The sequence below is a fragment of the Neomonachus schauinslandi genome, chromosome 1 (assembly GCF_002201575.2).
Source record: "Neomonachus schauinslandi chromosome 1, ASM220157v2, whole genome shotgun sequence".
In the NCBI taxonomy this organism is placed as follows: Eukaryota; Metazoa; Chordata; class Mammalia; order Carnivora; family Phocidae; genus Neomonachus; species Neomonachus schauinslandi.
This window is the reverse complement of record NC_058403.1, coordinates 68,951,593-69,073,488: the sequence shown is the minus strand read 5'-3', so window position 1 is coordinate 69,073,488 and position 121,896 is coordinate 68,951,593. Positions and strand designations below refer to the sequence as shown.

At 39.4% G+C, this 121,896-nt stretch overlaps 2 protein-coding genes across 4 annotated transcripts; both read left to right on the top strand.

The window, feature by feature from the left end:
• Nucleotides 1–1,577: 1,577 nt before the first annotated feature.
• Nucleotides 1,578–4,818, top strand: RPL35A (ribosomal protein L35a). 2 transcript variants are annotated; one of them, XM_021692427.1, is made up of 5 exons: nt 1,578–1,668; nt 2,408–2,453; nt 2,659–2,811; nt 3,769–3,913; nt 4,752–4,818. In XM_021692427.1, exons 2-5 carry the CDS (start codon nt 2,443–2,445, stop codon nt 4,773–4,775), a joined length of 333 nt encoding a protein of 110 aa, XP_021548102.1. In that variant the 5' UTR covers nt 1,578–1,668; nt 2,408–2,442; the 3' UTR covers nt 4,776–4,818. The 2 variants fall into 2 exon arrangements, with proteins under 2 accessions (XP_021548102.1, XP_044770274.1); XM_044914339.1 differs by having other exon boundaries at nt 1,653–1,955.
• A 3,738-nt stretch (nt 4,819–8,556) lies between these two features.
• On the top strand, nt 8,557–81,912 carry LMLN (leishmanolysin like peptidase). Of its 2 annotated transcripts, XM_021692466.1 has the most exons (17): nt 8,557–8,775; nt 18,767–18,864; nt 19,988–20,018; nt 20,894–20,976; nt 21,477–21,594; nt 24,177–24,355; nt 27,128–27,233; nt 30,801–30,895; nt 35,260–35,377; nt 36,728–36,835; nt 40,704–40,780; nt 55,533–55,643; nt 62,900–63,032; nt 64,866–65,025; nt 67,619–67,749; nt 71,935–72,145; nt 81,150–81,912. In XM_021692466.1, exons 1-17 carry the CDS (start codon nt 8,557–8,559, stop codon nt 81,248–81,250), a joined length of 2,079 nt encoding a protein of 692 aa, XP_021548141.1. In that variant the 3' UTR covers nt 81,251–81,912. The 2 variants fall into 2 exon arrangements, with proteins under 2 accessions (XP_021548141.1, XP_021548142.1); XM_021692467.1 differs by lacking the exon at nt 55,533–55,643 and having other exon boundaries at nt 81,150–81,360.
• The last annotated feature ends 39,984 nt before the right edge of the window (nt 81,913–121,896 follow it).

Here is a 121,896-nt window from a genome sequence, read left to right as displayed (position 1 = left end):
TGCACTCTTATTTTCCTGCAGAGTTCTCTTCACAATGTGTAATGTTGTAATTTCCCTCCACTAAACTTAAGTGTCATAAAAGCAGGAACATGATAGTGACGCTCACTATTATATCCTGTTTCAGGCACTGTGGTCAAGAAGTATTTGTAGAGTGAATGAAAGAACAAAGAAACAAAACTCACATTTAATGCGTTATTCCTCCCAGGACTACTTACATTTGGATTTCTAGTACATTTAATAGTGGGACTTTTAGCGTATTTCTGGGACAGAGAAAACTGGATAGAGGGAGTGGGTTATAAGGTACAAACATTCTATCCTGATGTATTTATGAAAGGACTTCAAATATGATTTATAGATACTATTTCATAAAACTCTGGAGTCACCCTTTACTCCTTTCTCCCATTCCTTATCCATCAGCAAATCCTGTCAGGGTTACATTTAAAATATATTCAGAATTCCAGTACTTACCACCCCTGTCCACATGCCATCATCTATCAGGTTCACTACAATAGCCTCCTAATTGATCTTCCTGCTGGTGTTCTTGCTTCCCTTCAGTCTCAACAGAGTGACCCTGCTAAAATGGAAGTCAGATCGAGTCACTCCTGCAGCCAGAACCCTCAAATGGTTTCTCATCTCAGAGTAAAACCCTTTTTTTACAGTGGCCTCCCTGCTTAATTTTTTTCTCGTTAGAGAAAATTTCTCGATAGAGAAAATTTTTCTCAGTTACCTTCTAATGTGCCATATATTTTACTTGCTTATTGTCTTGCTCCCCCTACTAGGATGTTAGCTCTATGAGGGCAGAGACTTCTGTGGTTTCGTTTACTGCAGTGTCCTCCGAGCCAAGAACAAAGCTTGGTACATAGTATTTAATCAATAAATTGCTGGATAAATGAATGAAGCATAGAGAAACCCAAATAAATGTGCAATAATTAGGCAATGTAAATCTCTGATATCCACTAATCTATCTCATTCTCGTCTGCAAGTATTTACTGAAGACCCATTTCGTGTAGGCACGGTGCTCTTCAAAAGGCATTAAGGCCTTTTCAGGGCAGTCCTATTCAGTCTGGAGTCAAAACGAAGGATGCAGGTAAGAACTTAGGTCATTTCTTGAAAGAGATAAAGGAGTAGGAGGAAAGGAGTAAGGGGGAAAACTTAAAAGAGAAGGGAAGAGCTCTTCTTGCCTTCGTGCTCCTGGCCTTTCTCTTCCACGCTAGGATCCGAGAGTCTCCGTTCACCCTACTCCTCTGTAGTAGGAAGGAAAGATACCCCCATGTTGGCGAATCAAATCTGGGATATCCGAGGCGGGGAGATATCCTCCAGTCTGGCTTCACTTTTTCCACTAAAGAACCAAGCTCTGGTGTTTCTCTGGCAACGCTCAGCTTCGGGGGACCTTTTCTTCTCCTCCTTTAGCTGGCTACCATCTTGCCTCCCTCTGTTATAAAATACGTGTTACAGCTCACAAAGATGAAAGGACTTAGAGAAAGAACTATAAGAGTGAACTTGAATGTGGTTTGTTTCAGTCAAAGACATCTGAGGCTTTTTATTTTTATTTTTTCTGGCGGTTGCGGAAGATGCCTAAGCTGGGGGCGGGGCAGAGAGGTGTTTATCCCACAAGGCCACGCGGCGGGGCTTCGCCTTTCTTTTTCCGCCATCTTGGAGTCTGAGGAGGTGAGGGGAGTTTTTGTTGTTGAACTTTGGGTGCAAATAAGTGCGGTGAGCTCAACCATATGCCTCGGCAGGGCACTGGTGCGGCTGGGAGGCTGTGCCAGCCAGTGATTTCTATGGATTCCAGCAACAGGGAGGACAGGATTGAGGAGATGTGGGACTGATTGTGCTGATCCCCGCACGCCCGGAGAACCGGCGCTCCCGTAATCGGTTGCTTCTTGGGCCCTAGCGGAGTAATAGATGCACTTTGCCTGTATGTAGTTCCCTATTTGAGGCAGTGCTCCTTTAGGGTGAGTTCTTTTTCCCTACGCTCCCACTCCAGACCTGGCTAGGTGTACAGTCTCCGTTTCCTCAGCATTTCCTTTCCCACACAATTCCTGTCTTTCTGTGTGCCTCTCTGATTACTCGCTCTTCATTTTTGTTCCTGCTGATCGTGGTATGGATTTTCTCAGGGCTTCCTTTCGGAGTTTTCAGGAGCTCCTTGTGTTACTGTGGAGTCTTGATACTTTCCGTTGTGGTCTTCATTTTGGAGTTTGCTCAGTTATCAGGCTTTCTCTGAGGTAGGGAAGTCTTGCCCGACTGTGCTTCATGTAGATGTCATAGTATAATTATATTTCCCCGTACCCTTAACGTGAAATGCCGAGCAAAAAGGAATGTGCCTGACAGGTTTAAGAAACGGAGAGAGGACCGGGTGCGAAACGTGCGTTCCAAGATTTTAAACTGTTTTCTTGTTTGTTTTAAGGCCTGCTGGGAACAGGACTCCTATAACGCCAAATAATGTCTGGAAGGTACGGGTTTTACATATAATTGCTTTGTATTTGTAGTTTTTTGTCTTAACAAGCATGAACATAAACATGAGATTGAAACCGGTGGGAAAAAACTAGACATTTGCTATAGGTAACATTTGAGTAGAGCTCATTACAAGTCAGATCTTACCAGTGACATGAAACGAGATCTTTTAACAACTTACGGTTACCGTGTGTTTTGTCTTAGGCTGTGGTCCAAGGCCATTTTTGCTGGCTATAAGCGGGGTCTCCGGAACCAGAGGGAGCACACAGCTCTTCTTAAAATCGAAGGTGTTTATGCTCGAGATGAAACGGAATTCTATCTAGGCAAGAGATGTGCTTATGTGTACAAAGCAAAGAAGTAAGTTTATAGTATTAATAATGCCTTTTAAGTTTTTAGTTGAGATTTGTCTGTTTTTACTGTTCAAAGAAGAATAATCAAAAGATGTTGGTAAACATGATATTAAATATTTATAAATATTTGGTGCTGTTGTGTTTTCTACTTTGGATCTTTAAGGAACTTCGTGGGAGGTTATAGAAGGATGTTACTTGTCTGGGTAGTGTTGGATTTAGGTATCTTCTGCACTTAGAAAGGTTACAGCTATTAATTGTTTGAAGGAAGGAACCAACTCCTTATATTATGCTCCTCTTAAGGTGTTACAGAGCAGTTTTTCATGTACTTTAATTCATTTTGTTGCTTTCTTGAAATTAGGTTGTATACATGCTTAAAAATTATTATTAAACTCATTAAACCAGTTAAATTTTCTGGGGACATGGCTTTCATCTTTGCCCCCCATTCCTGCAGCAACAAGAATGATCCTTTAAAATTATAACTCAAATCACCTGTCTGTTGCTCCGATACCAACTTTCCTCCGTCTTTAGTAAAAACAAATGTCATTAAGGAGGCTTTAAGACCATATTCATTCAGGGCTTCCTATTTCTACTCTTAGCCTAGCTAGGATTCACTCCATGATACCTTCTGCCTTTCCATATTTTTTTAAAATATTGCAGCTATTATCATCTGACATTTAATATATTTTACTTACTACTTGGTTATCTGAAAGGGATTTTTTTTTGGTAAACTGCAATTTTGTATTTTACAAAATTACAAAAAATACATTTATAAAAGTGTCTGGCATACAGTAGGCACTCAAATATTTGTTGAATGAATGATGCCCCAGACTTCAGTTTCTCAGGTGACTTAGTGGTTAACTACAGTTGTGAGTTGGTGATCACTGGTCTAGAGGTTACCTTGAATTTGTGTCACCCTACACTAGTTGCCTGGGTTCTCACCTCTTTTATCCCCTTTTAAAACCAGCAACACAGTGACTCCTGGTGGCAAACCAAACAAAACCAGAGTAATCTGGGGAAAAGTAACTCGTGCTCATGGAAACAGTGGCATGGTTCGTGCCAAATTCCGAAGCAACCTTCCTGCTAAAGCCATTGGCCACAGAATCCGTGTGGTAAGTACAGTTATTAGCAGTATGACACTGGGGTCAAACTAAGCTCAGGGGTTTGGGCTCTGACCTCTAAAGACTATTGTGATTTTAAAATCACCCCATGAGTTGTGCTTCAGAATTATTTACCGTGTAGATGTATTATGAAATATCAGATTTCCTGGCATTAGAAGGAAAGTGAAGGCAAAGTGTTCAGAAGGATTGTATCTAGATTTCAGATTTTGCTAAAGCTTGGGGTTGGGGGGATAGTATTTAAATGAACAATTTTCTGGCAAAGATTTATTGAACACAGAAGTGATTGTTAGAAAAGAAAAAATTTTCCTGGCATAATTCATGATATTCCCGTTTCTTCATGACAGTCTTGTTAGAATAGGTGTTGTTATTAGCCTTATTTTATATAAGAAAACTGATGCTCATGTTTCTAGGTCCCAGGATTTCAGCTCAAGCCATTGAGTCCAGATCCTGTGGTTTTCTAAAACAGCTCCTGTTTTCCTTAGTATTCATTTTTAGTAGACAAGGCTATATTCTTGGGATCACATGGTACTTTGGAACCCTTCTGAGCCATTGAGATTTTTCATCAGAAGGTTTTTACTCTGTTATTGGAAGAAGCAAAATTAAGTGGATTTTCAGGGTTCCCTGTACTGGTTCTTAAAGTGTGTTCATCTAGATACTATAAGAATTTAGTTCTCTCCCTGCTAAGATGTAAGCAGTCATTGGATCCCTTTTAGAGATGAGTAATGGGACAGTGGGAGGAGATTTATCCATATTGTTGTACTCAATTGACATTTACAAATTTGTATATAACACGCATCTAATTACACCCTGTTTTCTTTTTTCTTCCTAGATGCTGTACCCCTCAAGGATTTAAATTTAATGAAAAGTAAATAAAGGTGTAGATTTGTTCTCTTGTATTTTTGTTAAATGGCTTACCATTTTCTTTTTCCTAAATTCAAGTTGCTGTATTTAAATGGTGACGATTATCCAGCATTTTCAGAGTACAAGGAAGCCAGGGAGCTATATGTAACGGCAATTACAGAGATTTAGACAATAGGAGGGTTTTAATGAGGGTAGGGAGGTTAGAGTATCTTAATACAAGGCCTTATGTGATGGGGGAGGGAAACAAGCTTTGATTGGAGCCAGTGGGAAAAGGAGTATGTTGGAAGTTTTAAAGTGATGGAGCACATGTTGTCTGAAAAACTTTTGTACAAATGGAGACCATTATTCCAGGAAGGACAGAAGCCAGAAGTATTAGCCAGTACAGATATACACCATAACACTTGGCCAGGTTTCCACATCAAAATGGATCTATAACTCTTAAGTTTATTTCAACTTTGGTATTGTGGTATATTACATGTAACTGCCTTCCTCATTAGATTGGGAGTCAGTGAAAGAAACTTAAAATTATTTTGATGGCCTCCTTAATTACCTTAAAGTGTATGCACTTAGTATAGATCGGTTGGGAAATTTGTGACATAAAAATGATAGTTGCAAGAACTTAAAATGAGGATTATATTGAGAGTATCTGGCAGCTTGTTTAGATAGGCAAGGATGAGATATCCTTGGGATGTGTGGCTGGACAAAGCATGCCAGTATAGAACACTTGGCTGGTAATAATGTGTAAGTTAAACAAAATACGTCTCAAGAAAAAGTACTCTTAGTTGGGAGTGGGGGGAGGTTGCCCAGACAGTGTAGTTTGGTTCTATGTTTTAATGTAGTAAAGTGTAGGATTGAGATACTTTAGTGTAAGATGAAACTAAAGCAGGGCTGCAGGGTATTTCAGATCTCTGAATTGTTGAAATAAAGTTTGAGCCAAGGCATCAGTTTGCAGTATTGTGGCTGTAGATACTTGATTGTTGCAGTAGCAGCCAGCTAATTTTTTTATTAACCACCAAATCTTGACATTCCACTGAAAATACCAACAAGAAACTTGAGAATTGATCAAACTGAACCCCTTTTACAGTTTTTAATTCTACTTGGAGCAGCATACAGCAGTTATAAGAAAGGTGTGTTTAGCCCAGTGGTGGTCCTCAAGCCAAAAGTTGCTGTTGGAAGGAAAAATACCAGCTTTCACAGAAATGGCCTTGTGCTTGTACTGCAAGGCTCATTTGGGCTTATGTGGGAAGAACAGCTTCAAGGCAAAAGAGGTGGATGTGGGTCAGATGCAGCTTTGGTCCAATGTTAACCATGTTTTCTTCACAAGATCTAAGCATTGTATTTCATGGCCACAATTTGGTTATAAGAACCCTAAGAAAATTGACATTGAAAAATTGGGTCAATGGCAAGAAGCACCAATCTCAGACCTACACCAGTGAGATTTAGTTGTTGAGAAACAACATAATCTAAAAGTATTCTCTTGTGTCATTTAAGTAGATGTATCAGTATTTTTAAATTTGAGAGTGTGTGAGTTGGGGGAGGGACAGAGGTAAAGGGAAAGAATCTCAAGCAGACTCCCCCGCAGAGCTCGTAGCTGGATGTGGGGCTCCATCTCACAACCCTGAGACCTTGACCTGAACCAAAATCAAATGCACTGCTTAACGGACTGAGCCACCCAGGTGCCCCAAAGATGTGTCAATATATTGGAGTGGTTAGGAATAGAGGAAGAAATGCTTGGGGAGGTATTTCATAGAAATGGACTTTTAGGGGGCGCCTGGGTGGCTCAGTTAAGCATCTGCCTTCGGCTCAGGTCCCAGGGTGCTGGGATCGAGCCCTGCGTCAGACTCTCAGTGGGGAGTCTCCTGCTCTCTCTCCCTCTGCCTCTCCCCCTGCTTATGCTTCCTCTCTTGCTCATTCTCTCTCTCAAATGAATAAGTAAAATCTTAAAAAGACTTTTAGGATTTATGTGAAAGCAGAAGGCATCTGAGGAACTCTTCAACTGGGTTATGTAACTGAAACCTAATACTGTGGAAAATAAATAGAAAACTAAGAAATGGCTAGATTATGCCAGGTTTTATGTGCTGTGCTAAGGATTAAGAGAATTCAAAGACCAACTGAGGAGTCTTCAAAGTTAACATTCCTAGCTTTGGTTGTGGGGTGGGTAATAGTACATTTACAAAGTTGGGGGACCAGAAGATCATTTGGGGGGGGATGTTGAGTTTGAGGAAGCTATAGGATACTCAGTTATGAACATGTCCAGGAAGGCAGCTGGATGTTCATGTCTGGATTAGGCATATAGAGGAGGAAACCTCATAAAGCCTGTCACCTTTGTAGGAGTTTAAGTGAATACAGTATTCTGAGAAGGATGATGGTAGAGTAATGGAGGTGGATAAACAAGTGGGCATTTGGGCAAAGAGAAGTCAGAGTCCCTAGGATGACCTGAGAAAATGCAGTGGCAAAACAACTTTGCACGCAAATTCGTCCTCTTCAACTCATTTAATAATACAGCACTTGTAAATGAGAGGGTGCTTTATGCATTTCTGTTCCCATAATGAGATTCGGTGAGTACAAAGATAGTCCTCAAGCCAAAGGTACCACTTCAGAGAAATGAGGTTGAATGGCTAGCAGTTTGTTGGCTGGATCACTGAAACAGCCTCTCTCCAGCATGATACAACTGTTAAAATTAGGAACTTGATGTTGACTGGTGCTATTCTCTGTTCACAATTCAGTTTCTTTGTAATCTTGTAGTGGAAAAAGCACATGTCCTGAAAGTGATAAATTTGGTTTGGAGTCCCAATTTCCACTAGTTGTGGGATGATAGACTCATTATGTAACGAGCCTTTACTGGTAGAGTGACCCACCCTTGAATTTGAGTACATTATCTTTACCAATGAATGGCACAATCTTGGGGCTATTCTTTCTTTCCTATCTCCAGTTCCTAGTACAGTAATTTACAGTATTCAGTTCTGGTTAAATGACTTCCAGTTCAGTGCTTCCAATTACTTGTTTTAATTGTTTAATGGGCCTTGGGGGAAATACCCCAATTTTTAATTTTTTTTTTTTTTACAGTTCCTCATGGCCTAGATTGAAGGTAGAGTTTCCTTAATGGCAGGGATCCACCTGGTCTCTTCCTGGGTTAAATGCAGTTACAATTCTTGTGGTTTTGTTTGTTTTTTGTTGCAGTTTTTGTGTTTTTTTTTTTTTTTTTTAAGTAGGCTCCACACCCAATGTGGGGCTTGAACTCACTACCCAGAGATCAGGAGTCACATGCTGTACTGACTGAGCCAGCCAGGCGCCCCTAATTCTTGTTTTGTTTTATAGAAGTTAAGGGATGGGGTTGAATAGGAACGAATATATTGATTTTCTAAGAAATGACAAGTAAAGAAATGGTCCTAAAATTGGTGACTGAGGATAAAAAGTAAAAATGAAAATTATATTCCATTCATCTTTACACAGAGGGCTAAACCATTAAAGGTTCTGCATCAGATTGTTTAAGCCACCTGGCACCCAGTGTGGATGCCTATCTTTAAGGTGAGTAACTGAATTAAAGAGAAACGGCCTCATTCCACCATCGCCTTACAACACCCACTGGGCTTCCTACAGCACAACTCACGTGGTCCGCTAAACGGCACTTACTGGCAGGCTTTGCGCTTTGAGACGCGATGGCCGCGATGCGGTTCTCATCCGCGGTGAACTGTAAGGTGATGCTAGCCAATCAAAAATTCCGCCGGCGGCGAGGGGCGGAGCTGGTGCAGGGTGGAGACGTCACGTACTCCATGGTAACGACGCTCGGCCCGAAGATGGCGGCCGAGTGGAATGGAGTAGCAGGTTCCTCCGGTTCAGGCCCTGGCCCTAGCCAGTGGCGCTGGAGTAGGTCTTTATGGGTCCGAGGCGTTTTACTCCTGTTGGGCGGCCTCTGGGCAAGGTCCACATCAATTCCTCTCTCCTTGGACAGTTCCCCTCCCTGCCGGCACCACGTCCCCTCTGAGACTGAGGTAGGGTGACGGAGGGGCGGGAGCGGGCGCTGTGAGGGTAAAGTAACACGGGAGGCGAAGATGTAGAGGGTGGTTGTTGGAACAAGGTGTGTTGGAGAAGAAAGCGAAATTGGACTAGAAACTGAACTCTTAGGGGGCTGGACCTGCTATTGTTGCCAGGTGGACCTTGGCTCCTGAGGCCTTGACCCAGCCACGCCAAAAGATGTCGCTGGAGGCTCTTGGTCTGCCAGGAGAAAGAATTCAAGGACGGACAACACAGTAGATGAGCAGTACAAGCAGGAAAGTTTCTTCAAGTCAGAGTACACTCTAGAGATGTGAGAGCGGGTACGCTCAAGGAAGTGCTGAGCCCACTGCGTTTGGATTTCTGTTATTGACAGTTGTTAACAAAGGGGTGGAATATTCATTACTTGAAGTGAGGATTTCTTAGAAGCAGGGTGATCTCTTCCAGGAATGTAGGTTATGCCCTTTTTCTTGCCTTATTTGCCCCATAAGGAACTCTCGCGGAGATTTCAGAGGCGGAGCTCCTTCAAAACGCAATGCTAATGATACAACAACTGTATAATGAGCTTAGGTCACTCACGCTGTCAAGATGGGAGTCCCGTGTGGTTTTCTTTTGGAGTGCTGCCAGGGCAGGCCTCTTCCTTATAGTTGGCCATGACTTCCTCTTTGCTGACCTCGCGGCATCTTGTTAGAAGCTAACTAACTGCCTGCTCTAACAGTATTAACTCCCTTTCTGCACCTAGCAAAGTGGCTGAGTTAGGCACTCAGAACATGAAGGCTTTCCTGTACTGAGAGTTGTACTTAGGTAGTTGTAGAGCAGGGTGTTTTTCAACTTGAGAGTGCATCAGAATCACCTAAAGGATTTGTTAAAAACACAATTTGCTGCCCCACTCCCCCACTTTCTGACTCATTAGGTCTGGGGTGGTACCCAGAATTTGCAGTTCAAGTTCCCAGATGGTTGATGATGTTACTTGTCCAAAGACCACACTTTGTGCTCTACTGACCTAAAGGTTTTGGAAGAAGTTGATAGGAGAGCTAAAGGCATTGCAAGGATATTGGGGGGTTCTCTGAAGACAAAATTCAGGCTTATTTTCAAGTTACTTCACCACATTGCTTGCTTTACGCTATTCTCCTACCCCCCTTCACACTCTTTCTCTTCCTCTCTACATTCTTTTAATCCTTAAGTTCCCTAAGTTCAAGACCGTGAGCTGAAACCACTCCAGCAGAATGCTTTTTCCATTTCATAGTATGTCTTATCTATAACCTCTTCTGGCACTTAACCAAGTACTGCTGTGTGGGGAAGGTTTATTTCTCAGGCATTTCTTTGTAGTCTTTTGTAGTTAAATTGTAAGGTTCTTTCGGATGAGGTTTATGTCTTTGATTCCTCCACAGTATTTAGAGAGCCCACAATAATCAGTGTTCTTTGAGGAAAGGAGATAGAGTACCTGGGGCAGGGTGGCATGTTATGATTGATTTTATAATTTGTCTTACTACTTTATCAAGAAAGTCTGATCTAGAAATTTTCAGTTCAGCCCAGAAATCTAAGACCACCCATTTTTGTGGTAATTTTCAAAAAGTTCTGTGCATACTGTTCATAACCATATGTGCCAAAATACTAAGTTTGGGGCTTGTAGCTGTATTCCAGCTTTTATCATGACTCTGCATTTTGGCTGAATTTTATTTATTTTTTAGTCTCTTAGCAACTTTTAAGTTTATAATACAGTATTGTTGATTATAGTCACTATGTTATATATTAGATCTCCAGGGCTTATTTATTTACTGGTTGCAAGGTTGTACCCTTAAACAGTATATCCCCAGTTCTCCCACCCCTGATGAATTCTCTAAAAAAAAAAAAAAATCCTGTAAAAACCTGTGTTTCTTTCTTAGAATGTAGATTACAGTAAGAGAAAGCTATTCAAAGAACTGCAAAATCTCTCCACTAGAGGGAACCTAAATAGTTGTTTCTTCTAGTGATTATTGCCAGTGTTCAAAACTCCAATTTATATTTGAACATCTCTGTGGATAGGGAGATTATCTCCAAAGGCAGCCCCTTTGCTTTTTGGAGATCACCAGTATAAAGTTCTTCTTTTTATAGAGCTGTAAACTTTTCCTGAAATTTCTACCCACTATTCCTTTTTATGCCTCTTGGCTAAACAGACTCAATAGTGATAGTTCTTCAGATATTAAAAGCAAGCTATTAAGTTCTTTTTGAGACTTCTCATCTTTAATAAATTTTCCTAGTTCTTCATAGAGTATGTAATAGCAAGTCCTCCTAACCACTATCTTAACTTTAACCTAGACATAAAATATAGGCAAGAATTATTCATTGTACTCCTACTAGTGACTACAGCACTGTTAAATGGTATAGGAAATTATATTACATTTTTTGGGTTGTGGTGGGAAGTACAAAACATGTTGGGGAAAAAAAAAAAAAGCAAGTGGGGAGGTGTGGGGAGGCGCCTGGCTGGCTAAGTTGGTAGAGTGTGAGATTCTTTTTTTTTTTTTTTTTTAAGATTTTATTTATTTATTTGAGAGAGCGAGAATGAGAGAGAGTACATGAGAGGGGGGAGGGTCAGAGGGAGAAGCAGACTCCCCGCTGAGCAAGGAGCCCGATGGGGGACTTGATCCCAGGACCATGGGATGATGACCTGAGCCAAAGGGAGCCGCTTAACCGACTGAGCCACCCAGGCATACCTTTGTTCATTTTTGATACCAGAATTATACTGGCTTCACATAATGAGTTGGGAAATGTTCCATCTTCTTGTATTTTCTAAAAGAGTTTGTATAAAATTGAAATCATTTCTTCCTTAAATGTTTAGTATAATTCATAATTGAGACCACCTGGATGAGCCTGCCATTTTCTTTGTAGAGTTGTTTTTTGTTTTTTTATTTTAAGATTTTATTTATTTATTTGACAGAGAGAGACACAGCGAGAGAGGGAACACAAGCAGGGGGAGTGGGAGAGGAAGAAGCAGGCTTCCCACTGAGCAGGGAGCCCGATGTGGGGCTTGATCCCAGGACCCCAGGATCATGACCTGAGCCGAAGGCAGATGCTTAACCAACTGAGACACCCAGGCACCCCTGAATTTTATTAAATGTCTTTTCTGCATCAATTAATATAATTGTGTAGCTTTTCTTCTTTACTATGTTGATATTGACATTGATTTTTTTTTAATGATAAACTAGCATTGCATTCCTGAGATTAAAACTTCAGTTGGTTATGATGTATTACCCTTTTTACATTTTGCTGGATTTGACTTGCTAATATTGTTGATCATTTTGCATATATATTCATGAAGGATATTGGTCTGTAGTTTTTTTTTTTCGTTCAATAACTGTTGGGGTTGGTATTAGGGTAATGCTGGCCTCATAGAATGGGTTCAGAAATATTCCTTCCCCTTCCATTTTAAGGAAGAGCTTGCATACAGTCACTGTTGTTTCTTCCTTAAATGTTTAGTAGAATTCATGAATGAAGCCATCTCAACCTGGAATTTTCTTTACTGGAGAGTTTTTTTTTTTAAAGATTTTATTTATTTATTTGACAGAGAGAGAGAAAGCGAGAGAGGGAACACGAGCAGGGGGCGTGGGAAAGGGAGAAGCAGGCTTCCTGCTGAGCAGGGAGCCCGATGCGGGGCTCAATCCCAGGACCCTGAGATCATGACCTGAGCCAAAGGCAGTCACCGAACCGACTGAGCCACCCAGGCGCCCCTTTACTGGAGAGTTTTAAACTATGAACTTATTTTCTTTAATAGATAATGGACTATTCAGATTATATCTTCTTGATTGTGTTTTGATTAAGTTACGTCTTTCAGAGATTTTCATTTCATTGAAGTTGTCAAATTTATGGACATAAAGTTTTTCTTAATATTCTCTTTTGATCTTTTAAATGTCTGTGAAGGGTTCTGGTACCAATTCCAATGTGTGGGGGTTTTTCTACACACCACCAAGCAACTCTTCTACACAAACTGAAACTCAGTTCTGACATTATCTACCCAGTGATAGCATCAGATTCCACAGTTCTACAAGACTGGTCCCCACGCCACCATTTCAGACACCAGTTGTAAGTCTAGACTGTCACCTGAGCTTCTGACCAAATGACTATAGATTGGAGTTTCCAACAACCCCGTCCTTGGGTTGGATTAATTTGCTAGAGCAGCTCACAGAACTCAGAGAAAAAATTTACTACTAGATTACTGGTTTATTATAAAAAAGTATAACTCAAGAACAACTAGATGGAAGAGATGCATAGGGCAAGGTATAGAGAAAGGGCAAGGAGTTTCCCCCCATCAGAGCATTCCATTCTCCAGGAATCTCTTGGGGAAACCTCATTTAGAATGGAGCTGGGAGGCCAGCAAGAGGGAGCTCTGGTGCCCTACCCTTCATTGTCAATTGCAGACCTAACAGGAAGTGATGGACCTTGTATGTGGATACTATTTTACTATCCCAGCAGGAGGAAGAATGTTTTTGCTCCTTGCCTGGCAGTAGTCCAGCCCATGAGAGACTGTCACAACTAAGCCAATGAAAAGCCATTATACTTTGAACTACCAGTTTATTCCAGTAGACGTTTTGCTTGTAACAGCCCTCCCAGCTTCCTTTTTTTCTCTATAAAAGAGTATTATTCCTCACCTTTGTTCTTCAGACTTGCCTATGGTTTTGTTGTAGCATGCTTGTCCTGGATTGCAATTCTCTGCTATTCCCAAATCCACTTTTGCTGGAAAAATAACCAGCAGTTTTATTTTTAAGGTTAACAGTGTTCACCAACAGGAAACTCCAAACCCCATCCTTTTGGGTTTTATAGAGGCTTCATTACATAGACATGATTGATTAAATCATCAGCCATTAGAGAACTCAATCTGCAGCCCCTCTCTCCTCATCAGAGAGAGAGTGGGTGAAGGCTGAAAGTTCCAAACCTCTATTCACATGGTTGGCTCCACTGGCAAGCAGTCCCCATCCTTAGGTGCTTTCCAAAAGTCACCTCATTAACGTAACAAAAGACATCTTTTTTTCACTCTCATCACTTAGGAAATTCCAAGAGTTTAAGAACTCTGTGCCAGTAATGGGACAAAAGCCAAATACATATTTCCTATTTTAAGTCACAGTATCACAGTCTGTAAAGTCATCTCCTGTTTCATTCTTGACATTGGTAATTGGTGTTCTCTCTTTTGATTAGTCTGCTTAGAGGTTTATCAGTTATATTAGTCTTCTCAAAGAATCAGCTCTTAGTTTTATTGATTTCTCTATTATTTTTGTTTTCCATTTAATTGATTTCTGCTCTTTATTATTTTCTTCTTTTTTCTCTGAGTTTAATGTGCTTTTTTTCTAGTTTCTTTTTTTTTTTTTTAAGATTTATTTGAGAAAAAGGGAGCACAAGCAGGGGGAGTGGAGCAGGGAGCCCAACGCAGGGCTCGATCCCAGGACCCTGGAATCATAACCTGAGCAAAAGGCAGATGCTTAACCAACTGAGCCAACCAGGACCCCCGTTTTCTAGTTTCTTAAAAGAGAAGCTTAGATCATTAATTTGAGGGGTTTTTTTTCCCTAAGGTAGGTATGTAAAGCTATAAATTTTCCTCTAAACGTTGCTTTAGCTGTATGCCACAAATATTAATTTGCTGTAATTTTATTTTCATTCAACTAAAAGTATGTGGGGCTTGAACTCAACAGCTGTGTGAACCAGCCAGGCGCCCCCTTTTAATTTAAGTATAGTTGACATACAGTGTTAGATTAGTTTCAGGTATGCAACATAGTGATTCAACAAATTTATACCTTATGCTAAGCCAACCACAAGTGTAGCTACCATCTGTCACCATACAACACTCTTAGAATACCATTGACTATTATTTCCTATGCTGTACCTTTTATTTCTGTGGCTTATAGATTCCATAACTGGAAGCCTGTATATCCCACTCCCCTTCACCCCCTTTCCATCTGACAGCCATCAGTTTGTTTCCTGTATTTATGTCTGATTCTGCTTTTTATTTGTTTATTCATTTGTTTTTTGTTAGATTTCACCATTTTGCTACTGTTATATATTACCTCTACATATATTATAAGTCTCACAATTACAGTTTTCCAATTTTAGCTTTAAACAGTTAATGTCTCTAAACAAATAAAAAGAGAATAAATATATGTATAATTGTGTTGAGGGTCTTCAAGACCCATCAGGTTTAGTGACTTGCTAGAGGACTCACAGTACTTGGCATATGGTTGTACTCAAGCTAAGATTTATTACAGGGAAAGGATACAAAGCATAGTCAGCAAAGAGAAAAGGCTCATGGAGCAAAGACTGGAGGAAATCAGGCACAAGCTTACAAGACTCCTCTCCTCCGGGAGTCACATAGGATGTACTTAATTACTTCAGCTGTAACCTGTAACAAGAACAAAATGTTGTCTGACTGGGAAGCTCATCTGAGCTTATGAGTCCAGGGTTTTTGTATGAGATTGGTTATGTAGGCACAATTTCAGTCCCTAAAATTTCAGACTCTGAGGAGTAAACAAGTATTCAGCATAAACTATAGTTTCTATTAATACTTTAGGTACAATGAACTTACCTTATTTAGGGAAATTTTATATCAGTGTAGGGAACTGATTACCAGTCAGGTTCTCAGACCTACAAAAAAAACCCTGAATATTTGTGTCCCCTCCAAAATTTATATGTTGAAATCCTAACTCCCATCGTGTTGGTTACCAGGTGGGGTCTTTTGTAGGTGATTAGATCATGACAGCAGAGCCATAATGAATGGAATTAATACCCTTATGAAAGAGACCCCAGAGAGCTCCTTTGCCTCTTATGCCAAAGGACACAGTAAGAATATGGCCTTATGAAACAAGAACGGGGCCATCCCCAGACACTCAATCTTCAAACACCTTGATCTTGGACTTACTAGTCTCCAAAATTGTGAGAAATAAATTTCCATGTTTATAAGCCACCCGGTTTATGGTATTCTGTTATAGCAGCCTGAACTGTCTGATAAAAGATCCAAGATACCATCTAGTGTCATTTGCATGTCCATGAAGAACTTCCTTTAGAATGAATGAATGAAGAATTCATTCAAATAGAAAGAATGAAGAACTTCCTTTAAAAGGAAATGAATATAGTGCTGGTGATGAATTCTCTTAATTTTTGTTTGTCTGAAATATATTTATGTCCTCTTCACTTTTGAAGGGTAGTTTCATTGTATATGGACTTCCTTTAGCACTTTATTTGTTTCATTGTCTTCTGGTCTCCATTTTTTTTTTTTTTAATTAAAGACTACTTTTTAGAGCAGTTTTAGTTTTACTGAAGAACTAAGAAGGTACAGAGATTTCCCAAATGCCGTGTTTCCCCTCACATGCATAGATTCCCCCATTATCAACATCCCCAACCAGAGTAGTACTTTTGTTACAATTGATGAACCTACACTGGCACATTATAATCACCCAGAATTCATAGTTCACATTACGATTTGCTCTTGATGGGGTACATTTTATGGGTTTGGACAAATGTATAATGAAATGTATTCATTAATATAGTATCATACAGGGTATTTTTATTGCACTAAAAATCCTCTGTGTTCCATCTATTCAACTCTTTTCTCACCCCTACCCCCTGGCAAACACTGATCTTTTTACTGTGTCCATAGTTTTCCCTTCCCCAGGATGTCATATATTGGTAATCATACAGTATGTAACTCTTCAGATTGGCTTCTTTCATTTAGTATCCTGTATTTAAGCTTTCTCCCTGTCTTTTCATGGCTTGATATTTCATCTTTTGAGCTTTAAATAATATTCCATCATCTGGATGTATCATAGTTTATCTGCTAGCATACTGAGGAACATCTTGATAACTTCTAAGTTGTAGCAATTATGAATAAGGCTGCTATAAATATCTGTATAGGTTTTCTGTGTACAGGTTTTGTGTGTACAGACATCTTTGTACATAATTTTTAATTCATTTGAGCAAATAGTGAAGAGCACAGTTGCTCAGTTGTAATGGTAAGAGTGTATTTTGTTTTGTAAGAAACTGCCAAGCTGACTTCCAAAGTGGCTGTACCATTTTGCATTCCCACCCACAATGAATGAGAGTTCCTGTTGCTCCACATCCTTGGCAGCATTTGGTGTTGTCCATGTTCCAGATTGGGTCATTCTAATAGATGTGTAGTAGTATTTCCTTGTTGTTTTAATTTGTATTTCCCTGATGACATATAATATGGAGCATCTTTTCATATGCTTGTTTGCCATCTGTATAGCTTTTCTGGTGAAGTGTTTGTGCACATCTTTTGCCCAGTTTTTAATTGAACTGTCCATTTTCTTAATGTTGAGTTTTAAGACTTCTTTGTATATTTTGTGTAATAGTCCTTTATCAGATGTGTCTTTTGCAAATATTTTCTCCCAGTCTGTGGCTTGTCTTACTCTCTTCATGTTATCTTTCACAGAGCATAAGTTTTTAATTTTAATAAAGTCAGATTTATCAATTATTTCTGTCTTAGATCACTCTTTAAGTGTATCTTTTTTTTTTTTTTTTTAAGATCCATCTATTTTAGAGCGTGAGAAAGAGCACGCATATGCGCCAGTGGGGGGATTGGCAGAGGGTGGAATCTTCAAGCAGACCCCCCACTGAGGCGGAGCCTGTTGCTGGGCTTGATGCTGGGCTCAATCCCACGACCTATGAGATCATGACCTGGGCTGAAACCAAGAGCTGGACGCTTAACTGACTGAGGCACCCGGGCACCGCATTTGGTGTTGTATCTAAAAAGTCATTGCCACACCCAAGCTTGTCTAGGTTTTCTCCTATAATATCTTCTAAGAGTTTTATGTTTTGCATTTTACATTTAGGTGTGTAATCCATCTTGAGTTAGTTTTTGTGAAGGACATAAGGTGTGTCTCCAGGTTCTTTTTTTATTTTTAATGTGGCTGTCCAGTTGTTCGTAGCATTTGTTGAAAAGACTTTCTTTGCTCATTGTATTACCTTTGCTTCTTTGTTAAACATCATTTGGCTGTATTCACGTGGGCTTATTTTTGGGCTCTCTTTCCTGTTCCATTGATCTTTTAGTCTATTTTTTCCTTTTTTAAAATTTTTAATTGAAGTATAGTTGATGTATAATATTAATTTTAGGTGTACAACATAGTGAGTTGACAATTACATACATTACAAAATGCTTACCACAATAAATGTAGTTACTATCTGTCACTATAAAATGTTATTACAATATTGTTGACTATATTCCCTATGCTGTACTTTTCATCCCTGTGACTTGTTTTATTTTATAACTGTAAATCTGTATCTCTTTATCCCCTTCATCTATTTTGTCTTCTCTACCTCGCTCTCCTCTGGCAACTACCACTTTGTTCTCTGTATTTATGAGTCTGTTTTTTGGTTTTTGTTTGTTTATTTTTATTTTTTTAGATTCCACATATAAGTAAGATCATGTTGTCTTTCTCCGACTTCTTTCACTTAACATAATACCCTCTAGGTCTATCTATGTTGTCATGAATGGCAAGATTTCATTCTTTTTTATGGCTGAGTAATATTCCATTGAGTAATACCACATCTTCTTTATCCATTCATCTGTCAATGGACATTTAGGCTGCTTCTATATCTTGGCTATTTTAAATAATGCTGCAATAAATATTTGTCTCTTTTGTAAATACCACATGTTTTGATCACTGTAGCTTATAGTAAATCTTGAAGTCAGGTAGTATCAGTCTTCCAACTTTGTTCTTCTCCTTTGACATTGTATTGGCTATTCTTGGTCTTCTGGCTTTCCATATAAACTTTAGAATCAATTTGTTTGGTGTATGCAATATAACTTCCTGGGATTCTAATTGGGATTGCATTCAGTCTATAGATCAAATTGGGAAGAGCTGACATCCTGACAATATTGAGTCTTCTATCCATGAACATGAAACATCTCTTCATTTATTTAGTTCTTTTATATTTTTTCTGGTTAGAATCTCAATTGGCTAATCTATACAACACCTTTTAAATTTTTTTCAAATCTATTCTTTCTTTCAGGTGATAAATAAGGTTCATCTTAAGGCAAATCATGTTGTAAAAAGAGATGTTGATGAACATTTAAGAATCAAGACTGTCTATGATAAAAGTATTGATGAGTAAGTACACCATTATTTTGCCTTTTTAAAATTAAGAATCATGGGGTGCCTTTATTATAAAAAATAAAAAGGTGGGGGCGCCTGGGTGGCTCAGTCGTTAAGTGTCTGCCTTCGGCTTGGGTCATGATCCCAGGGTCCTGGGATCGAGCCCCACATCGGGCTCCCTGCTCCACGGGAAGCCTGCTTCTCCCTCTCCCACTCTCCTTGGTTTGTGTTCCCTCTCTCGCTGTGTCTCTCTGTCAAATAAATAAATAAAAATCTTAAAAAAAAAATTAAGAATCAAAGTATTAAAGATATTTTCATCTGTTACCTGAAGATCCATAGATGGAGCTACATGCTAATGCACCTTCAAGATGGAATGAAGCTTGGGGCGCCTGGGTGGCTCAGTTGTTAAGCGTCTGCCTTCGGCTCAGGTCATGATCCCAGGGTTCTGGGATTGAGCCCCGCATCGGGCTCCCTGCTCAGGGAAGAGCCTGTTTCTCCCTCTCCCACTCTCCCTGCTTGTGTTCCCTCTCTCGCTGTGTCTCTCTCTGTCAAATAAATAAATAGAATCTTAAAAAAAAAAAAGATGGAATGAAGCTAAAAATGCTTTTTAGTCTGGAAAGGTGAAAAGCATGGGATATGATTAAAATCTATACATCATAAACAGTTTAAACAGAACAAGTATGGATCTACTTGGTTGCGGTCATAACATACCTGGAAGGAACCTCCTCAATAAGTACTTGGAGGAAAAATAAAAGGAAGTACTAATATATACAATAAGAACATTTATAAAATTATTAGCCAGAGGGATGATAGTCTAATCTTTCATTTAGTGTAAGAGGGGTTCAGAAAATAGATAAATTATGAATCTGTAGTCATGTATGAAGAGCTATTAGGAGTGATTGATATCTTTCCCTCTCCTTAATTTCCCAGAAGAATGAGATAACATGATCATGCCTAGCTTTGTGCTTTGCTACAGAGTAAACTCAAATGTTTATTGAGGTAAATTGAGATTTTAGGGGACTGACACTAGATTTGTCCACAAAACATTCCTTGGGGGTCCTGCCAGATATATTCTGAACAAATGAGACAGTGCTGTGCCCATCGTGGCAATTCTTATGTTTTATGTCTTCATTTTCAGATTGCTCCCTGAGAAAAGATACCTTGTAAAGGTATGTAATAAATACTCATGGCTTGAATTTGATACTTAAAATGGGTACACTTTATTATATAAACTGTACTTCAATAAAGAAAATATATACATGACTGTTTAGTGAATGAATGAATAAAAGGTGTTGGTAATGAACGTATTTATCATTTTCTTCAAAGGCGTCTCTGTGATGCACTCACCAAAACTTTGTCCTTATTTGATGCTAAATTAGTCTTCTCATTTTACAATTTAATAGTAAATTAGTCTTCTTGTTTTCTTACTTGTTCTCTTATGTTTTGTGGGAGAAGAACATGCTAAAGATAGGGTGAAGAAGAGAATTTTTGAAATACATTGAGAATACTATTGTCTTGTGGAAATACTCATTCCCCTGAAGATGGATGTATCTGATTATATGATATGCCAAAGTTGCTTATAGAGGTGCTAACTTCAGCAGTTTCTTAGCTGTTAGTCACACATGCACATTAAGCCAATTCATTATGGGTCACAGAAATTGGTGAGATTAAAGTAGATCTTCTAAACATAAGATTTTCTTAACATAAATTACCTTAACGTTGGAATCATCTAATTCAGTCCCAAATTTGAAGTAATTTAGATTAGTTGAGATTTATATACTCTAATATTCTCTTTAAGTAGAGATAGGGAAGGAATTTTTCACTTAGTTCTCTTTCCCCAAACTCAACTAAGAAAATAAATTCCTTTGCTCCTAGACTCATTCTCTTGCCACACAACCTTTGACTAACTAGCGTATTGTATTCTAGAATTGTAAAGTTTCCCCTTTTTTTCCCCCTCAGTCATTAATATCCTATGCTTACTTGTTTTAAATATATTTGTCCTTTAACTGTAATTCTGACTTTTTTTTTTTCAACTTTTATTTAGAACAAACTTTTTCCACAAGCTATTTCTTATTTAGAGAAGACTTTCCAGGTTCGTAGACCTTCAGGCACTATCCTACTTAGCAGGTATGTCACATTCGATACAGGTCATTTTCTTCACTTGTTTAGTACACTGACCTCCCCATTCTGCCAGTATGACAAATTGCGAAACTCATACTAGAATATTTCATTATGTTTGTCCTTAGAGACCAAACTGCAAGGTATTTAAAAGGAATAAGGAAGCACCTGTTAGGTAATCATTCTTTCCTTGATTTTCCATTATGAGGTGACCTGCTAGATCTTTTCCTAGGGTTTAGTTGCCTGGTCCCCATATCCCCTTCCTCCCTCATGTGTCTACAGTAGAGGCTTATGAACTATTTGGGAGTCTAAAAACCTAGCTTAGGAGAATTTCCCATGAAACAAATTCTTTCTTAGTCTACTTTTCTAACAAAAATAGTAATCATTATTAATGAACTAATATAGTAGCTGCTAGGTTTTTAAAATGTTTTTAACTACTGTGAACTATTTTTCTTTCTTTTTTTTCCTATTTTTTTGTAATTAAATTTTGATGTACAAATGAACTGAAGACAACGTGCAACAAACCGATACCTACAGAAGGAAAATGATCCTCATAGATACTGTACTGGGGAATTTGCAGAGCATACAAAATGCGGCCCAGTTATAGTGCCTGAGGAGCACCTCCAGGTAATTCACCCTACTCTTAGCATAGTTTTTACTCTTTTTTTTTTTTTAAGATATTATTTATTTTTTTGAGAGAGAGAGACACACAATGAGAGAGGGAACACAAGCAGGGGGGAGTGGGAGAGGGAGAACTGGCTTCGCGGGGAGCTGGATGCAGGGCTCGATCCCAGGAGCCTGGGATCATGACCTGAGCCAAAGGCAGACGCGTAATGACTGAGCCACCCAGGGACCCTGTTTTTACTCTTTAGGATAAACTGAGAGAGGGAGATTGTGAATCTGTGAGTGTCACCAAGGAATTTTTATAGACTTAAGTTCAAAAGCTTCATTTTTCTTTCAAAAGTAATCTTAGTTAGCTCATTTTATTCTTTCATTTTTTTTTTCAAATGAATTTGATGATACCTTCTTTCCTTTTTTTTTTTCTTTTTTCAATTTATCTCTGGGGCTGCTGAACCATTTCAGCTTAGAACTTTATCTTTGTCTTCCAAAACATCTTTTAGCAGGTATATACTCAGTATTTTTGAAGGGCAATTTGATATTATCTCTTAAAATAAAAAATATGTATGGTATGCTTCAACCCAATTTGGAAGTGTATTCCATAAAAATACTTACAAATCTGCAATATATGTTCAAGGATATTCTTTGCAAAACTATAAATATGCCAATATTAGTACTAAATTGTGGTATAATCCTATAATGGAATACTATGCAGCTGTTAAAGAATGAGGTAGATCTCTACATACTGACTTGAAAAGATATTTAAGCTCTTAAATGAAAAAAAGTTGGAAATCAGTATGTGTAGTTAGCCTATTTTATTTAAGAATTATAATCAATAATTCAACTTAATAAAACTGAAATAAAAACATAAAAAAATTAAAAAGTGTAGGTAGATATACAATAAAAAATTACGAAACCACCTAGAGGTATACACATACTAAAGAATCTGGAGCCAAATTAAAATATTAGTGGTTTTCTTTAAGAATTGGAGTGTGGGGGGCTTTTCTTTGGTAAATTATGTATTTTTGTAATGTTCTGATTTTTCATATCAAGCATATACTACTTATCAGTAAAAAGATAAAAATTTTAAATGTGTATACGAGGAAACCAATTTATTATACATATACATTTGAAAATATGATTATTGCCTTAGCTGTTTTTCTCTATTGAACTGTGTTCTCTGGTTACTTCTGGAAAATGAATATATTACTGAACATTTACTTTGTAACCAAAATTAAGCATATGTTTATATGACGTTTACTTTGTATTTTTTTTAAGTTATATGAAACTCAATAAGGCTTTTAGAGGCCTGTATATTGGCACTAATACAACTAACTTACTCAGCTTTCATTTCTTTTCTCAGATTTCTTGGGAGTGTATAAAAGGTTTTAGGGACACGTTTAAAAGTTAAAACAACTTGTTATTACATATCCAGCTCTTTTCCCAAGAAATTTAGAGGCATTTTATAGACATTTTAAGACCCATTCCTTGGGGCACATGGTTGGATCAGTTGAAAGAGCATGCAAATCAATCTCTGGGTCGTGAGTTTGAGCCCCTCATTGGGTGTAGAGATTACTTAAAAATAAAATCTTTAAAAAAAAAAAAAAAAAAAAGACAGTTCTTTGCTTTTTTTCTAAGGTACTTTTTGTTTTCAATTCTATTGGCTTCTCCAAATTCTGCTTCTTACTTCTTGATGGGTTGGGGGGTTGATGTGTCCTAATTTTTTTTTTTTTTTTAATACATGAGTGATCATGGAAAAGAATGTTTAAAAATCACAACTTTTTGTAACACTATTAATAGGTTAAAGTAATTGAACTGAAAAATTATAAATATATGTATTAGAGAAACAAGAGTAAACAATGTAATGAAATGGAGATTTCTGGTTTTTTTCTATATAAAACCATCACACCTAAAAAAATCAGAATTTACTGATTTTTTAATTTGTAATTTGGAGGTTTGAGAGAGGAAGTTCTCTAAAAAGCAGCTGTTACACGGGCAAAGATTTAAATAAAAAACTAGAAATAAGAGTGATGTTGAGGTGACTTTACCCTTTAAACTCATCTTGAAAAGGTAAAGATGACTTTTTACTTTGTACATGTTTGTATTATATGAATTTTTAACAAGATACAGGAATTACTTTATAATAGAAAATACATTTCCATTAGATAAAAAGCTTTTTATTAATTTTGAAATAACTGTAGATTCACAAGAATATGCAATATATATGTGTGTATATATACACACATACAAGAAGGTCCACTGTAACTTTTCACCTAGTTTCAAAGTTTAAAAGTTTAAAACCTTTTCTATTTGTCTTTTTTTGCATCCTGGTTGACTGCCCTTAAAAATAATAAACAATTGATTGTTTTAATTAAGATTATAGATTTATAATCATTTATAAAGTAGGAATTTTGGTAAAATAAATTCACAATTAGAGGAAATGAGTAGAGGTAGGAATGGATTTTGATAAAAATTGAAGGGTAATAAAAGTTAAATCATACAAATTTAGAATCTGGATTCACTATAAAATAAAAGTCCCTATAGCTAACCTTGTCTCTGGTCTGATTTTCTGTTGCCTGCCATGGGCTCAGCGATGCAGGGTCTGCCGTGGGGGCAAGTGGTCCTGTGTAGCAGTGGGTGTACAAGACCAAGAGGGCGTCCGGGATGCAGACTTTGTTCTGTATGTTGGTGCTCTGGCCACCGAGAGGTGCAGCCATGAAAACATCATCTCTTATGCAGCCTATTGTCAACAGGAAGCAAAAATGGACAGGTAAACTTTCCCCCGAGACTTATTTTCCAAGATCTAAAATGGGAACTCTTAAAATGAATCCTAAGTGTTTAGAGTACAGGATGTTTGCCTTTTCCAGATTGCCTCCAGTAGTAAGAAACTGTACCCTGCTTGGATGGGGTAGTGGGGATGGTAGGGCATGGTGGGTGGAGGAGAGTGTCAGGTGATAGAACTGTTATTGATATGGTAATGTCAGTACCAACTCCAAAGATAAAGTCTACTGTGGAGAGAATTTTCTTTGCAAGTAAATACCTCTCTAAGGAAACAATTTGAACTTTAATTTTAGCACCTCTGTGCTAAATCTGTAAGATGTTAAAAATAACTGTCCATCTAATTGTCATATCATTTGCTATGTCCTTCACTTAGATAAATTATCACTTAAGATATTTAGAGGCTCTTTTTTAATTTACAAAAGATTAAAAAAAAAATTTCCAAGTGAGGCAGGCTTGAAATGATGTTATTTTATATGCAGAAGATTGCACCCCAGATTGTTGATAGCAGTTAATTCTGGTAGTGAAATTTAGGGGGAGGTAGGTTGTAAAACAGAATTTTCATGTTTTTTCTTTAGACATTTCTATGTTGTTTAGATATATACCCTTTCACAATGAGCTTTTATTACTTTTTTTTTTTAAATAAAAGACATATTAAAGTGAACTTTATGTATTAGGAACAGAATGGCTTCCTTGGAAAAGTCGGGAGAGGGATATAAAATCCCATGTTGAGGTGGATCTAGATTAGTTCATCTCCTGTCAGCATCTGACAATGCTGAAAATACCTAAAGTATCTAGTTGTCTTTTGGTGAGAGAATCCAGCATAGGAACCATCACACAGATAAGAATCCCATAACCCAGAGGTGTGTTTCAGTTTCTTTGCACTGCTATTAATGTTTGTTTAAAGTACTTTTAAGTTTCGGGCGCCTGGGTGGCTCAGTCGGTTAAGCGGCTGCCTTCCGCTCAGGTCATGATCCCAGAGTCCTGGGATCGAGTCCCACATCGGGCTCCCTGCTCTGCGGGGAGCCTGCTTCTCCCTCTCCCTCTGCCTACTTGTGTTCTCTCTCTATCTGTCTGTCAAATAAATAAATAAAATCTTTAAAAAAAAAAAGTACTTTTAAGTTTCGGTTCACATTTGATATAAATGAGTAACTAAAAGAGTAAATGTTGGTACCAGTGAATATGGAGCTACTCATATATGTCTTCTCATATCTGGGAAAAGAATTTGGTTTCTTCTGATGTTGATGTGGGAAGAAAAAGTATCTTCAGTTCTTTTTTAATCTTTTAGTTGAAAGAGAAACTTTCCTTCAAAACTGCCATATCCATTCATTCCATGAATATTTGAGTGCCTGTGTTCAGCCAGTAGACTAGGTGAACAAAATAGACACATGCACCTGCATCACAGAACATACAAATTACTGAGGGAGACAGATACTAAATATACTTACAAATAAATGTGATTTCAAAACGTGATAAATTGTAGGGGGAAAAGGGTGCTGTAACATAAAAGAGAAAAAAGGGGGAAACAAATTATGGCAAAGACAGACTATTTGAAAGTGAAACTTTAGGTGTAACCTGAACATTGATAAGCTTCAGCCAAATAAAGAGCTTGAGAAAGACTTAACGTTAGGAAAAATCCGTGTGTGCCTGTTGCTGTTAGGAGCCACTTCTGTGGACACTGGGTTTGAGGATGAGAACTTAAGGAGATGCATCGGAGAGACAGGGCTGTTTTATTTTAAATGCTGTAGGAAGTCCCTGATGAGTTTTAAGCCTGGCAGTGGCATCCATTTTATATTTTAGAGGTCAGTGTAGCAGTGTTCTGGTAAGTGAACTACATTCATACTTTTTTTAAGTGTAAGTCCATTCTCAAGTGTGAACAAAGTATGCCATGTGTTTCTTACTTAAATAAGGCAAATGTTATTTTGGAAAAGGTGATTTACATTTTAAGTGGTAAAATGTTAGGGTAGTGGTGGGAGAAAGGACTTTAGAGTTCCTTACTATTGTCTGTTTGCCACAGCTTTTGAAAGACAGGTGCGTGCTGGAACTGACTGAATTACGCTAGGTGATAGTCAGCTCTTGGACTCTCAGGTTCTAGGCTCAGAAAGTGATAGAATTGTGTAGATTCTAGAAAGTTTAGACTATGAAAGAAGATGATGGGAAGATAAAAAATATCTGTATGCAAATGAAGGCAATGTTAGGGCAATCTGTCTGCAAAATCAGCAAGATGGGCATAAGAAGCTTGAGCAACCTGAATGATTTGCTTATTGTCCTATTGTATCTCTAGCTTCCCTTTCCACCGACCTATAAATATAGTGAAATGCTGAAGTAAAAAATGGATTTTACAAGTAAACCAGTGTTAGAATTTAAGTTTCTGAGTCCATTCTTATCTTTTGATATATATCAACATATTTTATAAATTCACACTGAGGTGTAATTAACTTTATATTAACTTTCCTTTTGTGAGGACAGGTGCTAATGAGCCACACCATAGGAAAACAGAGGTAGATGTCTTGAAGGTGTAAGATAGTGAGTTAGATGTTATGGTACAAAATGACGTTTGATATTTAGCAAAGACTTTTCTTACCTTTGTCAATGTTTTATAGAAAAGTATAGGTTAGTACTTGAAATTAATATTGTACTGTATGTTAACCACCTGGAATTTAAATAAAAACTTGGGGGGGAAAAGATAAAAGTATAGGTTAGTAAATATCATAATACATATTTTTCTGGAATATAATAAAAAATTCAATGTCTATTTTAACAGGCCAATAGCAGGATATGCTAACCTGTGTCCAAATATGATCTCTACCCAGCCTCAGGAGTTTATTGGGATGCTGTCCACAGTAAAACATGAGATTATTCATGCCCTGGTAAATTTTGCTGTTAACTCCTCTTCTTTTCTTTGTGCTTCGATTTTCTGTTTATTATGCTCTCATGTTGATGTATATGTTAAGTTTTGGATTCTAGATATATGTCAGTAAAACCTAGATGATTAGGCCTCTGCCAATAGAGAATTTTTAATGATTAAGAAAATGGCTAGGTTGAGTTATACTACCTAAATTAATTAAACAAGTAAATTCATTGGGCAAATAGGAGTTTTGAGAAAATGATTACTATTATTTAAAAAAAAAAAACTTAGTAATTTAGAAAAATTCACTTTCCTCTAAAGTAATAATTGATAATGCTAGTTTTAGATCTTTCTTATCTTTTACAGAGATCTGATTTGAAAAGACCTCTTGAGCTGCTTAGGCTTTCTAAAATTTAAATATACTGACTGATTCAAAACCTCCCCTTCCTTTTCCCTAATTTGTCCAAAATAGTGAACTTTTATGATATGTACAGAAAATTAAATAAAGTTACCTAAGACCCTAGGAAATGTTCTCTTGATGCCATTTATGTATTTAGAAAATAGATAGTAGTAAAATGCAGTAATTGAGAGAGAATAGATTACACAGATTTAGGTGTGAATCTTCTTAACTTTACCACTGAAAATCTTTGGGATCTTGTGTAAATTATTTAGCCTTTGTAAGCCTCACTTTCATTTGTTAAAATGAAGATAATAGTAATACATACTAGGGTGGATTTTTTTTTTTTTTGGAGATTAAGTAAGATAAAATAGAAATGCCCTAGCACTATGCTATAAATAGTAAGGTATAATAAAATTAGTGGCAATTATTTATTAGTCTTACTTAGTGAGCTGTCATATATGACCTTGAAAAGCCTGTCTTTAAATCAGCATTGAATAACTCAGTGAAACTCCAGTGTAACCAGACAGCATTTATGTCCTTGAAGTAAGGGGATTCTAAAATGAATTATCTCTTTGTCTTTTATTTAAAAAATTAAGCTGAACCTGCTAATTGAGGTGAAACACAAGGATCATTCTAAGTAAGATCTGAAACCTATAGGGGCGCCTGGGTGGTTCAGTCGTTAAGCGTCTGCCTTGGGCTCAGGTCATGGTTCCAGGGTCCTGGGATCAAGCCCTGCATCGGGCTCCCTGCTCTGCAGGAAGCCTGATTCTCCATCTCCCACTCCCCCTGCTTGTGTTCCCTCTCTCGCTGTCTCTCTGTCAAAAAATAAATAAAATCTTTTTAAAAAAATAAAAAATAAAAACTATAGATACTTGATGTTGAGAGAAACAAAGAAAAACAACAGGTTTTAAGTGAACATGAACGCTGAGGTCCCAGGCATGAGGTAAATTAGGTTATGAACAGGCAATTCACAGAAGAAAAAATCCAATTGACTGAAAAATGTATAAGAAGGTATTCAGACTTACTTTAGCTGTCAAGGAATCTCAAATTAAAGCTAGATACCACTGGGGCACCTGTGTGGCTTAGTTGTTAAGCGTCTGCCTTTGGCTCAGGTCATGATTCCAGGGTCCTGGGATCGAGCCCCACTGCTCAGCAGGGAGTCTGCTTCTCCCTCTCCCACTCCCCCTGCTTGTGTTCCATATCTGATAAGGGATTAATATCCAGCATATATCCAGTATATATAGTATCTAGTATACAATAAAAAGACAAGTAATCTGATTTTAAAATGGGCAAAGGAGGAGCTCCTGGGTGGCTCAGTCGTTAAGCGTCTGCTTTCGGCTCAGGGTCATGATTCCAGAGTCCTGGGATCGAGCCCCACATCGGGCTCCCTGCTCAGCGGGAACCCTGCTTCTCCCTCTCCCACTCCCCCTGCTTGTGTTCCCTGTCTCGCTGGGTCTCTCTCTGTCAAATAAATAAATAAAATCTTAAAAAAAAAAAAAGCTAGATACCACTGACTGTAAAAGCATGTATGAAAGTTATGCACATTGACTTCAAGGTAGTGGTTACTTCTAGGAATAGAGGGAGGAAAAGGGGGTTAGGTAATGGGGCTTCAGCCATATTTACTCTCCAGTGTTTTATTTCTTAAAAGTTTGAAGAAAATATGGTAAAACTAACATCTTAAATACCCTTAAAGAAGATACATAAGTTTGGGGGTGTTTTTTTTGTTTTTTGTGTTTTGTTTTTTTGTTTGTTTTACTTTGTATATTTGAATTATTTTAAAAATTGTAAAAACCTAAGAAGTTTTAAATATTAGCTTACATCTCAAAAACCATCCTGGACAATGGTAAGAATTGTATGTTTAACAGAGATTCCCTATGAAATTATATATGCTCATAGCTATCAATTACAGTTACCTGTGGTGCTTTGAATACCTAATAAGCCTTCTGAGATGTGTGTTTAGAATAATTTTCAAGCTGATAGAGTGGAAAAAAAATGTGTATTTACAATATTATAAAGGATGAGGCGAATTATACTATTTTAAGCTTTGTATGACTTCAGTGAATTGTATATTAAGAACTATTCAGGTTTTCTTAAAGAACTATTCAGATTTTCTTAGCTGACTCAATTAAGTGTCCTTTGCATCTTCAGAGATTAAAAAAGAAGAAGAAATTCAGGAATAAAAGAATAACCTGGATTCCATTAATCATTTTGGCAAGCCTTGAATGACACAGAGGCCCCAGTTGTGTAAGCAAAGAAATTTGCCAAAGAAATTGGTTAATTAAGGGATCATTTGTGATTGTTAATTATTTAGATATGAGCATATTCTCAGTGTGCAAAACATACATAAAGAAGTAGTTACAAAAGTGCTTTGTTTTAGTTACTAGATTAGGAAAGACAGCAAGAAAGGAAATCTCACTAATGAAATCGGAGATATCAAATGGCAATCATTTTGTGTGTGTGTCCCCATTTTCTCATCTATTTTGGGAGGGGAAGGATAGAGAATGGGAAACTTTATGTGAAGTATCCATTATGTCATTAAAATTGAAGTCTTATTAAAAATAGTATTTAAATTATGACTATAAATATAACAAATTCACATTGCAAAAGAATTGGGGGATATAAGTGATTTTACACATTACCCTACCATCAAGAGAACCACAGCTAACATTTTGATATATGTTCCCATTATTTTTTCCTAAGTGTACACACACAAACACATTTCCAGTCTTGTTAAGTACAGATATATATTAAATGTGGACTTTAGGATCAAAGATTTTGAGTTTTTATGAGCGCGCTTAGGAGCACACTTGATTACCCACCCCCTACTCTAAACTATATTAATTGTTCTTAGTGGTAACATTCCCTGGATGCAATTGTACAGCTTATGTAGTAAGTTTGTGTGAAGAGGATAAACTGATAAATACATTCTTAAACACATATATTTCCTTATTTATGGCAGTGCTAGAAGCATGTTGTCATTATTACTTTGGATTTCTTCACTTACTCAAGTAATTGAAATTTAAAATTCGTAAGATGGAATACCGAATTTTTGTCCAATTCCAATATATGGCAGATCCCTGTAGAAGTATTGGCTGGGTGCTTTTGTTCTCTTTTGATAGCAGTGTGTTATGATGTGTATAATCAGACTTGATATTTTTCACATTGAGGCATTTTGAACTTTTTTTATAGGGATTCTCTGCTGGTCTATTTGCATTTTACCATGATAAAGATGGAAATCCTCTAACTTCAAGATTTGCAGATGGTCTCCCACCTTTTAATTATAGGTATTTGTTATTTTTGTTCTTGTTCTTCTCTTTTAGAAGGGTGCTAAGACTAGAATCTGAGAATCATGGCATGTTAGGTGCCATAAATAATAGTGGCTTCATGGCTAGCCTAAAAAAACTGTAGCTATTAAAACAGGATAAAAGAGGTCATGAAAGCATTACCCTTTCATTTTAAAGATGAAGCAGTTAAGATGTAGAAAACTTAAGTGACTTGCCCAAAGAGCTGGGACTCTTCTTGCCAGCAGAGCTCTTTTCCACCACATTGTAACTTGTATTACATACAGTATAGTTAGGCCATGGGAAAATGTGGGTTGGTTATATTTTGGTTTATTAATAATTCTTGCCTCTCATGGCAATATTTGCATGTGAACTGATACTGTATTTAGTATAGCATATTAGCAGCAATCTATAGGTTCAGAGCCTAAAATAAATAATATTAAACACTAAAAAAAATTTATCAAGAATTTTTTATAGCATATCAATCACAGAACTATAACTATTTGCATACATTTATATAAAAAACAAATCTCTACATTAAGAGGATATGTCCACAAAAAGACATGCACAAGAATGTTCGTGGCAGTTTTGTAATTAATTGCCAAAAAATAGAAACTACCCAAAGATCCATCAATAGAAGAATGGATAAATAAGTTATGATATATTCATATAATTAAAAACTAGGCACTAATAAAGAACATACTATTGTTACATGCAGTAGCATATATGAATGTCACAGATACAGTGTTGAGCAAAAGAAGTCAATCTGTTCGTATGGAATTTAAAAAAGAGCCATGATAAAAGGAAGATAAGTGGTTTTACTTGAAGGGCCAAGCTGTTAAATGGCATACAGGTTGAGTATAGATTGGGAAAGGGCACAAGGAAAGCTTCCAGGGGTACTGACAGTGTTCCCTACCTTTATCAGATTAGTGGTATATGGATGTGAAATAAACAGTTAAACCTTACGCTTAAAATTTGTTCACTTTGGGGCGCCTGGGTGGCTCAGTCGTTAAGCGTCTGCCTTCGGCTCAGGTCATGATCCCAGGGTCCTGGGATCGAGTCCCACATCAGGCTCCCTGCTCGGCAGGAAGTCTGCTTCTCCCTCTCCCACTCCCCCTGCTTGTGTTCCTGCTCTCGCTATCTCTCTGTCAAATAAATAAATAAAAATCTTTAAAAAAATTTAAAAAATTAAAAATTTGTTCACTTTGTGTATATTTTGCTTTAATTAGAGAAATCTCTATTAAAATAGCTAGAATTAAATACTGAAGCAGATAATATTTTATTCATCATAATATTTTTTAGAGTACATGTGAAGAAACAAATTCTAATTGGAAATAGATATTTTCCTTCTTAGATAGTTTGTGTTCATTTGGTTGTGTAGGAAGGTCTGGTCTTTCCTAAGAATTGTGGTCTTAGGGGAAACATTAAGTGGTGAGATAGACATCATTTGCATAGTGATGTAGGTAAGGAGGAGAGAGATAGCCACACAGAAGAACTATTGTTAAGCTGATAATTTGCAGTGCTTTCTTGTATTCAGGATATTCCTCAAAAGCAGGAAATCTTACAGTATAAATGGAGATAATAGAATAATAGGAAATTCAGTTGATAACATATGAAGAGTTGAATTTGTCCCTACCGTATCTGGAGAAACTATTTGTCTTGAAATGTAGGTAGTGAGGGCGCCTGGGTGGCTCAGTTGGTTAAGCGACTGCCTTCGACTCAGGTCATGATCCTGGGGTCCCAGGATCAAGTCCCACATCGGGCTCCCTGCTCAGCAGGGAGTCTGCTTCTCCCTCTGACCCTCCTCCCTCTCATGCTGTCTGTCTCTCATTCTCTCTCTTGCAAATAAATAAAATCTTAAAAAAAAAAAAAGAAATGTAGATAGTGAAGAGGATATTGGGAGTTATTAATAAGGTAAAAGCTGGGGCGCCTGGGTGGCTCAGTTGGTTAAGCGACTGCCTTCGGCTCAGGTCATGATCCTGGAGTCCCTGGATCGAGTCCCTGGATCGAGTCCCTGGATCGAGTCCCACATTGGGCTCCCTGCTCGGCAGGGAGCCTGCTTCTCCCTCTGACCCTCCCCCCTCTCATGTGCTCGCTCTCTCTCATTCTCTCTCTCTCAAATAAATAAAATCTTTAAAAAAAAAAAAAAGGTAAAAGCTGTTTATTTTCTTGCTGCCTTTGATCACTATGGGTGGTTAAACATTAATTTGCCATGGAAAAAGATAAAAGGAATTAAGAAACAGTGCAGAGGATCATAGGGGAAGGGAGGGAAGACTGAATGGGAAGTCATCAGAGAGGGAAAAAACCATGAGAGACTCTTAACTATAGGAAGCAAACTGAGGGTTGCTGGAGGGGAGGTGGGTAGGGGGATGGGGTAATTGGGTGATGGGCATTAAGGAGGGCACATGATATGAAGATCACTGGGTGTTACACACAACTGATGAATTATTGAACACTACATCTGAAACTAATGATGGCTAATGTTGGCTAATTGCATCTAAATTAAATAAATAAATAAACTAATAAAAAAATAACATCTTCAAGGCATGGGTAGATGAACAGATATATGACACAGAAAATATAACAAAATATTAATTGTAGAATCAAAGTGATAGTTATCAGTTATGCAAGTGTTCTCTTTACAATTCTGTCAACATTGTGTGTGTTTAAAATTTCCATAAAATAATAGTGGGAAAAATATAGCTTCTTTATATTCTGTTTTATTGGTGAAAATAAGAGATTCATAGGGTTAATGATAGAAGTAATCTAGGAAAAAAGCCAGAAAAAAAATAATATGGATTATAGGGAAAGACAAAATTGATGTCCATTATAATTGATGTCATTATATCCTACCAATGGTATATGAATACTTACCTTACCAGTACTGGATAGTATAGATCTTTTTTTTAGGCCAATCTGGTAAAAGATGGTATCTTGTATTTCTAGGACTACTGCTAAGGTTTCAGCCATTTGAATTTTCTCTTTGTATACAGCCTGTGTATGTTTTTTGACCAATCTTAGGTTATTTTTCCTCTTCTAATGATTTTGTTAGAGTACTTTATAATTTAGGGATATTAATCCTTTTTCGAGTTTGTTGCAAATATTTACCCCATTTACTTACTTCATTTATCATATTTTTTCATACAAAAAATTTTAAAATTTTCTCATTAAATTCATCTATTTTTTCTTCTGTTGCTTAAGAAATTTCTGCCCTCCAATGATTATAAAAATATTCTAAATGTCTTCTAGTAAATTATTATTTGAATTTTTTACTTTCATAGCTTTAATTCATTTGGAATTTATTTTTGCTTCATGTATTTTGGGGTTTTTTTTATAAGGTACATATATGTTTATAACTGTTATATCTTCTTGGTGGATTGACCCTTTCATCGTTATAAAATGTCCCTCTTTGTCTCTACTAACAATTTTTGTTTTAAAGTCTATTTTGTCTGATATTGGCACAGCCATTCCAACTTTCTTTTGAGTACTGTTTGCATGGTACATCTGTTTAATTCTTTTACATTCTTTGTGTCCTTGAGTCTGAACTGTGTTTCTTATAAACATAGTTGGATTATGGTTTTTTTTTAAAAATGCATTCTTCCAGTCAACCACATTCTGCCCCCTCTGTAGTGGTTGCCAGGTTACTGGTTTTCATGATTGTGGGCTTTTAGTTTTCAGGGCTGCCACATAACTGGAGAGAGGGCATGGGAAAATGCCACAAAACTTGCTGTTCTTACTGAATTTTTCCATTTTTTAAAAAAATAAATGCTTTCTGGATTGCTGCAAGTCTTTAGTTAATTTTCAAAGTTCTGAAAAAGTTGATTAGGCATTTTGCCACTTTGCTCATTGCAGAGAATTTTCAGAGGTCTGCCATTTTTGCTGACATCTTCCTGAAATTTATTTCTGTATATGAGATGAAATAGGGATTTAACTTTTTTCCTTAATGGATAACCAGTTTTACAGCACAGTTACTAAGTAAATTATACTTTCCCACTAAATTAAAATGCCATTTTTATTGTTATTTATTAAGTTTCCTTATTATTTGGATATGTCTCTGGACTTGCTTTCGTTTTATCCAATAAATTTGTTTAAAGGAAGTAATTCATTGTCATCTGAACCAAGTATTAGCTATGTGAACTTGAGCAAGTTACTTCATCTCTCCAAACTTCTGTCTCTTTATCTGCAAAATAGTGATGATAATCTCATAAGGTTGAAAAGATTAAATTAGAAAATTTCAAGTACTTTGCAAGGACTTGGTACTTAGTAAACTCAAATATTTTAATTTCATATTGATGTTCATAAACACTTTTACTATTTAAAGTTGTGGTGAATTTGCAAAATGACTGTCTTTTATTCTTTAATTGCAGTCTTGGACTATATCAGTGGAGTGATAAAGTAGTTCGAAAAGTGGAGAGATTATGGAATGTTCGAGATAATAAGATCGTTTCTCACACTGTGTATCTTCTAGTAACACCTCGTGTTGTCGTACGTATTAACCCAACTTCTTCTTTTCCTGACCCATCTTTTCTTTTCCTTTCTTATAGTTCTTTCTTTACTAATCATTATTGTTAAAGAATTTAAGACTAGGGGCACCTGGGTGGCTTAGTTGGTTAAGTGTCTGACTCTTGGTTTCGGCTCAGGTCATGATCTCAGGGTTGTGGGATCGAGCCCCACATAGGGCTTTGTGCTCAGTGTGGAGTCTGCTTCAGATTCTCTCTCTTTCTGCCCTTTCTCGCAATTGTTCATGCACACTGTCTCTCTCTCTAAATAAATACATCTATAAAAAAAAAAAGAACTTAAGATTAAATTTCAGAACCTATAATAAAAAAATAATATAAAGGCAGTATAGGAAAGCTACAAGCCAAGAGAAATCTGAAGAAATTGAAATTTGTCAATAACTTTCATGACTCCATTTTACTCATTGCTTTAAGCCAGTGCTCCTCTACTCTCGTACCTCTTAGGATCTCTAAGGCTGGCAGGCTGGACACTCAGGGAAGAATTACAGTTTGAGTCCAAAGGCAGTAAGCTGGCAGAATTCCTTCTTGCTTGGACAAAGTCAGTCTTTGTTCTTTTTAGGCCTTCAACTGATTGGATGAGGCCTGTCTATATTATGGAGGGTAATCTGCTTTACTTAAAGTAATTTAAATGTTAATCTCATCCAAAAACACCCTTAACTGAAACATTCAGAATAATATTTGATCAAATATCTGGGTACTGTGGCCTAGCCAAGTTGACATGTAAAATTAACCATCCCATTCTCTTATTTTTAAAATAAGCTCTACCCCCAACATGGGGCTCAAACTGATGACCCTAGGATCAAGAGTCACATGCTCTACTGACAGCCAGCCGGCACCCCTGTCTTTGGAACTTTTGCACAGCTCTTGGGATATTTCCCATCACTGGAAATTTCTAACCAAAGGACAGAAAAAACCAAATGAGCAAAATTGTATTTTAATGAGGAACTTATTTTTGTTTCAAAGACTATATCTATACTAAGAGCAGTTTATACCTTCATTAAAAACATTGTTGATATAATAGTTACAAATGGCAATCATGTTAGTCTGTAGCCTTTTTGAAACATGTGACTTAAAGCCAAAATCTTCAAATAGAGGAAAACATATTAAGAGAAATAGTAATTTACTAGCAAAGAAGAGTGTAATAGTATCAAAATATTTAATTATATTAAAAGCCATATTTTTAAAAGATGTTCTCTCACTTCTCAACAAAGTAATTCTTTAACAGCTACTTTATTATATTTATATTAAATTAGATAAAGAATCTGCCATTAGCTTATCGTACTTCTGTAGGGTTTATTTATTTTTTTCTGATTCTTAGGATGAAGCACGAAAACATTTTAACTGTCCAATTCTGGAGGGAATGGAACTCGAAAATCAAGGTGGTATGGGCACTGAGCTCAATCATTGGGAAAAGCGGTTATTAGAGGTCAGTTTATTTTTAAATTTTACTAGACATATTTTTTCTTTAACAAAAGTAATTCCCTTTTTAATAAAAGTAATTCTTATTCGGGCGCCTGGGTGGCTCAGTCGGTTAAGCGTCTGCCTTCGGCTCAGGTCATGATCCCAGGGTCCTGGTATCGAGTCCCCTATCGGGCTCCCTGCTCAGCCAGGAGCCTGCTTCTCCCTCTCCCACTCCCCCTGCTTGTGTTCCCTCTCTCGCTGTCTCTCTCTGTCAAATAAATAAATAAAATCTTTAAAAAAAAAATCTTTAAAAAAAAAAAAGTAATTCTTATTCAAGTTATTCAAACAGTATAATGGGTTATAAAGTAAAATTTTTTCTTTTTCTTGTTCTTTTTTTCCTCTTAACAAGCAGTTTCATTAATAAGTTCAGGTCAATAGTGAACTAGAATGAATCTTAACCAACCTCCTTGGTTATTGTTTGTTTGTTAGTTAACTTCTTGCCTCTTTTTAAAACTACAATGTTTGATAGGCAGCGACTGAAATAAGTCCTCCTCTTTTCCACTCACTTCCCTTTCTTTTCCATAAGGTGGACCCTATGTAAACCTAAAAACATCGTGACTTAAAGTTCCTTTTCCCCTTAGCGCTCCAGATCCACTTTTAGATGTAATCACTATTTAAGTTCTTTGTATATCCTTCCAGAAATATTATATATATGTAGAGATACACATGCCAACACAGTTTGTTTTTTTAATGGATTCATATATTTGTGCAACTGTTTTCCACTTAATAATGTATCTTAGACATCTTGCCAAGCAGTACAGGGCTCCTGCTGTAATGCAATGTATGCTTTCCTAAAAAACCTCTTTCTTCAAAATTGAACACGAAAAATAACAAGACTTGAGGGCGCCTGGGTGGCTCAGTTGGTTAAGTGTCTGCCTTCTGCTCCGGTCATGATCCCAGGGTCCTGGGATCGAGCCCCGTGTTGAGCTCTCTGCTCAGCGGAGAGCCTGCTTCTCCCTCTCCCGCTCCCCCTGCTTGTGCTCTCTCTCTCTCTCTCTCTCTGTCAAATAAAAAAATATATAAAATATTTTTTAAAATAAGTAAAAATAACAAGACTCATGGAAAAAAACAAATAATATACCACTAAGAAAAGTAGTAGCTGAGAATAAAAGTACTAGCTCAGTTTTAAACATATCCCCAATAAAGAAGCTCCTATATTTACTATAATATTTCTTTACCTTAAACAACAACAAAAAGCAATGGTAGTTGGAAGGGAGACTATAAATTGAGTAATGGGGGCAAGAGTAAAATGTACAAAATTAGAGGGAGTCATGCAATAATCACTTCTAAAACAGAGCCTCTGGCCATATTGAAGCAAGTGGAAGAACATGGAGTGAATGGGCATCATGCACAGTACAGCATTCCTCTGTTGCTGTGTTTAGCTGTCCTAATGTACTTTATATTTAGCTGCTATTGCTCCATTGCACAGAATATGAAAATCCAAGGACAAGTTATTATGAACCAACATAATTTAACAGCTACATAGTATTATATGACTCTAACAATAGTCCTGTGTTAATGAACAGCTATGTTTTAAATTTTTTATTTTATTTTCTTTATTTTTATTTTATTTCTAAGATTTTATTTTTTTTTAATTTTTTTTTTTAAAGATTTTATTTATTTATTCATGAGAGACAGAGAGAGAGACAGAGGCAGAGGAAGAAGCAGGCTCCCCATGGAGCAGGGAGCCCGATGCGGGACTCGATCCCAGGACCCTGGGATCATGACCAGAGCCGAAGGCAGACGCTTAACCGACTGAGCCACCCAGGCATCCCTCTAAGATTTTATTTTTAAGTAATCTCTACCCCCAACATGGGGCTTAAAACTCTGAGATCAAGAGGCGCACACTCTACTGACTGAGCCAGCCAGGTGCCCCTAAATTTTTTATTTTAAAAATGTGATAGGGCACCTGGGTGGCTCGGTCAGTTAAACATCTGCCTTCAGCTCAGGTCATGATCTCAGGGTCCTGGGATTGAGTCCCACGTCGGACTCTCTGCTCAGTGGGGCGTCTGCTTCTCCTTCTCCTTCTGCCCCTCCCCCCTCTCGTGCTCTCTCTCAAATAAATAAATAAAATCATTAAAAAATAATAAAAATTAAAAATATTAAAATGTTGTGATGAGGAATTTATATCTGTGATCCCTTTCAGGAGTAGCATTCCAGTGGGTATTCTTAAGTTCAACTAAACAAGCATTCAAGCTCACAAGACCTAACAGGCCACATTGAAAAAAGATTCACTTGGAAGGATACAAGAAAGAATGTACAGCATGGCAGTATGGTAGAAGTCAGGCATTTCTCTTGTGCTCCACACAGCAGATTAGGGGCATCCATGCCTCTCCCCTATCCCACTCCAGGTCAAATACAGGAGCATAAGGCCGTAACAGAGGGCATAAGAACCAGCATGGCTTAGAAGTACTATGTTCCAAATAAGAACTAATATATGTTTTTTTTTTTAACAGTTCCATAGACATAACTTCCAGATCTCTGTAAGGGAATCCTCATAAGAGTCAGTGCACATGGGGAGGTTCCAAACTATGGCTTACAAAAGAGTAAAATTAATGCTTGTGCTGACTATTCTTATCCAGGTGACCACAAAGCAATAGTGATAGAAACTTATGGAAGACACATTATATTTGTTTCTCTCATGGGACTTTCAGTTTTTTAATTTTCCTTAAGCAGTTTTCCCAAGTGATTCCCATTAGATAACTGTAGATTAGTCACACACGAAAATTTATTTACTCTGCAGTAGAGACTTGAGAGTATTAATTTCATTAAGAGCTGCCTTTCTCTGAAATCAACTTTGTGTCCTTGAACTACCTTTTTTTTTTTTTTTTTTTAAGATTTTATTAGAGAGAGAGCACGAGCTGGGGTGGGGAGAGGGAGAAGCAGGCCCCCCACTGAGCTGGGAGCCCCACATGGGGCTTGATCCAAGGACCCCAGGATCATGACCTGAACTAAAGGCAGACCGACACCCAAGAGGCACCCAAGAGGCACCCAAGTGCCCCCTTGAACTCCTTTTTTAAATGATTTTAAAGTACTCGAGGTGACCATCCAGCATTTAGCATAAGGATTTGAAGAATAATCAGAGCTGTTGTAGGATTTTTAGGATATTAATTAAAACACTGAGTAGATAGTAGACCTTGATGACATTTTAGGTCCCTCATCTAACTTCTTTGATCCTATGATTCTGTGATACTTGTTTTGCATATTAATGTATATTTCTGTGACCATAAGATTGAAGGGTTATAAAAGCATTTTTGTTGTTGTTGTTGTTAATCAGGCAAATAACCATCCCTTCCAATATTTTATGGGCATCTGTCTCAACCACTCATTTACTTTTGTCTAGATAGCGTAAAATTTTTGCAGTATTTCTGTTTCCATATATTTATCTTCATTTTCATCAGAGTTCTAAATGCTGGTTGTCTGCCATTGTAGGAAATTGTTTTGTTTAAGGCAGAAAGCAGATCTTTCTTTAAGCTTCATTGTTGTCATTTTAAAGAAGGCTTATGTATTTCACTACTTTAAGTGAGTAAGTCAGCCTCTCACACTTGAGACGTTTTTTTTTAAAGATTTTATTTATTTATTTGAGAGAGAGAGAGCACAAGAGGGGGGAGCGGGAGAGGGAGAAGCAGACTCCCTGCTGAGCAGGGAGCCCAATGCGGGACTCAATCCCGGGACTCCAGGATCATGACCTGAGCCGAAGGCAGTTACTTAACCAACTGAGCCACCCAGGTGCCCACACTTGAGACATTTTACATATACATCAAAGTAATCACAGAAATTATTGGGAGTTTCAGGAGGCCTAGTCTTCTAATTTAAAATCTGTTGATTTTCAGAATGAAGCAATGACTGGCTCTCACACCCAGAACCGAGTCTTCTCTCGAATCACTCTGGCATTAATGGAAGATACTGGGTAAGATAGCTGTGAGAATATTATATGCATTGTTTATTAAAATGAAATGAGTATTAAGTTAATATTAAGATGAAATGAATATTAGCTTAAGAAAATATATTTTAGGGGCGCCTGGGTGGCTCAGTTGGTTAAGCGACTGCCTTCGGCTCAGGTCATGATCCTGGAGTCCTGGGATCGAGTCCCGCATCGGGCTCCCTGCTCAGCGGGGGGTCTGCTTCTCCCTCTGACCCTCCTCCCTCTCATGCTCTCTCTCATTCTCTCTCTCACAAATAAAAAAAATTAAAAAAAAAAGAAAATATATTTTACACTGAAGTAAAATATTTGAATTTTGTGCAGTTAACTATCTTTACCTATACCAACTCCATCATTCATTCAATAAATCTTTGAGACCCTGAGGTATAATAATGAATAGATCAAAATTTCAGGCATTGTAAGATTTATTTTCTTTTTTCTTTTTTTTTTTTTTTTAAAGATTTTATTTATTTATCTGAGAGAGAGAATGGGAGACAGAGAGCATGAGAGGGGGGAGGGTTAGAAGCAGACTCCCCGCTGAGCAGGGAGCCCGATGTGGGACTCGATCCCTGGACTCCAGGATCATGACCTGAGCTGAAGGCAGTTGCTTAACCAACTGAGCCACCCAGGCGCCCCGTAAGATTTATTTTCTAATAAATAGAGACCATGCTAATATAAAGGAAAGACTAATCTAAACAAGTTTTTAAAGTTGTAAATGAAATTGATGATGTGTAGATTCCTGGTTTTTAAAGCAGTAGAACTTTTGGTAAAGCAGTAGAGTACTGTTTTTAAATGACTCCAATGGGAGTCTTTTTCTGTGGGCTCCTGAGTTCTTTTGATGAAACTCACTAGTTTTTGATAGCTTCCTTCCATCCTTTTTGGATGTGCCAGGCTGATGGGCATACACCCTATCCTAGATCTGCACATCAGCCAATCTTCCAAGGATCACTGGTTGCATTTAGTGGAGACTAGATCCCATGCATGGAGCCCACCTAAAAATAAAACAAAACAAAACAAAAAACCACAACCTACTGTGTTCATTGCTACTAGGTTATCATTGCTTCTCATAGCTTTTAGTGGAGCAAGTTGGGAAATTCATATTTTTGAAAAGAAAGAAGAAAACACTGGGTTTCTTGTAGTACCATTATAACTCTTTCCCATTTACTTTTGGTCAAGCAATGGCCGGCAAAAGTGGTCCTGCTGCTCTGTTTAACAACCTATTTATAGCCCTTTTATAAACAATGCTAGTTTCTTTAAGATACCAATATGTTGGGCGCCTGGGTGGCTCAGTTGTTAAGCAGCTGCCTTCGGCTCAGGTCATGAGCCCAGTGTCCTGGGATCGAGTCCCACATCAGGCTCCCTGCTAGGTGGGAGGCCTGCTTCTCCCTCTCCCACTCCCCCTGCTTGTGTTCCTGCTCTCTCTATCTCTCTCTCTGTCAAATAAATAAATAAAATCTTAAAAAAAAAAAAAAGATACCAATATGTTACAGAAACACTGTGAGTGTGTGAGTCACTAGTGAAATCATGGCACTGGTGATTTTTATAGCATTTTTCCTTTTTCTGGGGCAACACAACAGTAACATGGCCAGATGTTTCTAAATATCTGGCAATATTTTAAAGTTGTAGACATGGAAATTAATTTTCATAAATCCATAAGACTTAGGTGTAGGTTAACTAAGTTGCTTCTCTCAGTAAAAAACATTATTATTTATCCATCCAGAAACCTGGGAATCATCCTTGACAACTCCCTCTTCCCATCTCTTACATCCAATCAATCAAAAGTCTTCCATGATTTTTAGCTCTTCTATCCCTGGAGTCTGTCTATTTTTTTGGTCACCACTGCTATTATCTTTTGCCTGGATTACTATAGTAGATTTTTCTTATCTGTCTCACTGCATTTTAAATGGTCCTTTCTATTGCCCAAAGGCTTTTCACAGTGTTCTTTAGAAGTTTTTGTTCGTATACCATCTTACACATAAGAAAGATACATATCATGGCCAAACTACACACATACATATATAATGGTTAAGAGCAAAGACATTGATAGGGGTACTAAGACCATTCTATGATGAAAGAATATTTTTTTCAACAAATGGTGCTGGGACAACTGGATATCCACATGCAAAAGAATAAACCCCTACTACATATGATATACAAAGATTACCTCAAAATGGATCAAAGACCTAAATATAAGACCAAAACTATAAAACTCTTAGAATCAAAGAGTCCAAGATAGCAGAGGAGTAAGAGACCTTAGTTTTGTTCCAGGAGTTCAGCTAGATAGCTATCAAATCATTCTGAACACCTGTGAACTCAGCTGGAGATCTAAGAAAAGAATTGCTGCAATTCTACAAATAGAAAAGTGACCACTTTCTGCAAGAATGACAAGACGGAAAAACTCACCCTAAAAAAGCTAACAAGAGGCAGTACTGACTGCCAGGGACCTAATCACTATGGACATAAGTAAGATGTTGAAACTAGAGTTCAGAATAACAATTATGAAGATACTAGATGGGCTTGAAAAAAGCATAGAAGACACTAGAGAATCCCTTTCTGGAGAAATAAAAGAAGTAAAATCCAATCAAGTCGAAATAAAAAAGGCTATTAATGAGATGCAATAAAAAAATGGAGTCTCTAACTAGGATAAATGAGGCAGAAGAGAGAATTAGTGATACAGAAGACAAAATGATGGAGAATAAAGAAGCTGAGAAAAAGAGAGATAAACAACTACTGGATTACAAGGCGAGAATTTGAGAGAGAAGTGATACCATAAAGCGAAACAATATTAAAATAATTGGGATCCCAGAAGAAGAGAAAAGGGGGGGTGCAGAAGGTATATTGGAGCAAATTATAGCTGAGAACTTCCCTAATCTGGGGAAGGAAACAGGCATTCAAGTCCAGGAGGCACAGAGAACTCCACTCAAAATCAGTAAAAATAGGTTAACATCTTGACATACAATAGTGAAACTTGCAGATCTCAGAGAAAAGGGAATATTCTGAAAGCAGCTCAAATTAAGAGGTCCGTAACCTACAAGGGTGGACACATTAGACTGGCAGCAGACCTAGCCACAGAGACCTGGAAGGCCAGAAAGGACTGCATGATATATTCAGGGTGCTATATGAGAAAAATATGCAATCAAGGATACTTTATTCAGCAAAGCTGTCGTTGAAAATGGAAGGAGAGGGCACCTGGGTGGCTCAGTTGGTTAAGCGACTGCCTTCGGCTCAGGTCATGATCCTGGAGTCCCTGGATCGAGTCCCGTATTGGGCTCCCTGCTCAGCGGGGGGTCTGCTTCTCCCTCTGACCCTCCCCCCTCTCATGTGCTCTCTCTCTCTCATTCTCTCTCTCAAATAAATAAATAAAATCTTTAAAAAAAAAAAAGAAAGAAAATGGAAGGAGAGATAAAAAGCTTCCAGGGCAAACAGAAACTAAAAGAATTTGTGATCACTAAGCCAGCCCTGCAAAAAATATTAAGGGGGATCCTTTAAGTGAGGAGAGAGCCGAAAAGTAACATAGACCAGAAAGAAACAGAGAAAATATACAGAAACAGTGACTTTACAGGTAATACAGTGACATTAAATTTGTATCTTTCAGTAGTTACTCTGAATGTAAATGGGCTAAATGCCCCCAATCAAAAGACACAGGATATCAGATTGAATAAAAAAGCAAGACCCATCAGTATAATGTCTGTAGGAGGCTCTTTTTAAACCCAAAGACACGTCCAGATTGAAAGTGAGGGGGATGGAAAACCATTTATCATGCTAATGGACATCAAAAGAAAGCTGGGATAGCAATCCTTATATCAGACAAATTAGATTTTAAACCAAAGACTGTAATAAGAGAGGAAGGACACTATTATCATAATTGAAGGGTCTGTCCAACAAGAAGTTCTAACAATTATAAATATTTATGCCCCTAACATGGGAGGAGCTAATTATAGAAACCAATTAATAACAAAATTAAAGAAACACATTGAAAGTAATATAATAATAGTAGGGGACTTCAACACCCCACTCACTGCAATGGACAGATCATCTAAGCAGAAGGTCAACAAGGAAATAAGGGCTTTGAATAACATACTGGACCAGATGGACTTCACAGATATATTCAGAGCATTCCATCCTAAAGCAACAGAATATACATTCTTCTTGAGTGCACATGGAACATTCTCCAGAATAGATCACATTCTGGGTCACAAATCAAGTCTTAGCCTGTACCAAAAGATTGGGATCATTCCCTGCATATTTTCAGACCACATTGTTTTGAAACTTGAACTCAATCACAAGAGGAAATTTGGAAAGAACTCAAATACATGGGAGGCTAAAGAGCATCCTACTCAAGAATGAATGGTTCACAAAGAACAAATAATCCAATCAAGAAATGGGCAGAAGACATGAACAGACGTTTCTTGAAAGAAGACATACAAATGAAAAAATTTAAAAAAAGAAGAAGAAGACATACAAATGGCCAACAGGCACATGAAACAGTGTTCAATATCACTCAGCATAAGGAAAATACAAATCAAAACCACAATGAGATACCACCTCACACCAGTCAGAATGGCTAAAATTAACAAGTCAGGAAACGACAGATGTTGGCAAGGATGCAGAGAAAAGGGAACCCTCTAACACTGTTGGTGGGAATGCAAGCTGGTGCAGCCACTCTGGAACTCAGTATGCAGGTTCCTCAAAAAAGTTGAAAATAGAGCTACCCTATGACCCAGCAATTGCACTACTAGGTATTTACCCCAAAGATACAAATGTAGTGACCTGAAGGGGCACCTGCACCCCAATGTTTATAGCAGCAATGTCCACAATAGCCAAACTATGGGAAGAGCCCAGATGTCCATCATCGGATGAATGGGTAAAGAACATGTGGTGTATATATACAATGGAATACTACTCAGCCATCAAAAAATGAAATCTTGCCATTTGCAATGACATGGATAGAACTAGAGGGTATTATGCTAAGGAAAATAAGTCAATCTGAGAAAGACAATTATCATATGATCTCACTGATATGTGGAATTTAAGAAACAAAACAAAGGATCAAAGGGGAAGAGAGGAAGAAATAAAACAAGATGAAATCAGAGAGGGAGACAAACCATAAGAGACTCTTAATCATAGGAAACAAACTGAGGGTTGCTGGAAGGGAGGGGGGTGGGGGGATGGGGCAACTGGGTGATGGACATTAAGGAGGGTATATGATGTAATGAGCACTGGGTATTATATAAGACTAATGAATCACTGAACACTACCTCTGAAACTAATAATACACTATATGTTAATTAATTGAATTTAAATTTAAAATCTCTTAGAATCCTAGGTGTTAATCTTCATGATATTGGGGTAAGCAGTGATTTTTTTTTTAAGATTTTATTTATTTATTTGAGAGAGAGAGAGCTCAAGCAGAGGGAGCGGCAAAGGGAGGAGAAGCAGATTCCCCACTGAGTAGGGAGCCCGATGTGAGACTCGATCCCAGGACGCTGGGATCATGACCTGAGCCAAAGGCAGACACTTAACCTATTGAGCCACCCAGGTGCCCCAGCAGTGATTCTTTTTAAAAGATTTTATTTATTTATTTGAGAGAGAGAGAGCACACGCAAGGGATGGGGAGAGGCAGAGGGAGAGGGACCAGGAGACTCCCTGCTGAGCTCCCTGACACAGGGCTCAATACCAGGACTCTGAGATCATGACCTGAGCCAAAGGCACTTAACCGACTGAGTTACAAAGGTGCCCCAGCAGTGATTTCTTAAATATGATAATGAAAGCATAAGCAACCAAAGAAATATTAGATAGATTAGACTTCATCAAAATTAAAAGCTTTTGTGCTTCAAAGGTTACTATCAAGAAAGTGATGGGCTCCCTGCTTGGCAGGAAGCCTGCTTCTCCCTCTCCCACTCCCCCTGCTTATGTTCCCTCTCTCGCTGTGTCTCTGTCAAATAAATAAATAAAATCTTTAAAAAAAAAAAAGTGAAAAGACTACTCACAAAATGTGAGAAAATATTTGCAAATCATCTATCTGATAAACATCTAGTACCCAGAAAATATAAAGAATTCTTATAACTCAACAATAAAAAGGCAACCTGATTTAAAAATAGGTGAAGGATTTGAAAAGATATTTCTCCAAAGAAGATACAGAAAAATGGCTAGTAAGCACATGAAATGATTCTCAGCATCATTAGTCCTTAGGGAAATGCAAATCAAAATTACAATGAGATACTATTTTCACACCCACTAGGATGGCTGTAATAAAAAAGACAGTTGCATATACTGATGAGGATGTGGGAAAATTGGAACTCATATACCGCTAGGGGGAATGTAAAATGATCCAGCCACTTTGGAAAACAGATTGGTAGTTCCTCAAAAAGTTAAGCAGATTTACCATATGATCTAGCAAGTTTACTCCCAGTTGTCTATCTAAAAGAATTGAAGGGGCGCCTGGGTGGCTCAGTCGTTAAGCATCTGCCTTCGGCTCAGGTCATGGTCCCAGGGTCCTGGGATCGAGCCCCATGTCGGGCTCCCTGCTCCGCGGGAAGCCTGCTTCTCCCTCTCCCATTCCCCCTGCTTGTGTTCCCTCTCTCGCTGTGTCTCTCTCTGTCAAATAAATAAATAAAATCTTTTAAATAAAAAAATAATAATAAAAAAAAATAAAAGAATTGAAAACATGTCCACACAAAAACCTATACATGAATATTCACAGCAACTTTACTCACCGCCCAAATGTTCATCAGCTGATGAATGGATAAACAAAATGTGGTATATACATACAAAGGAATATTATTCAGCCACAAAAAGGAATGAAGTCAAGAGAATGAAGAGACATGCTACAGACAGGGAGAATATATTTGTAAAAGGCACATCTGATAAAGGACTATTACCCAAATATATATTAAAAAAAAATCTTAAAACTCAAGGGACACCTGGGTGGCTCTGTAGGTTGAGCGTCTGCCTTCAGCTTAGATCATGATCCCAGAGTCCTGGGATTGAGTCCCACATCCAGCTCCTTGCTCAGCGGGGAGCCTGCTTCTCCCTCTGCCTGCATTCTCCCTGCTTGTGCACCCTCTCTCTCTCTCTCTCTCTCTGACAAATAAATAAATAAAGTCTTTTTTAAAACAAAAGTCTTAAAACTCAACAATAAGAAAATGAACAACCCAATTAAACATTAGCAAAGATCTGTACAGACCCTTCACCGAAAAAGGTATATAGATAAGCATATGAAAAGATGCTCCAGGGCACCTGGGTGGCTCAGTGGGTTAAGCGACTGCCTTCGGCTCAGGTCATGATCCCAGGGTCCTGGGATCGAGTCCCACATCGGGCTCCCTGCTCAGCAGGGAGCCTGCTTCTCCCTCTCCCTCTGCCTGCCGCTCCCCCTGCTTGTGCTCTCTCTCTCTGACAAATAAATAAAATCTTCAAAAAAAAAAAAAAAGAAAGAAAAGATGCTCCATGTTTTATTTAATGACAAAAACATTTTGTCAGTAATTTTAACATCATTACAAAAAGAGTTTATAGGGCACCTGGGTGGCTCAATTGGTTAAGCGTCTGTTTTTGCCTCAGGTTATGATTCCACAGTCCTGGGATTGAGTCCTGCATTAGGCTCTTTGCTCAGTAGGGGTCGGGGCGGGGGGGGGGGGGGGGGGGGTTTCCCCCCTTCTTTCTGCTGCTCTCTCTGGTTGTACTCTCTCTCCCTCTCTCTGTCAAATAAGTAAATAAATAAAATCTTAAAAAAAAAGCTTGTGACTACTCTAAGTTTTTGATGTTTACTAGATTTTGATTTCCTTAATAAACCATTTCTTTTCATCTTCTTATTTAGAAAGAAAGAAAAAAGGAAAGGAAGGGAGGAAGGAATAAAAGGGGGAGAGGAAAGAGGAAGGAAGGAAAAAAGAAAGAAGTATCAGCAACAGAAAGACATTCTTCCCACTTCTTGGATTTCAAAACTACAATTTGGAGTGATAGCAACTGTAGGAAGGAAATAGACTATGTGTGAACTCTTAAGTTGAAAATTTAATGTGGTTTGGATGTGTGCATTAATCCATTTTTAGAAAAAAACACTACCCATTAATTATGGCCAAACCATGAGTTAGCTGTATTGTACTTAAGAACAGTACTTTGTGAACATGAGTGCTAATAAGAGTTCTATCCTAGGATGCTGTCTGGTGCAACAAAAAAGTAGATTAGATGCTATTAAGAAGGCACCTAATAATATATCATGGAAGATGGCAACCGTATTAAAGAAAAAGCAGGGGGAAAAATGTCATCAGGGAAATGCAAATTAAAGTAACAATGAGATACTACTACACACCCATTAGAATGGCCAAATTCTAGAACACAGACAACACCAAATGCTGCTAAAGATGTGGAGCAACAGGAACTCTCATTCATTGTTGGTGAGAATGCAAAATGGTACAGCCACTTTGGAAGACAGTTTAGTATCTCTCTTTTTTTTTTAATTTATTTATTTATTTTAGAGAGATAGCATGAGCAGGAGGGGCAAAGGGAAAGGGAGAGAGAATCTGAAGCAGACTCCACGTTGAGCGCAGAACCTGACATGGGGCTTGATCTCACGACCCTGCGATCACGAGTAATGATTAGTGATTACTAATGGGGACATAGTTTTTTGAGGGCTGATGAAAATGTGCTGAAATTAGATATAGGTATGCCTTAGAGAAATATCAGGTTTGGCTCCAGACCACTGGACTAAAGCAAATCAAATGAATTTTTTTTTATTTCCCAGTGCATATAAAAGTTATCATTATACTATATTGTCGTCTGTTTTTTTTTTTTTTTAAAGATTTTATTTATTTTTTAGAGAGCGAGCGAGAGAGAAACAGCATGAGAGGGGGAGAGGGTCAGAGGGAGAAGCAGGCTCCCCGCTGAGCCGGGAGCCCTATGTGGGACTCGATCCCAGGACCCTGGGATCATGACCTGAACCGAAGGCAGACGCTTAACCATCTGAGCCACCCAGGCGCCCTATATTGTAGTCTGTTAAGTGTGCAATAGCATTATGTCTAAAAAAACAATGTATATACCTTTTTTTTTTTTAAGTAATCTCTACACCCAGTGTGGGGCTTGAACTCATGACCCTGAGATAAAGAGTAGTGTGCTATACTGAGTGAACCAGCCAGGCACCCCACAATGTACATACCATAATTTAAAAACATGGGTTTTCTGGGTGGCTCGGTTGGTTAAGCATCTGACTCTTGGTTTAGGCTCAGGTCATCATCTTTGGGTGGTGGGATCGAGTTCCACTCAGGCTCCATGCTCAGCGCAGAGTCAGCTTTGGATTCTCTCTCCCTCTTCCTCTGCTTCTCCCCCCGCTCATGCTACTCTCTCTCAAAATTAAAAAAATAAATAAATAAAATAATTAAGATAAAATAAATCAAATCTTTAAAAATACTTTATTACTTGGGGCGCCTGGCTGGTTCAGTCAGTAGAGCATGAGACACTTGATCTCTGGGTTTTAAGTTCGAGCCCCACCTTGGATGTAAAGATTACTAAAAATCTTTAAAAAAAAAATACTTTATTGCTCAAAAATGCTAACTATCAACTGAACTTTCTGCAAGTCATAACCTTTTTCCTGGTGGAGGGTCTTGCCCTGATGTTGATTGCTGCTGGCTGATGAGGGTGGTGGGTGGTAAAGGTTGGGGTGGTTGTTATAATTTCTTAAAAGAAGACAATGAAGTTTGTCACACTATTTGACTCTTCCTTTAATGAATGACTTCTCTGTAGCGTGCAATGCTGTTTGGTAGCATTTTACCCACAGTAGGTTTTTTTTTTCAGAATTGGAACCAATCCTCTCAAACCCTGCCACTGCTTCATCAACTAAGTTTATGTCATACTCTAAATCCTTTATTGTCCTTTCAACAGTCTTCACAGCATCTGTACCAGGAGTAGTTTCCACCTCAATAAACTGCTTTCTGTCTTCATCCATAAGAAGCAACTCCTCATCCATTCAAGTTTTATCAGGAGATTGCAGCAATTCAGTCACATCTTCACGCTCCACTTCTAATTCTAGTTCTCTTGCTGTTTCCCCCATATCTGTACTTACTTCCTCCCCTGCAGTCTTGGACCCTCAAAGTCATCCATGAGGGTTGGAATCAATGTCTACCAGACTCCTGCTGATGTTGCTATTTTGACCTCTTCCCATGAATCACAAATGTTCTTAATGGCATCTAGAATGGTGAATCCTTTCCAGAAGGTTTTCAACTTCCTTTGCCAGGATCCATCTGAGGAATCGCTGTCTATGGCTACTATAGCCTATCCGATGTATTTCTTAAGTAATAAGACTCAAAAGTCAATTACTCCTTGATCTGTGGGCTGCAGAATGGATGCTATGTTAGGCATGAAAGCAACATTAACCTTGTTGTCCATATCCATCAGAGCTCTTGGGTGACCAGGTGCATTGACAATGAGCAGTAATATTTTGAAAGTAATCTTTTTCTTTTTTTTTTTTTTAAGGTAGGCTCCATGCCCAGCATGGGGCTTGAACTCACGACCCTGAGATTAAGAGTCATGTGCTCTACCAACTGAGCCAGCCAGGCACACCAGGAATCTTTTTTTTTTTTCTTTCTGTGCAGTCTCACCAGTGGGCTTATAATACTCAGTAAACCATATTGCAAACAGATGTGCTGTCATCCAGGCTTTGTTGTTCCATTTACAGAACAAAGGCAGAGTAGATTTGGTGTAATTCTTAAGGGCCCTAGGACTTTCAGAATGGTAAATGAGCACTGGCTTCAACTTCAAGTCACCAGCTGCATTAGCCCCTAACAAGAGAGTTGGCCTGCCTTTGGAAGCCTTTGGAAGATTTGAAGCCAGGTATTGACTTCTCTCTAGCTATGAATGTCCTCAGTGGCATCTTCCAACAGAAGCTTCATGTACATTGCAAATCTGTTGTTTAGTGTAGCCACTTCCACTGTTTACCTGAGCTAGATCTTCTGGAGAACTTGCTGCAGCTAATACAACAGCACCTGCTGCTTCCCCTTACACTTGTACGTTATGGAGACGTCTTCTTTCCCTAAACCTCATGAACCAACCTCTGCTAGCTTCTGACTTTTCTTCTGCAGCTTCCTCACTTCTCTTGGCCTTCACAGAATTGAAGAGAGTTAAGGCCTTGCTCTGGATTAGGCTTTGGCTTAAGAGAATGTTGTGGTTAATTTGATCTATCCAGACCACTCAGACTTTCTTCATTATCAGCAATAAGGCTGTTTCACTTTCTTTATTATTCATGTGTTCACTGTAATACCACTTTTCATTTCCTTCAGAAACTTTTCCTTTGCATTTACAACTTGGCTAACTGGTGCAAGAGGCCTAGCTTTTGGCCTGTCTCAGCTTTTGACATGCCTTCCTCATTAAGCTAAATCATTTCTAGTTTTTGATTTAGTGAGAGACATGTGACTCTTCCTTTCACTTGAACACTTAAAGTCCACCATAGGGTTTTTGTTTTGTTTTGTTTTTAAGATTTAGTTACTTATTTGAGAGAGAGAAGAGCATGAGTGGGGGGAGGAGCAGAGGGAGAGGAGGAAGCAGACTCTGCGCTGAGTCCAGAGTCTGACACGGGGCTTGATCCCAGGATCCTGGGATCATGACCTGAGCCAAAATCAAGTCGGACGCGTAACCAACTGAGCTACCCAGGTACCCCCACTGTAGGGTATTAATTGGCCTAATTTCAATATTGTTGTGTCTCATGTAATAGGGGAGGCCTGAGGAAAGAGAGAGACAGGGAATAGTCAGTGGAGCAGAATACACAAAACATTTATTGTTGTTGTATAGGTGTGGTTCCTGGTGCCCAAAACAATTATAATAGTAACATGAAAGATCACTGATCACAGATCACTGTTTCAAATATAATAATGATGAAAAAGTTCAAAATATTGTGAAAATTACCAACGTGTGATACAAAGACAGAAAGTTAGCAAATGCTGTTGGGAAAAATGGTGCCAGTAGACTTGCTCGACACAGGGTTGCCACGAACCTTCAATTTGTAACCCAAAAAAGGCAGTATCTGCAAAGTGTAGTAAAGTGGAATGCAAGAAAATGAGATACGCCTGTAGTAGTAATGGTTGTACAAGCCTGTGAATATACTAAAACCATTGAATTGTACACATTATAAGGGTGAATTTTATAGGATATAAACTGTATCTCCATTTTTTTATAAAGCACACTGACACTGAAGCCAGAACCCTAGATTTAAATCCCGTCTTTGCTACTTACTTGCTGTATCTTTCCCTGAGTTCTCTCATCTGTAAAGTAAGGGTAAAATGTGATACCTACCTCATAGAGTTTTGTGAGCCTTTAATGAGTTAATACGTGTAAAGTCCTTAGTAAAGTGTTTGGCACGTGTAGGTGCCAACTCAGGTATTAGCTCTTGTATACGAAACTGAACCAAAGTTCATAGAAATATATTTACCCTACTACCAACAATGCAGTCCTTTTTTTTTTTCTACTTTATTGATTTTAAAAGAAAGAGAAATAAATGTTAAAATACAGTAAATTGATTTCACAACCCTCTAATGCCACTAAGAAAACTGTTTCCAGTGCTTTCCCTGCTCCCTCAGCCAACTCCTGCTCATCCTTTGGGTTTAGCTTAAAGTTGCTTCCTCAAACAAATCTTCCCTAATTCCCCAGACTAACTTAGATTTTCCTATTACTGTGCTGCTATTAGCACCTTATACTTAACCTCTGTAGCACTCATCCCAGTTGTAATTTTTTTTTAAACATCTGTCTTCCCCACTAGATTATAATCTTCATGAGGGAAGGAACTGTGTCTGTTTATTCACTGGTGTAGCCTTATCATTAAACAAAGTGCCTACCAAATAAGAAGTGCTTAATAACTATTGACTTGTAGCATAGGAAGAGCTGCAAAGAAGGTATTGGGACGGTTTCAAGAAATGTAGCTGGAGTGCCTAGCTGGTGACTGAGTGACATAGCGCTGATACTATGCTCTGCACTCAACCTAGTCTAGATACGGTCATTCCCAAGGGAATCTTATTACTTTACATTTCATCCATAGGAAGAAGGACTGTCTAACCTAGGCACTGCTGAAATGACTGCTGATGTGCAATACTGAGGGCATCTGTTACTATCTGGGCAAGTTGACCTGCTGTGATAACTGTGTTAGCTGATTAACATAAGTCACATTATAGCTGCAGAGGTTGCTGGCATTTTGGTTATGGGAGTGCTGAGATTCATGTCTTCAGTTTCTGTCTCAGAGAGTTCTGTCCTTTAAAAAAAAAAAAAAGGAGAAGGTTTTGGGGTGCGCCTGGGTGGCTCAGTTAGTTAAACGTCCGTCTTTGGCTCAGGTCATGATCCCAGGGTCCTGGGATGGAGCCCTGCGTCGGACTCCCTGCTCAGGGAGCGTCTGCCTCTCCTTCTCCTTCTCCCCCTGCTCCTGTTCTCTCTCTCTGAAATAAATAAATAAATAAAATCTTAAAAAAAAAATAAAAATTAAAAAAGGTTTTGAAGATGCTGGATCATATTTCTATTTGTGTTTGATTTTGTGGGAGGGTGGCTGGAATGGAGGAAATAATTTTCATCATTCCCTCGGCCTTTGAGCCTATGTTTTTATTTTACTGTTTTGGTAATGCTAAAGGGATAAGATACAATACAAAAAGGTTAGAAACTGGGGCGCCTGGGTGGCTCAGTCAGTTAAGCATCGACTCTTGGTTTCAAGTAGGTCATGATTTCAGGGGCATGAGATTGAGCCCCAGGTCGGGCTCACACCAAGTCCACTTGAGATTCTGCGCCCCCCCCCACTCCAACCCCTGGCGTGCATGTGTGCAGTCACTCGCTCTCTCTCAAATACATAAATAAGTAAATAAAATATTTTTTAAAAGGTAAGAAACTATTTTTTATAATTTTATAATTTTTATAAACTAATCTTGTTATTAAGAAGAAAGAAGAAAGGGGCGCCTGCCTCAGTGGGTTAAACGTCTGCCTTCAGCTTAGGTCATGATCCCAGGGTCCTGGGATTGAGTGCTGCATCCGGCACCCTACTCAGTGGGGAGCCTTCTTCTCCCTTTCCCTCTGCCACTCCCCATGCTTGTGTTCTCTTGCTCTCAAATAAATAAATAAGTAAAATCTTAAAAAAAAAAAAAAAAGGGAAGAAGAAAAACTAATAAAAGTAGGCTCCTAGGCTTTGATTAAATTTGCCAGGAAACCAAATAAATGTTTTTGGTTTTTTTTTTCTGAAATTAGAACATCTTTAAAGTATTAGACATAGTATTCATATGTCTTATTATAATAGTGTAATTTTTAGTCACAAGCAGAACCTGTATTGATGGAATATCACAAATTCAAGGCCAGAGAAGCAAGAAACTAGGGCCAACTGAATCAGATTAGGTAACATTTATCCAACTAGTAATTCCACTATTTCTTCCTCAGTTTACTACCTTGTCTTTTTCTCTCATTCTCTTTTTGTTTCTTTGGCCCTTAATCCCTTTGTCTCACACCTTAACCACTTTCTACTCTGTGACTTCTGTCATCTTTGAAAATTACAGTGCCAACATATTTTGGTTTTGATATTTTTTTTTTTTTCAAATATGAAAGTACCCTCACCATAAGACAAGTTTCCCAGTCCTTGCTACGGTGATTATGTGCAGCAGTTCCCGTGTACGAGGGCTTTGCTTGTAAATGCTCCTCTATCTTGAGGTCCTAGTTTGCTCATTGTTGAGATTGTAATTGGTATGCTGGAATTGTTTTTAAAATGACAGTAATAAGTGCTTTATTTGAATTATTTCCACAGCTGGTATAAGGCTAATTATAGTATGGCCGAGAAGTTAGACTGGGGCCGAGGAATGGGCTGTGACTTCGTCAGGAAGAGCTGTAAATTCTGGATTGACCAGCAGAAACAAAAGTAAGAACACATTTCCTCATTATATCTTTGATAACACAGTTGATTTCTGCTATTGTTCTTTATTCCTGAACCTAAAACATCACTATTTTGAAAATATGGTCTAAACAGTTCAATTTCAAAATGTACAGTAATGTACAATAATGTATGGTAATATAATAAGTAGCTACATTATTGTTTTAAATCATATATGAAAAGAATCTACAATGTGGGAGCCAGAGCCATAAGCATTTGTTTAATTTATAATTAATAAATTATATACTGTAAAATTTTTGCATATTCTGTCATTCTTACTGTTTTCTTCAGAGAATGCACCCATAAACATAGATGCAGCTGTTGATTGAGTATCCAGAAACATGAAGATACTTTTGAATAATGGTTCTCAAATCTGGATGAATATCAAAATCACCTAGCAAACTTTTTAAAAATACATTCTTCAAGTTTGGGGGATACACATACCCACACATTCATATGTTTATGCATATTTTTTTTTCCTTTTTTTTAAGTAAGCTCTATGTCCAATGTGGAACTCGAACTCATAACCCTGCGATCAAGAGCCTCACACTTTAGGATGCCTGGGTGGCTCAGTTAGTTAAGCGGCTGTCTTTGGCTCAGGTCATGATCCTAGGGTCCTGGGATCGAGTCCTGCATTGGGCTCCTTGCTCAGCAGGGAGCCTGCTTCTCCCTCTGCCTGCCACTCCCCCCTGCTTATGTGTTCTCTCTCTCTCTCTCTGACAAATAAATAAATAAAATCTAAAAAAAAAAAAAAAAGCCTCACCCTTCATGGCCTGAGCCAGCCAGGTACCCCTATAAATATATATCTTTTAACTTTTTATTTTGAGATAATTATAGATTCACATGCAGGTTTGAAGAAATATACAGATTCCATGTATACTTTATCCAGTTTTCTTGATTGGTAACATCTTATAAAAACTATAGTACAATAACACAGCCAGGATATTGACATTGATATAATCAGATACAGAACATTCAGTTACCACAAGAATCCTTCATGTTGCCATTTTATAAACATACCCACTTCCCTCCCACTCCAACCCCTCTTAAGCCCCTGGAAAGCACTAATCTGTTTTTCATTTCTATAATTTTGCCTTTTAAATAATGTTATATAAATTGATTCATTCTGTATATAACCTTTTGGGATTGGCTTTTTTCACTCCACATAATTTTCTGGGTTGTGTATATCAGTAGTTTGCTCGAGTTAATGGCTGAATAATATTCCATGATATGGATGTAGCAGTTTGTTTAAGCATTCACATGTTTTATAGTTGTTGTTGTAAAGATTTTATTTATTTGAAAGAGTGAGAGAGAAAGATCACAAGCACGGGGGAGGGGTAGAGGGAGAAGTGGACTCCCCGCTGAGCAGGGAGCCTGATGCAGGATTCATCCCAAGACCCTGGCTGAAGCCAGCTACTTAACGGACTGAGCCGCCCAGGCACCCTAAGCATTCACATTTTGAAGGATATCTAGGTTGTTTCCAGTTTGGGGCTATTATGAATAAAGCTGCTGTAAACATTTGTGTACAGGTTTTTGTGTGAACATAAATCTTCATTTCTCCAAGATAAATGCCAAGGAGTGCAATTGCTGGGTCATATGGTAGTTGCAAGTTTAATTCTCTAAGAAACTGCTGACCTCTTCCAGAATGGCTATACCATTTTATATTCTACCAGCAATGTATGAGTGATGACAGTTTCTCCACATCCTTGTCAGCATTTGATGTTGTCACTATTTTTTATTTTAGTTATTCTGAAAGATAAGGTGATACCTCACTGTGGTTTTACTTTCCATTTCCCTAATGGCTAATGATGTTGAATACCTTTTCATGTGCTTATTTGATGTCTTTATATCCTCTTTGATGAGATATCTCTCCATGTCTTATGCCAGTTTTCTAATTGCATTGTTTGCTTTTTTTTTTTTCACTGTTGATTTTTGAAAGTTCTTTATATATTCTAAGTACTAGTCCTTTGTCGGATATGTGCTTTGCACACATTTTCTCCTAATCCATAACTTTTCTTTTTATTTTCTTAATAGGGTCTTTTATAGAGCAAAAGTTTTTAACTTTGGTGAAGTCCAAACTATCAGTATGTCCTTTTCGGAGACATACTTTCAATGTCAAGTGAATGGTGAAGTCCTAAATCTCAAAGATATTCTTTTTTTTTTTTTCTTATTTTTTTTTTTTTTTAAGATTTTATCTATTTATTTGACAGAGAGAGACAGCGAGAGAGGGAACACAAGCAGGGGGAGTGGGAGAGGGAGAAGCAGACTCCCCACTGAGCAGGGAGCCCGATGCGGGGCTCAATCCCAGGACCCTGGGATCATGACCCGAGCCGAAGGCAGATGCCCAACGACTGAGCCACCCAGGCGCCCCATTCTTTTTTTTTTTAAAGATTTTTTATTTATTTATTTGACAGAGAGAGAGAGAGAGCGAGAGAGGGAACACAAGCAGGGGGAGTGGAGGAGGGAGAAGCAGGCTTCCCGCTGAGTAGGGAGACCAATGCAGAGCTCGATCCCAGGACCCCGGGATCATGACCTGAGCCGAAGGCAGACGCTTAACAACTGAGCCACCCTGGCGCCCTCAAAGATATTCTTGTATTTTTTTTTTCAAAAATTTAATTGCTTTATGTTCTATATTGCAGTCTGGGATCCATTTTGAGTTAATTTTTGTATAAAGTGGGAGACTTAGGTCAAGGTTCACTGATTATTGAAAAGGCTGTCTTTCTTTTATTGACTTGCTTTCTTATATTTGTCAGAGAATCAGTTGGGTGTATTTATATGGGTCTATTTCTGTGTTCTTGCTTCTGTTTCATTGATCTATGTGTGTGTCACTCCATTAATAGTACACAGTCCTTGATTACTATAGCTATACTATGTGATAAAATTGGGTAAACTGATTCTTCCCACTTTATTCTTTTTCCAAATCATCTTAGCTCTTCTAGTTCCTTTGCCTTTCATATAAATTTCAGAATAACCTTGTCTACAAAAAAATTTTGCTGGGACTTTTCTATGAATTGGGTTAAACCTATATATCAATTTTAGGAGAATTGACATCTTAGCTCTGTTGAGTTTTTTAATCCATGGACACAATGGAGGGGGGAACATTCAGTTTTTCACCACTAAGTATAATGTTAGTTGTAGGTATTTTGTAGATGCTCCTTTTCAAGTTGAAGTTCCCCTCTTTTACTATCTTTCTGAGAGTTTTTATCATGAATGAATGTTGACTTTTGCCAAATGCTTTTTCAGCTTTGGTTGATATAATCATGTGATTTTTTTTTTTTTAGCCTGTTAATATGATGGATTACACTGATTGGTTTTCAAATATTAAACCAGCCCTGCATTGCTAGAATAAGCCCCACTTAGTCATGGTATATAATTATTCCTATATATTGCTGAATTCCATGTACTAATATTTTATTATGGATTTTTCTGTACATATTCATGAAGAATATGGTACTGCCTTTGTTTCTTTTTTGTACTGTCTTGGTTTTTTGTATCAGGGTAATATTAAGTTCATAAAGTGAATTGGGAAGTATTTCCACCTCTTCTATTTTCTGGAAGAATTTGTGTACAATTGGTATTGATTCTTCTTTAAGTATTTGGTAGAATTCTCCAGTGAAACCGTCTGGGACTGTAGATTTCTCTTTCAGGAATTTCTAAAGTATTAATTCAACTTCCTTAATATTTACAGGGCTATTGATATTTATCTCTTTCATATTGGATGAATTGTGGTAATTTGTGTCATTGAGGTATTCGTCCATTTTGTCTAAGTTACTAGATGTATGTGTACAGAATAGTTTGTAGTAGTTCCTTACTATTGTTTTAATGTCTGTAGGTTGTATAGTGAAAGCCCATATCATTCCTGATCTTGGTAATTTGCATCTTCTCCATTTCTTTTTCAGTTTTGCTCTCTAGCAGAGTTTGCCAACATCATTGATCTTTTTAAAGAGGTAGCTTTTTGTTTCATTGATGTCTTTTCTTGTTTATCTGTTTTCTAATTTATTAATTTCTGTTCTTTATTATAGCCTTCCTTATGCTTGTATTTGTTTTATTTTTCTCTCTCTAGGTTCTTGATTATTGATTTGAGATGTTATATCTTTCTAACATATGTATTTAACACTATAAATTTCCCTCTCAGCATTTCTTTAGCTGTGTCCCAGCTAAAGTTTGAGACAAGTGACTTGCCTAGAGTCATATAGCTGATGAGGGACTTTAGCTTCTCTCTTTTCAAGTCCAGTGCCTTGTCCACTAAATCACAGGTACTTCTTGTGAAGATGTTATTCGTATCTTTTCTCCCCTGGGTTAGGTCTCGAAGCAGTTTAAGTCAGCTTCTACTAAGGAGTCTGACATCTGAGTTATAATCCTGCCGTGAAAAGAGCTGTTAATAAGCAGTATCAGGAAGCACCTGCAGCCACTTTGGGGGCAGCTAGTTCTATCCAGCACTACAACTTGGTCTGCTAGCGTAGTACTTCCCAAATTTTGCTGTGCATTAGAATCATTTAGAGATTTTTTAAATCTCCATACCCACATTACAGCGCATCCCAGTTAAATCAGAATGTCTGGAAGTGGGAACCAGGCATTGGTATTGTTTTTAGGGATCCCTAAAATTCACTTTGCAGCAAAGTTTGGGAACTGCTGTTGCACTGTGTTAAAGGAAGTATGTAATTAACATTGCAGCTAGGAGAGCTTAGAGATTTTTTTCTTTTAACAGCTGCAACTCTGTTCTGCTTTAGGTCCTGATTATAGGATCACCTAAAACCAAAAACAGAAGGGAATTTCCTCTTCTCCATTCTTCAAAACTACAACTTTTGGTCCCCTGAATTCTCTCCTTTTAGCCATAAGTCAGAGGTTGGCAAACTTTTCTGTAAAGGGCCAATTAGCAAATATTTTGTACACAAAATAAGATTCTCTGTTTTGAGACAAGTGGTGCATTATTACCTAACTCCTCTTCCTAGTTTTTCAGTCGTAACAGTCTCTGTTAAAACTACTCAACTCTGCTTTTGTACATCATGAGCAGCCCTAGACAAGATGAATGAGCATGGCCATGTTCCAGTAATACTTTATTTATAAAAACAGTTGTAGAAGAAACATAGAAACCAAAAAAGCAGTTATGGGCAGGATTTGACCCAAAAATTGAAGTTGGTAATCCCTGTCATAAGCATTCAAATGTCCCACTTTTGAAACGTTGACATCCAGGAGTCCTTATAGCACAGAAGCCAACTTCTGGTACCATAGACCCAGTCTGGCTATATCCCTGAGTTATCTTAGATTCCAGTATGACCATTATTGAGTGCAGGGGCTGGTGCTTAACTTCAGCTGTGATACCTCTCCTTCTTCATTGTTGGGTGACTGGTATGAGGAGAGAACAGTTGAGCAAAGACAGAGCCTTACTCACTGGAATCATTTGAATCTATGTACACACAAAATAAGGTTCTTTCTATGGTACCACTAGCCACATGTGGCTATATAAATTTATATTTAAATTAATTAAAGTTAAATAAAATTTAAAATTCAGTTCCTCAGTTGCACTAGTCACATTTCAAGTGGTTAATAGCCACTATATGATTAGACATATTGGACAGCACATTGCAGAAAGTTCTATTAGGCTGAACTGCTGTAGAATTATATGCCATGAATCTTGAACAACTCTAACTTTGGAACTTTTTAAATCAGTATTTTTTAAGTTCCTTACTCCTCTTTATCCATTTAGGCAAAACTCATATTTTAATTAATTTAAGGTAAATATTATGTATTGTTTTATTTTAAAGAAAAAGGAAATGAATTTCATGGTATCGAGGAAGTGACTTAATAAGAACTACTGGTCATATTCATTGGAAACTTTATCATAGAAAGTTATAAAATTGCCTTATATAAAGATTTTATAAAAGTGGTGTGGACAGTGAAATTACATTTATTGAGTAACTTGTATGTGCTAGACACTGAGTGCTTTATAGTTGAAGCTCAGGAAAATTAAGTAAATATCAAATATCAAATAAGCTGGTATTTGAAACCAAGCCTGTGTGAAGGTTTATAGACCTTTGCTTTCCTATTACACTGTGCTGCTTCACATTTACCAAAGACTGTGGTAGGTCTTTTACACATTTTATCTCAAGAAGGTATAATTCCCCTAAAAATGTTTTATTGCTATATTTGTTAACTTAAATGAAGCAAGTATCAATTTTCCTTAAAATAAGAAATCTAACCTAGGCTTTTTCCCCCAACAAGCATGTGGGAGAAGAGGAAAAATAGCAGTAATCCTATTACAATTTGGTAACCAGTCTTAACAGGATTTATATTGTTTAAGAATACTGGAATTTCATTTATAACATTACTGTTATGACAATATAATTTGTATTGCAATTATCAATAAGGCAACTAATTTGAAGATTATTTTTACAGAACAATGCAATAGATTCCAACATCTTTAGAAAATTACAAGACATCTTTTTCCAAATTATACTTTCAAGATTAGGTTTAACAGAACAGAACAACTTGTAATAATTAGGAGTATTCACACTATCTTCATTTTGCACATGAACAGGATGTCTTGTGAATGTGTTCAGTTTAACAAACTGTCAAACAAGAGTCTTTGAATTATATTATGGCATAGAAAAAATTCACTCTTTGAAGCTTCAGGACAGAAGGGCATCGTCTCCATCTCTTTCTGAGACTCCATTATATTGATTATGAAGATTTGCATTTCCAAGAAGTATCAGGAATTTCATTATTTGTCTTTAACATGCAGATCAGGTCTGCAGAACTCCATTTTACTGGCAAAAGTGGAGAGAAAGAGATAAATAGAATTGCGTTTAATAATGGTGGAATAAAGTTATAGTGCACGTAGCATTAATCATTCATATCTACATTAAGCATTTCTTTTTACACTTTTTTTTTATTTCTAAAGATTTTATTTATTAATTTGACAGAGAGAGAAATAGCGAAAGCAGGAATACAAGCAGGGGGAGTGGGAGAGGGAGAAGCAGGCTTCCCACTGAGCAGGGAGCCCAATGCGGGGCTTGATCCCAGGACCCTGGGATCATGACCTGAGCCAAAGGCAGACGCTTAACGACTGAGCCACCCAGGCGCCCCTCTTTTTACACTTTTAAAAATAACTTCATAACCTGATTCAGCATTTAGTATTAAGCTATTAAAGTATACTGAAATGATAATAGAAAAGACAAGCTCTAAAATGGATTTGTTATATTTTCTTTAGAGTTTGATACCATGGTGTTTATCTTTGTGTGCAGGAGGCAGATGCTGAGCCCTTTCTGTGACACACTCAGAAGTAATCCATTGCAGTTAACTTGCAGACAGGACCAGAGAGCAGTTGCAGTGTGTAATTTGCAGAAGTTTTCAAAACCTTTACCTCAAGAGTACCAGGTAACACTTGTTTTGGGCAATTTTAGAAATCAACTCAACTTTTTAAAGAGAAGTCTCCATTTTTAATTAGAAGAGTGAATTCTCTTAAGTTTTTCAACTTATGAAACTTATGTTTTCTATAAGTTAGAAAAAAATGAAGAATTCTTACAATTCTTTAAAGCCAGTGTGCTCATCAACAACAATTAATATCTAGCAATGCCTTGTAGTAATGGTAAAAAGCATTTAGAATATTTATTGGATCTATTTTTAAGTGGTCTGTATTTTTTTCTAATTGTTTCCAAAGTCTTCGTGTTTAATTTCCTCTAATTTACACAGAAGAACAAGGTTCTTTAAAGGAAATAACTGAGCTACTCTAATCCAATTCATTAAATCCAATTATATTAATTATAAAGTAGAACTTGAAAGTTCTACTTTATAAAGGTTTGACACATGGGATCTAAAAGGTGAAGGAGGGGCGCCTGTGTGGCTCAGTCAATTAAGCATCAGACTCTTGATTTCAGCTCAGGTCATGATCTCAGAGTCCTGAGATCCAGCCCAGCATTGCGCTCCACACTGGGCATGGAGCCTGCTTAAGAGTCTCTCTCTCCCTCTCTATCTGCCCCTCTTCTCTCTATCTGAAAAAAAAAAAGGTGAAGGAAATGGTCCCACACATTCAGTCTGAGTCTCTGATTGGACCTTTAAGTTTGTTGTTGCAGTAACCATCTCTGAAACGCCTCAGTTCTGCCTGTCATTTACAAAGGATCCTGTAGTCAGAAGTGTTATCTCAGAAGATAATTTAAAATGATTGTTGCTGGGGCGCCTGGGTGGCTCCGTTGTTAAGCGTCTGCCTTCGGCTCAGGTCATGATCCCAGGGTCCTGGATCGAGCCCCACATCGGGCTCCCTGCTCCCCGGGAAGCCTGCTTCTCCCTCTCCCACTACCCCTGCTTGTGTTCCCTCTCTCGCTATATCTCTGTCAAACAAATAAATAAAATCTTTAAATAAATAAATAAATAAATAAAATAAAATGATTGCTGCTGAATTTTGAGCTTCCTGCATATGTTTATGATCCCACTGAATGCTTCAGATACCATAAGATGGCAACTATATTTCTAGGCATAGTAATATAATTCAAGGAGTTGGTATAAATGTGAAATCTTTAAAATTTATCTGGTGCCTTATTCCTTTGGTGTTCAAAGTATTTTTTTTTAAAGATTTTATTTATTTATTTGAGAGAGAGAGTGTACATGAGCGGGGGCAGGGGGGGAGGCAGAGAGAGTGGGGGTGGGGGGAGACAAAGAGGGGGAAGAGAGAGGGAGAAGCAGATCCCTCCTGTGCAGAACCCCAAAATCATGACCTGAGCCAAAGGTAGACACTTAGCGACTGACCCACCCAGGTGCCCCTCAGAGTATTTTATATATATGATCTCATTCATATTATCACAGTTTTATTTTTTCAAGTTTGTCAAAACAACACGTAAATTAAGTCTTCTAAAAACACTTGAAGTACATTATATTTAAAATATCTTAATTCTCTGGATTAGTTTTCTGTTTTGTCAACTCTTAAAACTCTTCCTATTCATCTTTTTAAAACACTAGTCAAATTTGTCATCTAGTAAAAAACTTGAATATACTTACCTTGCTTGTTTCTAAAACTACAACAACCTTGAAATAGCCCTCAGGTAGTATATTACTGTCTTTATATTCTATTATATATGAAGAAAAGTACACTGATATCTTCTTTATATTATGCAGCATTGGAGGGTTGCTATAAATTGCTTGTGGACTTTGTTTTTATTATACAGAATGTTTTCTTACTTTCCGTCTTCCTAATAATTTTTTTTTTTTTTTTGGTAGTACTTCGATGAACTAAGTGGAATACCTACAGAAGATTTGCCTTATTATGGTGGTTCAGTAGAAATTGCTGACTACTGCCCTTTCAGTCAGGAATTCAGTTGGCATTTAAGTGGTGAATATCAGCGCAGCTCAGATTGTAGAATATTGGAAAATCAACCAGGTTAGTAGTCTAGTGAAATGAAATGTTGTGTGTATATTAAAATTATATATCAGCAATATAAAATAGGGATTAAGGGCACAGATCCAGGATGCAGACTGTCTGAATTTGTATTATGGTTCCACTGGTATCCATTTTTTAGAAGTAACTTAACTTCTCTGTGCCTCAATTTCCTCCTCTGTGCCAAGGGGATGATAATACCTATCTTATAGAGTACTTGTGAGAACTAAATGAATTCACATAGTAAATGCTTAGAACTAGGACACATAACAAGGATTGTTAGTTGTTTAGATACATTTGCACATGTATGCACCCTACTTTTTTGTAGTACCTTACATCTGCATGACAGTTTCATTTGCATTTCATTTTTATCATTTCATTTTATTCTTTGAAAAACCTGAGGAGAGACGCAGAGAACATATTATTGAATTTCACAAGTGAACGAAGAGACACTTAGTAATACAATTAATTAGTGCCAGTGTAAGATCCTCCAATGCAGAGCTCTTTTTATTAAATCATATTAGGTATCCAATTTTTTTTGTCTTCTGAGGAGTGTGCATTTTATGTAGTTTAGAAGTAACATGTCATTCTCCAGATATCAGAATAATACTATTGTCCCATGGCTAGTAAGATATAGTGCCATATTATTTATTCCCTTTTAATACACATAAAGAGTATGATAATGGGTATTCACCTTTGTAAACAAACTTATCACATCTGATATGTTAATAAAGAGCAATAGGTAGTTTTTCACTCTGTGGTCATAAAAATTTCTAACCTGGTCCTTTTTTTAAAATTTAAATTCAGTTAATTAACATATAATGTATTATTTGTTTCATGGGTACAGGTCTGTGATTTGTCAGCCTTATATAATACCCAGTGCTCATTACAACATATACCCTGCCCAATGTCCATCACCCAGTTACCCCAAAACCTGATCCTTTTTATTCCCAATTCCGTACTTTATTACAGACTCTGTTATTTACATTTTAAATTTCCATAATGGTTTTTCCTTTTGTTTTTAAACCTGGTAGATTTAACTGGATTTGTACAGTCATTTTTTTTCATCACTCACCTATTTAATGTCTAAAAACTTATAACTATTCAGCAGTTCCATGTTAAAGCCGAGAAATGCAGGGATCTATCAATTATGGTTTGCCAACGATATAGTATCACACTTTGTTTTAGAGCTGGAGTTGACAAACGTTTATTGTAAAGAGAATGTAATTTTTTTTTTGAGAAAAATAGTAAATATTTTATTTTTTTATTTTTTAAGATTTTATTTATTTATTTGACAGAGATAGACACAGTGAGAGAGGGAACACAAGCAAGGGGAGTGGGAGAGGGAGAAGCAGGCTTCCCGCCGAGCAGGGAGCCCGATGCGGGGCTCGATCCCAGGACCCTGGGATCATGGCCTGAGCCGAAGGCAGACGCTTAACAACTGAGCCACTCAGGCGCCCAGTAGTAAATATTTTAAACTTGGTGGGTCATGTGGTCTCTGTTGCAATTACTGAACTCTGCGTTACAGTGTGGAAGCAGTTATAGACAATGTGTAAATTAATGGCAGTGTTCCAATAAAACTTTATTTGTAAAAACCTTCAGGTAGCCTTCAGGATTTGGCCTGAGGGCTGTAGTTTGCTGACCACCCCCTTTTCTTTTTTTGACACTGATCACTTGGTTTTTCAAGGACTTTGAAATATTCATAAATATAAAAAAAGTTCTCCTTTATTCTGTTTTACATTTTCTTTCTTAGCTTATATAATTAAGATTTTCCAAAACTGACATAAAATACCTATCTTTAAGAACTCTGCTTTCAAAAAAGATGAAACTTACTTGTATTAAGTGTGAAGAGAACAAATTATTGCTAGGGCTTAAGTGCCTCATTCCTTTGTCCATTAGCTATTTAGAGGTCATTTAATTCACCTTATACCTCTGCATGCTTGTGCTCAGTCTGAGACTAGATCAGCATGTTAGGTATGGACCTCCAGGAGATAGCATACGATGAAAGTACAAGAAAACTTTGCAAAAACTTTTTGCAGCACCCCAAAAAAGCCTTCATTAGATAAATCACTTGGCTTCATCTGGGAGGTGACTCCTGTTTAGACTACCAGTAAAGATGATTCTTCGTGCCATTTCCTCTATATATCTAATTTAGATACTTTAGGCCCAGTTTTTTTTTTTTTTTAAGATTTTATTTATTTATTTGACAGAGAGAGAGATAGGGAGATTAGCAGGGGGAGTGGGAGAGGGAGAAGCAGGTTTCCCACCAAGCAGGAAGCCCGATGCGGGCTCGATCTCAGGACCCTGGGATCATGACCTGAGCCGAAGGCAGACGCTTAACGACTGAGCCACCCAGGCGCCCCTAGGCCCGGTTTTATCTCCTGTTTTTGACACAATAATTTCCTCCCACTGAGTCCTTTATTGAGAACCCAGTTTGATTTTGGAGCCCGTTTCTCTTGATTTTTTTTGATGGAAAATTTCCATTAAACATTTTCTTTCTTTAAAGCAATTTTTAACCATAAGAATGGAATGCTTCAGCTTCTTGTTCTATGAGCCAAAAGTCAATTTTTAAGAGAAATTCTCTGGTTTGCTTCAGATCGTTTTAAAAACTATGGTGCTGAAAAGTATGGACCTCATTCAGTTTGTCTAATTCAGAAATCAGCATTTGTCATGGAAAAGTGTGAGAGGAAGCTGAGTTACCCAGACTGGGGGAGTGGATGTTATCAGGTAAACAAAAGATTGTTAATAATTATTATCAAATATTATATAATTTTATCTTGTTACCAGTGGTTTTTATATTTTAAAATATATTTTATATTTTTATATAATGTACTGATTAATACTTTTAACTTATTTATTTATGTAAATATTAGTTTGGATGCTTATGTTTTGTGAAAATATTGTCATTTCTTTGAGAGAAATTACCTTTTTCCATTTGTTTAAAAAAACATATAATTGTTATATATCAGCAAGTTTTATAGTAATTTTACTCTGGGCATATATCCCAAGGAAATAATGGAATATATGTAATTTTGTTTTTGAACAAATATTGCTTTGTAATGGAAAAAAATTGCAATTTTATTTCATAAGATCTGAGGAAAGCATGGATTTAAGAATTAATCAACTACAGATTAATAATAGGTTTTCTCCTTTATAATTAGAAATCCAAAGGTAGCAAACTACTTTTTTCTTAATTGTCTCATTTGCACATCTGATTTTAAATGACTGCATCACCTTATTAAAAACTAATTAAGAGGGGCACCTGGGTGACTCAGTTGGTTAAGCGTCTGCCTTCAGCTCGGGTCATGATCAAGCACCTGCATCGGGCTCCCTGCTCAGCGGAGAGCCTGCTTCTCCCTCTGTCTGCTGCTCCCCCTGCTGTGCTCCCACTCTGTCACTCTCTCTCCCCGTCAAATAAATAAATAAATAATATCTTAAAAAAAAAAAAAAACTTAAGATAGAGGCATTCTGTAACTTAGGAGCATCCAACTTAAAGAGTATTACGTACTCTACTAATGGATATCAGGGAAGAAATTGTGATCCTGAGAATTGAAAAATAAGAATTCTTTGTACCATTTCAGCTGCAAGGTCTAAATGGACTTCTGTAGCTGGGAACTTAATTATTACTTTTAAAGTTACTTATAGGGGCGCCTGGGTGGCTCAGTTGGTTAAGTGACTGCCTTCGGCTCAGGTCATGATCCTGGAGTCCCAGGATCGATTCCCGCATCAGGCTCCCTGCTCAGCAGGGAGTCTGCTTCTCCCTCTGACCCTCCTCCCTCTCATGCTCTCTGTCTCTCATTCTCTCTCTCGCAAATAAATAAAATCTTAAAAAAAAAAATAAAGTTGCTTATAAAATTAACTTTTTTTGGTAACAGCTTTATTGAGATATAATTCACATATTATCCAATTCAATTATCTTTGAAATCTTACAAAAGACAATTCAAAATAAATTGCAGCTATAATCTGACAGCTATAATCCAGCAACCAATTTCTGATAAATTTCATTGCAGACTTATGTATTTATTAAATTCATAGTTTTGACCTGGTTGTAATCATAATATAAAATTTTGTTTTACTGCCTTCACTTAGTGTGGAGCAAAACACCTTTTCCAAGTTTTTCCAATAATAAAAATTATTCTTTTGTTTTGTTTTGTTTTTTAAGTAAACTCTACCCACAATGTGGGGCTTGAACTCACAACCCTGAAATCAAGAGTTGCATGCTCTACTGACTGAGCCAGCCAGCTGCCCCAATAATTACTATTCTTTATGGCCATAAGCCATTACATCTTTTTAAAGTATCATAATTAAGGAAATCATTTCCTGTTACATATTGCTTTAATTTTCACTTTTCATGATAAAAATATGCTTTCATAAGCACATTTATGTAAGATGTAAAATGTAAATGTGTAAAAAGCACATTTACATAAGCACATTTACAAAAAAAATATTTTTTGAAATAAATTCCCTTAAGTGAAAATGTTAAAGGGGATAAAGCTAGAATAGTGGCAACTATAATACAAAGATGACCTCTTCAGGCTATTTTATTTTATTGTATTTTTTATTTATTAAGTAAGCTTTACACCCAGTGTGGGGCTTGAACTCATGATCTCTAGATCAAGAGTCGCATGCTCTACTGACTGAGCCAGTCAGTCATCCCATCTTCAGGCTATTTTAAAAGTCTATCAGCATCACAGCACCACAAAGGGATTAATGCAGTTTTGCAATGCCATCTACAAAGATTGAATAAATGTACTTGGCTTCCCTGTACTTAGAGTTGTCAGTTAATTTTGTTAATTTAATACTAACCACCATTTATGTGGGAAAATGTATATAATCTCCAAACACTTAACAGGGATTAGCTGTTTTGTTGTTTGTTGTTTGTTTTATTTATTTTGACAGAAAAGCTGCAAGAATGGTACAAAATTTTTTTTAGTCATTTAAGTGCAAATTGCTGACATGCTTCACCCTCTTCCCCAAGTACCTTGTATATTATACTCAAGGACATCCCCCTACCTATATTAACTTAATGTTAGCCAGTTTAGTCAACTACCTTTACTAGATTTGGTTCTGGGCAACTTTTAGTTATTTCTAAAAATTATATTAACTTGCTAAGTAAAAATTTGCCACCATCAGACATATTCAGAACCATGTACTTGGTTTGAAGTTAGGCCCAGGAGAGAAGTTCCAGAAATATATAAAGTGAAGTAGCATAATTGAAATTAATGTGAAGTCTTTTTAGAAAACAACATTGAGGGATGCCTGCGTGGCTCAGTCGCTTAAGCGTCTGCCCACCCCAAATAAAATCTTTTTTTAAAAAGTTAGCTTTAATGTGTTTGCTTTTTAAAATTGACTTCATTAGCTACCCCTTGCAGTTAAGATGTGAGTCCTACCTTTAAAGATGTTACCAGTCCATGTAAAATCACTAGGACCTTTTTTATACCTGAGCAGAGGATCTGTGATAGTGAAAAAGAATTAAAAACTTTTACTGTGGGGGCACCTGGGTGGCTCAGTCGTTAAGCGTCTGCCTTTGGCTCAGATCATGATCCCAGTGTCCTGGGATCAAGCCCCACATTGGGCTCCCTGCTCAGCGGGGAGCCTGCTTCTCCCTCTCCCACTCCCCCTGCTTGTGTTCCTGCTCTCGCTATCTCTCTCTGTCAAATAAATAAATAAAATCTTTAAAAATAAAAATAAAAAAATAAAATTTTTCACTATGTACATTTCTGTGCTGTAATACTTTTTTTACAATGAACATATTATTTTTATAATTTAAAATAACTAATAAAAATTTGATTTATAAAATGTGTAACTTGAGAAAATGATACGAGTAATGGCTCTTTTTTTTTTTCTTAAGATTTTATTTATTTATTTGACAAAGAGACACAGCGAGAGAGGGAACACAAGCAGGGGGGGTGAGAGAGGGAGAAGCAGACTCCCTGCTGAGCAGGGAGCCCGATGCGGGGCTCGATCCCAGGACCCTGGGATCATGACCTGAGCCGAGGGCAGACGCTTAACGACTGAGCCACCCAGGTGCCCCACAAGTAATGACTCTTTGACAAAGGTTTAAGCTGAAGTATAATGAGGATACTATAATCTACAGAAGCGTTGTTCTTTTTTTTTTTTTTAAAGATTTTATTTATTTATTTGACAGAGACACAGCAAGAGAGGGAACACAGCAGGGGGAGTGGGAGAAGGAGAAGCAGGCTTCCCGCGGAGCAGGGAGCCTGATGTGGGGCTCGATCCCAGGACCCTGGGATCATGACCTGAGCCAAAGGCAGACGCTTAATGACTGAGCCACCCAGGCGACCCATGTTGTTCTTTTTTTAATAAGATTTTATTATTATTATTTTTAAAGTTTTATTTATTTAAGTAATCTCTACACCCAACGTGGGGCTCGAACTCAGGACCCTGAGATCAAGAGTTGTGTGTTCTTCTGACTGAGCCAACCAGGTGCCCCTAAGATTTGATTTTTTTAAATAATCTCTACACACAATGTGGGGCCCAAATTCACAACTCCGGGATCAAGAGTTGCATTGCTCCACAGAGTAAACCAGCCAGGCACCCCTACAGAAATGTTATTCTTGACAAATTGGCTTTGGGGTCTATAAATCCAGATTGTATGTAAAGTTGTGTGTTGTCTTGTATATTTAAAGAAGAGTGTCTGTAGCTTTCCTCAGATTTTTTGAAAGTGATAAACTAAAAGTTGAAGAACTACTACCACAGAGTGAAAATTCTTTTAGAACCTGAATAATTTAACTTTCTTTATATGAGATTAAAGATATGCCTACGTCCCAAATTGTGTTTTATGGTCAGTATTTTTAGTAAATTCTAATGTATTTTCCTGTAATTGAAAATGGCTCATATATCATATATGAGAATCTTATTGATCTGAATTTTTTTTCTTCCTATTCGAAGGTTTCTTGTTCTCCTCAAGGTCTGACAGTTTGGGTTCAGAACACTTCATATTTGTGTAGTCGAGCTGGGCAGGTCCTCCCCGTCAGTATTCAGATGAATGGCTGGATTCATGATGGTAACCTGCTCTGCCCATCATGTTGGGACTTCTGTGAGCTCTGTCCTCCAGAAACTGATCCTCCAGCTACTAACTTGACCCGAGCTCTACCACTAGGTGAGTAGTCTCTGTGGTTGGAGTAAAGACAAGGACTTTTCTTATATAATGTTGGAAATTCCCTTCAAGGAAACTCTAAAACAGGTGGAACATCTTCTCTTCTAATTGCAATTTTATGGGAAAGCCTTCTTCCCACCATTGTTAGAAACTGAAGGTGAGTAAACATTATATTTCCATTCAGTAAGAGCAAGGTTAAGGAACCTTTCTAAAGACCCTCTGATTTGGGGGAAAAAAATGAAATTAAGTGTAAACGAACTTCTGCTCATTAAACACAAAAAGCAATTAAATGTATTTCAGTTATACAGGCACACCTCATTTTAGTCTGCTTTACTTTATTGCACTTCACAGATACTGCATATTTTACAAATGGAAGGCTTGCGCCAGCTGTGTCAGCCACTCTGCCAGCACCACTTTTCCAACAGCATTGGCTCAATTCATGTCTCTGTGTCACACTTTGGTAATTCTCACAATATTTTAAACTTTTAAATTATTATTATATTTGTTATGGTGATCTATGATCAGTGATCTTTGATTTTACTATTGTAATTTTGTTGTTTTGGGGCACCAGGAACCACACTCACTAGAAAGTGAACTTAATTGCTAACTGTGTGTGTTCTGACTGCTCCACCAACCAACGATTCCCATTTCCCTCCTCTTCCTCAGGCGTCCCTATTCCCTGAGACACAACAGTGTTGAAATTAGGCCAATTAATAACCCTACCGTGTCCTCTAAGCTTTTGAGTAAAAGAAAGAGTCACATGTCTGTCACTTTAAATCGAAAGCTAGAAACGATTCAACGTTGTGAAGAAAGCATGTCAAAAGTTAGTTGTGTCAGTTGGCCAAGTTGTGAATGCAAAGGAAAAGTTCTTGAAGGAAATGAAAAGTGATATTACAGTGAATACACAAATAACTAAAAAAAAAAAAAAAGTGAAACATCCTTACTGCTGATATGGAGAAAGTCTGGGTGGTCTGGATAGAAGTTCAAACCAGACACAACATTCTCTTAAGCAAAGCCTAATTCAGAGCAAGGCCCCAACTCTCTTCACTTATGTGAAGGCTGAGAGAGGTAAGGAAGCTGCAGAAGAAAAGTCAGAAGCTAGCAGAGGTTGGTTCATAAGGTTTAGGGAAAGAAGACGTCTCCATAACGTACAAGTGTAAAGGGAAGCAGCAGGTGCTGTTGTATTAGCTGCAGCAAGTTCTCCAGAAGATCTAGCTCAGGTAAACAGTGGAAGTGGCTACACTAAACAACAGATTTGCAATGTACATGAAGCTTCTGTTGGAAGATGCCATTGAGGACATTCATAGCTAGAGAGAAGTCAATACCTGGCTTCAAATCTTCTAAAGGCTTCCAAAGGCAGGCCAACTCTCTTGTTAGGGGCTAATGCAGCTGGTGACTTGAAGTTGAAGCCAGTGCTCATTTACCATTCTGAAAGTCCTAGGGCCCTTAAGAATTACACCAAATCTACTCTGCCTTTGTTCTGTGTAGGTGGAACAACAAAGCCTGGATGACAGCACATCTGTTTGCAATATGGTTTACTATTTTAAGCCCAGCATTGAGACTTACTTCTCAGAAAAAAAAATGATTGCTTTTAAAATTACTGCTCATTTTGAATCCATCTGGTTATCCAAGAGCTCCAATAGAAATGAACAATGAGGCTCATGTTGTTTTCATACCTGCTAATACAGCATCCATTCTGTAGCCCACAAATCAAGGAGTAATTTTGACTTTTGAGTCTTATTATTTAAGAACTATATTTTATAAGGCTGTAGCTGCCATAGATAGTGACTGCTCTGGTGGATTCAAGCAAAGTAAATTGAAAACCTTCTTGCAAGGATTCACCATTCTAGATGTCATTAAGAACATTCCTGTTCCAGGCGCCTGAGTGGCTCAGTCGGTTAAGTGTCTGCCTTTGGCTCAGGTCATGGTCCCAGGATTCTGGGATCGAGTCCCGCATCGGACTCCCTGCTCGGTGGGGAATCTGCTCCCTCTACCCCTCCCCCCTGCTTGTGCCCTCTCTCTCTCTCTCATGCGCTCTCTCTCTCTCTCTCTCAAATAAATAAATAAAATCTTAAAAGGGGGGGTGCCTGGGTGGCTCAATCAGTTAAGCATCTGCCTTCCACTCAGGTGTAATCTCAGGGTCTTGGGATTGAGCCGTGCTTCCAGCTCTCTGCTCAGTGGGGAGTCTGCTTCTCCCTTTCCCTCTGTGCTCGTGTGCTTTCTCGCTGTTTTACTCTCTCTCAAATAAATAAATAAGTAAATCTTTAAAAAAAAATTCGTGTTTCATGGGAAGAAGTCAAAATACCCACATTCACAGGAGTTTGGAAGAAGTTGGTTCCAGCCCTCATGGATGACTTTGAGGGTCCAAGACTCCAGGGGAGGAAGTAAGTACAGATGTGGGGGAAACAGCAAGAGAACTAGAATTAGAAGTGGAGCCTGAAGATGTGGCTGAATTGCTGCAATCTCCTGATAAAACTTGAATGGATGAGGAGTTGCTTCTTATGGATGAGCAAAGAAAGTGGTTTCTTGAGATAGAAACTACTCCTGGTGCAGATGCTGTGAAGACTGTTGAAAGGACAACAGCGGATTTAGAGTATGACATTAAACTTAGTTGATAAAGCAGCAGCAGGGTTTGAGAGAATTGATTCCAATTTTGAAAGAAGTTTTACTGTGGGTAAAATGCTATCAAACATCATCACATGCTACAGAGAAATCATTTGTGAGAGGAAGAGTCAATCGATGTGACAGACTTCATTGTTGTCTTATTTTAAGAAATTACCACAGCCAGCCCCAACCTTCAACAGCCACCACCCTAACCAGTCAGCAACCATCAACATCGAGGCAAGACCCTCCACCAGCAAAAAAGATTATAACTTGCAGAAAGTTCAGATGATAGTTAGCATTTTTGAACAACAAAGTACTTTTAAATTAAGGTCTGTACATTTTTTTAGACATATACTCTTGCACACTTAATAGACTGCAGTACTGTGTAAATACAACTTTTAAAATGCACCAGGAAACAAAAAAATTCATTTGACTTGTTTTATTGCAATATTTGCCTATTTGGTGATTTGGAACTGAACCTGCACTATCTCCAAGGAATGCCTGTATTATGAGTAGGTGAGGTAAAAGAAAGGGAAGGACACTGGACAATATGGTTAAAGAAGGGATTGACATAACCACAAAGAAGAGAAAGGTGCAAGGACACATAAATATGCACAAAGCAAGATAGAAAGATGGGCTAGTAGAGACAAAGTGGTTTTCACGGATGTATGTTTTTCTCATTCTGTGAGACTCCAGAGAGTAGAATTGAGAACAACAGAACAGAGTTGTAGGGAGACAGATTCCAGTTAAATCCTTTTGATCCTTAGTCCAGGAGAGGAATGGAAAGAACTACCTTGAGAAAAGGCCATTTCCCATTACTGAAGCTGTGTGAACTGAGCCTGATGACCCATTTCTGAGAGTTACAAAAGCAGATTTCATGAATTCTCAATTAAAGCTTTGACCTAAGATCTATGAGATTTTAATTAAATGACCTCTGTGATTTTATGGCAGTTTGATATTTTAGAATATGAATAATAAAGATCTTATGTACTGTTTCATTTTCTCAGTTGGGGGTATTTTTTAAATGGAACTGGGTAGCCCTTTGCCTGTTCCATGGTCTGGTTGAAAATGGAGGGCTGCATTCATTTACACCTCAGTTTCTCCACCTCTAAGATTTAATTTCCTTTATTTCCCAAATCCTGGGGACTTTCTGCAGATATGAACTGTTAGGTAGAGCATGAGTTTTAGAAGACTGGTACTTGTGGGGGTGCCTGGGACCACCTCCAGGTTTGGTGATTCTCGAGGACTCACAGGACTCAGCCTGTAGTTGTATTTATGGCTAAGATTTGTTAAACTGAAGAGATACAAAGCAGAATCAGCAAAGGTTGGCAATAGGGTGAAGTCTGGCAGAAACCTGTTCTCGGATACCCGCTAAACCATCCTTGCAAGCAGGACTTTCAAAGGATGGCAATCTCAGGCCTGCTATGTTAACTCTTTTCTGAACAGAACTTCAGGGAGTCAGCTGTTTTCTGCAGTTATAATAATAATGACACAATGAATCGTTTGAAATGATGTAAGATCTTAGGTCCTGGGGCGCCTGGATGGCTCAGTCGGTTAGGCATCTGCCTTTGGCTCAGGTCATGATCCCAGGGTCCTGGGATCAAGCCCCACGTGGGGCTCCCCACTCAGCAGGGAGTCTGCCTCTCCCTCTCCCTCTGCCCCCCAGCTTGTTTTCTCTCTCTCAAATAAATAAACTCTTAAAAAAAAAAAGATCCTAGGGACACCTGGGTGGTTCAGTTGGTTAAGCATCTGCCTTCAGCTCAGGTCATAATCCCAGGGTCCTGGGATTGAGTCCCACATCAGGCTCCCTGCTCAGCGGGGAGCCTGCTTCTCCCTCTGCCTGCCGCTCCCCCTGCTTATGCTCTCTCTCTATCTCTCTCTGACAAATAAATAAAATCTTTAAAAAAAAAAAAGATCTTAGGTCCTTTTGGTGTGGTAAATAGTATAAATAGTGTTAAATATTTTTAGTTAACTTTTACTTTTAACATGAAGCTGGTAGAATGACTTAATTTTGTTGTTCCTGTTAAATTGTTTTGGTTAGAATAAGAGGGCTGATAGTCCACAAGTTAGGTGGTTCTGATGGAGTTCCCATCCTCAGGCCTAATCTCAGGTAACTGTGACAGTCTGTCACCATCTCATTGTCCAAGACATGAGCAAGGATTGAGCCACTGGCAGAGTTGCAATAGTTAATTCCAGCTAGTTCAGGGGTAAGAATCTTGGGAGTAGAGTAGAAGAATGTCTAGGAATGAGAGAAAATCCAAACCAGGTCAAGGGGCTATGAGATGATTATTTCCTGTCCTTGGAGCATGACAAAGACAAGTGAATCTATTAAAAGGAGGTGGGGGGTAGAGATTGCAAATCACCTGCACAGTCTGCACCTTAAACTCTGCTTATCCTACTCCTTCTTTATCAGTCACCCTTCTCATACGGTGCTGCTATAATGTGATTGATTTCCCTGTTAACTTGTCCATTTCTATGAGGAAGCATGCTCAAAAGAGCGTTGCAAGCACCAAATCACTACTACAATTTTGAAAAATGTGTAAGTATTACAAGAACAGATACATTTTAGGCATTGCTTTTTAAACATACACATCACTGTTGAAATTCTAAAATATCCTGACTTACTGTATTTGTTAATGTGTTCACTGAGCATACTAGCCTTTACTGAATATTTATTGAACTATGTGCCAGAAACTATGACAAATGTTTCTTTCAGGTAAATAGTTTGTTTCTGTGTAATACTTTTTTATGACCCACTAAATATGTAAAAATATTTTGATGCTTTAAATGTACCTGTGTGAGAAATACTAATAATTAGAATTAACCTATGATGAACCTTATTAAACAAATTATCACCCCTGATCTGTCTTAGGAAAGTATTTTTTTAGGTTTTTAAGCATACCTATAAAACATTAAAAATGCTAATATTCTGGAGGAAGTGTAAAAGACATTCTCCCTAAATTCTTCTGATTTTTGTTATTGTTGTTCTTAGGTGTTAGTTTGCATAGCCTTTTCTTATATTTGTAATTTCTTTTAGAATGTAAAACTCTGGGGTGCCTGGGTGGCTCAGTTGGTTAAGCGTCTACCTTCAGCTCAGGTCATGATCTCGGGGTCCTGGGGTGGAGCCCTGCATAGGGCTCCCTGTTCAGTGGGAAGCCGGCTTCTCCCTCTGTCTGCCCCTCCCCCTGCTCGTGCTCTCCCTCCTCCTTCTCCTCTCTCTCTCCCTCTCTCTCTCTCTCTCTCTCTCTCTCGGATGGGTGGGTAAAATCTTAAAAAAAAAAAAGAATGTAAAACTGACTTTCTGGGACGCCTGGGTGGCTCAGTCGGTTAAGCAGCTACCTTTGGCTCAGGTCATGATCTCAGGGTTCTGGGATCGAGTCCCGCATTGGGCTCCCTGCTCAGTGGGGAGCCTGCTTCTCCCTCTCCCTCTGCTTGTGCTCTCTCTGTCAAATAAATAAAATCTTTAAAAACAAAAACAAAAACCTCTGACTTTCTTTTCTCTCTCCTTTTTTCTAGTTGTCACTTCTAAGTGCTAGGGTGTGATTAGATAGTTCTATATTGCCCAAAATAGTTTCCATTAGTGACTATGAAAGATTTATTTCTGAATTCTTTCAAGTCTCTTCAGATTGTAGGGGTTGTTTTTGTTTCCATTTATTGAATGCTAGACACTTTGCCAAGTGCTTTATGTCCGTATCATTGCATTTAATCATCACAAAACCTAATGAGGTAGGAATTATTGTTTTACACATGAGAAAACTAAGGTATAAAGAGATAAAGTAATGTATTATCCATGAACTAATAAATAATGAAGTTCAGATAAAAACTAATTTATCTTATCTGTCTAATTCATTTTGAAACCCTCTTTCTGAATCTTTTCGTTTTAATTAGTACTAGCACTGAAAGTGCAGTGTTTTTGAAGAACAAATGTTCCAGAACTGCCATTAATGTTTTAAAAGCTTGTTAAATATTAGTACCAACAGTAGATAAACAATGCCTACTTCTCCTGTTTCCTTTGGGCCAAATTGAAAATCAGGAGATAAAGGGATATGCTTATGTTATTAGTCACTTCAGGGTCTATTCCTTAATGCAGCCCAGACCACTCTACCACATCAGCTCTGGGTTTATGGAAATGTTTCCATAGTTTGCACTATCCAGTACAATAGTCATTAGTCACATATGACTGTTGAACATGTAAAATGTGGCTAATGTGAGAAACTATTTTTATTTTTTTAAAGATTTTATTTGTTTATTTGACAGAGCATACGCAGGGGGAGCAGGAGAGGGAGAAGCAGGCTCCCCACTGAGCAGGGAGCCCAACGAGGGCTCGATCCCAGGACCCTGGGAACATGACCTGAGCCAAAGGCAGACGCTTAACCAACTGAACCACCCAAGCACCCCGAAACTATTTTAATTAGAGTTAAATAGCACATATAGCTGCGGCTGCCGTATTAGATATTGCAGTCCTAGGTCAAAAGTTCTCAAACTTTATACATCAGAATCATGTTAAAATCCAGAGTTTTGGGTTCAGAAGATCTGGGTCGGAGCCCGAGAACTTGCATTTTTAACAAGTTCCCAGGTGATGCTGATATTGTTGACACAAGGACTACACTTTGAGAACCATTCTTAGCTAAGTGGGATTTTTTTTTTTTAAGATTTAACAAATACCAGCATGATTCCATTGAGGAAGAATAGAAGTTCCCCATGGTTTACCTGGCTTACAGCCACAAGTACTTTTTAAAAATAATTTTTTTAAAATACTTGTTCCACACTGCATAGTGCTCAGAAGTACAAGCTCCAGTGCCTTGACATTATCATTCTATTCATCCTATAGCTGAAGACCAGTCCTATTTTTCTTACCTTTTAAGCACGTCAGACTTGAAGCTTGGTTGGTTCTTTATTGATCAAAATATTAGAAAGGACAACTCATTCTAAAATAAAGTCAGGTTGACCTGGTCTCTTGACTGCAATAAAAATGTTTTCTATTCTGAGAATTGTTTTGAGAAGTCATTTTAGCCCTCAGAACAACTTGTGGCTAAATTAAAATATATTCCTAGTGCCCAAAGCCCATAGAATCTTCTGCCATTTCTTTTTTTTTTTTTTTTAAAGATTTTATTTATTTATTTGACAGAGAGAGAGAGCACAAGCAGGGGAAGGGAGAAGCAGGCTCCCCGCTGAACTAGGAGCCTGACTCAGGACTGGATCCCAGGATCCTGAGATCATGACCTGAGCTGAAGGCAGATGCTCAACCGACTGAGCCACCCAGGCGCCCCTCTTCTGCCATTTCCATATCTGCCTGGGGTAATATGGATAGATGGGCAGATACTTAGAGATCAGGTACTGGTTTACCTGGGACAGTCCATGTACTGTGGGCTTGGTATAATTATTAATAGCATTGCCTTGTGTTAATCAAAAAGAACAAATTAGTTGATCTAAGCAAATTTTATTTCACACTTCATAAAGTAGGCAGTCTCATCTCAAGAGTATAAAGAACTGCAAAATAAGGGGAAAAGACTACAGGTAGGGAACAAGGAAGAAGTACTTGGGTTAAGCTGATTAGCTGGGCTGGCAAGCTGACCTTATTTAGAAAGATCAAGGAAGGGGCGCCTGGGTGGCTCAGTCATTAAGCATCTGCCTTCGGCTCAGGTCATGATCCCAGGGTCCTGGGATCAAGCCCCGCATCGGGCTCCCTGCTCCGCCGGAAGCCTGCTTCTCCCTCTCCCACTCCCGTGCTTGTGTTCCCTCTCTCGCTGTGTCTCTGTCAAATAAATAAAATCTTTAAAAAAAAAAATCAAGGAAAAAGGAAATAAGTACAAGTACCAGAGTTGGCTTGGCAGTTGAAGATTAGTTTACTAGTTATACTGTGTTTCTGGTCAAGCGGAGGAACACAAAAGTTATCTAAGTTTCAGTTTGCTGCCATGGCACCACAGGCACGAGTGGTTCCATCTTGGGAAATTTATTGCAACACTTGTCTCAAAATGCCCTGATTTGGGATGATAAATTATAGGGTTACCCTACTTAAAAAGGACAAGGAAGAATAGAGGAAGAAAGTCCTGCATCCCATGTTAGAATAGCCAATATATTTATTTACTTTCCTGTGTAGCATCTTTAGTTTTGTTGGGATACTTCCTGAAGACACTTCTTTCTTTTTGGGGGTGCTGCTTTTAACCTCAATATGGTGGGTACATCATCTTTTCTTCCTGCATAAAATATTTCATTCTTTTTCCATAAATGTATAAAAATGACTTTGCATATCTAGGTCTCAGGAAGTTATTCTTGGTTCTGCTCTCCAAGGTGGTCCTTGTTCATCTTTTAATAGTCACCTCTACTCATCTGTCAATTTCTAGTTGCTATGATTTATTCCAAAAATGTCTCCAGAAAGTCAATTTTTTGTTTTCAATCCTAGATCTCTGTTCCCGTTCCTCTAGCCTCGTGGTCACCCTCTGGCTTCTGCTAGGCAATCTATTTCCTCTGCTGGCTGGATTTCTTCTGTGTGTATGGCACTAGAAATGGAAAAGTGAATTCTCAAGACATTCCTTTGTGTCACGTTCCTCTGAACAAAGCACAAAATCTGGGAGAGTGCCAGCCTAGGCAGATGGCAGAAGTGGCGTTCCTGACTTTGGGTTGGAAGCGTTGACCACAATCAGACCTTGAAGCAGAACTTCACAGCAGTCACTCTTCAGCAGCAGCCCAGCAGCCTCAGAGCTTGGAGGAGGAGAAGGAATTCTAAGTCACCACGTCTTTATTTGTCAGGATATATAACCTGCCTGAAGTTTGCCTTTGAAAATGGGATAATTGGTGAAATTTTCAGAGTGATTACATACCCCCAGCATTTTCATTAACCTAAAATGATGGGAAAGTTCATCAGTACTGCAGTAATTTTTTAAAATGGCTATTACAAGATTATAAATTGTGGATCCTGTCCTCAAAAGTATAAATTGTCCTTTGACTTACAGATAGTAATTGAATTGGGTTTCTACATCACTATTTTATCTTTATTGAATTTAATGGCTGTGCCTGGTACACTTAAATCATTGTTCTCATTGTTCTAAAAGGTGTTTTTTTTTTTAATTATGTTTTGCTAAATCTTATGATTTAACCGTGCTTGCCTTTTTCAAACCAGCTCTGTTGCAGTTTACTACTGAACGATTACACGTTGGTAGCCCTTCCAGTTGTATCTCCAATAGTTTAATCATGACTTGAAAAACTGTGGACACAGAGAGAGAAAAATACTCTGCCCTGTAAAAACATTGAAGACATGCAAACAGAAGAAAACATAATTGTATGTTTTTCAGATAATAATTTTGACAACTGTAACCCAACAAAAATAGAACTATTCCTTTTTGACCAATGAAGATAAAAAGAAATTATGGTACTGCGTAGAGAGATATGCAGTTATTTTCAAGTGGGCTAAGAAATTGTTACAGAACAATTTCTACTATCTGAAAATTATATATAAGAAGAAAAATATAAGTCAAAACAAGGTGGTCTGAATTGTTTACTAATAGCAAAGTGTAGGTTTGTAGTAGGGCCTATTCAGTAGGACTCCCTTTACCCACAACATAAGCCTCAGTCCACAGAAGTCAGAAAATTGCCTGTGCTTTAAAAGGAGGTGATGTTCTTGACGCAATGTGATTCCTGCCCAGTGCTCTCAATGTCAAGGTGAAGAAGTTCAATGAAGCGCAAGTAAATGGCAGGAGCAACTATGACTCTCTTAAGGTAGCCACATGCCTCATCTAATTAGTAATGCATATGAATGGATGAACGAGATTCCCACTGTCCCTACCTACTATCTAGAGAAACCACAGACCAAGGAACAGACAAAAAAACAAAACAAAACAAAACAGAAACAAACTATAAAAGGAGGTGATATGTTTTGCTTCCTGCTTTTGACACTCCTCCCGTTACCAAATAGATTCTCATCCTCAGAAGCAATTCTCCTCTGGTACTAGAGCTTACCCCCCCTCTTAGTAATTCCGATTTGAAATTTTTTAATGATGAGTAATGCCCAGTTGTTCTCTCTAAAGCTAATGAGTCCTGTGGCATTATAAACATAACTCCTGGACAAGATTTTTTCATTCATTCATTCATTCATTCATTTGCCTTTTAATTCAGCATATAGTTATTGAGCACTCCATTTAAGAGATTATGCTAAGTGAGCAAGCAGTATAATTATTAAAAAGTAATTCCAACTGACTATTTGGTATTGGAGCCAAACTGCAACTCCAGCATAGAGGAAAGTCACCTTTTTCTAATGCATAAATTTTAGATATGTATTTGCATGCAGTTTTAAATTGGAGGTATTTGTCATTGTAAAAAAAGTGGGGGTCTCTAGCATAGCCGACTTCAGCTCAAGAGAAGTTAATAGTAATGGTGTCAGGCCAGTGCTCAGTTTTCTGCCTTTGTCACACATTAAAAGTCAGAGAAAAGTATAGAGTATATTTTTAAAGAAAATTATAAAACTCTAAACTTACATATCAACTGTGATTATGAATCATCCTGCAAAGTTGTAAAAAGAATTTCACCAAAAATATGATGGATAATCTATTTGAGATTCACAGTGGTAGGTTCAATTATATTTTGACTGTTGTGCAGTAACGCCATTTAGGTAGTATTGTTTCCAAGCATGGTGCTTTTTATACTTGAAATATATTTTTGCTTTGTTTTTTATTGATATAATTATATTTGCACTAATGCCTTTCTGGAGAAAATATTATAGATGACATTTTTTCTATATATATTTATTAAGCTTGGAATCTGATACCCTAGTGTTTTCTCTGCACAAATAAGGAACTTGATAAGGTATGAGGCTAAGAAATCTTGAGTCTCTGAGGGTAACTAACAGCTCTAGTGTCTTCCTTCCTCTTCAACAAGTCTTGAGAGTGGTTGCTTATCACTTATTCTTCCTAGTGTACTCCGTGAAGACTTAGAAGGCCACTGAACCTGTAAGAAATGTTAAGAGGAACATTTGAGTCACTTAGAATATGACCATATTCTAAAAGCAGACTTAAAATCTGAAATTTCAGTGCAGAATTAGTGGGCTAGAATTCAGCTTTGAAATGAAGAATTCGAAATGGCCTCCTGTGGTAGGATGCCTTTTATGTCAACAAAACCAGTTCACTGAGAAGACTAGCAGACTGCAGCCATGGTGGAAGTGAGGTGGGACACGGAAGGAGAATAAGGAGTAGCCGATTTGGGGACAGTAGACTAGAGTCTCTTTCTTACTCGAAAAGTGTGGAGTGCATATAAAAACGGACTAGACTACCTCAGTTTTCAGTTCAGATTTAGGTTCATTTTGATAGTATTAAGGTCCCAATTGTTAAAAATAACAAGTGATTTTTGTCTCTCAGGTTTTCAAGAACAGAATTTACAGGAAGGCAGCAAAAGCCATGTCAGCAGACTTGAGCTGACAGCTTTAAAGAAACTGGCAAGCTGTTAGGGTAGTCTTAAGGTAGACCTGTCTAATATTCTCCTGAAGAACATCTTTTTCCCTTACTTATTTCTCAAGGATATTTATTTTTGTTAAGAACAAATAGACATTCTTAAAATGTTATAAATTATGCTTGAAATTAGTTTCAGCCTAGTATGTTGGCTTAGAGTTTATCAGTATTTGAAGATGAAACATAAATTAGTGAAGTTTAAATGGCTTTAGGAAGATACATGAATAAACATATCTGAGTATTCCATAAAATTTTATCAATATTCTCCTCAATATTAGAAGAGCAACTGTAAAATGACTATGACTAGCTGCTTTCTCAGATTCTTTTACCTCTAATATTCTATGACTAACACTCATTCAGACTCGGTAGGTCACTGCTGGCTCTGATCTGCTTCCTCGAGTATGCCAGCTTGCACATCATGTTCATCACGGTCTTGTGCTCAGTGCCGTAGCGCTGTCCACGTCCTTGGACTGGAGAGGGAAGAGCCATCTCTGAGGGCATTTGAGCCATCCTGGTAAAGGAGGTGGACTTTAGTCATAGCCCCACAGACCCATTTCATAGTGGTCACTAGTCATTCATGCCATGTTCTTGCAGCCCTGGAGGACGAATATATTAAAGTCTGTGCTACTCATTCTGAAGAAAGAACTTACCTGAAAGGATGACGACTTCTTCTTCTTCTTCTTCTCCTTCTCCTTCTTCTTCTTCTTCTTCTTCTTCTTCTTCTTCTTCTTCTTCTTCTTCTTCTTCTTCTTCTTCTTCTTCTTCTTCTTCTTCTTCCTCTTCCTCCTCTTCCTCCTCTTCCTCCTTTCTTTTTTCTTCTTTCTTCTTTCTTCTCTTCTACTCCTATCTTCTTCTTTCTTCTCCTTCTCCTTTTTTTGTTGATACATTCAGTCAGGATAGGGAAGGAGTGATGAATTATTTTCTTTTATGTTTACATTTTTGGTAAATGAAATAGAAGATTTAAGAACTAATCTTTATTTGTGTTATTGAACTCTAAGTGTAATGTATTCCTTAGTAAAAAAAAGAAACAACTTCAATAAAAATGGAAACTAATCTGTATCTTGTCTTTACTTACCATCAGTTTTTTTTAAAGATTTTATTTATTTGAGAGAGAGAGAGAGAGAGCACATGAGAGGGAGGAGGGTTAGAGGGAGAAGCAGACTCCTGCTGAGCAGGGAGCCCGGTGCAGGACTTGATCCTGGAACTGCAGGATCATGACCTAAGCCGAAGGCAGTCACTTAACCAACTGAGCCACCCAGGCACCCTACTTACCATCAGTTTTTAAAACCTGGATGAAGAACACAAGCCATGTGCACCATTTGGGGAACACAAGGTGTTAATTGTGAAATAATTCAATTTCTACTTTAACTGGACTAGAATTGTCCTACTTAAAGAATGGGGACAGATCTTACGTAAAGCATAGGGAGAAGCCCTCCTCAAAGAGTTATGTAGGAAAGAGAGCAGTCTAAAACAATTCAGGGCAAGCTCCTCTGGCTGCAGATGATCCCAGTCCCTTTTGTTTTATGCTGTGGGCCACAAGTCTCATTGCATGAGCACCCTCGCACATTCATGTGCCATGCTCTGTGCAGTAGCAGCAGGTAGACTGGCTGTAGTTTTGGAGTGTGATTGTTCCTCATAACCTGAATATAGTTTGAGGAAGGATATCCTGGACATGCCTTCACCATGTGCACTTGGAGCCAGTCTGCCCTGTGGCACGGAGCCATGCACCTCGTGAAATTGACTGACATAGTATGTGGGACCTAATTGCCAAGCTGAGATCTTTGTGGGAAATTTTAATAATAATATTTAGATTTTTAAAGTTTTAAATATTTCATAAAAGCTAAAACTATATGTAATAAATTACTTCAAGTAGTTGAATAAGCCAATATTATTTGCATAGTGCACTGAAGATAAAGCTGTCTATATCTTATATATTACACTGCTCACCTTTTGGTATGTTGATCAAGTATAGCTTATTTAGTAGGCATTATTCATAAGCTGTCTTTTGCCTATAACCTCTCTGATAGATTTGCCGAAATGGAGGGGTTTATTTAAATCAGCTTTGTTAAGTGTTCCCCCAGAAGTTCATTCTTTAATGTTTAAATTAAATTGGACATATTTGGAAATGGTTGTCCAAATATGTGCTCTGATGTTCCAGTAGATAGCCACTACCTTTCCTATTCTATATGTATAGAAATGGGTTTTTTTCTACCTATGGACATTAGTATATCTTAGGTTCAATGCCACTTTAACACTCAAAGCCACTAATAGTTAATTTTTTCAATTTAGACAGAAACAGTGACTCAACAACTTTATGACATTATCACATTTGGAAATACTCAAATCACAGTATCTGAATACCTCCTGGCTTCTTCTCCCTCACCCCATTAGGTTTCCTAGTGACATTTCAAGAAGGCTACAATCAACTTGGAAGAGATTTTCACATGCCTTCCCACATGTGGTTGTTCATGAATGTGTATACAGTGAAGCTTTTGATGTATTTGGCTGAGGTCATGAAAATTTAATGTAAGTTAGATAACCAAGTAGAGTTTGCTCTATTGTCACACGCCTCAGCACAGTTTTCCACCCCAGTCTCCAGAGTCTTAAATCGTAAACAGGTTATGCCACTATCCTAAAGTGATTTGGGGCGGGGGGGGACCCTGGGTAGCTCAGTCGGTTAAGCATCAGACTTTTTTAATTTTAATTTTTTTTTTTTTAAGTAGGCTCCACACCCAATGGGGAGCCCAACATAGGGCTCAAACTCACAACCCTGAGGTCAAGACCTGAGCTGAAATCAAGAGTTGGATGCTTAACCGACTGAGCCCCCCAGGTGCTCCAAGCATCTGATTCTTGATCTTAGCTCAGGTCTTAATCTCAGGCTCATGAGGCCCAGCTCGGAGCCTACGTAAAAAACATAAATGAAATGATTTGGTTATGGGTGCCTGGGTGGCTCAGCTGGTTAAGCGACTGCCTTCGGCTCAGGTCATGATCCTGGAGTCCCGGGATCGAGTCCCGCATCGGGCTCCCTGCTCGGCAGGGAGTCTGCTTCTCCCTCTGACCCTCCTCCCTCTCGTGCTCTCTTTCATTCTCTCTCTCACAAATAAATTAAAAAAATTAAAAAAAAATTTTTTTTAAATTAAAAAAAAAAGATTTGGTTAGTTGTGAAGTTTTATGCTTGCTAGTAAGTAAATAAAATCTGTAAAATCTGTTTTTCTTATAATAGGTTTGACAAAGGAATGAAGAGGGAGTTAGTAAGTGCTATATAGATGTTAAATAACCCTTAGGGATAAGTATCTTCACAGTGGAAAAAAAAAAAAATGAAGATGTGAAATGTCTGAAGCAAGTCAGTGCTCAGACTGAGGTGAGTTCATGGCTTTGCCACACTGGGATTTTGCCCCAGAACTCCTGCACCAGCACTGTGCACCATGCTGGATCTCCATAGATGGGGGGTTTTATCCATTTTTGTCTCATTTATCCTCTCACTCCACCCCAGGCTGTGTTCATGCCTCCTGCTTCCCCATCACCCATTCAAAACAGCCCCGTTTTCTCACGTGTATGCACATATCTATTTGGTGGCTTCATTGCCTGGGAGTGGTGTAGGGGATCCTATCCACCCATCATTTGTCAAACACTGATACAGAGGCAGGGAGCCAGCAGCCCTCACTCATTTACTAATCTGGTAGAAACCAGAAGCTCCCATGCCCTTTCAGTCTGCTCCTGCTGTTTTATAATTTCCATACCACCATTCAGTTTCCAGGTCAGAAATGACAGTATCTGCTGTGGCTGCCCATGCACCATGGCCCGGGAGGCATTGGTAGTGAAAATGAGCAGACTGGAGTCTACGAGCTGAGGAACACAACTCCAGGGTGGGTAGGTACCACCTGGGTGTGGCTGTCAGATGCTAAATAAGCCAAAGGCATAGATGCAGAAATCATTTAGTCCAGAGGCAGAAACGGTGAAGGTGAATCTATATACAGGGAAAAAAAGAAGTCCTGGAATTAGTCAAAGATTAGGCATATAGGACCAGAGAAACAAGAGTGAATGCAGAATGACCAGACTACGTTCTGTTGGATTGGGGAGGGGCTGCCTTTTGTTCTGGACTCCCAGGTTTAAGTGCACTGAGAGTGCCTTCTGATACTTAGCACAGTGGAGATACTGAATCTAGTGATGTCACACTGGAATAGTCTTTGTTGTGTACTTACTATATTCAACACGTATTTGGCATCAACTCTATCAGGCACTCTACTGGGTCTTCCCATGGTCCACAAGAAACCAACAGACATGGTCTTTGTCCTGGAGCCAGTGAAGGATGGGGACAATTGAACAAGCATTTACAGTAAGGTATAGACTTGAAGTGGATAAGATAAAATGTATAACATGGGAAATAGTGGAGAGAGCAAGGCTGAAGATATAAGAGGCTGAGACACCCAATAAAGTCAGGCTCTGAGAAGATAGAAGCTGGGACCACAGCATGGGGAATGGACCACCCCATCTGCTGTAAAACAGGACATGGAAGGAAGCAGGAGCACATTTGTTGGGTCTGGTGGCTAGAAGCTAAGTTCCTGGCTCTAGAAAGGAAGTCATCATTGTCTGCCATGAATGTGGTTTGAAATTTGAAGAATTTTGAAGGTTTAAGCTTTTGCAAAGAGATACTCTTTTTTGGTGACTGTTCTGAGTCCATTTTTCCTGGAAGACAGTATGTGCCTTTTCAGTCCATAGATTCAAATTGTCTTTTATTTCACATAATTTTTTTTTGAATTTCATCTTTATTTACTGTTCTCAGTTTTCCTCTTTAGGAATGCCAATTATGTATATGTTTGTCTTCAACTATTATCACTTTACTTAATTTTTTATTTCCTTGTCTTTTTCTCATTTCTGCCCACTGTGTTTTTTATGGTGTTGTCAACAACGTCTCTTGTCCCTTATGCTCCTTTCATTTTTGTTCTCTTTTCTGTGGTTTTACTTTTCTATGGTATCTATCCTGAGCCCACAGCTGCCTTCAGTATCCACAAAGCTGATGCCTGGACGCTGGAACTCCGGGTATGGTTGCAACTGCCTCTAAAGACTTAGGTCTCCATAATCTTGTTTTCTAATAGCAGCAGCAAGACGGGCTCGGTTTCACATCTGCTTCTAAATATTGTGAGTGCATCTGACGGGCAGAATCTCATTTACAGCCAGGGCCCTAGCTGCAAGGAAATCTCAGAAATGTAGTTCTAAGCTTTATACACTCTATACACAGAAGGATGAAGGAATGGAGGTTGAGTGAGCCAACTCACAGTATCTACCACGACCTTCTATGTTGTGAATACCTTTTACAAGTTTAGTGTTTATGAGATGAGAGTTTCAGCTCTTTAAATAATTTCCTCCATGGTTTTCATCTTTGGTGTTATGCTTAGAAAAACTTCCTTACCCTACTATATATTTTTTTCACTTTTCAAAGATCGTTTAAATTTTTTCTTCAGAGAATTCCTGAAAACAAATAATAGAAATAATTTATAGCTCTGCCACTCTTTAAAATATTATATGGAGAAAGAAGTAAAAGAGCTCCTGCTTCTTCTGGCCCCTCCATTTCTGTCCTTCCAGAGGTAACCTAGAGGGCCCCAGTTTGGTACATAGTCTGTTAAATAACAAAATTCAAGGGGCACCTGGCTGGCTTAGTCAGTGGAGCATGCAACTCTTGATCTCAGGGTTGTAAGTTCAAGCCCTATGTTGGGTGTAGAGATTACATTAAAAAAAAAAACTAAAAACAAAATTCAACTGAGTAAATTTGAAGATCTAATTGGCTTTATTCAAAGTTTCATGAATCAGGCAATATCCCATCTAGCAAATAAAAAGGAGCTCCAAGTAGCTGTGCAAAATGGAAGGCTTTTATAGGCAGAAGGGGGTGGGAAAAGGACGTTTCTAGCAAAGAGTGGATTGTTTCAGGCAAGGTCACCATGCTTTGGGGAAGGATGGGAGTCTATCAGGTGGATTACCTCACTAGTGAGTACCAGGTAATTCAGATTTACTAGTTGGTTATAGTCCTGGGAAAGGTTGAAACTGCAGTTAGGTTAGGTTGGTATTTTAAAGATTTTTTTTTTTTTATTTGACAGAGAGAGACACAGCGAAAGAGGGAACATAAGCAGGGGGAGTGGGAGAGAGAAGCAGGCTTCCCGCGGAGCAGGGAGCCTGATGCGGGGCTTGATCCCAGGACCCTGGGATCATGACCTGAGCCGAAGGCAGACGCTTAACGACTGAGCCACCCAGGCGCCCCAGGTTAGGTTGGTATTAAGTCTTGGTTTGCTGATGTGGGGCTTAGCACAAAGTACTCCATTTTTGGCCAGTTGTTTCTTTTCTAACACTTTTCAAACTGGACTATTATATATATATACATAAATATAGATTAGGTATACAATTATTAAAAAATAAAAGTGGTATTCCTCTCCTCAGTGTTTGGTATCTTGTATTTATTGCTTACAGGTTCAACACAGGCATCTTCCTCGGTCTGTAAACTGAGATTTACCTCATAGTTTGTAATGATTTATGGTGCTTACTATGAATATGGCCTCATTTATTTAGCCATTTCCCTACTGCCCATACTGATGGGCATTTATGTTGTTTCCAGTTTATTCGCCTATATTTTATTCTGGTTCTCTTAATTTTTACATTTTGTTCCTTAATATGGCAGGAATTTTTTTTTTTGAGAGAGAGAGTGTATGCGTTGGGGGTGAGGGGAAGGGACAGAGGGAGAGAGAGAGAGAGTATCTGAAGCAGGCTCCACACCCAACATGGAGCCCAGTGTGGGGCTGGATCTCACAACCCTGAGATCGTGACCTCAGCTGAAATCAAGAAGTCAGACACTTAACCGACTGAGCCACCCAGGTGCCCCAACAGGAATTAATTTTGACATTTGACCTGAGGAAAGATTCTAACTTAGTTTTTTCCAAGTACAATTCTAGTGTCATTTATTAAACCAGTAGGAATAGATTTTTGAAGAGTCATGGAAAACACTTCCCTGGAAAAGAAAGCAAAATGGCCCAATGCCAAAAAGAATTCAAGCATAAAAATCCAAAACTCACCTCTTCCCAGAAATTAGCCCCCTTCTTTCCCAGGTTCATATATACCTTCCTCATCATTAGAAAGTAGCATGGCTTTGAAGCTGGCCTAATCCTATGGGGCTGCATGCTTCAGCTCTGCCTTGGCTCCCTTTGTTAGTGGTTAAACTGGATTAAAGGGCTGACCCTGCAAATTATCCACTGCTGTGTACTGGAATGATTCTTCAGGCATATTCTGCCCTAGCTGGCTTCCCCTCACAACCTATTTGGAAGACAAAGACAAACAAAGGAAACCTGAAAAAGACAATTTGAACACACTATCCACCAATGTAGAGAAGATTTTGTGTGTGAAGTAGTGTGTATGTGAATTCTTGGGAGTCAACATAAGGTGTGTTAAAAAGAAACCACATGCCCAAAATGGTGCCTCTTGAGCCAGGCCAAGTCACCAAACCAGAGCTTAATACCTAACCTAATTTCAGTTCCAAGCTCCCTGAGAAATTTAAGTTTGGTAATCTGTTGCCTAGGCCTTCTCCATCCCCCAAAGGAAGATGAGGTAATCTGCATAGTAAGACCTCCTGCCCTTCTCCATAGTGAAGGTGATCTTGCCTAAAACAGTGCTTTCTTGTCTTTTGCTAATAATTTTCCTTCTTATGAACTCCCCTCTACTTGTTAGATGGGATGCTGCCAGATTCATGAATTGCTTAATAAAGCCAATTAGATCTTCAAATTTACTCATTTAGATTTTGTTTTTTAACAGGTGGTAAATAAGAGCAAAAGCTTTGGTAGCAGAGAGATCTGGCTTTAAGGCTTTAGTTAGTTTTTTGGGACTTGGAGTCTTTCTCTATAAATTATAGCTCAAGGGGCGCCTGGGTGGCTCAGTTAAGTGTCCGACTCTTGATTTCGGCTCAGGTCATGATCTCAGGGTTGTGAGATCGAGCCCCACATGGGGCTCATGCACTGGACATGGAACCTGCTTCAGGTTCTCTCTCTCCCTCTTCCTCTGTCCCCCCCTAAAAAAAATTGTAGCTCAAAAAAATTTTATCTTTCTCTCAATGGAGTTAATGGCCTCCATTCTAAAGTAGGGAAAATGTTCATTAAAGATTTATCAGTCCGGGTTCAGTTACAAGAAGCAGAAACCATATTTTTAAGCTGAGAGTGATTGAATACAGGAATGAGGTGTTTACAGGACACTTGGAAGAGCTGGAGAAAGGGGCTCTGTGCTGGTCCTGTAAGAGTGTCTTCCAGAACGACCCTGGAGAACTTGGCTCCATCGGAGCTGCTGTCTCTTCTGCAAGAAAGGGAAGGTAGAGAGTCAGGAAGCTGCTCCTGCAGCAGCTGCAGCGACTTTGTCCTGCTTGCCATGCACAATACTAGTGGCAAGTTCCTAGAGCACTGCTGAACAACAGCCCTTCCCCCCCACCCGCCGTCTCCATGATAAATTTCTTGCGGAAAACTAGCCAGGCGTCCAAAGTGACCTCTGCCTTCCCAGTCCTACAGGAGTGAATCTAGATGATGAATCTAATCCACACGCAGAACTTCACTATAAGGATGTCCATCATAAAAGGAACTCAGGTCAAAACCACAGAAAACAGCTTTCCATCCAGTCAAGTCACAAAATTAACCTTGTGAGGGTTTTATGCATTCAGAAATTTGTATGCAAATATTGTCTACATGCACATATGTAAATAAGGGCATAGTGATTAATAGTTAAATACCTAGAAGCACTATTATTTTCTTTAGAGGGTGGGAAAGGGCAGAGGGAAAGAGAGAATCTTAAGCAGGCTCCACACCCAGCACGGAGCCTGACATGGGACTTGATCTCACGACCCTGAGATCATGACCTGAGTGAAATCAAGAGTCAGACACTTACCCGACTGTGTCACCCAGGTGGTCCTAGAGGCATTATTAGAAAGGGGCAGGGAGCAGGCCCTTACCACCCCCCCCCCCCATAAGCCCACACTTGCCAAATTCAATTCTGTCTCAAGTCTCAGCCCAGTCATCACCTATTGCAGAAAGCCTTTCCCTGGCCTTTTGACCTCCACACCTTAGTATAGGATGGAGGCTTCTCCTTCTCTGCTCCCATGTTGGATGGTAATTATATATTTGGTAGTTTGTCTTCCTCTTTATGCTGTGAGCAACACTGAAGGCAGGTGGCTTTTGTTATTTTTTCCCGAGCATATGGAAAGGCGGTTAATAAACATAAAATAGAAAATTCTTCTTTATTCCTATGATTGTAAAGAAAGCTTTGTTTTTTACTTCCATCTATGGTCCCTGGCAGAGGTGGAACCAGAAGGTCCCAGGTCTTGGGGGAGATCTGGTGCTGGTGCTGAAATCACCCATCTTTGATCAAGGTGCACTTTGTCCACTGATTCTATAAAATATGCATTGGTTTTCTCATCACTCAGTATTTAAAAGACACCTCTCCCTAGTGTTCTGCACCCCCATGGCATCATGGAAACAGATCACAAATATTTGCAGGTGGCGAAACCTCTCCCCAGTATGATTTCCATAAAAATGAAAAAGTGATTAGAGAGTACATGAAATTTTCCACCAAGTGAGACTCCTCTCCAAATGAGCTGAGAGCCCAGACTGAATTTCACAGCTAAGTCAAACACTCCCACCAAGGGACACAACTATGGTCCTCGTAACCTATCCAGAGACTCTGTTCCCATGAGGACCTTTCTCCTCTGGATGTGTTCATCCTTTTTGAACACAAAGTATTCAGCCAGAAGCCTATGTTGCACACCACCCTGGACTACCACCACCCCAGACCGTATGAAGTGATAATGAGGTCAGTCATACCACAGCTCTCTAGGAAAGTGGAAAGAACCATGGGACCCCTGGAGAATACATTGGCAAAAATGAGTCCCAACAGAGGGCAGCATTGGGTATCTGTGAATCCAGCCCCCAGGGCCTCAATATTCTAGAATCCACCCTGGCAGAAAAGATAAATAGGGAGAGGGGAGGAAAAACCAGGAGGGTGAAGAAATAGAAGACACAACATGGCTCTTTCAAAACTAAGTCAAACAAGGGAAGAGCTATGGGTAAGAATCTCAGTGGATTCTTCTCAGGAGAGAAAGGGCAAGTGGGTAGAGTGATGGCTATAAAGCTTTGGTGGTTTCAGGGAAGTACTCAAAAGCATTTTAGTCTCAGAGTCACACTTTTCCCCTGCAAAAGAAAATTATTTCCCCCCAAATATAAAAATAAAATGCTTGTTGTAAAAAAATTAAATAATTAAGGAAAGAGGAACACCCAGCTGGCTCAGTAGGCGGGGCACGTGACTCTTAATCTCAGGATCATGAGTTCAAACCCTACACTGGGTAAGGAGCCTGCTTAAAAAAAAAAAAAAGAAAAAAAAGGGAAAGAATAAAGAAAACAAAACTTCATCACTCAAAAAATTCAATTTGGGGCACCTGGGTGGCTCAGTTGTTGGGCGTCTGCCTTCGGCTCGGGTCATGATCCCAGAGTCCTGGGATCGAGCCCCGCATTGGGTTCCCTGCTCAGCGGGAAGCCTGCTTCTCCCTCTTCCACTCCCCCTGCTTATGTTCCCTCTCTGGAGGGAACAAATAAATGTCAAATAAATAAATAAAATCTTTGAAAAAAACCCAACAACTCAATTTGCCAAACATCCCTTAAGATATTGGGGTTTTTTTTTTTAAGATTTTATTTATTTATTCATGAGAGACAGAGAGAGAGAGAGAGGCAGAGGGAGAAGCAGGCTCCCAAGGAGCAGGGAGCCCGATGTGGGACTCGATCCCAGGACCCTGGGATCATGACCTGAGCCGAAGGGAGACGCTTAACCATCTGAGCCACCCAGGCGCCCAGGATATTGTTCTTAATCTACACACTTATATACATACACGTATACACACTATTTTCTATAATGGGGTCACGGGATCCTATTTTTATCAACTACTTTTAATTTTTATTTTATTATGTTTAATAGTTTTGCTCAGAGAGGGCACATCAGAGTAGTTTAAAAGCTTTATTACATTTAATTAAAAAATGCTAATATTTCCAAATGTATATGATTTGATTTATCTTCATTCATTAATAAAATTTACATACAATTTACATTTACATATACTGGAACTTTATCTTATAGGTTAAAATATAACAAAAACATCTTTCAAGTGAAATTTCCATTGACAGTATAGATTTAAAAGTATGCCTACTATTCATAAAATGTATAGAAGTGAGACAGTATTCACAGAATATGCTTGGGAAATAAACAGACTGGTCTTAGGTGGTCACAAATGGACCCAAGATTTTATAAAACTCGAGCCTAACTTTGATATTTCCTTAAAAAAAAAAAAAGCAGTATATATCTCCTCTATTGAACAGAGGTATTTATCCATTTTTTCAAAGATTTTATTTATTTATTTGAGAGAGAGAGCACAAGTGGAGGGGAGAGGCAGAGGGAGAGGGAGAAGCAGGCTTCCCACTGAGCAGGGAGCCCAATGAGGGGCTCAATCCAGAACCCTGAGATCATGACCTGAGCTGAAGGTAGAAGCTCAACTGACTGAGCCACCCAGATGCCCCTCTATTTACCCATTTTTTTTATTTTAAGATTTTTTATTTACTTATTTGTTTACTTATTGTTTTTTAATTTATTTACTTATTTGTTTACTATTTGTTATTTACTTATTTGAGAGAAAGAGAGAGCACAAGCAGGGGGAGCGGCAGGCAGAGGGAGAGGGAGAAGCAGACTTCCCGCTGAGCAGGGATCCCAATGTGGGACTCGATCCCAGGACCCTGGGATCATGACCTGAGCCGAAGGCAGAAGCTTAACCAACTGAGCCACCCAGGCATCCCTCTATTTATCCCTTTTTAACAAAACTATCACATTCCCTCCTAGACAGATACGATTTGTTGCCATTATGGTAATGTTATAATGAGATAACATTATTCTCCTGGTTATGCTGTACCCAACATGGGAAGAAATGCATTCTAAGTCAGTTAAAGACAATATAACCAACCTGTGCACATTAAAGAATATTGCAACATCACAATCTGTTACAACTCGCTCAAATTCTAATATGTGGCAATAGATGGAGAGGAGGGGAGGATATTTCTAGTCCACCAATAGGATACAATCGCTACATATTACTTCAGAAGTAGATTTTTTTTTTTTTAGTTATCTCTACACCCAACATGGGGCTTAAACCCATGACCCTGAGATCAAGAGTCACAAATCTTCCAAATGAGCCAGCCAGGCACCCCTGTATTATTTCTGACTGTATTTCAGACAACAAACAGGTGAGAGACATTCTACTTTGCATAGCCAGATGCATTTGGAAATTTCACTCATCTATGCCACAGGGACAATATATTTCCTAATCAAGTGAAACAAGACATTGCCTCAACTGGGGATCTGAGTATTTCTTTTTCTCTAGAAATGAAGTACAACAGACACACACATACATAGTTTTATATAATAGAGCCATGATATCCATTTTTATCATCTTTGTCCTTCATTTAGTAGATCATGGACATGTTTCCTTGATAGTGTACATAATCAACATCATAATTGTTAATGACTGCACTGTGTTCCCTTGTCCCTGAGCAGCATAATTTATTTCACCAATTCCTTACTGATGGATATGTAGGTTGTTTCTACTGGGAACATTCTTGTACATGTATGTTTTTCACATTTTTCAATTATCTCCTTAGAATAAATTCTTAGGAGAGCAATTACTGAAATAAAATCATAAATCATATTAAAATGTGAATATAGGTATTAGGGAGGGCACGTACTGCATGGAGCACTGGATCTTATACGCAAACAATGAATCATGGAACACTACATCAAAAGCTAATGATGTACTGTATGGTGAGTAACAGAACATAATAAAATAAAATTTAAAAAAATGTGAATATAGGGGGAATGGAGACTTATTGTTTAACAGGTAGAGTTTCAGTTTGAGAAGGTGGAAAACGTTCTAGAGATGGTGGTGGTTTGCACAACAGTGTCAGTATGCTTAATGCCATTGAACTGTATACTTAAAATAGTTAAATGGTAAGTTTTATATTATGTATATTTTACCACAGTACAAAAATAAAAGTAAACGTGAATACATACCTGCAAACTGCCCTCTACTGGAGTAAATTACTCATTTCTCCACACAACCACTGACAATGGAAGTTATCTAAAAATATTTTTGTTGGCCTTTTTTTCACATGCTAATTAGTCACCTGTATTTCTTCTTTTGACATGCATGTTCAATTCTGACCATTTTTCCATTAGAGGTGTTTGCCTTTCCCTTACTGATTTGCAAGTAAGTGCATTATACATATTAGGAATAGGAACCCTTGCCTATCATTGATATTTGCCTTTAGGGATTTCCTCTTCTGGGAGGAAGCCTCCTCAGCCCTGACCCCAGTCACCCCAACATCCCCTTGCTCCATGTTCTGTACCCTCATAGAGCTCTCTCCACTGTGCCAGTCTCCTATCACAGTGATTTCAAAGCAGGGGTTTTAAACACTCCCTTAAAGGTCTTCCCTTGCTCCTCATTTATACACCCTAAAGAAGAATGTGGAAAATCAGAGTGAATTTGAGGTAAGATTAATAATTTCCACTTTTCCTTCTCCTCCCCATTCCCCACCCTCACATTTCCTGGCTTTTCAAACCAGCCTTCCCTTGTACCTCCCAAGCGGAAGTGTCCCTTCCTGATTGCAGAAATGTAATCAGAACAGAGACAAATGCAGAGCTTAGGCCTGGACTGTTAGTGTTGGGTAGGTGGGAGGATGTGGGGAAGAGACTTTGCTTCACATCCCATTACTGGCAAGTACCCTCATCTGAAAAAGGAGGATGATTTACCAATCTCATGGGTTGGTGAAAGGAAAAAAGGACTGATTGAGATAATATATATGGAAAGGCATGGGGTCTGGGATATGGGAGTGATTATTGTGACTATTGTGTTATTCCTATGATGATTATGATGATGATGTTGATGTTGGTGATGGTTCTCACAATCTTGCCAGGCCATTGTAAATGAGTAATGCAAAAGGAAAAACAGCATGAGTAATAAAGCACAGAATCAAAAATGATACACCCACACCCATACACTCATAACCCCTCAATTTGGCAATTTTGTTCTCTGTAGTGTACTTTTCAGTAGGATATAGGATGAGTACATGAGACATGATCAAACACTCTCAGAACACACAATTTAGATGACAAAATTCTATTCATCTTCCCTATGGCTCCTGATGCCTTATTGTTCTCCTTCATCACTCAGTCCCTTTGGGAAACTCTGAGGCAGTTAGCCTCTTTGCTTTCCTCACCTTTGTATATTTGTGCTTCTCTTACCTCTGTGCAGTTTTCTTTGTTTGGGTTTTGCTTTTCTCTTTGTGCGTTCTGGTTTTTTGTGCATTGTGCTCTTTACATGTCCTCCTTCGCCTCTCCCCTCTCTCATCCTCTCTTCCTATAGGACTCTGTGTGGGATCTTGTGACCTTGTGATCTTATGACCTTCACTTCCATACCTCTGTGGTTGATGTTGCCTCCATCAGTGCGTCTGTTTTAATGCCCAGCTTCCCATAGATCACACTGGATACTAGTGTCATGACACCAGAGTTCTCAAAACTTCCCTGGTTAGAAGGGAGGCCAGTGTTAGGAAAGGACAGGGTTAGTACATATATAGCCCAAAATTAGAGAGCAAAGAACAGATTGAAGGAACACAACCCCCCACCCCCACCCCCTAAGTCACCATCACAGTCTTGTGCTCACTGTGAAGGCAGGAAATACACTCTGCCCCATCAGCCCCTCCATTGTCACTCCTTCCCCTTATCTACTTTCAATCTCATTGTCCCCCATTTCATTCTACTCCAGTGGGTCTTAAAGTGCTGCACTCATTAGAAGTGCACATTCTTGGGTCCCACCCAGACCTACTGAATCAGAAACTTCAGGGGTGGGTGGGGCTCCACAGTTTGCATTCTGACAAAGTCCTCTGAGTGATGCTGTGACCAATTCAAGTTTGCAAACCTCTGCCCTAAACTCTCCTGTGCTTTTTACCAGCATCTACCTGGTAAAATCCTAACTCTGGAGAAACCCAATTATCTAGGCCTTACCTGCACCCAAGCAGCTGAGCCCAGCTGGAGGAAAGCATTCAGCTGGGTATTAATTGGTGTCATTGTAAACTCACAGTCACTATCCTCAACGGGATTCTGCCCAGCAATCATCTTTCCCCAATCACTTACCTTCCACTCTTAGCGTTGCCAAAATTAGCAAATAAAAAACAAAAAAAAACCCAGGATGCCCAGTGAAATGTGAATTACAGAGGAACATACACTAAAAAATTGTTGTTTATCTGAAATTCACATTTGATTGAGCATCCTATATTTTTATTTGCTAAGTCTGGCAACCCTAACTAGGAGGTATACATAGTGAGCAGGCAGGCAGTGGGGAAGAGAAGCTGGATCTAAGGTGGAAGACAGGAAGCACATGCTGGAGCCAAAAGATGAAATGAAATGGTGACAGTCCTTGTTGCCTCCAACCGTGAGGCTATGGATGTCTTGCAGAAGCTGTGACCCTTCATCAGAGTGCTAACGACACACCTCCGGCCTAGAAGCCAGAGATGCTGGAGGAGGATACAGGGGAAGCTGGAGCAGTTGTAAGCCTGGCTGCTTCCTCACAATAATAAATGACAATGTGTGTAAGCTACAAAATGGCGGTTCCTTCACTTCTGCCCTCAGTCTCAAGAATCTGCCACAAGAATCTCTCATGGATCATCCTAACTGGAAACACACATGGAAAGGAATTGGGAAAAGTAGCTCAACCTAAGCCAAGTGACACATTATGATCTACCACACTCATTCTCCATTTTGAAAAGAGGCCCAGTGGGCACCTGGCTGTCTTAGTCAGTAGAGCATGTAATTCTGGATCTCAGGGTTGTGAGTTTGAGCTACACATTGGGTGTACAAAATCTTTTAAAAAATTATTTTTTATTTTTTATTTATTTACTTATTTTTTTTTGAAGAGTGGTGGGCAGCAAAGCAAGGTTTATTAAGCTATAGCGAAGTTGATAGTAGAAAGCTCCCAAGGAGGGAGGAGACCCAAGAGGGTTGCCCCCCCCAATTTTTTTAATAATGAAGTTAAAAGAGGCTCAATGTTGAGTGCCAAAGACAAATGAATAATTTATATAGAAATAGCTATCCTTTGTTGAATGCTTACCACTTAAGCATTTCTCATATATACTCTTTACATATATTTTACTTATATAGATATATGAATATACCCCATTAAAAACACGATCTCAGGGCGCCTGGGTGGCTCAGTTGGTTAAGCGACTGCCTTCGGCTCAGGTCATGATCCTGGAGTCCCGGGATCGAGTCCTGCATCGGGCTCCCCGCTCAGCAGGGAGTCTGCTTCTCCCTCTGACCCTCTCCCCTCTCATGCTCTCTCTCTCTCTATCTCATTCTCTCTCTCAAATAAAAAAATAAAATCTTTAAAAAAAAAAAAACACGATCTCATTTAGTCCTTGTAACAATGCTACAAAGTTGGTATTACTCATACCATTTTATAGACAAAGAAAAGGTAGAAAGGTGGAGAAATTTCCTAAGAACATGCAACATGCAAGGGGCAAATCTATGATTTGAAGCCAGGTCTCTTTATAGCTGGTGTTCCTAACCATTAAGTTCTGTGCTCTCCCAGCCTCCCAACAAACTGTAGACTTCGTTTCATAAGCACTAAATCTGCACTCCGTCTACAGACAACTTGGGAAACCTTCATGCACTAATGCTCCTCAGTGATTTATACTTGACTCCATAGATTTGAGAACAAGTTCTTGAGGCTCTCATCACACTCCCTGAGAACTACCTGAATTGGAGTCCCAGCCCTTTCACTTAGTGGTTCAGTGGCCCTGGGCAAGTTACTTAACTTTTATCAGCCTCACCCTCCTCATGAGGGCTGGGATTCCTACCTAACAAAATTGTGAAGACCAGATGATATTAACACTGGGAAAGCAGCACAGCCTGATCATCCTTGTCCTCCACAAATGGGAGTTTTCCTCCTCCCTCACTGGATTTGCTACCACTGTCTACATCTAGGCTGAAGACTCTTTATACCTTCAGTCTTCATCTCTTCTCCCGTCAGGTCTGTATTTCCTGTTTCCCACCAGGAAACACAGCCACCCTCAAATTATCTTACATCTGAACCACTATGTGCAGTTTCTCAATACCATCTTTCCAGTCCTCAAGCTCACTTCCTTAAAATCACTTCCATTTCTTGTCTCCTTCTGCCTTGTTCAGACATTGTGCGTGCAACATAACTACTCTTTCCTGAGGAAATAATCTTTCAATTCCTGGTGCCGTATTTAAAAGTATATTGGCAAACTTGAGTAAATCAGAGCAGAATGATCAGGATGATGGAGGTCTGGAAAGTGGCGGAGTAGAATGAGCATATATATATATAAAGGAAATAGGGATTTTTCTCCTTTAGAACAGAAGCTTAAGGGTTGTCACTGGGAAGAGAAGGTCCTTTCTCTGTGGGCTTCGAAGTGCAGACTTGATCCATAGAAAGTGGGTTTCTGCTGAACATAAGGACATTTTGAGGATTAGAGTTTTGGCCACTGGGGTGGGTGCAGTCATTTGGGGTTCTGTGTCCCTGTCTCATCTACTTGCTCTTTCCATTCCCATTCCCACCAAGAGGATGAGGATTTCAGGAAAAAGATATATTCAACTGCTGTGAGAATCTTAGGGAAACAGCTTACTAAGCTTCAAATATGTACACACCAGTACCTCTGTTGAATGACCCTAGACCCCCTGGAATCATATGCTACCCATTTTGGACCTGTTTGAAACCTGGTTTCCCAGAACCAGTAACATGAAAACGGAAGGCTGCTGATGGCAAATAGGAGTTTATAATTCCTCTCTGAGTCAACCAGAGACCTGAACTCATAATACTGCCTTAAATAATAGTATACTTCTTTGGTGTACCTAGCACTTTCATTTTCAGCCTGGAGAGCCCCTGTTTCAGACTATTTGGGTCCTAATTTACTTTCCTTTTAACCAAGGTAAGCAATAGTAGCAAGACAGAGGCTTATCTTTTATTGTCTTTTTTTTTAAGGTTTTTTTTTTTTTCTTCCGAGAGAGGGATAGAGAGGGAGAGCCTGTGCGCACTTGCCCACACAAGAAGTGGGGGGGGGGGGGGCAGAGGGAGAGGGAGAAGCAGGCTCCCCACTGAGCAGGGAGCGCGATGCGGGACTCGATCCCAGGACGCTGGGATCATGACCTGAGCCAAAATCAAACGCTTAACCATCTGAGCCACCCAGGCGCCCAGAGGCTTATCTTTTAAAATGGCCTTTCTGCTCTTAAGAATCTGAGGACCAGGATAAAGGCATTTGGCAATCTCAGACAGGAGGGGCAGATGGGCCCTGCTGGCCTGAATACAGAGTATGGTAGGATGAAGCTGGGTGGGCTCCTGAGGTTGGGCATGGGGAAAAGGGTAGAAAAAGGGCAGAGAACAAGAAAGAGGTGCCTCATCACCCAAAAGGAAACTGCATCGGAACAGAAAGAAATACTTTGCTCTGTTCTTTAGGCTCTGAATGTATTCACTAGGGTGCACAACTGGAGGGACGAGGGAGCAGAAGTATACAGGGGTGTTGGGCTCTGAAAGTACACATACCAAAAAAAAAAGAAAAGAAAGTAGAATTGCTTGATGGCTGGCCTGCAGGTGTTGGAGTGCATGCCCAGGTTCGGATCCAGATTCCACCACTCACCATCTGCCACCTCAGGCAGGCTGCCTAACCTCTGTTGCCTCATCTCTAAACAGGGGCCCTAATGGCCCCGGGGACTCTGGAGGGGATAAAAGGACTTACATTTAAAGCAGTTAGAACACCTTAATGTGAAGGAAGTCCTCAAAAATGTTAGTAATCATTTTCTTTAGAGGGGAAATTGACCTTGGGTGGCTTCTAAAGTCCTTCACACTGTGAGATGTTTTTGTTAATCTTGTGATTTTTCCCCTTCATCTGGGTCTGCCTTTTCCTATCCATTTCAATAGCTATCCCCCAGTCCAGGATTATATCCTTGTGCTGGTTGGGTTGAAACAAAAGGGGAGCTTCTGATTGTCCCCATGGATCCCTTAACCACCAGCCCTTCCTCTTCACATCTACTCTCAGCTCCTTCGACTCTCTTACTGTGTGGTTCTGCACAACAATGAAGAAAATATCAAGGAACCAAATCAAGATTAGGCAGGTAAACTCCCACCCCAGGCCCTTGACTCCTGTCCGAATTCAGGGTGTGACTCACCAGCTAGGCTGGGGCTGCTGGTGCAGCATCTGTCCTGGGTTTTGCCTTTGCTTCCATCCCCAGCAACGGCCATAAGAAGCAAGGTTCTCCTAAGTTCTCCAGGCTTTATCTTTTGGTTCAGACCAGAGTGAAATCCAGGAGCCCCAGAACTCTGGACAAACATTTTGAGAAAGGGGTCTCTCTACCCTGCCTCTAGGTCAGCCCTCCAAAACCATACCCCATGACTGCTCCATTTTCTGATGGTTTCCTTTTGTTGCATTCCGTTTCCTTCTCTTAACTAGGCATGCAGTCTACACAACAAATCCTGATTGGCACGGTAGAGTGTGGGTGCATCAATGAACCTCACAGGGCAAGTTTGAGCCCATCTGAACCCAACTTGAGAGATTGTGCCTCGTCTGCATGCCTGTCCCAGCCTCCTGCCATTCAAACTACACAAATCAGCAGTACCTCTTTCTCTAAACAGTAGTTGGAATATGTCCCATCTTAGCTTCAGTTCCCTCTGGCTTGAAATAGCATCTCTGATTACATTGAAACTGTTTATATGTACATTTTGCCTCTCCATCTTTGCCTTTATCATCCATCTCAGTCCATTCGGGCTGCTATTCTCATGGCTCTGGAGGCTGGAAGTCTGAGCTCAGGGTGCCAGCATGGTAGGGTGAGGGCCCTCTTCCAGGTCACAGACTTCTCTTTGTAACCTCAGAGGGCAGAAGAGATGAGGCATCTCTCCAGGATCTCTTTTAAAATAGTGCTAGGGGCGACTGGGTGGCTCAGTCAGTTAAGCGGCTGCCTTCGGCTTGGGTCATGATCCCAGGGTCCTGGGATCGAGCCCCGCATCGGGCTCCCTGCTCACTTTGAAGCCTGCTTCTCCCTCTCCCACTCCCCCTCTTGTGTTCCCTCTCTCGCTGTGTCTCTCTCTGTCAAATAAATAAATAAAATCTTAAAAAAAAAAACAACAGTTATAAAGTAGTGCTAATCCCAATCATGAGGGCTCCACCCTCATGACCTAAGCATCTCCCAAAGGATACCTCCTAATATCATCACTTCAGGCATTAGGATTTTCAACAAATTAACTTGGGGATAACACAAACATTCAAACCATAGCATCTTCTATGTTTTTCTCAGTATTGCCCTACTCAGGCTCCTGAGCATAGCCAGGTGAGTTGGCTTCTTGTCACCACATGTGTTGCATGGGTCTCCACTTTTCTGTCCTCATGAATGTCATTTTCCCCAGCCTAAACTAACCTGCCTCCCAGCAGGTCACCCCCGCCAAATTCAGTCCAAAAGATGCTTTAGCCTTGGTACTTCAGACTTACCTTTAGCTTTGCAATTCACAGCTACAAACGTGCAAGCATCTCACAAATATGAGGCTTATTGTAAGCGACTTTATATTTAGTGGTAGCCTATGGATTCATAATCAATGTGGCATCCCATACGTGCTCCAACACGGATGAACCTTGAAGATATTATGTTAAGTGAAGTAAGCCAGTCACAAAAAGACAATATTATATGATTCCACTTCTATGAGATACCTAGAATAGCCAAATGCATAGAGACAGAAACTAGAACAGTTGTTACCAGGATCCCGAGGAAGTGGGGAATGGAGAGTTATTGTTTAATGGGTACAGAGTTTCTGTATGGGAAGATGAAAAAGTCCTAGAGATGGATAGTGGTGATGGCTTCACAACAGCATAAATGTATTTAATGCCAATGAACCGTACGCTCAAAATTTATGTGAGGCACCTGGGTGGCTCAGGCAGTTGGGTGTCCTACTCAGCTCAGGTCGTGATCTCAGGGTCGTTGGATTGAGCCCCATGTTGGGCTCTGCCCTTGGTGCAGAGTCTGCTTGCCCCCCTCCCTCTCCTCCTCCCCCAGCTCGTGCTTGTTCTCTATCTCTAAAATAAATAAACAAATCTTTAAAAAAATGTTATATGTATTTTACCACAATAAAACAATTATTTTATTTTATTTTATTTTTTTAAAAGATTTTATTTATTTATTTGACAGAGACAGACACAGCGAGAGCAGGAACACAAGCAGAGGGAGCGGGAGAGGGAGAAGCAGGCTTCCTGCCAAGCAGGGAGCCCGACGCGGGACTCGATCCTAGGACTCCAGGATCATGACCCGAGCCGAAGGCAGACGCTTAACGACTGAGCCACCCAGGTGCCCCACAATAAAACAATTTTTGAGTAATAGATGGTAACTATATAACTTTCAGAAAATATGAATAAGTAAAAAAGAAAATAAAAATACACTTGAAAAATTTTCACTTAATACATATATTTTTTAAGATTTTATTTCTTACTGCATGTGAATCTACAATTACCTCAAAATAAATGGCTTAATTTTTCTAAAACTGAAAAAATTCATGCACACCAATGGTTAGTTTATTAATATAAAATTTCAAATGAGGAATTACTGAATTAAAGCATTATTTTAAAGGCTTTTGGTACACATTGCTATATATGCTCATGCCAATGGTATAAGAATTCTACCTCATAACACTGAATATTATTATTATAAACACCCTTTAATTCAACAAAATTATTTCTCATCAGTATTTAATTCCTTCAAGGTTTTAATGTAGCAACACATTGTCATTTCTCCATATTTAACCAAGTAATTCCTTCTTTGTTATTAGCTGAGCAACTTCCCTTTAGGGGAGGAATTCACTTCTTTCTGTACTTTTCATAAAGATCACCAGGTAGTCCTGCGAACCACACTCGGAGGAGCAAGCAAGGTATGAAATCCTTCATCTTACAGGTAGTGACCTTGGAGTTCTATGATTTGTGCAAACTCCACTTTGAGTGTATCACCTGAGAATGTTAGAAAGGCAAATTCTTTGACCCCACCTCAAACCTACTGAATCAGTTTCTGGGCATGGAGTCTAGCAATCCACTTCACTGAGCTCACCAAGCAACTGGACTGCACACTAGACTCTGAAAATTACTATTTGCAGAAGACATTGATAAGCATCAGTTTATTTTTTCTCCCTTCCCACACCCTCGATAGCACATCAGTTCCATGAGGACAGACACTTTATCCATTAAAGTTCACCCTTACATCCCTAGTACCCAAACCATGGGTGCTTAATAAATAATAATTCAAGAAATAATTTAGTAATTAACCAAACTCTGGTCCCTAAAGTCTGTGTCTTCACTCTGGACTGTGCAGCTAGCCTGTCAGGGCAGCCTCCAGCAACTGTTTACATTACAAGGGGGAGGTGTGGGGGGCATGCCAGACCCCATGCAAAGCTAATTTCTTGGTTCATCTTTGCAAATGCAAGGAGGGTGACCAGAAAAGTCTGGGAGTGTTGGTTGGCCCATAGGCTTGTAAAGTGTTGGCCATGAGGCCTCAAACCCTAAACTCATCAGTGAGAATGGAGCTTGTGTCCATCTTGGTGAGACAGTGTTATCCAAATAGTGTGATCAGTTAGTAGGAGAAAGAAAGAAGAAAAGAAAGAGAGAAAGAAAGAAAGAAAGAAAGAAAGAAAGAAAGAAAGAAAGAAAGAAAGAAAGAAAGAAAAGATGCTAGACGATGGAAGAAAGAAGAAAGAAAGAAAGGAAGAAAGAAAGAAAGGAAGAAAGAAAGAAAGAAAAGAAAGAAAGAAAGAAAGAAAGAAAGAAGAAAGAAAGAAAAGATGCTAGACAATGGAAGAAGAAAGAAAGAAAGAAAGAAAGGAAAGAAAGAATGGAAAGAAAGAGAAAGAAAAGATGCTAGACGATGCAGGTTGACCAGGTTCGAGGATCCAGAAGAGGTACCACAGGATGAGCCAAGAGGGTCCTTGGCTTTGCACAGGGTAAAAATCAAATGTGAGGCGAGAGGAAGTGAGAGTAGAGTTTATTGAAGACATGGAGAGAGTGCAGGTACAGTGTCCGGGAGACCTGGAAAGGAAAGGTGAGTCTCATCTTTGCTTGGGGTCTGGGGTTTTTATTGAGGATTGTGGTCCACTGCACATATCTTCTCAGGCATCCAGGAACAAAGGAGTGTTTAAGTGTTCTTCATAAGTCACTTATGCCCTGGAGCCAGGGGTCTTGATGAGTCAGTGGTCTTGGAAAACATTCATGACAACCCCACCCAGTCACTCCTTAGATACTACCTATTGTGCTGGAAGACTCCGAAGAGATCATTAACTTCTTCACCTTTACAAGTTCATAACATTATCTGTTCTCTAAGGCATGTGTAAGGCTGGGGTGTAGGTCCTAGCAAGAACAGAAGCAGGAAAAGGAGTGAAGAAAGCAGTTTTTCATAGGATTCCTTTAGTTTCTCTCACTAGACAACTGAACCTTTGCATAATCTCAGACCCACAGTAGCCCTTCTCCAACATATTAATGAAGGATCCTCCGAAGAAAGGCAGGCAGGCACAAGGGGCCCCCACCCTAAGAGGAAACTACCCTTAAAAAGGATTTTACACCACGCTGGAAGCAGCCTGCCACCCTTTCCCACGTGAACAACTACATGATAGGTAGATGGGCGCATGGACAAAAACCTGATTGGGTGACAGGTGCATGGAGGGTTAATCAGATTAAAACCACCCGCCAACATTCTCATAAAAAACCCTGGACTTAGAAACTCTAGTGGCAACCCTCTCAGGTCCCCTCCTCTGTGAGACCTTTGGACTATTGCCCAGTAAACTTTGCTTTGCTGCCCACCACTCTTCGTCTGGTGCTGCGTGACCAAGAATCATGGGCACTAAGGAAAAGAAATCCTGCAGCATAGCAAACTCTTTTAGTCATGAGACCTTTCAGATGGATATCAGTGGGCCATATGTTTAGAGGATGATTACTCATATATATTTGGTGGGGGAGGAGTAGATATAAAAGAAGTTCCCAAAGTGATTGTTACAGGATCCTGGAGGTCAGGCTAATAACAAGCCAAGGTTGCCTTTTGCCTCTAGCAAAGTATTAACTTTGAGACGTCTAAGATCCTTCAGGAAGGTCACTCTGCCTGTCTCTCAAGTACTTGTCAATGGGCTGTAAACTGTAAAGAAATGCCCAACTGTAAAGAAATTTAATTTTTTTCTTTTGCCTTTGTTCTCCACATCAGAGAGGACTTTGTTCAAAAAGGCCTTGCTAGGTTCCTCTCTGTCTACTATACCTAGTTCATATCATAATGTAGTTATCTATGCTCTCTTCCTGGAGCAGGTCTTCTATCTAAATTCTTTTTAAGCAGTTGTGGGGGAAGATAAAGAACTTTACCTGAATCTGCTGGGTCTTGGTTGTTTCTTAAGTAGGCTCCACACCCAACGTGGGACTCAAACTCACAACCCTGCTGAGCCAGACAGGCGACCCATCTTGATTGCTTTTAATTCAAAATAATCTTTATGCCAAAGCAGCCCATCTTGGATTGGCCCCTACAAATCCAAGAGAAACATTGAGACATCTCCATTACCAGAGATCCCCAGAGTCATTTTTATTTTACTACCAAGGACATTTTATATAGCGTACAAGTTTATGGAATCATTTTACTTATTTATATTCCTTTTTTCCCCCCCACATAACTAAAATTCTTCTGGAAATGTTGTCATTTGCCTTAGTGCCCTACTAAGCACAGAGTTTTAAGTCCCGCTCAGTTCTCTATCATGATTCTCATCTCTCTGGGCTCCTGCCCCCAAATCAGTGACATCTGTCAAAGTCTTGTGCTTCTGTGTTTTTCTTTCTTCATGCACTGTCCCCTTAGGGCAAGCTTGCTCTGTTCTTCCTACGAATGTTTTGGTTACTGCATACCACATGACATCTTCATTTCCTCCTCCTGTATTTATGGGCATCAGTAATGTTCTAAACATGAGGGACTCAGCTATAAATAAGCAGACCAGTCCCAAGCTTACAGTCCTGCCTTTGCTTTGCCTAAATTTTCTACAACAATACGGTGTACTGTAGCTGGGGCGTCCAGGGCACAGGAGCACCTGCTCCGGGGGTCCCAAACAGACTAGGTTTGGCCACTTGCCAATGACAAAACCCAAAGGCAAAGAGACAAGTGGTGGTGAAACAAGGAGCTTATCTCAGTGAGGCCAACACTGGTGAGACTGTTGACCAGCGTCTCAAAGACTGTCTGCAAGACGCAGAAAACAGTTCCAAGTTTATATACGGAAAAAGTGCGATAAACATTGCTGGGTAGTGCGGGTGGACAGTGAAGGTCAAATGGATCACTGTTCTGGGCGGGGTCTTGCTGGCTCAGGGCAGTCCTTATTGCCAGGGGCTAGTTTCGGTTCCCATCAGGAGAGGCTTTGCCTGCAGAGTCTTTTGCCTGAATTGAGAGAGAAGCTGGAAAGAAGAACTGAATTAGAAAGTCAGAGGAGAAAAATGGAGGAAGTTGAGGGATGCTTGGGTGGCTCAGTTAGTTAAGCATCTGCCTTTGGCTCAGATCATGATCACAGGGTCCTGGGATCGAGCCCCGCATCAGGCTCCCTGCTCAGGGGGAGCCTGCTTCTCCCTCTGTTGCGCCCCCTTGCACTAATAAATAAAATCTTTTTTAAAAAATGGAGGAAGTCGAAGTCCTCTTTCAATACCAAAATTTAAACTAATTAAACACATTTTTCCTTACACAGGTCAGAGAAAACGTATTTGCCTACCAAATTGTTCTGTTTTGTTTTAACAATTTCCATTTTTTTTTTTTTAAGATTATTTATTTATTTATTCGACAGAAAGACAGCAAGAGAAGGAACACAAGCAGGGGGAGTGAGAGAGGGAGAAGCAGGCTTCCCACAGAGCAGGGAGCCCGATGCGGGGCTCGATCCCAGCACCCTGGGATCATGACCTGAGCTGAAGGCAGTCGCTTAACTGACTGAGCCACCCAGGCGCCCCGACAGTTTCCATTTTAAAGAGCTAGATGTTTCAGGGGGGACTGGCCCTGGTGGTACCATGGTATTCCAACACCCATGGGTGAATGAAGCCTGCTTTGCTGGGCAAGGGACAACCTACAGACCACCCAGCCCTTCCAAAGGGGCAACCACCTCTCAGTGCCAGGGATGGTTTCCAGGCAAGACTGTGGACCCACTTTTGCCAGGTCTTCTGATTTTTCAAGAGGAAATATCAAACAGAATTTAAAGTGAAATATTTTGATTTTTAAGCATTAGCAACTAATTTAAACACTGTGTAGACCAAATATATCTTCTGGTTATATGGCTTTGAACTCTCTTCTATGATTACATATTAAAATTTTCTGTATGGGGCGCCTGGGTGGCTCAGCTGGTTGGACGACTGCCTTTGGCTCAGGTCATGATTCTGGAGTCCTGGGATCGAGTCCCGCATTGGGCTCCTTGCTCAGCGGGGAGCCTGCTTCTCCCTCTGACCCTCTCCCATCTCATGTGCTCTCTCTCAAATAAATAAAATCTTTTTTTAAAAAAATTGAAAAAAAATAAAATTTTCTGCATGAATAAATAAAATCTAAAAAAATTAAAATTTTCTGTATGGACCTTGTTCTATTATTTGCCTTAAAGACCTTTGCTTGCAGTTCTGTTTGCCACGTCCTCCTTGAAAGTCCCCCCTTTGTACTTTCTACTATGATTTACCAGCACAAGCACGCTCTATTCCCAGTCGCGTTAAATCCTGGTGAGATGGAAGACAGAACATATCCTAATGTTTGTTTCTCCTGCTTGGTTTCATTAACCCTAAAATCAGTTTTTTTGTGAAACAGTTCCACGTGTATCAGTCCCAGGGCTGATAAGTTTTGATAAAACTAGTTTAGCTGCTCCCTATGTTACATAACAAAGGCCTCAGAGTATTTGTCTCCACCAAGCCCCTATAATCAAACAAAATTTTGTCCTTTATGAGTCTAGGGATTCACGGGACCTATGCTTTTTACCCTGTGGCAGTGTTGATTCACTGAAAGCCCTTCTTTCCCGGACAAAAGGTTTATGATTTATTCATGTATTCATTATTTTTTACTATTTTTTTTAAATGGCGGTAAAATATATATAATGTCATCAATTCTGTCATTTTAACCATTTTCACCCATACAGTGCAGTGGCGTTAAGTGTATCAAAAGCTGTGCAACCATCACCGCTACCTGTTTCCAGAATTTTCTATCACCCCCAAAAGAAATTCTATACCCATTAAGCAGTAAGTCCCCAGCCCCCCTTCCCCCCAGCCCCTGGTAAACTCTAATCTACTTTGTGTCTGGATGAATTTGCCTATTCTAGATAATTCATATAAGTGGAATCATACAATATTTGTCCTTTTGTGTCTAGCTTCTTTCTTTTTTTTTTTTTTTTAAGATTTTATTTATTTGACAGAGAGAGACACAGCGAGAGAGGGAACACAAGCAGGGGGCGAGTGGGAGAGGGAGAAAGCAGGCTTCCCGCCGAGCAGGGAGCCTGATGCGGGCCTCGATCCCAGGACCCTGGGATCATGACCTGAGCCAAAGGCAGACGCTTAATGACTGAGCCACCCAGGCGCCCCGTGTCTAGCTTATTTCACTTAAAATAATATTTTCAGAGTTCACCCACATTGTGCCACATATCGGAGCTTTATTCCTTTTTATGGCTGTATAATATTGAATACCATGTGTATATCCCGTTTTGTTTATCCATCTGTTGGTGGACACTTGGGGTGTTTCCACATTTTGGCTGTTGTGAACAATGCTGACATGAACGTGGGTGTACAAACATCAGTTTGAGTCCCTGATTTCAATTCTTTTGGTGTATATGATGCGGGAAACAAAGGCAGAAGAAAAATTATTAAATTTCCTTACTACTTACAGCCCACTGTCAAGTCCTTGAAAGAGGCAGAGTGATAATCCTTTAGGGACTCGACTGCCCTGATGTTGACACTTTGCTAAGGGCAAAAGTCAATCTTAGCCCTACACCCCCCACCCCGCAGGATCCTGTAAGTCTACCTTAATATATAAAAATTCCTTTGGGGGCACCTGGGTGGCTCAGTCCGTTAAGCATCTGCCTTCAGCTCAGGTCATGATCCCGGGGTCCTGGGATCGAGCCCCGCATCGGGCTCCCTGCTTAGCGGGAAGCCTGCTTCTCCCTCTCCCTCTCCCCCTGCTTGTGTTTCTGCTCTCGCTGTGTCTCTCTCTGTCAAATAAATAAATAAAATCTTTTTAAAAAATTCCTTTGGAAATTTCCTTTCTCTCTAAACCCCCCCGCAAGATATGGCAATCGTCCCCCAGCATATGACCCACCAATATACATCTGAAGGGTCTCATGACTTTATTAGATGGTAATAAATGACCTTTTCCTAACAATAGCTATCCCTTTCAAGGTTCTGGAAACCTTGTTTCCAAAATTCCTTAGAGACTTACACTATCCCTAACCCCCTCTCAACTTGAAGGTATATAATCACCACCCCTAATGACCCCATTGCAACTCTTTCTGCCCGCAGGTCCTGTCCCCGTGCTTTAAGAGAACCACCTTTTTGCACCAAAGACATCTCAGGAATTTTTTCTTGGCCGTGGGCTTCAAACCCTAACGTCTTTCCTACATCATATACTTAGGAATGGATTTGCTGGGTAATATGGGAATATGTTTAACTTTTTGAATAATTACCAAACTGTCTTCCACAGCAGCTCTACCATTTTATATTCCCACCAGCAATATATGTGGGTTCCAGGTTTTCCACATCCTTGCCAACACTTCTTTTCTTTCTTTCTTTAATTATAAACATCATAGTACAGGAGAAGTAATCTCATTGTATTTCCCTGATGGTTAATGATGTTGAGCATCTTTTCATATGTTTATTGGCCATTTGTCTGTCTTCTTTGGAAGAAAGAAGTCCTTTGCCCATTTTTAAATTTTGGGCTGTTTGTTCACGGTTTATGTTTAAGTTAAAGTTTTGAAGCCCTCACCAATGTAGGTCACAGGCAGTCAGTCTGCAATTTTGAAGATTTTACTTACAACCTAGAGCTCCACTCAGTCTTAGATGACAGACTCTGGTGTCGAAGGCTGTCTGTTTTTTTTGTTTTTCTGTTTTAAGATTTTATTTGTTTATTTGACAGAGAGAGACACAGCGAGAAAGGGAGTACAAGCAGGGGGAGTGGGAGAGGGAGAAGCAGGCTTCTCGGGGAGCAGTGAGACTGATGCAGGGCTCAATCCCAGGACCCTGGGATCAAGACCTGAGCTGAAGGCAGATGCTTAACAACCGAGCCACCAAGGCGCCCCAAGGGCTGTCTGTTTTTAAATCCAGGACCAACTGGAAGAATAGATTGCTTGGCCATGGAGTTAGTCCCTCTGATCCTAAGGTAGGTGAACCAGAAACTGAAATAAAAATGAAAACAAAAGCAAGGGGTCCCTTGGCAAGAGTGCATCAGTGCTTTGAGGCCCTGTACCCCCCAATCCACAGACTGCCTTCCCTTGAAGAAAGGACAAGCTCATTACTATTATTTAGTTCTGTCATTTTAACAATAGGAACGCTCTGAGGGGCACCTGGGGGGGCTCAGTCAGTTTGTAGGTAAAATGCAGGTGAGGTATGGTGCGGTGAGGTCCAGAGCCCACAGCCAAGAAAGAATTCTTGAGACTCCTTTGGTGCAAAATGGTGGGTGATGGTTTTCTTTTCCCCTATTTAAAGATTTTATGTATTTATTTATGTATTTATTTAACAGGGAGAGAGCAACAAGCTGGGGGAGCGGCAGGCAGAGGGATAAGCAGTCTCCCCGCTGAGCAGGGAGCCCGATGTGGGACTCGATCCCAAGACCCTGGGATCACAACCTGAGCAGAAGGCAGCTGCCTAACTGACTGAGCCACCCGCCTATCTGAGCCACCCAGGCGTCCCAAAATGGTGGTTTTATTAAAGCATGGTGCCACAGATTTTTTCTCCATCGGTCCCCACGGTTCTTGGTCATGCTGCTTTGAAGAATGAAGAGATCCACCAGACAGACTGGTGGGTAGGAAAGCAAGGTTCTCAACAGGTTCGGGAGGTTCACTGAGGGATAGCAAAATTGATAGTACAAAGCTCCGGAGAAGGAAGACGACCCAAGAGGGTTGCCACTGGAGTTTCTAAGTCTTGTAAGTCTTAAGGGTTTTTATGGGCTTGTTGGTGGGCTGTTTCAATCTGATTAACCCTTCATGCGCCTGTCATCCAATCAGGTTTTTGCCATCTATCTATCACGTGGGAGAGGGTGGCAGGCTTCTTCCAGGGTGGTGTAAAATCCTTTTAAGGGTGGTTTCCTCTTAGGGTGGGGGATGGCTTGTCCCTGCCTGCCTGGCTTTCAACTATCCTTCCTCACAGGGACAGGACCCATGGGCAGAAAGAGCTGCACTGGGGTTGTGAGGAGCAACTGATTATATATTATGGGGTCGGGGGAGGTAAAGAAAAAGGGAGGTGTCAAAAAGATTTTCACACGCTAAAGGAGACCCTCAGGATACTGGAGGCCTTGCTATTACCAAACCAAGGTTGTTTTTCGCTCTAGCAAAGCATTAACATTAAGATAGTTGGAAGTTTCTTGGAAGAATGTCACAGATGTCTCACCCAGGAGTGTGGGGGAGGGGGAGGTTGCAGGGTGTCAGCTTGTGCTTTGTCCCCAGCTAGTATCAGGTTCAGCGTCTGACTCTACATCTCAGCTCTGGTCTTGATCTCAGGGTTGTTAGTTTAAGCTCCACTTTTGAATTCCACACTGGGCATGGAGCCCACTTAAAAAAAACTGAGATTGAGCCCTCCTCATTTATCTCCCTGCTGAGCAGAGAGCCTGCTTCTCCCTGTCCCGCTCACCCTGCTTGTGCTCTCTCTCACTCTCTCTCTCAAATAAATAAATAAAATCTTTAAAAAAACACAAAACAGTAGGAACTTTCTGTAATGTTTCAGGACAGAGGAAAAGAAAGAAGGAAGGATCCTGGACGGGGTGGACCTTACACACGAAGCAAATCTTGGCTACAGATTATGCTGAGTAATGGTATTTCTGACTTTGCTGAGATGCTATTCACAGGGAAACACCACTCTGCATATGTGTAATATGGGCCTTCAACAGTGGCCATTTGGGGGCTGTCCTTTGGCCCAGAAAGTGTGGGCTTTCTGCTCTGAATGTGGCATCATGCTAATCGGGCCTCCATCAGCAGAAATGGGCTGACCCCTGTCCACATGAACTCCGTGATACCAAATTCCGACTTGAGCCAGATGTACTTTCTTTTCCACAGATGCACTTTAAAGGGAATGGGCCTGGCTGTATTTTCTCTCAAAACCAGGAGAACTTGGGGCCTTACTCCCCTTACTACGTTCTTGGGTATCTGGTCTCCCTGCGGGTACTTGACATTTTCATAGTCCTCACTGATGATTGCTATCAAATCTCTCCTCCCTCAAAGCTCTTCCTTAATTCAGAGTTTCACTTTATGTCAAATATTGTTTTTTGGACATTCTGAGCAATGATTTTGCAATGGTGAATGCCTTGCAAAGGAGGAGAGGAAAAGTGGGTGACTGATTCTTACAGTGTTAAAAGTCATCCCGGAGTTGGCACATCAGCTCGGAATTGCCAGATAATTCCCCCTCAGATCTAGCCATCTGACAGAAACAGCCACGTCAAGAGAACGGCCAAGCTCCTGCCCAGCTGTTCCTGGGGTGGGTTGCTAAATACCCATTGTGTGAGGTTTTTAGCCCCAGCAAAGGCTTCAAAGCCAGAGCTGTTCATCCCTTGGAGCAGGATAGAAAGTGGGGATTAGAAAGACTGTTAGAAATAATCTAATCCAGCCATGTCATTTAGATTTTCATTTTTAATTCTTTCAATTTACAAATGAAGAATTTACAAATGAAGAATGCAAAAGGGGAAGTGTCTGGTTTGAGAACACACATTTGCTTTAGTGAAAGAGGGGAAATGAGAACTCAGGCCTTCTCACTTCTAATTCAGTGTTCCTTCCTCAACACCATGCTTTGGAAGTGCTGAGTGAAACAAATTAAACCATGTTCTTTATTACCAGACTTCTAGTCTGGTCATATCACAACTTCTGAGTCTTTAATATGCTCATATGTAACATTTCTTTCTTAGAGGGGAATATAGTTTTCAGACATTCCCAAATGTTTTTGACCAGATTACTTTTTTAATACGATATCTATTTACATTCTCCAAAAGAAGATTAAAGGATTCTTCATAACAGCTTAGGAAATACTGCCCTACACCATGCTGTTATTGTTAAGTGCTATGCACAAAAAATCACCTACACATAATCCCTACAACCCATGTTATGCAGCACTGATGTTGAGACCCAGGATACTCAGCTGCTGGCAAACATCATCTGTCATTCTAAATATCAGCAATGAGCTCTGCATCTCAAAATACAGAAGTGTGTGTGGTGGGAAAGGAGGAACATGGGCAGTGCAAGGGTTAATGGTCAGCTCTTCTGTGACTCATCTCAGCATATCTGGGGTTTGGGGCTGGTCAGCCTTCATTCAACATGCAATGGTTGTGCTTCTGTGAGGTGTCCTAGATTCTTGCCTTCAAGGACATCACAGTTTAGTAGGGGAACAAGCACATAAGGGAATGAGCCCTGTGGTAGATGCAATGGCAGGAACATGTACAAGGCAAAGGTAAAGTGAAGAGGAGGGACAGAGTGAAAAGTTAGGTCTTCCAGAAGGGTCGGGGACAGTGGCTAGGATCACTTGCCAGAGGGATCCCTTTCATTGGGCGTTAAGGCCCAGTAGGGATTTACTAGATGGCAGAACGGGCTGAGGAAGAGAACAGCATGTACAAGGGCAGAGAAGGGGAAAAAAACATGGTGCTTGGGGTTGGCATAGGAAATTGGGTTGTTTTTGGGGTTTTTTGGTTTTGTTTTTGAGATTGAGTATTGTTGGTGGGAAGGGGAGAGTCACAGGGTTAATCAGCAGGGATCTGAGGCTGACGAGCCTTCTGCACTAGGCTGAGGTGTTTGAACTTCATCTGTGAGTTGGCCCAGTCTGCCTCCATAAATACCTGCCATTCTGCGACCATGTGAGGGTCAGCCACCTCCTCAGGTCAACTAAGATTCCAAACCGCCATGTCAACAGATGGCATTTTGAGGTATGGGGCTTCAGAGAGAGAGACTGGTTGGGACTGAGTTTCACAATAGCCTCTTCTCCACATACAATTTAAGAATGGAACCATAATGCCCAGACGCAGCCAAAGAAGCCACACTGTTCGAGATGCAAGAATTTAGACAATCCATCCTCATAATTTTTTTTTGTAGTTAAGGTAACTTAGACTCTGAGTAGTGAGGTGATAATAGTGAAACGTATCAGCAACAGAACCAGGATGAAACACCATGTCTCCTATGCCCAGGAACAGACTTTTTTAAAATTTGCGGTTAGGTTATCCAAGCCATGAGAAACATCATCAAGCTTGTCCCCATTCATTCATTCAGCACACATTTATTCATTCTCTTCTATAAATTTGGTTTTAGGAGGAACTGAGGATTCGTGGATGACAAAACCTGGTATCTGTCCTAGAGGAGCCCAAGTCAAAAGGTAAGGACATGACAGCATGGAAGACTCTGGTGGCTCTGGGGACTGAGAGTATGCTGGGTGAAATGGGATGGTCCCGACCATGGCTTTAGCTGATTGTTGTCTGAATATTGGCTCAAGGTTGCCTCCTTAAGAATTTTTTCGAGAGGCCAGAAAACTAGATTTTTAAGGAAAACATTCTGATTTTTTTTTTAAGATTTTTTTATTTATTTGCGAGAGAGAGAATGAGAGACAGAGAGCATGAGAGGGAGGAGGGTCAGAGGGAGAAGCAGACTCCCTGCTGAGCAGGGAGCCTGATGTGGGACTCGATCCTGGGACTCCAGGATCATGACCTGAGCCGAAGGCAGTCGCTTAAACCAACTGAGCCACCCAGGCGCCCCATTCTGATTTTTAAAACACTCTAAGGCCAGGGTACCTAGGTAACTCAGGTCACGATCTCAGAGGCCTGGGATTGAGCCCTACGTTGGTCTCTCTGCTCAGCGGGGAGTTTGATTCTCCCTCTCCCTCTGCCACTCCCCCTGCTTGTGCTCTCTCACTCTCTCTATCTCAAATAAATAAATAAAACCTTAATAAATAAATAAATAAAATACTCTAAGGCCTAAACAAAATATATCTGCAGGTGAATTTGACTTACTGCTGCCATTTTGTGATTCCTAGTCTAGGCAATTATTCTTACTGTATTGCTCAAAGATCTCCCAGGGGGCTTGTTAAAAATACCAAACTCTCGGGGTGCCTAGGTGGCTCAGTCGTTAGGCAGCTGCCTTTGGCTCAGGTCATGATCCCAGGGTCCTGGGATCGAGCCCCGCATCAGGCTCCCTGCTCAGCAGGAGGCCTGCTTATCCCTCTCCCACTCCTCCTGCTTGTGTTCACTCTCTTGCTGTCTCTCTCTCTCTCTCTCCATCAAAATAAATAAATAAAATGTTTAAAAAAAAATACAAAACTCTTGACTACATCCCAAGACATTTGGAATCAATAGGGCTGGGTTGGGATCCTTGAATCTCTACTTATCATAAACACTTCCAGTGTAGGTGGTCCAGAGACCACACTTTAAGAAACCCTGATCTAGCTGCTTTCCCACTTAGGAGCTTTCATTTCATCCTCTCTTAATCCAGGGTCCCCAGCAGTGGACTTAAATAGTTGATTCAATGGCGCTATAGTTCAGTTAGGAAACACTGTTCTGGAGGTCAGGACTCATACATTCCATTCATTTCAGAGTTGATAAGCATCTCATGCAAACTCAAAGAGGGAACAGCAAAGACAAACACAGGAAAAGGGCAGAGATGCATAGATAGCTTATAGGAGGCTGGAGACAGGGAGAAAGCCAGAAAGGGAAAAGCGAGTAGGACTCAGGAAGTTGAAGTTAACTGCTGCATTCAGTGGGGGTGTGGGCTTCAGAAGGATCACCCACTATTACAGACTGACTGTAATCCCTGTTCCTAGCTCTCAGCTGCTTACCTAGTTAGATACTTCGTCCATCAGTAGATGGCCCAGGAGCCTATTAGAGGTGAAATGATTTTCCAGGTTGCAGCAACAGGCCTTCGTCCCTCTGGTAGACCACCTGATTTATCTTTTGTTAAAGATTTTATTTATGAGAGAGAGAGAGCAGAGAGAGAGAGAGCGCAGGGGCAGAGGAAGAGGGAGAAGCAGACTCCCTGCTGAGCAGGGAGCCCAACATGGGGCTCGATCTCAGGACCCTGGGATCATGCCCTGAGCTGAAGGCAGACGCTTAATAACTGAACCATTTATTGAATAGATGCAGTTTAACCACTTGGGAGCTATGCAGCCTTGGCAAATCACTTAATCTTCTAGAGTCTTAAGATTGCTTTATCTGCACAAGAGGGTAATGATACCTCCTCCGTAAGACTGTTAAGAGAGCTAAATGAGATAATGTATGTAAAAGCATTTAGCATAGCACATGGCCAATAGGACATGATCAGTAATTGTTTTCAGAGCTAAAAAAGGGTTTACGAAGTTATCTGTCCCAGCCCCCTGCTTTCATCATCAAAAACAATTAAGCCAGTCTCCTCATGCTACAGGATCTAAATACCATTTTAGATTTAAGGAAGAAGATGGTAGCGACATGCCTCATTCTGGGGATGCACACTAGATGGGATTTCAGTCCAAAGAAGCAACCCTCTGAAGGGCAAGGTCTCCCAGAGTGCACTCTTCCTGGGCTGCACCTAAGCAGGTGAGAGGAATGTACATATGAAAGTCACATGCTTTTTTTTACCTAGACTCTCACGAAATAATAAACGCTCCAGACTTGCATCACTCTCTAAATCAGGAAAGAGGGGGCACCTTGCTGGCTCAGTCAGTAGAGCAGGTGACTCTTGATCTCAGGGTTATGAGTTTGAGCCCCATGTTGGGTGTGGAGCCTACTGAAAAAATAAAAGAAAAAAGAATTTATTAAATAAATAAATCAGGAAGGAAAAATGAAACAGAATCAATGGTCCCAGACTGATTGTGTTTCAAGGAGAGGATGTTATTTCTAAACTCTCACCCATCAATCCTTTTTACTTCTCACCCTTAAGGTAATATCCATTTGCCTTGGTAATTGGCAACAGAGGAAGAGTGAGTAGGCACAGCGGAGAGAAAGAGGGTAGGTGGGGTAAACTGACTATTGTTTCACTGTAATGACTCAAGTAAACTATAATCTACATACCATATTCGTATCCTTCTTACACTAAATTTGCCCTTGAAATGAGAATGGAAGCCACAAAAGGTGTTAAAATCTGGGCATGTGAGCCTCCCCACATCTCATTTAAGGACTAGACATTTGCCTTTTTAAGGCAAACCAAAGGAAACTGCCCAAACCCAGAGCATAGAGGACCAATCCTTGGGGCAAGTCTCTGTACAACCTCCATTCAGTGTAGTTCCTGCCTGCTTCGGGCCAGGTGCTGTGCTGAGAGCTGGGGAGACAGGTATCAATAAGACATGGTGCCTGCCCTAGAGGGGCTCCCAGCTGGGGTTCTCTTCTTTTTTTAAAAATTTTTTAAGATTTTATTTATTTATTTGAGAGAAAGAGTGAGTGAGTGAGAGAGAGAGAGCTCATGAGCAGGGGGAGAGGGAGAAGCAGGCTCCCCGCCGAGCAGGGAGCCCAATGCGGCGCTCGATCCCAGGACCCCGAGATCATGACCTGAACCGAAGGCAGACGCTTAACTGCTGAGCCACCCAGGCGCCCCTGGGGTTCTCTTCTTAATTGATGTCCACGTGTATCAGTGGATGTGCCGAGCGCCAATGCAGTTACAAATTGTTCTCAACACAGCACATCTGATGGATCAGCTGGCCAAGAGCCGAACCTATCCTTGCAGTTGGTAGTGTAGGGGCTTTGGAAACAGGCAGCTCTGAATTCAAACTTCAGCTTCAGCACGTACTAATTGTGTTGTCTTGGGAAAATCCCTTGTACTGCTTGTACTCTTGAGCTTCCATTCCTCATCTGTAGAATGGGACAATCTTCACAATGACACTGCCAGGCTGGTACTATTACTATTCCCATTTTAGAGTATGAAGTGTTTTTTTGTGTGCTTTTTAAAAAGATTTTATTTATTTATTTATTTATTTATTTATTTATTTATTTGTCAGAGAGAGAGAGCGAGCGAGCACAAGCCAGGGGAGCGGCAGGCAGAGGGAGAAGCAGGCTTCCCGCTGAGCAGGGGCCCAACAAAGGGCTCGATCCCAGGACCCCGAGATCATGACCTGAGCAAAAGGTAGACGCTTAACGACTGAGCCACCCAGGCACCCCATGTTTGTTTATACTGAAGTAATCTCTACACCCCACATGGGGCTTGAACTCACGACCCTGAGGTCAGGAGTTGCACACTTCCGAATGAGCCAGCCAGGTGCCCCATTTTCCCCATTTTAAAAATGAGAAAAACTGAGGCACAGACAGGGCAAGGAACTTGCCCAAGATCATAAAATAGAAAGAGGGAGAGCCAGAATTCAAAGCCAGAGGTCTATTTTTCAGAACCCATTCTAGTAACTGCCAAGCTACTCTCCTCTTAGGCTGGTCAAATGCTGTCTAGGAGCTAACAAGCACAAAACTGCCAGACTTAGATGACATATTTAATAGAGA

What these genes read in the sequence shown, in the direction of transcription:
- RPL35A (XM_021692427.1), top strand. An exon ending in TATGTGTACAAAGCAAAGAA is followed by an intron (nt 2,812 to 3,768) that starts GTAAGTTTATAG and finishes TTTTAAAACCAG; the next exon opens with CAACACAGTGACTCCTGGTG. An exon ending in TTGGCCACAGAATCCGTGTG is followed by an intron (nt 3,914 to 4,751) that starts GTAAGTACAGTT and finishes TTTTCTTCCTAG; the next exon opens with ATGCTGTACCCCTCAAGGAT.
- LMLN (XM_021692466.1), top strand. Translation starts at nt 8,557, where the DNA reads ATGGTAACGACGCTCGGCCCGAAGATGGCGGCCGAGTGGAATGGAGTA. An exon ending in ATGAGATTATTCATGCCCTG is followed by an intron (nt 27,234 to 30,800) that starts GTAAATTTTGCT and finishes CTTTTTTTATAG; the next exon opens with GGATTCTCTGCTGGTCTATT. An exon ending in GGGAAAAGCGGTTATTAGAG is followed by an intron (nt 36,836 to 40,703) that starts GTCAGTTTATTT and finishes GTTGATTTTCAG; the next exon opens with AATGAAGCAATGACTGGCTC.